The following is a 144,179-nucleotide window of genomic DNA, read 5'->3' as shown; positions in this document are numbered from 1 at the left end:
GCACAAAAAACAGCACTAATGCAGCTTTGCTGACGTCCGTCGACTTGTCTAACTTGTTTTTAAAGGAACGGCCTTTCATCCTATCCAGGACATGGTTCTGTATGTGTGTGCTGGATGTTGCATCTCCAAATGTCGATTTTAAGGTTTGAGCGCCTCATTAGACAGCGTTAAAACACACTAGACACACTGCGCCCTGGGCTCAAAGTGGTAACCTCCATTTCGCAAAACCAAATCTAAAATAATCAGGGTTGTATTTACGCTGTATTTTAGTAGTTTTTGGTAGTATGACATAACCAGTGCTGTCTTTCTTTCGCTTAAGAAACGTTTTCGCTAATATCGCCACAGACTAAACCTTAACTGAGTGCCTTAACTTGATGACACTGTAAAGTTTGAACAAGATAGGATATGACAAATGTCTGTTATGCCTATTTATATATTTTATATTGTGTTTAAAAACATCCAACTTCAATCATAAATTGTATTAATATTGTTCTCAACTAAAAATCTGTTCTTCGTGGAAAATTCTTGAAAAAATAAAAACCTGAAGCATTTTTATGGTGTATTACCCACTGTATGGTGCTCCGCGGCCCATGGAGAAGTAGGGGGGGGGGGGGGTGACTCTGGACTATAACATGAGTAGTGTTTCTCATGACAGCATCTCCATATGTTCTTACAAATATTAGGCAGTGAAAATGTTCTGACCCTGTAACCCAATACCCTCTTGTGTTTATTACTTGTGTGGAGGAGGTCATGTAGATATAGATCAGGGGTCGGGAACCTTTTTGCCTGGAGAGCCACTTTTATCTTTTTTTTTTTTTTATCTCAGAAGAGCCACAAAAAGACAGCTACAAGAAAATGTTTGGATATTTAACAAACAGTTTCTTTTATTCAACAGAGTTTTTTTAAATACAGTTTCTGCATAGACTTGCTAATGGCCTTGTAGTCTGGCTCATATTCAGTGAGGTGAAGCTTCATGCAAGCATTGAGGCTTTCGTCGTTTAAACGCGAGCGCAGGTTCGTCTTTATATTTTTCATATGTGAGAAAGATTTCTCCCATGAATAAGTGGAACCGAACATGGGTAACACAGCAATACTAACATATTGCAATGGGCGATATGTAATGGGCAGTTCATTCCAAGTTTTTAGAAGCAGTTCGTCTTGAGATGGAAGCTTTCCCATGTCAGTCCACTTGTGTTTGCTCGCAAGCTGTGCTCGCTGACCTGCGATTCCACAGCTGATCGTTCAGTGATTTGAGCTTGCCCACCCAGATGCCAGATGAGGTCAGGTCGGCAACCTCTATTTCGAAATCGCCGATAGAAACACCAGGGATGCACAATATGTTTTTTTTCCTTTTCGATATTTTTCTCTATCCTATCAACTTTAACAATGGAAGTTTTCTCGTTGACGGAAATGTAGGAAAATCTGTGATTTTGTTAGATATTGGCATGGCAACCAGCCGCGAATGTAACAAAATTTTGCAGGCTATGGTTGCGGAGTCAAGTGAGGTGGAAAGTTCAATTAAATAACTCAGATAGACCTACGTATTTGCCACGTAGCCTTGTCATTTTAATATAACTAGTATTGCCTGTTATTTAAGCCTTCTACTAGGCCTAGGTTGATCCCTTGATTACACGTTTTTTTTCTCCGTATTTTTCTCCAACCCATTTCGTCCGAGAGCCCCGGCCATCAGCAAAAGTGCCAGTGGTGGCTCGCGAGCCATAGGTTCCCGACCCATGATATAGATCCTAGCTTTTTCTACAATTCCTGCTCATTTCACACCATTCAACTGTTTCCTCCACAGTGTCTCCACTAAGGGTCGTGCTGCTGGGGAAAACGGGTTCTGGAAAGAGTGCCTCAGGAAACACCATCCTGGGGAGGGAAGCTTTTAAAGAGGAGTTATCATCTGAATCTGTGACTGAAACCTGCAGTAATCAACAAACTTTAGTGTCTGGTACACAAATTACAGTGATTGATACACCAGGATTTAATTTTGGTACAGATGTGTTGAACGGTGAGATGGACGGGTGTGTTGAGATATGTCTCCCTGGGCCTCATGCCTTCCTGCTGGTGATCAGATTAGATGTGAGGTTCACAGAGGAGGAGAAGAATGCAGTGAAGTTGATCCAGGAGAACTTTGGTGAGGGGGCGCTGAAGTACACTATAGTGCTGCTCACTCATGGGGATGTGTTGAAGGGGAAACCAGTGGAAGCTTTTCTGTGCAAAAATCCTGAACTCTCATCTGTTATTGAAGATTGTGGGGGTAGATATCACATCTTCAACAATAAGAGTAAAAACAGCCCTCAGGTCAGAGCTAAAGGAGAAAATTGAGGCCATGGTGGAGAAGAATGGGGGAGCAAACTACACTAGTGAGATGTACAAGGAGGCACAGAGAAAATTAGAAATGAAGAAGAGAGAGACTGAGAAAAAGACGGTGGGGGCCTTTGCCGGGTTAGTAGCAGTAGCAGCAGGAGCAGCAGGAGCCACACTAGCAGTACTAGTAGCAAGAGTAGCAGCACCATTAGCAGCGGAAATAGCACCAACAGCAATAACAGCATTAACAGCAGGTGCAGCAGGAGCAAGAGCAGTAGCAGAAGCAGGAGCAGGAGCAGTAGTAAGAGCAGTACAAGGAGCAGGAGCAGCACAAATGTTTGGAGGACAAGCAATGTTAGGAGCAGCTGGAGTAGGAGGAGTAGGAGCAGCAGCAGGAATGGCAGTGGGAGGAGTAGGAGGAGCAGTAGTAGCAGCAGGAGGAGGAGCAGCAGGAGGAGGAGCAGCAGGAGCAGGAGGAGGAGCTGCAGAAGCAGGAGGAGGAGCAGCAGTAGCAGGAGGAGGAGCTGCAGAAGCAGGAGGAGGAGCAGCAGTAGCAGGAGAAGGAGCAGCAGCAGCAGCAGGAGGATTTCAAGCAATGTTTGGAGCAGCTGGAGGAGGAGGATTAGTAGGTCAAGTAAATATGGCACCTGTAGTAGGAAGAGAAGTAGAAGCATTAGTAGCAGCAGTAGCAGCAGTAGTAGCAGCAGTAACAGCAGCAGTAACAGCAGCATTAGCAGCTATAGGAAGACAAATGTGGGGAGATAACGATGATGCTAATTAGCAAGAGCATGATCCATATGCTGGAGCATCTGAGATAATATTATGTTTCTTATCTTTTAGTTCTCTGTGTCGTTTAATGTAATCTACCTTTTCTTTTAATACACTGAACCTTTTAATATTTTATGTCTTTATGTTCTTTGTATCTGCTGAATGTGCTGTTAAATGTTATAATATACAGTATATGCAGTGTTGGGAAGGATACTTTCAAAACATATTCCGTTACAGAATACAGAATACATGCACAAAAATGTAATCTGTAACGTATTCCGATACATTAACTAATCTGAGTATTGTATTCTGAATACTTGGATTACTTCCACATTGAATTGCTTTCTAAAAGTGTAGGAATGCGGCCATCAAATCCTGCTTACTAAACAGGCCTATTCTGGTGTGTTCTTCTGTTCTAACTGGCTGAATGTTTTAGGCCCAAGTCTCCCTGAAAGTGCAATTTTATTGTACTGTAATTATCATTCGCTGTAGAGGCACAAAGACTATAAGACCATCTTAACGCAAAAGAGGTTTTTCTTCGTTAAAGTAGCCACAATTTTCCCTTTACAGTTTCTTTATTTTCTCAGCTGTGAAAAATGAGACACTAAAAACTGTCCATCAAAACAAAACGTAAGCTCAAACTGAATGAGATGATGGCAAAGAATATCATTTTGTTAAACTATGCAATCAAATATCATTTTACCCACATGAAACAATGTTAAACTCAAAAACCAATATTACTTCTTGGTAATATAACAACAAAGGCTAGCAGCAAAAACCTATCCAAAAGACAAAGTTGTACAGAACATAGGGTGACAAAAGGTGGTGCTTTTATATGAATGTCAAATGAAAAAAGATAACAATTGATTTAACACAGAAAGGAGGCTGTCAATTTACCTAAAGACCAGTATGTTTTGAGCCACCTACCTACATATTTGACCCACCTACTCTACATGTCAACACACCCCAGTAAAGTGCGGTTGTTTCGCAGCAGGAGAGCCTGCTCACAGTGCTTATCTGTCATTTTGTTGCGATGTGGAGTGCAAATAAGATGTTGAAAGACTGTGATTAGCCCTGTTGACATGCTAGCTAACGTTAGCTAAAATTAGCCTTAGTTCGCTTAAACTGAGGTTAGATTTTTGAAGAAGCATCTTAAAGTAAGTTTATTTTGAATTAGCCAAGGGAAGCTGTAGTTTTACTGGTCACCGGGGCTAGTAAATCAGCACATAGGAGAATGTTAAGGGGCACATCTGGCTGATACAACTATGTAATAGCTAAATGACCAGTTAAACTAGCAGATGACTACCCTTGGCGAATTAAAAAAATAAACTTCCTTTTAGATGCTTTTCAAGTTGGAGGTGGAGTCTTTCGAAGCCAAAAGGAGGTTGGTTACAGGCAAGCAGAGGTTGCACTGCACAGTTATATTCCGTCCTCCCTTCTCTTGCTTTAACATGAAATGCTTATTAAATTTCTAGGATAGAAACACATTCGTGACCTGACTCTCTTGTGCCGGTTCTGGCACCTGCTCCTTTTCAGACTCCATTAGCAGACTGATCACGCAAATAAAATGTCATGTTGGGGCATCAAGGTGCCTTATTTTATTTAGAGACTGAATAAACTTATGAAACAGAGAAGTACCGTCATGTAATCCATTGATTTCAACGATGTAACTGTATTCTGAATACCATCAATTTAAATTGTAACTGTATGGGAATAGGCCTACAGTTACTCGTAATTTGTATTCTAAATATGAATCGCAGGTACATGTATTCCGTTACTCCCCAACACTGTATATATGAGTGCATTAATATATATATATATATTTTTTTTTATCTTCTGTACATATTCAGTGAGTAATGTAAAGGTTATGCACATTCCAAATCAGGAATGTTGAGATATTTTTACATTTCATAAAAAAAAACATGTTTTCCTCTACATTTCATAAATCCCAATATATTTTAAAAGGATGATTATGATTCAACTTTATTGTCATTGCACAGAGTAATATAACAACAAAATGCAGTTTTGCATCTTACCAGAAATGCAATATAGCAGTCAAAGTGCAGAGTATGTGCATATGTAAGGTGGAATATGTAAGATATTTACAGTAAGAAATAAATATGGAATATGAACAGAATGGAAACGTGCCAGTGTAGATATGATAAGTACAGGTGTTAGTATAAGTGGTGGTAGGAAGTATATATAAAGTGCAGGTGGTGATGGTGAGTGAAGTGAAAAAGAGAACAATTAAGTGAATGAGGTAGTAGTAAGGGGGGGGGGGGGGGGTGGTCGTTGTTGTCGCTGATGAGGCCAATCACTGCTGTGTTATCAGCAAACTTGACATTGATATTAGAGCCATGTACAGGTGTGCAGTCGTAGGTGAAGAGGGAGAAGAGGAGAGGACACAGCACACAGCCCTGTGACACGCCGGTGTTCAGGATGAGGGTTGAGAAGGACTGGGGTCTGTTGGATAAGTCCAGTATCCAATTGCAGAGGGAAGTGTTGATACCCTGTTCACTGAGTTTTGTGATCAGGTTGATGGGGATGATGGTGTTGAAATCTGAACTGAAGTCTATAAAAAGCATCCCCACATAGGTGTTGTTATTGTCCAGGTGAGAAAGGGCGGAGTGTAGTGTCATGGAGATGGCATCCTCTGTACTCCTATTCTGCGGAAGCAAATTGGAAGGGGTCCAGTGTTGCTAGTAAACAGGTTTTGATGTGAGCCAGAACCATCCTCTCAAAGCACCTCATGATGAAGGGGGTGAGTGCAACATGGCAGAAGTCATTATGGGTCGCTGCAGTGGAGGGTTTTGGTACCGGCAAGATCGGCAAGATGGAGGTAGTTTTAAAGCAGGTGGGGACAGCTGCTTGTGCCATTGACAGGTTGAATATGTCAGTCAAGACCTCATCTAGCAGCCCAGCACAGGCCCTGAGCACGCGTCCGGGGATGCCATCAGGGCCAGCAGCCTTGCGTGCATTGATCCTGCTCAGTAAAGCACACTTCGGTGAAGGAGAGTGTGAGAGGCTGGTGGTCAAGCCTTGATAGCCGCCTCCTGGTTGTCCCTGTCAAAGTGAGCATAAAAGCTGTTCAGTTCATCAGGGAAGGAGGCATCACTGTTTTGGGAGCTGGTGTTGGTGGGTTTGTAGTCCTTCATGGCCTGGATGCCTTGCCTCATGCGCCTGGGGTCGGAGTTGTTCTTGAAGTGCTTCTCAATCCTTAGCTTGTGGCAGTGCTTGGGATTGGATGGGGAAAAAACGCCCCTTGTCTGCTCATGAACCATGTTTTTTAAACTCACATAAAGGCTGGCTGCCCCCAGCTTCCCTTAGGAGTCTGTTCATGATATTTGGTTGTGACACACTTCATAGTTTTGCAAAAGATAAAGCGCTGAAATTCTGATTGATGGTCTCTGTCTCATTATTATCAAGGTATTCATTTATCTAAATAATTTATTTATTATGAAAAATGATCTTACATTAAATGTTGTTTATAAGGCTACTATTTTCATTATACTCCTTTAAAATAACAGTGAAATAATGAACAATTCACGTCAATCGTGGTATTGCTTCAGGCAGCCACAAGATAGCCCACAAGATTAAAAGAGGTAATGCAACACAAGCCAAACTAGTTTTTTTAAGTCTTGATCTGACTTTTTTTGTCTGTTCTTCAATGCCAACACGTGTCTCCACCTTCCCTTTTTATGATGAGGTGCTGATTACAGGAAATAAACAGACATTTGGAACATCAGTTCATTTGGAATTTCGACAGAGAATATTCCATTGGAATTTTCAGAGAATCATCATATATTTATCCAGACGTGACCATGGAAGCACTTCATTTATTTCTGTTAATGGAATGATCATTTGCTTTATCATTGATTCAGTATATAGTTTACAGGTGTGTCTGTGTGCCTGTCTGCATGCTCACAACAACATCAGTAGCCATTAAATAAAAAACGGCGGCTGCTGCTGGTGAGATAGAAACAGGTGGAGCAATTGGAGGGAAGTTTAATTTCTGAGGAAGTCACATGACTACGGTTGAAATACACCCAAGAGACAAATGTATTCCTGCAGGTGCACTCAGAGACACACAGAAGATTGTCAAGCGCACAGGTACATGAGGAACTGCCATTTATAAAGACCTTATCTGACACTGTAAAGAAGGGAGTAACTGTAATTTTTAAAGTCCATATCTGACACTGTTGAGAAGGGAATAGCTGTCATTTTTGAAAGTCCTTATCTGACACTATTAAGAAAGGGAGATGCCTTAAGATAATGAAATAAAAGGCTGTCAAGACCGTTGTATAGAAAGCTGTTTTGTCACATTTGGTGCGGTGGTCCGACTGCTAAGGCAGTTTTTTGAAAAGGCAGGTGTGCTTATGTGTCACATGATCATAAAGATTCATTTGAAAATTGCAATTCCTCTAGCTGCCTATAAAGTGGCAAACTCTTACATACTTTTTATGAATATGAGTGAAAATGAAAGGCATTTATCACAGGATGATAACACCCAAGGCACAGCTGTAGGGTTTAAATAGCCTCTCAATAATAATAATCACTAAACACACTAATCACTAAACACAGAAACATGGAACTTGCCAGCAAAACACCAATCATTGAAAGGCTGTGTGTCATTGATTGGCAGACTGCACTAAGATTGACGGGAGATGAATAAACCAGCCAGTACATGGTTAACAGAGGGAAACACAGACAAAAACACAATGGCAGCTCATGATTCAAAAGCACAGTAGACATGTCCAAATGGGAACGCAGAAGACTGGGGTTCAGCAGAGTTGAGAAGGTGATGACTTTATGACAAAGAACAGGTTTAGTATGAATGTGAAAATGAGAGGCATCGGATGACAGGATGGTCACACCCACCCTGCTTCTGTAGGGTTTTAATAGTGTCACAGTAATATTAATCACCAAACACAGAAAGGAACCCTTGCCAGCAAGAAGACTCACCATTGAAAGGCTGTGGGACAATATATTTGGAAGGTTCCGTCTTGTCGACAACTACATTCTTGTAAGTAAGGTCAATTATCCAAATGATATGATCGATAAAAACACAAGGCTGCTGTATTAGTTCAGGAGGATGAAACATCTGGAAACATTTTTACCTGGTATATTTTTAGCAGAGAGGTGCAGTAGTGGGGTCCTTCATAGCTCCTTTAACACAAAAAAGTTGTTTTTTTATAATGTATTCATTGAGTAAAATTATATAACTGGAAATGCTTTATTGTTAATTAGGCTACTCTCCTTATAATACTCATTTAAAGTAACACTGAAATAATGGGCAATTCACTTCATACCAAGTTTGTGTTGGTCAATCTTGGAATTGCTGCCTCAAAAAAGCAATGCACCAACGTGCCTGAGGTCATTTTAAAACCAACAAGGCAGTGGAAGCTCATATGGGCACACGTGTATTTACCATTCAAACAATGTACAAAAGACACTCAAGTCGCTCTGCCTCTTTGCAAGGTGCAAGATAGGGTCCAAAAGATTAAAAGAGCCAATGCAACACAAGCCATTTCAGCCAAGTATTTCAACTGTTTTGATCTGGCATTTGCTGTCATGTTCTTCAATGCCAACACTCGTCTCCATTTTTTCTTTCTATGACGAGGAACTGTTTGCAGGAAATAAACCGACAGTTTAATTGGAATGTTGACAAAGAACATTCCATTCTACTTTCCATGGAATCATCTCAGGTGTGTACTAACCTGTAGACTACCTGCCCACCTACCTATCAAAGCTGATATAATTGTGACTAGACGAGTGTTCTGGATGAGAGACAAATCACCTAATGTATTTATCCAGACGTGACCATGGAAACACTTTATGTATTTCCGTTAAAGAAATGATGATTTGCTTTATTATTGTTACATTGAGTGTAGAGTGTGCAGTGTACAGGTTAAATGGGTTTAGTATGAATGTGAGTGAAAATAAGAGGCTTATAATATAATAATAGTTGAAGTTATGTGAACCTAACAGACTACTGCAAAAAGAATGTCCATTAAATATTGCACTAAACCAAATTGAGCTGTGTCAAAATGTTTTCATAATGACCGGTGAGGCTCTGCCTCCCCTGCCTCCTCTGACCGCACGCCCCTGTCTCAGGGAGTGGAGGAGGCATACAGAACCAGGCAACATTCAACCAATGATATTCAGAATGTACTGCACTAGGTGCATGCAAGTTTAGAAAAAAATGATTAATTACTGATCCTCCCTCCCTGATGTTCTGCCAATGAAAGCGCTGCCGGATCTTGGCCTCCATGTGCTCTTGCCAAAAGTGGCCTGTGTGTGCCTCTTCGAGGGCGGGAGTCTTAAAAAAATCAAGGCAGATTTGTTTTGTCACATACCCAGTCTAGAATTCCTCAAGTAGCCCTCCCATCAAATTAACTAGTACACTGTGGCCTGTGTCATTGGAGGAAAACTGCATACATTATTGACAGGCTTTAGAACACTTAAACCGCCAGGGTCGGAATACATCCTCTAATTATGTATACGCTATACGTGTGGCTTCTGGTCTAACATCTCTCCTGCTTCTCACACTAAATTGCTCCATGTTTACCAGATGAAAAAGACTACACTATTTAGATTTTAAAAACGTTGAAAGTAACAAAAAAGTATGACGAACTCATTTATCTGAGAGAGCTTTGGTTCATGTTGACACCGAAAATGCATATATAGAAGAACTTACAGCAGAAAATGCGGCATGCAAAGAACGTTTGCCATCTATAAGGTGGGAGATACGTAGCCTACACAGGACAACAGGAATCAGATTTTTAGATGAAACTAGTGTAGCTTGCTGTCATTTCTTTTAAGTAATGCGATATGCTAGTACCGTCCCTCGTCAATTGAGAATCCTTTAACTTTAACTCACGTTGACAGCATTCATACTTATATGTCTTGACTCCAGAAAAAGTGTGGATAGTGCAATGGTAATGTAGTCAGTTGCTTGTTAATAAGAAAACTTTATTCCATATAGGTGTGCATTAGGTCACTACACTGCAAGGAGATTTTGTAAAAGTCTACATGCACAATAAAGGTATACAGCCACATATCTGACAGCACATTATTGATCAGTGCAGTGGTGTGATGAGTGCATGTAATATTGCAAAATGTGAACTTTTACTTCTGTTGTGAAGGCACCTAAACTAACTGGAAGACTTTATTAAAGACTGTTTATTTATAATTGATTTTCTATTGCAACTGATGCTTCTGGCATACTATGCTTTGATCTTAGCAATATTATCTCACTAAAACAGCTCACACTGTTTGGTTTGTTTGCTTACATCTAATGAGTGAATGCTGAACCAACATCCAATGAGCCTAATCTCATATGTGTTTATTTATAATCAATTTTCTATTGCAACTGATGCATGCAAAACACAAATGCTGATAACATTTTGTCTTACCGATACAGACTTACTATTTTACTCTGTGTTTGTTTGCTTCCATCCAGTCAGGCTGGTGAACGAACCTCCAACATGGATCTCACAATCTCAGATGTCTTGATGAAGACACTGGATAATCTGGATAGCAGCGACTTCAAAAGGTTCAAGAACCACTTTCAACGCCAGGGCAAAATCCCACGGCAGAAGCTGGAGAACGCTAACGTAGACGACACAGTGGACATGATTGTGCAGACCTACTGTGAGGAGAAGTGTGGCAGTGTTGTGTCGGACATCTTGAAGAAGATGAACTTGAACCAGTTCGCCTTGAACCTGGAGAAGGGCCTGCAATCAGGCAAGATACTCTTACACAGCAGCATGCTTTCATGGCTGGAGTTGATGGAGTTTATATTACTGTAAGATTACATTGCCAAAGACCTCAAATTGATGTGGTTCACTACTTCGACCATCAGGATGCTTGATTTAGTGCGCAGATAATGAGCATGTTTGGCATGTAGCTGGTCGTGGTCCTGGGATGCCTATAGTGGAGATTGTGTGAGAAATCACTTCTCTTTTTCTTTTTAAGTATTTATTTTCACACTGGTTCAGGGTTACAGCAACATCACTTTATCTACATCTCATTCATCTTTATACATCCAATCACTGTTCTCTCACTCGCTCCCTTTCTCTATCGCTGTAACACACCCACCCTGTACATGCTCCTCTCAAAGGAGCCACACCATTATACGACAATATCCCTTTAGTAAAATGCATGTGTGGTCAGGGACTGTGTACAACTCAGTTTGACATGAGGATTATCTTAAATCCATTGGATTGTTGTTATATCAATATGGCTTCTTTCTGTAATGGTATCTCTCCCTGTATTTTCACTTTCTTTCTTACCTCTTCTTTCTCTCTCTGCCTTTCAGGAGGAGCCGGTATCAGCCCAGACAATCCAGACCGGCCGACCCAATTCCACTTCCCAAGACCACTTCACATCCCAAAACCAGATGCTGTTGATCACTCTCTTCTCACAAAACCTATAGACAGTCCTGCAGTACAAAATGGTGCACATTTGTATAATGCCATTTTATTCTAGATTGTATAATCTTAGACCAAGAAATACTCATCGCTATATATACAAGCTCATCATGTTTCATTTGGTTTTTAAATGAATATCCACAGAACTAACCCTTGTTTCCAAACCTGCCTCTGACTTCCACTTTACCCATTTTTCTGAGCTTCAACAGCATCACAATCTATTACAGCCTGCTACATTAAATTTGACAACGACAATATTTTACAGCCTGATAGATTAACTTAACATAACGACAATCTATGACAGCCATGACCCTCTTTTATGTAAATTCAAAGATAACACTATTTCTTGCAGTATTTGTCAGGATTTAAACGAGGACCCAAGCGCAGATCGATTGAAACAGGATTTATTCCACAAAAAACACAGAGGATCAAAAAGGCAAACACAAAATCAGGGCACAGGACCACTGTAGGCTTCCACGCCGAAAAACACAAAAAGCTACTCAAAGCTAACAGTTCAAAAAGTATTCTTACAAGAAATCTATAAGCAGGCACGTTATACATCAGAACACAGACAACTCACGGAACAGGGTAGCACAACAGAAGCGACAATCCGACAGGGAACATGAGGAAAGCTTAAATAGGCAGGGTAATCATTGGGCACAGGTGAGGAGCAGGACAGGAGGGAAACAGAACAAAGACAGAACAAGGGGCGGAGCACATGGTAGCACATGGCTACCACAACACAGGCACATGGCTACCACAACAAAAACACAGGACATGTCAAAAGAGAAACAGATGAGACAGAGTCCAAATACTGACAGTACCCCAGGGAATACAGGCAGACTTAACAACTGTAAAGCTTAAATGATCTTGTTCTCTTAATAGTATTTTATTTTATACCATACATTGGAGATCCAGTCTTAGATTTGTCAGTCATGAATCAGATTTTAATCTTGAACAAATGACAGAGACTTGAAGATCCACACTCCCTCACAGCACTTCACCTCAGCAAATCTGATTATCCCTTGAGGGACAGTCTGTTACATACACTGATTTTAAGGTGTGTTACCATCTAGTCAAATAGGTCCTGGAGACAAGGGGCCTCATTCTCGATAATTTTCTGAAATTCTTCTGAAATGTTTCTTACGGACTTCGTAAAAACAACGTAAGGGAAACAACTCCGCCGCATTCCTGCACGCTTGAAAATGCGTTTATAAGCAGCCGAAGTCTTCTCAGCTGTGCTCCCTGGAAAAGTTTCTTAAATCGATGCGCGTTCTCGTGAAAGTGGATTTGCATACATACACGCCCCGCCAGCTCCTTATTAGGGCACGCAGCCGTAGAGACGTGTGCTGTCTGATACCCCGTTTACACAGTGGGAAAACGCATATATTTTCATCCGGTTTGGCCTTTCATTTACACGAAAACGGAGGTTTTATCAGATTTTACCAGGGAAAACGATCATTTTTAAAAACTCCGGCCAAAGTGGAGATTTCTGAAAACTCTGTTTTTGTGTTTGCGTGTGCACTGGGTCAAACGGAGTTTTAGGTTCTCAAAACGTCACAGTATATGACTAAAAATGCATCACGCATGTGAGCGTCCTATGTTTACAGTTAGTTTGCTTACTGATCATGGATGCTGTTATGGTAGTGCTCACTTATACGTTAATATAAACGCAGGACAGTCAAGCTACGAGGAATAGAGACCTAGTGTAACAATAGATACTACTTTACATAATAAATAGAAAACGAAGTAGAAAAGAAAAAAGAAGTGCAGGAATGCAACTGCTGTAAGTCCAAGTTTAGCACTAGTCGAAGTGTCAGTTAGGAAGGTGCTCTCTGAAGAGTTGGGTCTTCAAAAGCTTCTTAAAGTAGAGAGGGACGCGCCTGCTCTGGTGGTGCTAGCTAGGCAGTTTATTCCACCAAAGTGGATCTACAAATGAGAATTGTCTGGATTAGCATCCTGGTGAAGTCCTTTTATTTATTTTATGACATCACAATGCCTTGTAGAATCATGACTATAAATGTGAAACGTAATTGTTATGATACCTTTGTTATGATGATGATGATGATGATGATGATGTTATGATGCCTTTGTGTGGTTATATATAGAGAGCTGGACACTAAAAGTGCTGGACAGGATGAAGTCTATGATGGAGAACAGTACACCTCAGCCAGATAAGAACCGTAAGTAAAATGACCTTCACCTTCAGCGGCGAAACAAATGGCACTAAAACAATAGACAGGATCTGGATGAGTTTACCTTCACTATTAACAGATGAAGAGCTAACGTTAGTCACGCTGCTGTTGCTTGATTGAGATTCATAAACGTAATTGTCACTCCATAGCGCATCAAAAACGTGACATTCCAACAAAGTTATTGCATGCTATATGGATAAATGTTTCTGTATAGTATTGCATGTGGCACAGTGGTCATCTTTTCGCATGAAATACAGCAGCACTTTTGAATGCTTCTGCCTCTACGCCATATTGGCTGCTATCTTACAAAATAAGACTTTGTGCGTGTGATGTAATTTGCATGCGCAAACGGCACTGTAATGGATAGTGTAATCGTAAAAGACTTAGGCTAAAATTACAAGGAATCGATCCACTGGGAACCAGTTCTCATCGATCCACTGGGAACCAGTTCTCAACCAGAATCAGTTCTCGATTCCCATCCCTACACCAGAGTTAGACTCTGAGGGCCGGATTTACTATCTTCAGGCGCAATTTCTTCTAAATATGTAGGTAGAGACATGGAACCGTACAAAAGCGGAGCACTTGACTTTGATAAAATCGCTGATTCCCCGCTGCTAAAGCGGATAGAGGCAGGTTGCACTTCTGATCCTATACATACGCATAAATGGGAGGGTATAAGGGAAAGTGGGGGTTTGCCACAAAATGATGGGAGGAGATGTGTAAAGTGCACCAAATTATGTATTCCGTGGTACTTACAAAAGCTGCCTGATGAGAGCGCATCTCTAATTTGCGTGAGAATTCTCTGCCTTATTAAAGCAGGTCTAAACCAGGTCTGTTCCATTTGTATCGATACAACAGGCGTTGCAGGTGGGGGTGCAGGTAAAAATATAACAGAAATGTTGTTTGTTAAAATGTTTATGTTTGATATATAATTTATCATAGGCATATGATAATGCTGTAATTTGTAAATTTAAGGTCACAACGGGGTACCAGACCATACATACCTTGAACCGAGGGTTCTGCAGTGTTTATACCTCCCTCTAGACCCTCCACCTGTTCAGAAACCAGTGTTTGTTGGATGACATCTTTTAAGATGGTTAATTGTTAAGATTGCCTGAGCCGGTCATCCGGGTCTGAGCTCGGTTGACTGTCACTTCTTCTTTTGGATGAAAACATTTGAAAACTCTAGGTTCGCGTGGTAGTGCGGACAGGAGAATCGGAGGGTATCAGATATGCTGACGTTAAGTTGCCATGGCACTGGGGGTAGCGGGGCAGGAGTGGCGTAACCATGACAACAATTTTCATTTCAACGTGTTCGTGTGGACACTAAACAATCAAAAATTGATTTGAAAACGGTTGTGTGGATGGAGAGTGGATGGAGTGTGTACACAGGGCTTAAATTTGCTGTAAACTCGTGAACCAAAAGCTCTTATTCTAATTCTAATTCTTACTCATCATCCATGGTGGCAGGAACATGTCCATTCTCCCTTCTTTTAGCAGCGCACTTACACACTGATTACCCTACGAAGTTGTTGTTTGATAAATACTATGTAGAATGCGGAAACACAGCGTGCACTAGCCTTTTGGCTACAATTGGGTACATTTACATTTGAATGTTTATTAATGTACACTGTCCCTCTTCAACAAATAAACAAACTGAAACTGAAACTGAATGCGGTTAGGCAAAGGCGCTGATTATGCTGCACTCGCAAATGTATGGAAATTAGATCCTTGTGTGTTCGTTTCATCCCCGGTATCAATAGTTTATACAGTTTGTGTTTTTGGGTGTTAGACACCCTGTATCTTGGCCTAGTTTTATATTGCCTTTTGAGTGAATACGTTATTCTGGTTATACTCCTGAGTGGCAAAATCAAAACATATGCTAATTATTAACACATGATTTGAAGTATTTTTTTTACATCAGTATATAAGCGTTTCTAAGAACCATTCATTGTTGTGTGCTCTCTTAGGAACAGGAAGCAGAAGCGGTTCTCCTAACAGTGAGTACAATTATTTTTCTTTTTGACATTCATGATGACTCATTAAGGTCAGGTATCGGACCAACAACCTTTTATGCACATCAAACTGTATGGCAAACCCATATTACCATAGACAACATGAATATTCATTGGCACGGAATGATCATAGTATAGCACATTCTACTTTTCATGCCATAAAAGTAAATATGTTGTCCTCTATTAAATTGTCTGACTTACTTTTGTCTGTGAAATTAGTTCATTTTTTTCAACAAAGTGAGAATTGCCTTCAGCTTATCAAACACAAAATGAAAAGTACATTTTAGTGCATGACATGAATCTATGGAGTGATTTTAGTGCTAAAAACTCATACACGCATGCAAGCATGAATTTCTTCTGTGCACTCAATTTGAGCAGCCGGAAGTGGAAATGCAACTCTCCTGCCTCTCTATCCCGAGACTGTCCTGCTGTCAAATCAGGACCAATCAGAAAAGAGCCTGTCCTTCAGAGCCTGTCCTGCTTTTGTTCCCGCCCACACAGTGCCAAAAGTGAATTCGAGCGAGCAGATGAAGAATGTTAAGATCGATGTGTCTCTGCGCTCCCAGTATTGTGGCTGCGAATATTGAGTGCGCAGACGAAATTTACGCTTGTGTAAACCTGAAAGCTGCTCAAATAGTAATATAATAAAAACGCCATATGAATAATTCATTCATTTTAGTTCCTGTGCATGAAAAAATGTACTCTTGCCTCCATAATTTTGTGACGGAATGCTGACGCATTTGTGTTTCTTGTGGAGAAAAGGCATTGCAGTGTTACATGGTTTTATGATATATTAATGCCTGCCATGCTTTCCCATATCAAAATACAGTGTTATATTCTATCATTCCCAGGCTTAGACACTTGGGATCAAGCATCATTTCTAAAACTGATTTTTCCAATCCTTGATTGTGATTGGCTAAAAGCCATTGTAAAATCCAGCATAACCTTACAAGTTGTCCTCATAACATTCTATGATAACATTCCATATTACTGCGCAGCGAATGGCAAGGCAAGGCAATTTTATTAATATAATGCATTTCATACACATGTGGAGCAACATCATCTGGGTTACTGAAGCGTCAAAGTCAGGATACCCCTGTCGCTGCACCAGTAAAGAGGAGCCCGTTTGAAGACTATTTCAACAATTGCACTATTAATGGCGATATACAAATCAATGTGAATATATCAGCACCCCTTTTTCGTCGGTAGCGCAAGTGTTCCATCTGGCTGTTGCGTTGCTTCAAGGGTTGCGTGGCAACGATTTATGTAGGAACTATATGTTGTAGTGGCGAAAGAATGACGTTTTTTTATTAAACTAGTCTGTTTCTTAAATGTGCTCCACTTCGCGTTGTGCCTAACAACTCCCCTTACTGGTTCTAAAATCAGTGTAAACCACAGCCTCTTGGGGCTTATTGCTTAAGTAGACATTAAGTAGATGACAATACAATACAGACTTTGATCTGCAAGATCCTAACTCATTCTAGAACCAAACATGTTCCATTGCCTTTATCCCACTCCAAATGATATAAGACTATACCATGAATAGCGTTTCTCATGACAGCATCTCCATGTGATTTTAAGAACATTGAGCAGAGTAGATGTTTTTAGATGTTGTGGAGGATTTATGTAGATAAAGATCCTGTCTTTTACTACAATTAGTGATCATTTCACACCATTCAAGAGTTTTGACTGTGTCCTCCACAGTGTCTCCACTAAGGATCGTGCTGCTGGGGAAAACTGGTTCTGGAAAGAGTGCCTCAGGAAACACCATCCTGGGAAGGGAAGCTTTTAAAGAGGATGTCTCATATGAAACTGTGACTGAAACCTGCAGTAATCAAAATACTGTAGTGAACGGTAGACACATTACAGTGATTGATACACCAGGATTTATTTTTGGTACAGAAAGTCCTACAGAAGAATTGAACGGTGAGATGGAAAAGTGTGTTGAGTTGTCCCTCCCTGGGCCTCATGCCTTCCTGCTGGTGATCAGATTAGATGTGAGGTTCACAGAGGAGGAGAGGAATGCTGTGAAGTGGATCCAGGAGAACTTTGGTGAGGGGGCGCTGAAGTACACTATAGTGCTCCTCACTCATGGGGATGTGCTGATGGGGAAACCAGTGGAAGCTTTTCTCTGCAAAAATCCTGTCCTTTTATCTCTTACTGAACATTTTGGGGGTAGATATCACGTCTTCAACAATAAGAGCCAACCAGTGGGGGATGTTCCGTGCACAAGTCCTGCTCTCTCTCTGTCATTAAATGACAATAAGAGTAAAAACCGCACTCAGGTTAGAGAGCTAAAGGAGAAAATTGAGGCCATGGTGGAGAAGAATGGGGGAGCAAACTACACCAGTGAGATGTACAAGGAGGCACAGAGAAAATTAGAAAGGAAGAGGACAAAGACTGTGGTGGCCTTTGCTGGGTTAGTAGCAGTAGCATCAGGAGCAGCACTAGCAGTGGTAGTAGGAGGAGGAGGAGCAGCAGTAGGAACAGCAGTAGGAGGAGCCGCAGCAGCAGTAGGAGCAGCAGTAGGAGGAGCAGCAGCAGCAGTAGCAGCAGCAGTAGGAGCAGCAGGAGGAGGAGCAGCAGTAGGAACAGCAGAAGCAGTATCTGGAGGAGGAGCAACAGAAGTAGTAGCAGCAGTAACAGCAGCATTAGCAGCTATAGGGAGACACCTTTGGGGAGATAACAATGATGCTAATTAACAAGATCATGATACAGATGAGAGAGCATCTGAGTTTATTTCATGTTTCTTTTCTTTTAATGCACTGAACCTTTTTATCTGCGTATCTGCTAAATGTACTGTTGAATGTTATAATAGATATGGGTGCATTAATAGATGTGTTTGTAAATATGTTTGTTCTTACTGTACAATGTAAAGGTTATGCACATTCCAAATCATGAATGTTGAAATGTACAGATTTCATCAAAATAAAGAAAAATGTTTCCTCTACATTGCATATATCCCAATATAACTCTATAGCTGTGGTTATAGTCTACAGTTAGTAGAATGAAAACCGCCCCCTCAAGCTTTTCTCTTTTAACAATAAGACCAGTAACAATAAGAGTGGTCTTATTGTTAAAAGAGAAAAGCTTGAGAGTGCGGTTATCTGACCTAAAGGCAGGAATGTTAAAGGCACCCAGTGCAACTTTATGTAAACATTCAATGAAAAATAAACATTCAATTTCTAGTCTTTTTTACACGTAGTAAGTTTCAATAACTCCATACCATTACATATCGACATTCAAGGAGCAAAGATGAGACGTCGTTGTGTGGTGCGAACTGATAGAAAATCGTAAACAACAACAATCGCCGGTGGGGAGAGGCCATTTTTCCATTGACTGGAACCTGCTTTATTTATTGTGGGCGCCAATAAATAAAGAAAATGGCAGCGATTGTTGTTGTTATCGATTTTCTATCAGTTCTCACCACACAACGACGTCTCATCTTTGCTCCTTGAATGTCAATATGTAATGGTATGGAGTTATTGAAACTTACTACGTGTAAAAAAGACTAGAAATTGAATGTTTATTTTGAAGCCTCGAAAGTTGCACTGGGTGCCTTTAATAGGTGTTGAAAACATTCAGAACTGGTCTGTAGGGAGGTCAGGGGTCATTCTCCCACCGGAAAATGTTTTAATTTCTAGTCATAGTCAAGGAGCTATCGTCAACTCTTGTTAGGTGCCTCTGCCATCATGCCTTTGCCTTGACCAGCTGGCCGTGGGCTGGAGGCAAATTGGCTGATGTATTTATTTAGACGTGACCATGGAAACACTATTTATTTTCATTAAAGAAATGATGATTTATTTATTATTGTTGCATTGAGTATACAGTTGACTGGTTAAACAGGTTTAGTAGAAGGAAGAACATGGCCAAAAAGCAGGAGCATTGTCCAACAAAAATGGAGCTGTGAACTTGTGGGAGCAAAAGGATATTTTATATTGTTTCTTTTTTTTTTAAAGAAGTAAAGGCTATGAAAAATAACTACAGCAATACTGTGAGAGTAGTTTGGGAATCATTTTGCAGTGATGATTCCCCTTTGACAGAAGAAAGCTCTGGTAAAATACTGTAGTTTGATTCATCATACTCTAATAGACATAATATTTCTCTGGGAAAAGCCAATATAACAGTTGTAGCAGCAATTCCTATTTAACTACTACTGGTGGCTGAGTTGGATTTAGTTCTGGCGCGTATGCGTGCGTGCGTGCGTGCGTGCGTGCGTGCTTGGGTGCGTGCGTGCGTGTGTGTGTGTGCAATTGCGGGGAACAATAGGCGACGCATGCTTGACGACAAACATTACCATTTTGATGATGTGTGTGTGTGTGTGTGTGTGTGTGTGCGTGTGTGTGTGTGCATGGACCAAGGAATCCATTTCAAATTGGTCGGGTTCATCAGCACACCAACACAATCTCCAGCCCAGAGTTAGATCCCAAAAGTTTGCCTCTGTGTGTATGTGTCTAAAGGTATGTTTGTGTATGTGGGTGTGTGTGTGCAGGGGCGGCCTTTCCTACAGGCGGTAAAGGCGGTCGCCTAGGGTGCCACTCAGAGGGGGCGAAAAAACTGCGCCTTTGCTGGGCAGAGTTGTTTGCGCCCCCTTCTATATCTCCAACCAATATTTTGACATAAAAAAAATAAAATCTGACATAAGGTTAAAATGAGCCAAAAAGGAATGAAGCTGGCCTAGAGCCAAATGTGCTAGGGCCACCCCTGTGTGTGTGTGTGTGTGTGTGTGTGTGTGCGTAAGAGAGAAACAAAGAGAGGCTGAGTGGGAGGTGCAGGTGACGTGTATGGAACTGAATGGGATGATATGATCAGTTAGGAAGTCTCAGTCTCTCACTGACTAGCAGTTTGTTTGTTTCAACAGTGAGTCTGTCTGAACTTTCTGAACAGTCTGGTCTCGTTTCACAAGAGCTGAACAGCCTTAATAAGATGATCTGTTTGATCCTGTTGTGGACAATGCCTCTGTTATCTGCAGGCGTTCCATCATCACGTGAGACAGAATTATTTTATGTTTTATTCTTACATTTGTATTGTTTCCTCTCTTTCCCTCTCTCCTTTCCTCTCTCTCCTTTTCTCTGTTCCTTTCTCTCTCCCTCTCTCTCTATTGCTCTCTCCCTCTCTCTCTGTTTCTCTCTCCCTTGTTATTTTCCATTTTCTTTTCTCTTCAGTCTCTTAGACGGTTGCGGATTATTCAGATCCCGAAAAAGTGCAATATCTGCGTCACATGACGTCATACAGGAAGTGTAGCGTACTTTCAGGGATTGGTAGGGGTACTGAGACCTAGTTTTCTAGCCTTATACTTAAACCCTAACCCTAACCCTTAAAAAATCCTAAGAAAAAGTTGATTCTGACACTTAGATCCGCAACCCTCTTAGACTGTGTCACTATTATTATAACATATTTTATCATGATACATTTGTCTGACTATATGCATTGAATGAGAAATATGTTGAGGATCAAATACTTTTTGTGCTAATGTATCATGAGCCTTCTTGATAAACCAGTTGAGCCACTGAATGGATGTTTTGAGCATTAGTCACCTACCTTCCTCAGAAATAAAAGGGGTAGAATGTGTCATATATTATTTATTTAGCTATACGGATGTAATTTACACAGACAATTGAAATTCCTGGGATTAGTTTCCTACACATTTGATATTTCTATAATTACATAAAAATGTGTGGGAAACACCCCATGGAGGGTTTTTGACGTGCTAACAACATAAACAGGATTAAAATTGAAAGCAAAACATTTAGCTCATTTTGGATTTGGCCTTACTGATATGTAGTCAGTAGAAACAGTTTGTATACAAACAAGCTATTACCTGTACGGACCTTACTTAGTTATCACACTCCTAGTGTCCTAGTCTACACACACACACACAGACACACACACACACACACACACACACACACACACACACACACACACACACACACACACACACACACACACACACACACACACACGCACACAAAAAAACACACACACACACACACACACACACACACACACACACACACGTACACGTACACACACAGACACACATACAAACTGTTTCTGTATGTCTCCCCCCAGGGTTGAGGATTGTTCTGCTGGGTAAGAGTGGAGCTGGAAAGAGTGCAACAGGCAACACCATCCTGGGGGAAGAGGTTTTTAAAGAAGATTCAACTTTTGTGACTTCAGTTTCTCTTAAGGAGAGTGGATGGGTGTTTGGGAGGCATATCACAGTGGTCGACACCCCAGAACTGTTTGATACATCTAAGACACCAGATGAGCTGAGAAGCGAGATAGAGAAGTGTGTCACCATGTCTGTTCCTGGGCCTCACGTCTTCCTGCTGGTGATCAGATTAGGGGTGAGATTCACAGAGGAGGAGAAAAATGCAGTGAAGTGGATCCAGGAGAACTTTGGCAAGAGAGCGGACCAGTTCACTATGGTACTGTTCACTCATGCTGATCAGCTGAAGGGGAAATCAGTGGAAAAATATTTTAATAAAGACCTTTGGAACCTGATAGACAGCTGTGGAGGAGGATATCACTCCTTTAATAATTTAGAGCAGGATGACAAGACTCAAGTGGAAGAGCTGCTGGAGAAGATTGAAGCCCTGGTGGAGAGGAATGGTGGAGAACACTACACAAACAAGAGGTACCAGGAGGCTCAGAGCAAGATGAGAAAAGAGGAGAAGAAACAAAAGGAGAATGAGAGGAAGATCAGAGAAGACGAGCGGAAGCAAGCAGAGGAAGATTTTAGAAAGGCTGAAGAGGAGAGTAAAAAACAACAGCATCATCATTTCTTTCCAAAAGAAGTAGGAACAGATGTTGGAGCAGTTGTGGGGGTTGTTGAAGCAATAGCAACTACTTTAGTTGTTGCAGCAGTTGAAGGTGTGACTGGAACAGTTATGGGAAGATTGATGAATGTAGCAGTTTCGGAAATATTGATGAAAGTAGCAGTTCCGGAATTATCGAAGAAGGAAGAAATTGACTGCAGATGGCATGCAGGGGTTGCAGATGACATGGACAGATACAGCTCCTGCTGTAGGTGCAACATATACATGTTATGTTGTGGTCAGGGTTGAAAGGATTACTTTAAATACATATGTTCAGTTACATGTTCTAATTACCTGTTAAAAATGTTATTCAGTAACCTAATCCAAGTTTCACAATATTAAAGTATGGTAACTTGATTACTTTTCCGTTACTTTTGGATGACCCCAATGCCAAATGTACAAATGAAGACAACAGAAAGGAGATATCAATACAATGGCTTTTACTTAAGCATATTCTGTAAGTCAACAGCACAATGTAACCTGATCAGTAAATTGATCTGATTTTATTCTTAATGGGAGTCCATCGTAAGTTTGTTGTTTGTAGTGTTCGCGTTTTCGCAAAATCTGCGAAGATAAGGTAAGAGTACAAAGTAGAAAATGGTGGAGTGAGTTAAACTGTAGTTATCAGTCTGTCTTTTGTAACAAACTGTAGTCTTGTCTTATGAAAATAAAGATGTTGCTACCAATATGCTAAATAAGAAAAGGAATGGAATACATCTTGTTGCTTGCCTCAGGCAACATGAGGGATTGTAGAGTAGTATCCATGGTTACATAAAGTGGTGTAGTCCAGGGTACGCAGTATACTCACTTATTTTTCAGTCAGCATTGCGTATCCCCACTTCTCAAAACAGGTTGTTTATCCTGTGCTATATGGAGTGCTTATATATATATATTTTTTAATTAAGACTATACCCAGTTCTCCAGGAACCACTGCACCACTGGTTACATATAACTCTTAACTCAATCTTTTTGAAGGGTTCAAAATGAATCCAAAGTTCAAGACCGATTTTCGCCAGAGCCTGTGCTTTAGTCACAACAGCTTAACATGGACGCCAAATGTCTGAGGCAAAAACATAATGAGCAAATTCACAAATGAATAGTCATATTTCTTTCGAGAAACAAATCACTGACCCACTGACCTCACTAAGCAGGAAAACTATTAAAATTTGGCAAAATGACAATCTGTTGGACTCTATTACTGTAATATTGTAGGTTTATCGCTGTGTTGCCTTGGGCCCATTATGACGTTAACAGAAAAGGAGCAGATTCATTTATTTGTAGTCCCTTATCTGACCACAGATTTACATGGAGTTGTGGGGGGGCTCTGTGGAGCTCCTGTGTGCAGAGGCGTCTTCTGCCTCACATGAAACCTACTATCCTAATTGTAGCAGAAAAGGCCAGCTATGAGCAGGGTGAACTATACCCATTTGTAGTATACTGATAGAAGACACTAAAGAGAACAATGCTTCACTACTTTGAAGGGTGTAAATGAAGAAACCACAATTGATAAAATGTTTATTTAAAGAATGTTTTTAAGTGGATTAAATATTGGTGGGGCACTGCACCTGCCCATACCGACAAGCCCCGGCTGACTATTACAGTCTTGGACATTACTTTAAAGGCCTGCTTATTCTGGAGACACACCAAATGTTACAGTGTCAAAGATATTATGAATCTTACTATCATTTATTTTATCCATTCAAGTGGGTAGGGTGAATGATGTCATGAATCCTCATGAGTTTGAGATGCAAGACAATATTTTCATTACAGCTGAAGTTTCAAAAACGGTCACTTTTGACTGAGACACAGCATGAAGGTGAATGGAAAGGAAGCAGTGTGCACTGAAGCAGGGTAGGGACAGTTTGACTCATGGGTGTAGTGGTGTAGTTCACCACTAGGTGGCGCCTGCACATCACTAGAGAGAGGGATTCCCTGTCAACAGGAGGATCTGATAAGGAGGTCATGGACTTCACTTTGAGGTTATTCACAGAACAAACCAACAAATAGCATGTATTGTTCAGATGAATACAAATTAAAACACGTCAAACTGACACTAGTGGTGCAGCTCATTTACCCTCTTTTCTTTTATTCATTACAGCATGACATATCAAGGCACTATTGACATTTCGAATAATCTGTGACACTAATTTATTACAGCAACAAACCAAGGAGCAGTAGGTTACATATCATGAATATTTGTTGGTATAATTGTTTAATCATTGTCAACAGAAGCAATCCCAAATGGGGACAAATACAACTAATAAAGAATTGTGTACAATCCATGAATGCATTTGACAAATGCACAGCTGTGCTGTTTGAAACCAAGGAATCTACATTCAGATGAAAATCTCAGATTTGAATTCATTAGAGGGATTCTGTTATAGCTTGCTATACTTTAACAAATGAGGTCAAGACAGACACATATCAAATATATCTAATGGATTATGAGCTACAAGTGAATACATTCCAGAGCCCAATGAAGACTGCATACAAATGACAACATTGCTGCCTGTTCATCTAGGCTGCCTCTTTCTCTGGTGGATTCCTGTTGTGATGCAGGCACACACGCACAGACACACACATACACATACACACACGCGCACGCGCACGCGCACGCACACGCACACGCAGACGCAGACGCACATACACACACACACACACACACACACACACACACACACACACACACACACACATGCACAAATACTTATACACACACATAATTATACACACACACATACTAATGCACAGACACACAAACACACACACACACACACACACACACACACAACCACACACACAAATACAAATACACTCACACAAACTAATAAACTCACACACACACATGCAAATACACCCATACATGCTAATACACACATGCTAATGAACAGACACACACATATAAATACACGCCTACACTAAATGCAAACCGATTTAGCACATGTATGTGCACATGCGTGCACACACACACACACACACACATACACACACACACACAGACACACTAATACACAGTCACAAATACAAATACACACACATACAGTACTTATACACACACACACACACACACATACTTATGCACATGCACATGCACACACACATACTTATGTACATGCAGACTACACACATTTACAAATACACACAAAAATGCACACACACACAAACCAATGCACAGACACACACACATACAAATACACACACACATACTAATAAAGACACATACACTAATGCACAGTCACACACACACACACACACACACACACACACACACACACACACACACACACATACACACACACACACACACACACAAACACACACACACACACACACACACACACGTCCAAATACCCACACACATACTAATACACACACACATACACAGACATACTAATGCACACACGGACACACACACACACACACACACATACAAATACACACACACACACAAACACACACACACAAATACACACACACACACACATACTAATGCAAACACACATATTACAGTTTTTTACAATCGGATACACACTAAAATCAAAAGTGTAACACAATTATCAAAACCTTCACTCAAGGAGCAAAACAACGGCTCAGATCTGCACAACTATAAGCACATTTAAACATCACACTTTTTGCGAAACCATACACACAAGTGATTTGCAAAGCACTAAACACACTTTTATGCTTTAGACACAGACGTATGTCAAGAGGTCACTTCCTTGCAATTCTAAAACACTCTGTCAAGTTACCACACCTATGAGCAGGTCAAATAAGCACAGCCATCAAATGCCCAAACACATGATTGCTGAATTGTAGACACAACAAACAGGTTTAAGCACTATAGAAGTGCAGCAGATGAGTAACTGTAATCTGTCTTCAACCTAAATGGAAGGAGTCAAAAGAAGAAGAGTGAGGGTGAGAGGGGGAATCCACAGAGGAGGAGAAGGAGGAAGAGGCCGAGGCCATGCCATGAGGCTGAGGTCAAGGTGGAAGTAGAGGAAGAGGAAGACCTGTAGCAGGAGGAAAATGTGCTCAAAGAAGAAGAAGACCAAATGTATCAAATACAGTAAACTTGAAAGGAGGACAGGCCCATATTCACGCAAGAACAAGATATAGAGATCATAAACATGCTTTTGGCAAATACGTAATGCTATCAGGCTCAGAGAAATTCAAGCAAACATTATCGGTGACCATGCCATTTTCAAAACAGTACTGTAATATCCATCAGGTCTCTCAGTCAATACTGGCACACTGACAAATCTGTACATTTTACTGTAAATGGAATTGTAACCTGTATTGGAAACATCTTTTCACCTTTGTCTGATATTTGCTGAGCTTACAGTGTTATGCACACTACTGAAGTAGCATGAAAACTGGGACATGTTTTGTTGTGATTCTCCATGTTGACATGTTGACTGATTTGGTAAAAAGAGAGAATTACGTAAATAATATTTTCATCAGCATTGGTCTTGGGTAGTGTTTTTACTGTATTGTGTATTTTCACTTTCTCTGTGTACTTCACTTACACTACTCTAATCACTGAGAAGTAGTATTGCTAAAAGTGTTTTAGGTTTATAACAGAAGTGTGTAAGTGGTACAAACAGAATTCAGTACATGCAATGTGTGTGTTTCATATGGTAACAAAATATGGTTTTGTTAAATGTGTGTATAGATTTTACAAGAGTGTTTCATTTTGCAATGGATCTGATGTTTTTGCTCATTGGGTGTGTGGTTGTGCTTATTGTGTGAGGCGATTGAAAAGCAAAACAAAGCAGTCAAAATTGTGTGTATCCGATTGTAAAAAATTGTAATGCACAGACACACACACACACATACTAATACATACATTTGAATACACACACACCCAAACACAAACACTAATACACACACACATACTTACACACACACACACACACACACAACTATGACCTCTAGCAGGACTTCTAAAGTACCATAATTAAGCAATATAGTACGAGTGCGAGTGGGGTAGGTAAGGGATATTCCCACGGGTGGTGTTTGCCCGAACAGAACAACACAACAAAGGCACTGCAGTAGTGGGGTCCTTCATATATTTTCCTTTAGTTATACACAGAAACATCTCTAAATCATTGTGCTATTGGTTGGGAACATCCCACAGTGGACCTCCTCTCACTGTCACATGTCTTAGGCAACAGCACCCGTGGGAATATCCCTTACCTACCCCACTCGCACTTGTACTATCTTGCCTTTATTAAAAAAATAAAAATAAAAAATAGTTACCCGATTAACATTTAACACAAAGTTATTGATTCATTTTAATTAGATTTTGCCATGATAATGCCAACAAAAAAATAGTTTGATTGTCAACGTCTTTTGGAATTATAAGAGCTTAATTGTATCAATGCGCAGTAGAATGGTTCATTGCTGAGTGATTTATTTCTAGCTGTGAAAAGTCCGAGTTGGGATGTCCTGGGATATTCCAACTCATGGAACGTCTCTTGTCCAATCAGAAACAGCTAAATAATTCGATAGAATCCAATTGTTTTATAACAGTGAAAGTAGTAAGAAAGAACATATACGCCAACGGCAGGATTCCAGCAAACCTCCCTGAAAATATATTGATGCACTGTAATACTCTTTCATAATGTTGTAATTGTATTCTTAATCTTTTGCATAATTTTGCACTGTTAAGCCTCTCTGTATGTGTAACTGAGTGGCATATTATCTTTATGATACTATGATGCTGCCTCAAGATGGCAATGTGCCAACGTGTCTGAACAAACCTGATTTTATAAACCACCAAGCCCCAGGCTGCTCAGATGGGCACACCTGTATTTGCTATTCAAAACAATGTGGGCGCTGGGCGGTCTGAAACTAGCAGAGACATTGGCGTCACGCTTGCGCCACTTCATAAAGAGGAGTTGAAGTATTTCTATTTTAGGAAAGGAATAAGTGCACAAGAAATACTTTGCATGTCTATGGTAATGCCAATGGAATATTATCATAACATCACAATTACTTCCTGTAAATCGCTCCTCTTTACAGAAAGACAGGGTGGACACACGTGCTAGCATTGAAGAACATAACATTGAAGCATTGAAGAAAATGACAGCAAACCTAGGTGGCATTGCCTGTGACCAAAGGTGGCCTGACATTGGAAGGCTGTGGGTGAATTTATTTAGAAGGTGTCATCTTGTCAGCACAACAATATTATTTTAAGTAAGGCTAATTATCCAAATGATAATATGGATAAAAAGCAAGTAATAGTCTGCACAGTAATACAGAACAACACAACACAAGGCTGCTGAATTGGTTCAAGAGGAAGAAAAATATGCTATCATTCTTACTTAGTATATTTTTAGCAGAGAGGTGCCCTGCAGAAGTAGAGTCCTTCATATTTTTTACTTTACTTTACAGGAAAATATGTTTAAATCCTTGTGCTATTGGTCCGGGACTTCCCACACTGGCCAATCCTCTCACTGTCACAGTCAAGTACTCATAGCCAACAACCTAACCAAACCAATATAACACCTGCCCAACCACAGATGATGAGCTCTGTTTTGATTGGCTGATATGCAGCGAGGCACAATAACCTGTCTTAATAAATCGACCAAAACTGTGAGAGTTGAACCATGGAGTGTTGTAGTGGCATCTAACCGTTTATGTTTGAGCTTTCATTGAGAGATGAAACAGAAGTTAAGGAACAGCCAGTTGCTCAGAGATCGAACATTTAAGCTTCTAAGTGGTAAGTTTTGTCATTTAGCGTTTCCAGTAACAATTTGCTTCAAGTAAATTAGCAGTAAGACCCTTACTTCAGCCTAGCCACAACAAAGACTATTAGGATAGTCATAACTTGGTTTTGTAGCATCGTAACAAGAACAGTGTAATTATTTTGCAGTTCTGTCAACAATGATTTGACGAAGCTAGATTGGATGGGCAGTTTTCATTAGGAACTCTGGACAGCAAGGACAGCTTGTGTTGTTTGTTATGAATTCAGAGTGCTGCTTTCAAATATTGTGACCTAAGTAGGTTTAAGTATCTTGATGTACAGTAATACTCTTCCATATTGTAATATATACAGTAAATATATATATATATATTTGAATCTTGTGCATATTTGTACGCCGTTCCCTATATGTGAAGCAGTTTCCACACGTTGTGTAACTGCATATGTAGACGCATATAAGGCTACAATCTTTATAATGCGCCTTCAAAATGCAGTGACATAATGCACTTCCGAAGTTTTTGCTCGTCAATCGCACAATTGCTTCCCGCTGTCTCAAGATGACAATGCACCAACGTGCCTGAACAAACCCCATTTTAAGACAAAAAAGCTCCCGGGCACTCAGATGGGCGCAACTGCATTTGGTACAATGCGGCCCTGGCACTGAAGGGGAGAATGAAAACTCTGTTGGACTGAAACTAGCAAAGACACTTGACATTTGACACTTGACATAAAGTCACCCTTAACTGTCAAGTTGTTCTGAATGTGTGTGTGCACAGTTTGTGGCCAGTGATTTGAAGCACCTTACCATACAGTTTGGACCCAGCCCATGGTTCTGTATGTACGTGTGTGTGTATGTGTGTGTGTGTGTGTGTGTGTGTGTGTGTGTGTGTGTGTGTGTGTGTGTAGTCAGTGATTTGAAGAACCTTACAGAACAGGCTGGACCCAGCCCATGGTTCTCTGTGTGTGTGTGTGTGTGTGTGTGTGTGTGTGTGTGCCTGTGTGTGTGTGTTTGTGTGTGTGCCTGTGTGTGTGTGCCTGTGTGTGTGTGTGTGTGTCTGTGTATAGTCAGTGATTTCAAGCAGAACAGGTTGGACCCAGCCCATGGTTCTGTATGTAAGTGTGTGTGTATGTGTGTGTGTGTGTAGTCAGTGATTTGAAGAACCTTACAGAACAGGTTGGACCCAGCCCATGGTTCTGTGTGTGTGTGTGTGTGTGTGTGTGTGTGTGTGTGTGTGTGTGTGTGTGTGTGTGTGTGTGTGTGTGTGTGTGTGTGTGTGTGCCTGTGTGTGTGTGCCTGTGTGTGTGTGTGTGTGTCTGTGTATAGTCAGTGATTTCAAGCAGAACAGGTTGGACCTAGCCCGTGGTGCCCTCTGGTTATTGGGGCTGTCATGCTTATAAGGCACCGGGTGCCTAAAAGAGCCCGGGTGATGTAATGTTGACTTTCGAACGACTCTTGAGTGACAGTTGTTATGCCAACGAAAGCATTACGTAACCCGGACACCAAGTAGCCCTTCCACTTTTTAGCTATCAGTCAGAGAGTCTCAAGAGTCGTTCGAAAGCCATCAGCTACTTTTTAGTCGCGTGTCTCCCCCTTGACCCTAACCCGTCACCAGTAGGACACCCACGATACGTCACTATCGCGGACACACCTCCACTATGCCACATTTATTATAAAGATGTCATTAGGATGTATATGTTGGTAGATGGAGGAATGGACCTAGACAAACTGAGAGGTTAGTCAGGGTAGAAAAAGTATTTATTTAATAATCAATTAAAAAGGGCACAAACAGTCAGCACAAGTGCTGGCAAACACGCTAGGGAAGGGAATTAAATGGAAATAAACTATAGCAGGCAGAGACTTCCCTTAGAGGGGCGGCAGGCTAACTGGAAAGTGTGCTCAGGACTCACACCACCCTTGTGAAGGCAAACACGGCACAGCACAGCACAGCACACGGAAAGTGACCAAAGTGACACACCAACAACACAGCAACCAATGATCACACGTGAGCAGTGTTGTATAAAGTACTCAAAAGCCATACTTGAGTAAAAGTACAGATACGTTACTGGAAAATTACTCAAGTAAAAGTAAAAGTCACCTTTTAGAATATTACTTAAGTAAAAGTATTAAAGTATCTGATCTTTACTGTACTTAAGTATCAAAAGTAATTTTCTGATATTAAATGTACTTAAGTATTGAAAGTAAAAGTAAAAAGTAAAAAAAAAAAAGTAAATGCTGTTAATAAAAAAGCAAAGGGTCAGAATTCTGAGAAGAATGAAGTTTATTCAGACTAAAATGAGCAAACTTATAAACATGGGCTTATTTGAACCCCACTCCCTACTCAATACATCGACAAAGACCAACACATAGGCTACTGTATGTCTGCAAATTAAGCTGCTTAGATATATCTAGACAGCGATCTACACTTTTGCTAGGTGGTAACTAACTATCTAGTTAAGATAAAATCCACAAACAGTTATGGTTAATGTCAACTGGTATTATTACCACTTCTAGTATATAACTAGTCTCTTCAACAAATGTGTTAATGTTACAATCACAATGTTGACGTCAAAATGTTAATGTTACCGTCTGGAATTGCTCCCTGATTGACACCTGTATGCCATTGCTTTGATTATTGTTGTAACCCCTTCGTTGTTGATCTTAATGTTTTTGATATGTTCTTCCACTGCATATTGCAGTCCATTTTGCCTTGATCTGGAGGATATCGCAGATATATTACTCCAAAAAGAAATCACTGACACTGACAGATATAGCGCGGCTTGTCCTCGTCGTAGCCATGCTTTTGGGTACAGACCTCAGAGTTTTGTCTGACGTAGCAACGGTAACTAAGGGGGCTTTTGCAAACGGTAAAAATCGCATTAACGTTCGCTAGGACAGCTGATTCGCCAAACCTGCTTGGAGTCTGTTCTACCAAAGTCCCCGACTTTGGTCTCATCACTCTCATGATTATTATTATTTTTTCTAAAGATGATTCGATTTTGTAACGAGTAACGAAGGTTTCAGGGGAAATGTATCGGAGTAAAAGTATCAGTTTTCTTTGCAAAATGTAGCGAAGTAAAAGTAAAAGTCATCAGAAATGTAAGTAGTAAAGTAAAGTACAGATATCCAAAAAAACTACTTAAGTACAGTAACGAAGTATTTCTACTTCGTTACTATACAACACTGCACGTGAGCATGCACTGACGGTACTCCACCACCAGGTGACTAGCCCCCCCTCCAGGATAGCACAATGCCTGCTCATACACACAAAAGGGGATAAAGAAACTTAACACCAGTCGATCTCAGCTGTAGGACAAAACACAGAAACTAAAGGGCAAGATAGTTTCCCCTCTCACAGGATACCTGAACTACCCATAAACAATACACATGCAGACAATACAAAACAGATCACAGGAACAGAAGTGTGCTTTACACAACTATGTCCATGCACTGAAATAAACACGGACCAAAATAACGAAACAAAAGCAACAGAACAACAAGTTAAGCACGCCGAACCAAAGCAATTAAACTAGGTGAGACGACAGACAAAAGCAAGCACGTGAACAAATGACAAGGACACACCGTTTAGGCTACACGGCAAAGTAGGGAAAGTACTGACGCCAAATCAAACACAAACTACTGAAAACCAAATCAAAAGACGACAAGACACAGCAGCTCGTGGCTCCAGCCCTCCACCAGGCCGGGTTGCGTCTGCAGAACACAAATCGTAATTAAAAACCAACGGAGGTAAAATTAAGCCAATAGGGAGATTTAAATATATACCCACGGTACTCGGAGACACTGGCTGCCGCGGGAACGTGCATCCTCACTAAACAAACATGACACTGAATATAAATATAATCATAAAAATTCAACGAATAATAATATAAATTCTATCCCATTGAAGAACAGAGCATACCTGGAACTAGTGAACAACAGTTCTCGAGGTCAGCGAAGGAGGAGAGGATCACAACACCAGGCTACAATAAAGGACGAAGTTAGTCCACAGTGTGATTAAAATTCAATGCAACTGGCTTAGTGGCGAAGAAAACCTACCGCGGGAGAAACAGGACACCACTCTGCACAGGAGGTAGTGATTCACCATCTAAGAATATTGCAAACTTTTAGGCTTTTATAGGCATACCTACGGTGGCCGAGAAGGGCAAAACACAAAAACAAACTCGGGAACATTTTTACATTTTGTAAAACACTTTAACAAGTTTTCGAAACACTTTTACAAGTTTTTTACGAAAATTACATTTTAGAAAAAACGTTTGCAAGTTCCGGAACAAAATAACATCTTAGAAAACATTTTTGCAAGTTCAAAAAAACATTTATACAAGTTCAAAAAAACATTTTTGCAAGTTAATTTTTCTTACGGAAGTGGAATGCCCAAGCTCAGAGGTTGAGCCGGAAATGACAAGGAAAGCGCTCAAATTCAAGTTCATACTTCATAGCGATTCAAGATGGACAGTGGTAGAGCAGCGTTTTGTCCGTTCTGTGGCCAACACATGAGACTATTAACACGGTTTTGTTTTTCGTGTGGCAGGTCTTTAGAATGTTTAATCGCGCAGACCAGACGGAAGGACTAGATGTGCTGCAGCAGTGCAAACTCTATTTTCATGAGGGACACTCGTACGCTGTGATCGTGGACATGATGTCGTGTTTACATGATGTACAAATCAGTTTGAGGTCTCTGAAAGGCAAACTTAATGACGCCGGGTTATACCGCAGAAGGAATTTCTCCTCTTAGGCCGTAAGGTGACCCTCGAAAAGTGCTTTAGAAACCTAAGTTCGCTCCTCAGGCTCCGAACTAAGCGAACTTCAGTTCATAAAAAAGAATGAGTTATGTTAAGGATTTAAACCAAAGTTCGCCGTTTTTCGCAATGCAAGGCTATTAAAATTCACAACGTTTAATGAAGAACTAGTGTCTCCGAGGCGTACATCATGTAAACACGACATCATGTCCACGATCACAGCGTACGAGTGTCCCTCATGAAAATAGAGTTTGCACTGCTGCAGCACATCTAGTCCTTCCGTTTGGTCGGTGCGATTTAAACATTCTAAAGACCTGCCACACGAAAAACAAAACCGTGTTAATAGTCTCATGTGTTGGCCACAGAACGGATAAAACGCTGCTCTACCGCTGTCCATCTTGAATCGCTGTGAACTTGAATTTGAGCGCTTTCCTTGTCATTTCCGGCTCAACCTCTGAGCTTGGGCATTCCCCTTCCGTAAGAAAAATGAACTTGCAAAAATGTTTTTTTTAACTTGTATAAATGTTTTTTTGAACTTGCAAAAATGTTTTCTAAGATGTTATTTTGTTCCGGAACTTGCAAACGTTTTTTCTAAAATGTAATTTTCGTAAAAAACTTGTAAAAGTGTTTCGAAAACTTGTTAACTTGTTACTGCTTTAACGCCCCCTAATGGACCCGGGGGCGGGCCCGTACTGGATAAATCGCCAAAACAAATCCTGAAAATTCTATTTCTGAAAATATGATTCAAACTCCCATTTAATATTTTTTTGTGGTAATCCAACTATGTGTAAACCGATTTTCAGTTGTCTACATGCATCCATTACAAATAAATACGATTTTAAACACACCATGACACATCCTCATTTTTTACATATGGAGCAGCCTCCTCCCATAACTAAGCCATTTAAATGTGTTTCTGCATTAACGTAACCTTAAATAACGTTATAGAACATTCATTTACCTTCAAAACATCTAAAAAACAGACTTGAACTGCATGGTTATGTCCATAAAGTTGTTTATTCACTTGCTCACGACATTGAGAAAAAACGTTCACTTTTGTGTATGTTTCTGATTACGATCTTCTCGCTCTCTTCCTGGCAACACTACACGACGTTATCACGTGATGTTACATATGGTTACAAAGGTTAAGACCCCCTCTTTCAGAATCTTTGGATTTTATTGGCTGTTAAACACATGTTTGTCATGAGTGACAGGCATTACCACCAATGGCATCAGCTCTCAATCATGAGGCTGCTTAGGCATGTCCTATCATATCACTTTACACTTCTTGTAAGACTTCTCAGTAGTGATTGACACCTGTTTTACCGAATAATAGAGATTCTAACAAAAAAGTAGGTAGGTCATTTGCCCTGATTGCTCAGTCCTGGGCCCGTATCTCTAAATAATTTTTGTGCAAAAAGTGGCTCCTAGCGGCCAAATTCTAAGAAAATTCTCAGAGGCATGACGTTTTCTTAGAATTTCCCCTAAAAGTGACACGAAAATCCCAGTTAATATAAAAGCTATTCCTCAAGAGTCCTAGCGCTTAAAAGGGCTCCTAAGGCGAGATCTGCTAAGAGCAGGGAAGAGGACTTTTAGTGGCTTAGGAGTTACCCTAAGCAGCTGCACAAAATGGCCAACAGAGGAGGCAGGAGAGATGTCCTGCAAACACTGGATGACAGGGAATTATTGAGACGCTACAGATTGGATCGTGCAGGAATCATGTTTGTGGTGGATCTCCTTAGAGATGCAATTACTTCACCAACTCGACGCCACAACGCTATTACACCGGAGAAGAAAGTAATCACAACCCTGAGGTATTTGGCAACAGGGAAAATGCAACAATGCAGCAGTGATGACTTGGGTCTGTCCCAATCCTCCGTCAGCAGAGTCATCACCCAAACACTGACAGCTTTGTCACAACCTAATATTGTGACACAATTTGTTTCATTCCCGCTGGATGCCCGCACTTTACACACACATAAAAGGGCATTTAGGGACATTGCAGGATTCCCTGGCGTTGTGGGTGTAATTGATGGAACACATGTGAGAATAATCGCGCCATCAGAGGACGAGGCTGTCTTTGTTAACAGGAAGAATTTCCACAGCATCAATTTGCAAATAGTGTTCAATGCGGCCTGTAAGATTTTGGACATTGTGGCTAAATGGCCAGGCTCCACACATGATGCGAGAATGCTCTCCGAGAGTGGCATCAGACAGCTTTTTGAGAGACGCTATGTGCCAGCTAATTGCCACTTGTTAGGGGACAGTGGCTACCCATGCAAACCATGGCTCCTTACACCTTACCTCCAGCCACGCCAAGGGCCCCAACTAAGCCAAACAATACAAAAATCATGGAAATGAAATGCAAGCAATTTGTTAGAGCATCCAAGTAGTGCAATATTTCCATCAAATAATTAAAGGTCTGTATTCTATTGTAGGGCCCACAAGACAACAAGAGTGGTGGTGGAGCGTGGCATAGGCCAGCTTAAGAGGCGCTTTCATGTTCTCCACGGAGAGGTGCGGCTGAGGCCTGAAAAAGTCAGCAAAGTCATCATAGCCTGTGCAATATTACACAATATTTGCAAGGTTAGACAGATTGTAGAACCTCTGGAGGATGGCGATGAGGATGAGGATGGAGACAACGATGAGGATGGTGGTGAAGAAGATATTCACATTCCACAGGGGAACCTAGCCCAGAGTGGACTGCTTTACAGGGTAAACTTCACAAATTTACATTTCAGGCAAGCTGTAGCCCCATGTCATTTGAGAACTTGTGATGGTATTAAGAACTACCACAGTTTTACTGCACATCACCTGCAATTGTTAAATGCAAGACACAGAACACAATCTCTAAATGGTTTATTTTTTAGGTGTTCAATTTTAAGGCGGAAGTACTCCTCCTGAAGGGAAAGGACTTTTTTTTGTTGTTCAAACACATCAATTGTGAGTTGCAATCTTCTCTCCTGCAGGGATGCTGACGGAGCAGGTGCTGCGGATGGGAGTGGTGTTTGATCCGCCGGGCTATCCTGAATAGCAGCTTCAGATGGTTCAGGCGGCAAACTTGATGGGCCCGGTTCTTGTGATGGCTCCATGCTACAGAAATACATAGGCCTAGTTTAATTATTGTTTTGATTAAATTAATTTAATACAATGAGCATAGATAACACATGAAATGGCTTCTGCAATGAATAAACACTGTTGATATGAATAACCCTGTGTCCTACCTTTACTGCATTTCAAGGGCCTGCATCATTGACGTGTCAATGCCTGTTGGCAGCACGGTGACACTGACCTCAGAGTGTCCCAGGACTTGAAAGACAGTGTCGGCCACCTGGGACAGCCGCTTTGCAGGTGGTCCACCCCCTAGAAAGAAACAGTCAATGAACACAGTACTTAGGCATGTAAATTAACTTTGCCAGCAGGAGCAAGTTGCCAGATTATGTGGTAGGCCATAGTATTTTGCTCACCTGTGAGTGAGGATTCCCGCTTGTGTGCTGCAATCTCATCTTTTGCCTTGGACTGCAGCACATACCACCTTTTCTCACAATCGTCGCCTGTCCGCACCACCAGTGGAAAAGAGGCATTGATTGTTTGGAATATTGTGTCCCAGGCGCGCCTCTTGCCTTGGCTAGTGACAGTTTGGCCAAATTTTCCTCGTAACATACCTTTATGTTCGTTCACCAACTGGGCCAGCAACAAACCTTGCTCCTCAGTCCAGTTCGGCTTGCGATTCCTTGTTTTCTCCATTTTCTGTGTTTGTAGGATATTTGTTAACAAGCCTTCATAAATAGACCAGCCAGCAATCACAGACATTGTTAAAAGCTGAGCTGTGTTACCCTCGTTAAGTTCACACTGAGTTGTAACGTTGCAATTTCTACTTCATTAAGGACAGCCCCTTGAGATAGGCCATCTTGTTTTCAATGGGGTCCATATGGAAGTGAAAGTACAAAATATGCCAGCTAGGATATTAATATGAGCAAATGAGACACAAATCATTATTTGAACAGGGTGTAATGAGCTTAAGTTTTCACATATTTTAGATTCTAATGTTAGGCTATAACCCCTACAGCTTACTATTCATTTTCCAGATATTTTCTTGAATGTGAAATATTATTTACAATTATAGTCTGCATAAGATTAGAGTGTATAATTATGTTTATTGATTTGAGGGTACATCCTTTGCTCATTATCACCAAAAGTTCATTTTCATCAAACTTGTAGGATCAACCAATCACGGCTTTTGAAATGATGACTCATACCTAGCAACGGGGTCAACCACACCTCCTCACTAAGATAGGATTTTTCATCCATTCCTGGCTCAGAGTTCACTGAAAATGTTCTGGAATCACTTCTAAGCTAAAACTCCTGGCAAGGAATTTTTAGGTTAAGTTAGGAGCTCTCTGAGAGTATTCTCAGAATCTTTAAGGATACGGGCCCTGGAGTTTAGATTTTTGAAAGCGCAACTCAAGAGTCTCAGCTGCGCTCCCGGTGCGTAAATGGGCCATTTTGTTTACCTACAAATGCGCACAGCAAGTGGTTTGGTCCACACGATCCTGAGGGCTTGTTTGTGCATATTTTTGGCTGCAATTTGTCTCCCTTGTACTCATCCATCATGGCAAGACGAGGATTGCAGATGAGTGAAATACATGGGATGCTTTTTGATGAAGACGTCGACGGAAGCCAGTGGACTCAGCATGGACTAGCATGCTAGCATGGACTCCGCATGGACTCAGCATGGACTAGCATGGACTCGGAAGAGTGAATGGAATCGATGCCATCCTCGATGCGTAAGTAATTTAAATCAACTACTTTTTAGTGCATACCAGTAAGCTATGCATATGCCTTATTCTCTTTAGTGCTTTTTTTTTTTTTTTATCATTGTGGGATGTAGTTTGTTAGTAATGGATATTGGTTAGCATGCTGCTGCTGCTGTATTTACGTAGCTGCAATGTAGGCTACAACATACTAACATAGCACAACCTGCTTCTTGCCTCAAATCGCATAGAAATGTTTTATTTACATCTGCTAAATGCATGCTGAATGCATAATGCCTATGTTATTATCACACTTCAACTTGACTATGGTGTTTTTTACATATGTTTACATTTTACATATTTGTGCATTAGCTTAGTAAATAACATGAAGCAACATTCAATTGTAAGGCATGACCCAGTCAAAATATTGATATTGTCCAACGTTTTTATCTTGCAGTGACCCAGCCCCAGCTTCAGTATCACCCTCACCCCCACCACCACCATCCCTGTCGCCACCACCACCACCATCCCTGTCGCCACCACCACCACCACCCCTGTCGCCACCACTACTACCAGCTGCACAGTCTCCAACAGTGACACAATCCAATCTCAAAAGAAATTATAATATTAGTCTAAAATGGAGTTATATATGTCTGTACAACGAAAAAAAACAATGATATACAATGAGAAAATTTTTTATGCATTTGGAGAGCTTGGAGAGGTTTTGGACACTTGGAGACGCCTGAATGCACCATTTAGATATTACTGTGCAACACCTGGACATTTTTAGATATCTGCTCCAAACTTTGTACTTTGTTTCTCAGGAACATGGTGAATCAGGAAATATAGGACATGACAGTTTTTTTTTTCCTTGAAACCATCCACACACTGTCAAACATAAAAATGAAAGGCGTTTTTTACATTTTTTACATTTTGTTCTGTATATGATGCTTTGAAATTGATACTTAATGATGAAAATAAAAGTCAGGAGGTGAATGCATGTCTTGGCCCATTTGTCTTCTTCAATTTAAGATATGAATGATCTTTGTATCTTGTGTACAACTTCAGATATTGAGTGTTATTATGTGTAAGTACAAATCGTTCCAAATTAAGGCGAAATATCCCACTGCAGTAACAGGTTAAAGTGTTTTAAAAAATGTAAAAATGTTCCCGAGTTTGTTTTTGTGTTTTGCCCTTCTCGGCCACCGTACATACCCAAGCAGCGTCTACTAATTAAACAGGTGGGCTAAATGAGTGCAGTGACGTGAGAACGTAGGTGAATTCATCCCACAAAATATCTCTATACAATAATATTATTTGTGTAAATACACAATATATTTGATATATATATCACATCCCCTGGGCCGACCCAACACAAACCCCTTTCGATTTGGACCTGCCTACATAATGCATTAGGACGGTAAAAAAAACTCAGCGTGGCCCATGGCCTTGACATGCTTGACACGCGCACGCTAGTCTGCGGCCCATTGGCTGTCTTCTTGAGTGACTAGGGGCTCGTCCAATCATATCAGCAAACACCTTTTACTTTTAGCTTAATGTTTGCCACGGCAGGGCCATCATCACTCCAATGGATGACAGTGCTGGTGGCTACAGCCAGGGAGATACGATACAACGACCTACGGTAAGCTTACTGATCATGAATTAAAACGTCTCTGAAATATGTTTGACTTAGGACCTATGTTCTATGGCCAAGTTCGTTTGCATTGTAAATACAAGACAAGTCTGTAGCTGTTGCTAGCCCTCAGCCTACTGTACTCTGAAACAGCCAGCCGTTAGCCTACACTCTATGTTGTGTGTTTGAGTGGTGCGCGGTGCCATGCCAATTGTTCCGAAAGCCCACTATCCGCAAACCCTGGTATTCCGAAAATATGCCAATTTGTCCGAATTATGATAGCCCGTTATACGCTCCAGTTTCCCCCCCCCCCCCCCCCGAAGTTCAGGGGCGTAGTTCAAACGTTAATGCCACCTCATCAAGCGCGTTTCCTACAGGAGGAAATAGACTCCCTTCTAGAAAAGGGAGCAATACAGCCTGTCCTCTCGGAGACAAGAACAGGGGGTTCTTCAGTCGCTATTTTCATGGAAAATATCGACCGATCTTATACCTCCGTATTCTTCAAAGCTTTAAAGTGTATGATGTATATTGTATTGCATTTAGATTAATTAAGACCACCACCTTAACACACAAACTCTTGTTGAACTCATAAAGTAGTAGGTTCAGTGACGTGCGGTGAGACAGCTGTCTTCTGGAGCTTCTGCGAGCCCGTGAATCAATGTTTCATTGGAATCATGATGTAACGTTGTTGTAGCGGGAATACAGCAACGCTATTTTCTAATTGGCAGGTTATATGTATGATTCTAGACTTCGCTAAGCACTGAAGCGACTGAAACGGTGAATTTTGATCACATTCAGCGAAGTTAACAGGTAAAACGGGAGAAAAATAGGGCGTCTTTAGGCCGTCCTGCTTAAAAGTAGGGCGTCCCGTTTCTTCTTATTTTTTAGTAGACTATAGGGCAGACGCCCTGCTAGCTATAAGCCTGGTTGGTGTACACATTCGAGAGACCAAAAAGACTGAAAAGGTGTGTTATCGAATTTAGTGGGCCTTTTGGGGCATGTGTTTGGGGCAATAAGTCTACTTGAGGGGAGTTTGATAGGTGCACAGCATAGGGAAAGGGGGTATGTGTGGGGGTCTTAGATCAAGGTGTGAAGTGGGGACGCGTAAGAAAAGGGGTATGGGAGATATGGATGCAAGTGAGGGTCTAGCTGACCATGGCCATCTAAACGCTAATATGCCTGACTGCAACCATCGTGTCGTGGCTGTAGACATCAATCAAGTCTAATAGGCTCGGCTCCAGACACATGGTGGGTCTGAGACTAAGGGTTGTGATCAGTTGATATGGCCTAGTATGTGAAACGTGAGAATTGATAAATGAAATTGTGATACGTTTTAATATCACAGGTAAAAAAAACAATTTAGAATTGAATTTGCTAGTCAAGAATTGCTTGTGTTTCGACAGGCCAAAACTTAATTATAAATATTTTAGTTTTTGCCAAATCAAACCGTATTCTATTTATCAAAAAGTATTTTTTTTTACATCAGTATGCATGTGTTTTCTAAGTAACAATCATTGTTGTGTGCTGATCTCTTAGGAACACGGAGCGATTGCATTACTCCACCTCCAAAAAGTGAGTACACCTTTATGCATAAATTATGTTAATTTTGACATTTATAATATAACCTGCAGACCGCAAGACATTCTGTGCATCAAACTTTTAGTAATATGGCAAAACCTTTTGACAAAATTAATATTCAATGGCACGGGATGATCATAGTATAGCACATGCTATCTCAGGCCTAGACATTTGGGATCGAGCATCATTTACATGTAACCCTCCCAGTTAGTCAACGGCCCGCTGAAACTCTGCGTTGTGTTTTGGTGATCTATGTTGGCGGGTGGTCGGGCGTCCAAACTATTTGACACGGGAGACGAGGAGGAGGTCTCGTAATGGTGGCGAAATTTATTGTATTCCACACAGCAGCTATCTCCTTCATCTAGCACACACACTCACCATCTCATTCAACGCATCTCTCACATCAAAACTCGTGAAAACTTACGGGTCACCCCGAGGTACAAAACACATCAGAGCAAACAAATTAACATTTACAAAACACGGTTGCAGCGCTGCCTAGCGCCATGGCACATACACTACCTTACATACACATGAAGAAGATTACAATACAGTTTGGGATCTGTAAAATCCTATCTCATTTTAGAACCAAAACATCTGCACCCCTGCCCTTGCCTTTATCCCATTTCAAATGGAATGAGACTGTGGGAGCCATTGGGGTTCATGTTTTAATTTAGTTTGGGACATTAAATGTTGCTACCTCAATTGGGCTCACACGATGTAGGTGTGATTGTTTAGGTGTCATGTGTTGCTTGATGGACAGGGAGCACACATAGCTTTTTGACAGCTTCATTGTGTCAACAAAGTTCCGTTACATTGTGTAAATTAAGATGCTTGTTAGGATGTATGGACATCTCTATGGATATGATATTATGGTGAGAAATAAAGTATAATAACCGTGAACTTGAACTCAAAGATGGGACGTTATTGTACATGTAACAAGTAAGCGTGTCAATCAATTGCTCAGTCAGCAATCCCTTCTAAGTTCAGACTTAGCCCATACAGAGACTTTCCCATGAATAATGTCTCTCATAATAATATCTTCATGTGGTTCTTTAGAAGAACATCAAGCACAGTAAATGTTGTTACCCTGTAACCCAACACCCTCTTGTGTTGATTACTTATGTGAAGGAGGATATAGTCTTTTTCTACAATAATTGCTCATTTCACACCATTAAAGAGTTTTGACTGTTTCCTCCACAGTGTCTCCTCTAAGGGTCGTGCTGCTGGGGAAAACTGGTTCTGGAAAGAGTGCCTCAGGAAACACCATCCTGGGGAGGGAGGGTTTTAAAGAGGCTGTCTCATTTCATTCTGTGACTGAAAAATGCAGTTATCAACAAACTGAAGTGGATGGTAGAGAAATTACAGTGATTGATACACCAGGATTATTTGGTACAGAACAGCCTACAGAAGAGCTGAAGGGTGAGCTGGAGAAGTGTGTTGAGATGTCTTTCCCTGGGCCTCATGCCTTCCTGCTGGTGATCAAATTAGATGTGAGGTTCACAGAGGAGGAGAAGAATGCTGTGAAGTGGATCCAGGAGAACTTAGGTGAGGGGGCGCTGAAGTACACTATAGTGCTCCTCACTCATGGGGATGTGCTGGAGGGGAAACCAGTGTCAGACTTTCTGCTCAAAAATCATGATCTCTCATCTCTTACTGGACAGGTTCGGAATAGATATCACGTCTTCAACAATAAGAGTGAAGACAGAACTCAGGTCAGAGAGCTAAAGGAGAAAATTGAGGCCATGGTGCAGGAGAATGGGGGAACAAACTACACCAGAGAGATGTACAAGGAGGCACAGAGAGAAATAAAAGAAAAGGTGAGGGAAAGAGAAGAGGATGAGAGAAATACAAAACAAGAAGCCGAGAGAGAGTTAGAAGAGGAAAGGAGAAAGAGGGAAGAGGCAGAGATGATGGTGGAGGAAGAAAGGAGGAAGAGAGTGGAAGCAGTGGATGTTGCATTAGTAATTGCTGCATCAGGTTTTTTAGCTTTAGGAGCTGCGATTATAGTAGGGCTTCATCGATGACACTAATAAGCAAAATCATGATCCAGATGAGGGAGCACTTGAGTTTATTTCATGTTTTTATCTTTTAATTATATGTGTCTTTTAATGAACTCTAGATTTTCTCTTAATGCACTGTACCCTTTTTAATCTATTTTGTCTCTATAGTCTTTGTATCTGCATAATGTACTGTTTAATGTTATATTAGATTGAAGTGCATTTAAAGATATCTGTATAAATATATGTTTGTACTGTACATATTTATTGTGTTTATAAACTAATAATGTTAATGTAAGGTAAAGAAGAGGCCTTGCACATTCCAAATTAGGAATGTTTAAATATTTACACATCTTATCAAAGATAAGATCCCTCTTCATTTCATATTTCCCAATATAACTCTCTATGTTTATAGTCTACAGCCAAAATAATTATTTTAGGTTTTGTTCACGAGTAGTGGTTGTGTAAATGGTGTGTTTGCAGTGTAAACATATAACATAACACAAAAAGTTGCCAAACACTAATTTATTGGTGATGACCGTGGCGGACTCAGGCTGTTTAAAGGGCAGGGGAAAGGGGCCCACCTGGGCTTAGAAAGATATGATGCATCGTGTCCGACCAAATAGCCTTCAACCTTGATTAAGATAAGCATTACATTATTAGGTGATCCAGATAAAAAGTATAACCACAGCTCCATGATAAAAATACAAGCTAAAAAATATATTTCCCAAACGAATACAGTAAAGTTCACCTAAAATAATATAACCTGAACTAAAGGCATTACTGGGTGATGAAAACATTCAGGGCAGAGCATCAGTGTGATTGACACGGCTGTGAGGCGCATGGTGGTGAAGTACAGGGGCGGAGCATCGGTATGATTGACAGGCCTTTGAAGTGCTGGGGCGGAGCATCTGTGTGTTTGACACACCTGAGGCCCAGAGTGGTGAAGTGCAGGGGCGGAGCATCTGTGTGTTTGACACACCTGAGGCCCAGAGTGGTGAAGTGCAGGGGCGGAGCATCTGTGTGATTGAAAAATCTGTGAGGCCCAGACTTTATGCACTTGCTGCTTTGTTTGTATTCACACAGATGCCCTTCTTTACCTCTCCCCAGGTGTTGATTCTCACTCAGGTGCCCTTCTTTACCTCTCCCCAGGTGTGGTATCTCATGCAGGTGCCCTTCTTTACCTCTCCCCAGGTGTGGTTTCTCATGCGGGTTCCCATCTTTTCTCATGCGTAGCTTCATATTCTGTTCTCAGTTGTTGAATTTTTGTGCCGTAATATCTCAAGACTTGTAATAATATGATTTCCCCATAAGCATGTTTTGCCATATGATGTAAAGCTCATGCCGTATGACAACTAAAGTAAGCATGTGTGTGTGTGTGTGCTTCTAGTTCCTATTAACGGGCACACGCAAACCTCCTATAGCCCAGAACGCTGCCTTGTGTCACACTGCAAATTTACCAACCTTTGGAAACAATGAAACTAATGACCAGCAGGGGTAGTCTTTAAATATTAGGTTTTTAACTTAATCTTGAATCTTTGTCACACAACTACAACAGAATGAATAACCCATTTTTGAGCAAGAGAGAGACAGAAAAGAGGGTATGTCCACAACCCAAAGGTGAACAGAGGTTAGTTTTGGCTGTCCTGCTCAATTTTCATTGAGTTTTAATAGGCCTACGTGAATTATTTTTACTTTTTATGTCATAATTATTTTTATTTTATTTTTTATTTTTATTTAAGTTTCTTTGACTGTTTGTTTAACTGTTTGTTTATGTAAAGCACATTGAATTGCATAATGTACGAAATGTGCTATATAAATACATTTGCCTTGCCTTGCCTTGCCTTGCTCTGCAACATTTTCTGTCATGCGCTTCAGTGCCAACATATTGTCTCCACCTTCTCCTTCAATGAAGAGGAGTAGTTGACAGGATAGAGATTAGGTTGTCATGACTCACAGCATTCCATTGGAATTTCCATAGAACCTGCCATCAGTCACTGAGTGTCAAATAGACATATTTGTGTGTGTGTGATCCCAGTGCTTTATTATTGTTACATGCATCAGTAAGGTAAAAGGAGAGGACACAACAAGAGGAGAAGGAAGAATAATGTGCTAGAATAGAGTTTAACGATGTCCACTCTCACCCCACAATAACCTCTGTCAACCACGAGAACTCTGTTCACTGTTTCTCCTCAACTAAGCTATTGAACCTTCTCTCCCTCTACTATAAAGGCCCTGAAAAACAACTGCAGCGTTTGGGAGACATTTGCAGGGATGATTCCCCTTTGACAGAAGAAAGCTCTGGGAAATACTATAGCCGTCTAGCCAGTTTGACTCATCACACTCTAATAGACATGCTCTTTCAGTGTGAATAGCCAATATAACTTGTACACTTTTTGGGAACAAGGATGCCTAGCCTTATGGAGTAGAAATGTGACAAGGAGTCTAATTCACAAGCAATAGAGCACAAATACAAATATTATTTTTTATTATACATCCATCTATTTGTCTTTTACACTTGTCAGGACTGCTGTTCAGGTAGAATCCTTCTCTGTAATGAGATGCAAGGTTCCACCTAGTGGTGTGTTATCTGAACTGCACCACTAGAGGCAATTTGCCATGTCCCTGCTGCCTCCTTTCCAGTAGTGGGGAAACATGTGCACCTTCATACACCAATATTGATATGGCTGCATGGAAGAAATCAGTATCTAGAGGAGATTTTAAAGCTTGGTTAAGACCTCGAGTGGAATCACAACTTATTGGCTTCAGAAGAATATGCTCTTTTAAGGAAGACGTTGAAATAGCTTCAATAACTTTGTTTAAGGTCTTAATATTAAGGGGTAATATCTTACATTTTTTTAGGTCTATAGAAATAGAAGTCAGGCAATCTTTTGCTCACCCTGAATTAACTGTAACAGAAATGGAGCAGATTAAGGCTCACTGTAGTACATTGGGAAATTGTGGGGGGAGCTGTGGAGTTCCTGTGTGCAGATGCGTCTTCTGCCCCACATGAAATCTACCATCCTCAGTGTAGCAGAAGAGGCAGGCTATGTGCAGGGTGAACCATACCCAATCTTTGTTAACTGATAAACATAGCAACAAAGAAAAAAATGCTTCGCTTCTTTTAAAGATGTAATTGAAGAAACAACAATTGCACAATTGTTTATTTTATGGATCTATGTTTTTAAGTGGATGACATCCTGCCCATATGGATGAGCCCCTGCTGACTATTACAGTTTTGGACATTAATTCATTTTAAAGGCCTGTTCATTCTGGAGACACACCAAATGTTACAGTGTCAAAGATATTATGAATCTTACTTTAATGTATTGTATCCTCTCAAGTGGGTAGGGTGAAGGATGTCATGAATCCTCATGAGTTTGAGATGAAAGAAAATATTTTCATTACAGCCGAAGTTTCAAAACGGTGACTTTTGACTGAGACACAGCATGAGGGTGAATGGAAAGGAAGCAGTGTGCACTGAAGCAGGGAAATGACAGTTTGACTCATGGGTGTAGTGGTGCAGTTCACCACTAGGTGGCGCCTGAAGATCACTGGAGAGAGGGATTCCATGTGAACAGGAGGCCCTGACAAGTGGGGTCATGGATTTCACTTTGAGGTTAACTTATATTTACAAAAGAAAAAGTCAAACAAAACGTATTGTTGTATGATGAATACAAATTAAAACACATCAAACTGTCACTAGTGATGCAGTTCAGTTACAGTGAAAACATGCCAGAGAACAATGAAGACTTCGTACAAATGACAACATGGCTGCCTGTTCATCTAGGCTTACCAGATTGCACTATCTGTCTCACCGGGGGATTCCTGTGGTAATGCACGCACACACGCACAGACACACACGCACACGCACACGCACCCGCACACGCATACGCACACGCACTCACACACACACACATGCACAAATACATACTAATACACACACACACACACATACAAATACACTCACACATACAAATAAACTCATACACACACACATGCAAATACACCCACACATACTTATACACTCAGACACACACTAATACACACACACACACACACAAATAAACACACACACACATACTAAAGCTTGGCCACACACACACATACAAATACACACACACACACTAAATGCAAACCGCTGTAACACATGTTTGTGCACATGCGCACAAACAAACACACACACACACACTAATAAACAGTCACACATACAAATACACACACACATACTAATACAAATACAAATACACACACACACACACACACACATACTAATGCACACACAAATGCACACACACAAACTAATGCACAGACACACACACATACAAATACACACACACATACTAATACATACATACACTCACACACACACTCATGCACAGTCACACACATACATCCAAATAACCACACACATACTTATACACACACATACTAATTAATGCACAGACACACTCACACACACATACAAATACGCGCACACACACACATATTAATGCACACACACATATTAATGCACACATATAAATACACACACACACACACACACACACACACACAAATACACACACACAACTATGACCTCTTACAGGACTTCTACTATAACAGTGAATTTGCCAAGTAGTAAGAAAGAACATCTACGCCAACGGCATGATTCCACCAAAGCTCCCTGAAAATATCTTGATGAACGGTTATACTCTTTTCTAATGTTGTATTTGTTTTCTTTTGCATAATTGTGCGCTGTCAAGCCTCCCTGTATTTGTAACAGAGTGTCTATGCGTTGTGCACCCGCCTATTTAGAGGCATATTATCTTCATGATACTATGATGCTGCCTCAAGATGGCAATGTGCCAACGTGTCTGAACAAACCTGATTTTAAAACAAACAAGACCCAGGCTGCTCAGATGGGCACACCTGTTTTTGTTATTCAAAACAATGTGGGCGTCGGGCGAGGAATGACAACTGTGTCTGAAACTAGCAGAGACACTAGCGTCACGCTTTTGCCACTTTATAAAGCGGAGTGGAAGTATTGGATGTCTATGGAAATGCCAATGGAATATTATCATGTCATCACAATTCTTTCCTGTAAACCGCTCCTCTTTATAGAAAGCGAGGGTGGAGACACGTGTTAGCATTGAAGAACATGACATCAATTGTCAGATAATACAGGTGGAAAACCTGGGTGGCATTGCCTGGGTTGCATTTCCTGTGAACAAAGGTGACCTGAATCTCTCTCCCATGTGGAACAAAATGATCTTGATCCACAGCTAATGACAATTATAATAAATATAATCACCAAACAGAAAGGAACCCTTGCCAGCAAGAAATACTCACCATTGGAAGGCTGTGGGAGAATTTATTTAGAAGGTGTCATCTTGTCATCTTGTCTGCACAACTATATTATTTTAAGTTAGACTAATTATCCAAATGATAATATGGATAAAAAGCAAGTAATAGTCTAGACAGGAATACAGAAAAACACAACAAAGGCATTGGTTCAGGAGGATGAAAAATATAGAAGCATTCTTACTTAGTATGTTTTTAGCAGAGGTGCGCTGCAGTAGTGGGGTCCTTCATATTTTTTACTTTAGTTATACGTACACAGGAAAATATGTTTAAATCCTTGTGCTATTTGTTGGGGACTTCCCACAGTGGCCAATCCTCTCATTGTCACATGCAAGTACTCATTCCCAGCAACCTGCCCTAACCAATATAGCAACTGCCCAACCACAGATGATGAGTCCTGTTCTGATTGGCTGATATGCAGCGAGGCACAATAACCTGTCGAAATACATCGACCAAACCTGTGAGAGTTGAACCATGGAGTGTTTGGGTATCTAATCGTTTATGTTTGAGCGGAGAGATTAAGGAACAGCAGAGATTGAATATTTAAGCTTCTAAGTGGTAAGTTTTGTCATTTAGCGTTTCTAGTTACAATATGCCGCAAGTAAATTAGCAGTAGCACACTTACTTCAGCCTAGCCACAACAAAGACTATTAGGATAGTCACATCTTTGTGTTGTACCATTGTAACAAGAACAATGTTATCATTTTGCAGTTCTGTCAACAATGATTTGACGAAGCTAGATTGGATGGTCAGTTTTCATTAGGAACTCTGGACAGCAAGGACATCTCCTAAATGTGTTGTTTGTTATGGATTCAGAGTGCTGCTTTTCTTGATGTACAGTAATACTTTTTCATATTGTTATATATATACAGTATAAATATATTTATTAACCTTGTGCATATCTGTGCGCTTTTAAGCGTACCTGTATGTGAAAAAGTGTCCATGCGTTGTCTAACTGTCTATGTAGACTCATATTAGGCTATCATCTTTATAATGCACCTTCAAAAAGCAGTGAAATAATGCACTTCAGAAGAGTTTGTTCTTCAATCGCAAAATTGCTTCCAGCTGTCTCAAGATGGCATTGCTCCAACATGCCTGAACAAACCCCATTTTAAGACAAACAACCTCCAGGGCACTCAGATGGGCGCAACTGCATTTGGTATTTAAACAATGTGGCCCTGGTGCTGAATGGGGGAACGAAAACTGTGTTGGACTGAAACTAGCAAAGAAACTTGACACTTGACAAAAAGTCACCATTAACTGTCAAGTGGTTCTGAATGTGTGTGTGGATAGTATGTGGCCAGTGATTTGAAGCACCTTACCGAACAGTTTGGACCCAGCCCATGATTTTGTATGTACGTGTGTGTGTGTGTGTGTGTGTGTGTGTGTGTGTGTGTGTGTGTGTGTGTGTGTGTGTGTGTGTGTGTGTGTGTGTTTGTGTAGTCAGTGATTTGAAGAACCTTACAAAACAGGTTGGACCCAGCCCATGTGCGTGTAGGAAAACTACCCACACAGTGCAAACCTTACATCGCCACCCAATCTACAATGGAAACATGTTTTGAAAGTTGTTAGTGTGTAGAGCATGTCACTTTTGCTTGCATTAAATCTATCCCTAGCGTCTGCAATCTTACGACCAGTGTGTTAGCAGCAGCTTGTCTTGTTGAAGCCCGAAGGGTAAAGCTAACCTACCCACATAATGGGACCATGCTAGTTTAGCCTAGTACCAGCAGGCCAGAAGCTCAAAAGTGATATAAACTGGTAATAAGTAGGCCTATATGATCTCTTGGATAGTAATAAGGCTATTTCCGTTCCCTATTATGTCTCGACCAATGTCAGCAGTCAACCAAGCATGGTTAGTGTCTATTGAATTGATGAATGCTGAATGCTGTGCAGGATAAACGGTAGCCTAAAGCTACAGATGTAGAACAGAGTGACAGAGTTTTAAGGGATGTTTAGACGATGTTACCCATGGATGTTCTTATTCACACTGGCTATTTTTGAGAATACACGTGTCCCTACCAATGCTAAATCCAAACCTATGCCCTTGGTTCTTTGTGTGTGTGTGTGTATAGTCAGTGATTTTAAGCACCTTAAAGAACAGGCTGGACCCAGCCTGTGGTTCTCTGGTTAATAGAACCCATGGCGTTGGTGTTGATTGCACTTTTTCTCAACCAGCTGACCACATCTTTCATTGTGTTTACAGTTTGTTTTTATTTGGGTTTCAGATTCCTGGCAGTAATTGTAAACAACACGACCTCACCACATAGCAGAGGCTACTGGGGGAAAATGGCTCTCTCTGATGGTAAGATTCAGCTCATATTTACAGAAAAGGATGAATCACTCCTTCTTAAATTGAAGGTGTTTGTTTGTTACCAATCAAAGTACTACCAATCAAAGTACACCAATCCCTGCTGTGATCCTGAAACAACATGTTATTTTTCTGAAATATTGTTTGTGGCCTACTGGTTAGGGTTTCAGGCCGGAAACTGTAGGGTGGCCGGTTCAATCCCTGACCAGTAGGAAAAATGTGGGCGGGGGAAGTAGTAGACCACTGCTCTCCCATGCCCACATCCACGGCTGAAGTGCCCTTGAGCAAGGCACCTAATCCGGATCACTGCTCCCCGGGCGCCGCCAAAGGCAGCTCACTGCTCTGGGTTAGTGTGTAACTGCACTTCACTGTGTGTGTGTGTCACTTCCCTGGATGGGTTAAATGCAGAGGTGAATTTCACAGTGTGTGTGTCTACACCACCTCTGCCACTTTCACTTTTTTTTATATAAACTCCTCAAAAAAAGTTCGAAAACATTTCTTCAGGCGATTATCCCTCCCCTTTATTAATACCAATTGGTATTGTATTGTATATCGTTGGAAAGCCTGATTAGTCACCTTTACAACGAGGTACAACTTGTAAGGATCGTGCATTCGTGGAATGAGCAACACAGCTAACCGTGTGGGTAGCGGCCCACATTTTTTTGCCATTTTTTTTAGACTTGGAAGATATACAAGATTTGGTCATTTATTTTAACAGATACCAAAAACATTTGCACTGCATTTGGCAAAATGTAAGGCACCATACTCAAAAAAACTTCATCTTGGACTTATTGTGATGTAATCATAAGTAAGAAGATAATACAATATTTGGTCACAATTTGTTTTGATATTTACACTGAAGCCAAGATGTCTTGATTTAATGTGCTGTGATTTACCACCAACATGCCACTTCTTGCCTTGTAGGATCTGGAAGAACGTCAGGTGCACCCGATCTCAGACTGGTACTGCTGGGTCAGCCTGGATCAGGGAAAACAACAACAGCAAACGCCATTCTGGGCAGACACGCTTTTGAAGAGCAGGAGACCACTAGAAGCTCTGTGCAGACTTCATACCTCGGAGAGAGGAGCGTCTCTTTGATTGACACCCCGAGGTGTCTGATGGTTTCCTCTTCAAGTGGAGATGAAGTGGAGAGGTGTCTGAGCATGGCTGCTCCAGGACCTCATGCCTTCCTGCTGGTGGTCCCTTTCGGGAAGCCTCTCTCAGAGGGGAACGTGAGAGCCGTGGAGTGGATCAAACAGAGGCTGGGCCAGGAGGCCCTACGGATAACTGTCATTTTGTTTACTGGGAGAGAGAAGGTCACGAGACGAGGCTGGGACCACTTCCTGTCACAGCATGAAGTACAGGGCCTGATCAGAAGCTGTGGGGGAGGCTACCACACTGTGAAGAGCAAGGTAGAGATGGAGACGTGCAATCTGATGAAGCTGCTGGAGAATATAGACGCTGTGGTGGAGAGGAGTGGAGGGGAACTTTACGCTACGGACAAGTTCCTGGAGACTCAGAGAAAGGTGAAAGTGGAGGAGGAAGAAGTGAGAAGACAGGAGCAGGAGAGGAACCGGCACGAGCAGGGGCGGATCTAGCCATTTTGGGGCCCTAGGCAAAATATAGACATGGGGCCCTCATTTTTGAAACACGTACACAAAACAAATAACCATCCCAATACTCTTAGAATCACAATAAACCCATAGTGTACTGCCACTCAACTCTCCACAGTAAAATCAGTTTCAGATTTCTCCAGCCTTTGCCAAAATTACATGTTTATTACTCAGATCAAACGAGAGAGAGAGAGAGAGAGAAAGTGAGAGAGAGAGAGAGAGAGAGATTAGAATTTCCATTCTCTGCCGTGTTCTTTTAGGAAGGCTGATACAGTTTTCCAGTCGTTCGTGCCGTCAGTGCAGAACCGCTGCTTATTGCAATCGCCAAACAGCCGACAACAGAAACAAACAGCGCGGTCTTTCGTCTTACTGTACACAAGCCAGGACCTCTGGATTTTTTCGCCATTTTTCATGTTCAAATAGTAGTGCGTGCTTGTAAAGCGTCTGCCCTGTTTGTTCTGGGGGAAATCTCCTCGTAATTGCACTGGTCCTTTCTGTACAATTGAACAACACTCGGAGTCTGTAAACTTTTCTGGCCAATGTGCAGGGTCATTTTCACCGAGTCGCATACAGATCCCTCTGCTTTGGTTTGAAGTAACGTTATTTCGCGCTGCGCGCGTTACTACGTCATCATATTCTGGACTAGTCCAATGCACAATGGAGGGGGGCATGTGTGCTGGAAAATTATTATTTAGGCATTAGTTCGGCGTTATGTTGATATTTTTGTTATTTTTTTCTACTAGAAATGTGTGTTTTTTTTTTTACTTTACATAAGTAATGGCTGGGGGGGTCATATTTGGGGGCCTCTAATAAAGACAGATTTGGTTGGGGCCCTAGGCAGTTGCCTAGGTTTGCCTAATGGAAGATCCGCCACTGGGCACGAGAGAGGTGCGGCAGTAGTGGGGTCTTTCACAGCCCCTTTTTTCAGATGCTGAAACTATAGATAGATAGATATAGATAGATAGATAGATAGATAGATAGATAGATAGATAGATAGATAGATAGATAGATAGATAGATAGATAGATAGATAGATAGATAGATAGATAGATAGATAGATAGATAGATATAGATAGATAGATAGATAGATAGATAGATAGATAGATAGATAGATAGTGTGACAAAACGGCCTGAGCCGGCCATCTTACCATGTACGATGTAACCTGGTAGAATGGGGTTGCAGGCACGAATACACGGCGCAGGAGACAGTGGCTTCAATAAAAATAGCTATATTTATTTATTCAAAACATTATCAACACAAACTGAACACACTCAAGCCTAGACTAGAGTGTGCAGGATGGCTGGTGGAGAACATCAGAGATAGGTGAGGTAGGAGACATGTGGGGTGGCCATTTTGGTCCCTCACCTGCTTAGAAATACCTCATTGTTTTTGCAGGTTTGTAATTTTGCTCGTGGAGTGACTGTGGCCTATAAGTATTACAGTGAATTATTATTATCATTTTGTTAATTATTAATTTAAATCTGGAAAAAACATCTGATTGCATGAAAACCTTCATATCCCATTTCCATTGTAATTGTTGAAGGTCGGTTAAATCTGATATCATGATACACATCTGGAGTATGGGTATACATGATGCACATCTGTAGAATAGACACATGATATTAATGTGGAGTATGGGTATACATGATACACATCTGGAGTATGGGTATAGATGACAAATCTGGAGTATGGGTATAAATGATACACATCTGGAGTATGGGTATAGATGACAAATCTGGAGTATGGGTATAAATGATACAAATCTGGATGACAACTGCGGGAGTCATGTGGGGACCTTTAGGCAATTTGACATTTAATGAGCCAAAAATTTGCTATTGATGAAAAACCTAATATTTTTACTCACTCTCTCCAATTGTATTCAATTTAGCATAATTAAAATGAAATTTGTGAACATTGTCATCTAACACTTTCAAGATGTTATTACATTTACTTTGCTATTATTGAACTGCGTTATAAAGGCACTTCATCTGGTAGTCAAGAGGAAAGAATAGCGTTTGTATGGCCAGACCATAGCTTAATTCTATACATTTTTCTTTCTCCAAAATCATCTAATTATTAAATATATTTTAGGTAACATTGTTTTGCTCTGATCTCTTAGGAACATTAAGCAATTATATTACACAACCTCCCACCAGTGAGTGCATTTTTTTTAGAATTCATGTTAATTTTAATATGGATAATATAACCTGCTAACTGACTGTGGGTATCGGACTGGTTAGGAAAAAAGTGGACGGGGGAAGTGGTAGACCACTGCTCTCCCATGTCCACATCCACAGCTGAAGTGCCCTTGAGCAAGGCACCTAACCCGCCAAAGGCAGTCCACTGCTCCGGGTTAGTGTTACTTCACTGTGTGTGTGTCACTTCCCTGGATGGGTCAAATGCAGAGGTAGATTTTAGGGTGTGTGTGTCTACACCACCTCTGCCATACAGAGTCACTTTCACTTTCACTATCATTCCCTGGCTAAGACAATTGGGATTAAGCATCATGTACACATGAAGAAGATGACATTACAATACAATTTGGGATCTGCAAGCTCTTAAGTCATTCTAGAACCCAACCTGTTACTCCTTTAGCCTTTGTCCCATTCCAAATTAAATTCAACTATACCATGACAAGTGTTTCTCATGACAGCACCTCCATAGCTTCTTAAGAACATTAAGCAGAGTAATGTTGTTACCCTTTAACACAATACCCTCTTGTGTTGATTACTTATCTTGTTGAGGTCATGAAGATTTAGATTATGTCTTTCTACAATTACTGCTCATTTCACACCATTCAAGTGTTTTGACTGTTTCCTCCACAGTGTCTCCTCTAAGGATCGTGCTGCTGGGGAAAACTGGTTCTGGAAAGAGTGCCTCAGGAAACACCATGCTGGGGAGGAAAGCTTTTAAAGAGGAGTTATCTCTTGGATCTGTGACTGAAACCTGCAGTAATCAACATATTGAAGTGGATGGTAGACAAATTACAGTGATTGATGCACCAGGATTGTTTGATACAGAAAAGCCAACAGAAGAGCTGAATGTTGAGATGGAGAAGTGTGTTGAGATGTCTCTCCCTGGGCCTCATGCCTTCCTGCTGGTGATCAGATTAGATGTGAGGTTCACAGAGGAGGAGAGGAATGCTGTGAAGTGGATCCAGGAGAACTTTGGTGAGGGGGCGCTGAAGTACACTATAGTGCTCCTCACTCATGGGGATGTGCTGGAGGGGAAACCAGTGGACAATTTTTTGTGCAAAAGTCCTGCTCTTTTATCTGTTATTGAAGATTGTGGGGGAAGATATCATGTCTTCAACAATAAGAGTAAAGACAGAACTCAGGTCAGGGAGCTAAAGGAGAAAATTGAGGCCATGGTGGAGAAGAATGGGGGAGCAAACTACACCATTGGGATGTACAAGGAGGTGCAGAGAAGAATAAGAGAAAAGGAGAGGGAAAGAGAAGAGGAGGAGAGAAAGAAACAACAAGAAGCAGAGAGGGAGTTAAAAGAGGAGAGGAGAAAAAGGCAAGAGTCAGAGATGAAGGCAGAGGAAGAAAGGATGAAGAGAGCGAAAGCAGAGGAGAAGGCAGAGGAGGAGATGAAGAGGGCCCAGGAAGAACAACTAAAAAGAGAGCATGCAGAGAGAGAACAGAAGAAAAAAGAGGAGGAAGTCAGATATATATAAAAAAAAATTGCTGTTGTGTCTGTGGGGGCGGCGATTGCTGGTGTGTCTGCTGTAGCCATTGTTGGAGCAGCAGGAGAAGGAGGAGGAGGAGCAGTAGCAGCAGCAGGAAGAGGAGGAGCAGTAGTGGCAGGAGCAGTAGCAAAAGCAACAGCAGCAGGAGGAGCAGTGGTGGCAGGAGCAGTAGCAAAAGCAACAGCAGCAGGAGGAGCAGTGGTGACAGGAGCAGTAGCAAAAGCAACAGCAGCAGGAGGAGCAGTGGTGACAGGAGCAGTAGCAAAAGCTACAGCAGAAGGAGGAGCAGTGGTGGCAGGAGCAGTAGCAAAAGCTACAGCAGAAGGAGGAGCAGTAGTGGCAGGAGCAGTAGCAAAAGCTACAGCAGAAGGAGGAGCAGTAGTGGCAGGAGCAGTAGCAAAAGCTATAGCAGAAGGAGGAGCAGTAGTGGCAGGAGCAGCAGCAAAAGCTATAGCAGAAGGAGGAGGAGAAGCAGTAGCAGCAGTAGCAGTAGCAGCAGCAATAGTAGCAGGAGGAGGAGCAGTAGCAGCAGCAGCGAGCGATGGAGCAGCAGCAGCATTAGCAGCTATAGGGAATATCTGATGAGAAAGAATCAGAGGATGATGCTTATTAACAAGAGCATGATCCAGATGAGTGAGCATCTCAGGTTATTGGATGTTTATATCTTTTAATTATCTGTCTTTTAATGTACTCCTTTTATTTTAATTAACTTTGCAAATTCAATCTATTACGTCTCTATACTTTTTACTTAATGTGCTGTTAAATGTTAAAGTAGATATGAGTGCATTAATAGATAAGTGTATAAACTTGTAATGTTAAGGAGAGGTTATGCACGTTGAAATCAGGAATGTTGAAAATGTGCACATTTTATCAAAATAAAGAACCTGTTTCCCTCTACATTTCATATATATATCTATATAGCAATGGTTATAGTCAGCAGTAAACATCATTCAACATAGAACAAAACACCCAAGGTTGCCAAACACTAGTGCAAGTAAAAGTGACTCTATGACAGAGGTGGTGTAGACACACAAACTCTGAATTCCACCTCTGCATTTGACCCATCCAGGGAAGTGACACACACAGCACCCAGTGACACACACAGTGAAGTGAAGTTACACTAACCCAGAGCAGTACACTGCACGAAAAGCAAGATTATCGGGCCCGTATACGCTGTGATACAGCCGCAAATGATCACCATTCCTGGCTGATCTGGCTGATCGCGGACATTCCCCCGAAATATCCGTCTGCCGCATACAAACGAAAATTCCCGGGAAGGAACCTGCGAGGGGAGGGGGGCCGATGTGTTTACCATTCTCATCTCCCGCTGACAGAGGTGCGAAATGCTCTTATTGACTGTCAGCAGTCTAGCCACACACACCCTGCTGCAGCCATTGGTTAAAAACGACAAGGAATTGAATTAAATCGTCGTTTTGCAACTTGGGACATGTTTGCCACTCGTAACTATCTAACCTGTGTCTTTTCAGGTAGATTTTACGCGAGCTTCGCGAGATTTGAACCAGCGCTCTTCGGGTTATTGGTACTGTGTACCTATTGGTGCTGTGTCTAACCGCTTAGCCACCTTTGCGGGTAAGGATATAGCTCGTCGGTGCGACCAAGTACCTGCTTCCTCCTCTGGGGTATTTCTCTTCTGTTACTGGAGCGTGCAAATTGGGAATTGTTTAGTGGACTTATGTGACGTTTTAATTATGTTCACGTAAAGGCGCCCGAGGCAACATTAGAAACTTTAGACTTGAATAATAAACGTTCAATTTCTAGTCTTTTTTACACGTAGTAAGTTTCAATAACACCATACCATTACATATCGACATTCACAGTGGTGTAGTGGCCCCTGGAGAAGTGGGTATACTCTTTATTTTTTCATACAGCAGATTTTGCTTAAAACAAGCAAATTTGGCTGCCAGTGCGTTAAGCAAATTTGGCTTGTTAAGATTTCTTAAAATAAGTAATATTTGCTTGAAATAGGCAAAAATAACCTTACCAAAGAGCACTAGGTAAGTTCAATTTAGCTAGAAACAAGACCAACTAGATTTTTTCATCTCAATATAAGAGTAATAACACTAGGTTAGAAAAGCATTTTTGCAGTGTATAGCTGCGTATACACTGGACTACACCACTGGACATTCAAGGAGCAAAGATGAGACGTCATTGTGTGGTGAGAACTGATAAAAAAATCGCCTGCCTTCTGTTTTCCACGGTAGATCGCATGTTATTCTAGAAATGGCTTAGCATGGCTGGGATGGGGAAAGATAACACCTTTCCATCCAGATGCAAATGTAGCTAATCGGAATCTGTAAGTGGTTTCCACACTGCAAAAATGCTTTTCTAACCTAGTGTTATTACTCTTATATTGATATGAAAAAATCTAGTTGGTCTTGTTGAACTTGAGGAGCTTGACGGACTGGTGACTGGAGGTGCAGCTGTTTGTGTACAGGGATAAAAGTAGAGGGGAAAGAACACAGCCTTGAGGGGAACCGGTGCTGATGGTTTGGGGGTCAGAGACATGTTTTCCCAGACACACGTGCTGCCTCCGGTCAGAGAGGAAGTCTGTAATCCACCTGCAGATGGAGTCAGGCACACTCAGCCGGAGAAGCTTGTCCTGTAGCAGAGCCGGGATGATGGTATTAAAGGCAGAGCTAAAGTCCACAAACAGGATCCTGGCATATGTTCCTGAGGTGTCCAGGTGCTGGAGGATGGAGTGAAGGGCCATATTTACTGCATCGTCTACAGCAGTGGTGGTCCGTCAGGGCCTTCAAGGCCTTCTCTGCTGGCCTAAACATCATCAGAAAATAAATTTAATAAATACATTTAATTTTAATATTTTCTTTTCATAAATATTTATTCAATTATTCCCCATAGTCCATTATCTTCATTTCATAGCTTCCAGCGTTGTTAATTTATGTTAGAGCTTTCTTCCAATCATATTTCAGCTATCATGTGTTGCCACGCTCCGAGAAACCTTCCCCGAGAACAGAATTCTTCCCTGAGGCCTTCAGAATTCACATTGAAGGCCCGTGTACATCTGATTGGTTTTCACGACTGGCTGTTTCAGTTCATTTGAGTTGAATGAACTGAAACAGACAGTTGTGACAACCAATCAGATTTCGAGTTGGCGACACTGGGCCTTCTAGAAGGCCCGGAAGATTTCTTTCCTCGCGGTGAACGTGACACGTAAACGTCCTTTGATTGGATACTGAGGCAGACCGGTGCAGTGCTTCAGTGCTCAGTTTAGCTGGCTAATGCGAAAACGACGTACATCAGTTTCAATGCTTATTATGCTAGTTGTTTCAATTGGTAAGACTAAATATAATTACATTAACCAACTCAAATAAACTAGTTTACACCAACTTGATAATTCCAGTTTTTGATACAATTACAACGCCATTTTCAAGACGGAACTTTCAAGAAAAACTGGATATGGTGAGGATGGGAAGTTTAATGAAACTGCTTTGCAGGTGGGACAATGCGATGTTTAGTGGACAAACTTGTTTAAGCTCTCATAGGCTACTTTCGGTGGACTTAATAAAACTTTGTAGACTAATCCCTGAAAATCGCCTTTTATTTTTAAGTTGTGACAGTAATATCCAAGCGATCATATAACTGAGAGTTTACTACTCTTAATGTATTGTTAATACGGGTATATTGATTTTAAATGCTCCGGAAATATTAATAAAGTCTGTTGTACTCGACTATGTTAAGGTGATGCAATGCTCACTTATACTGCCTTTCTGTATAAATATAATGGTTCGAGAGCCATGGCGTCATAATGATAGTATTAGGAGGTGGATTCACTCAGTTTAACATCGTGTAGGACATCGCTGAAGGCCCAGTCGTGAAATGCACGGACCGCCACTGGTCTACAGACCTGTCAGCTCTGTAGGCAAACTGCAGGGGATCCAGTAGAGGGTCAGTGATGGTTTTGAGATGCGGCAACACAAACCGCTCAAATGACTTCATCATAACAGAGGTCAGAGTCATTAAGTCGTGTGACCTTTGTTTTTTTGGGGACAGGGATGATGGTTGAGGTGTTAAAACAGGCTGGTACGTGGCATGACTTGAGTGAGGTGTTAAAAATGTCTGTAAACACAGGTGACAGCTGTTCAGCACAGTGCTTTATGGATGATGATGGAGAGACATAGTATGGCCCGGTTGCTTTGCGGTGGTTCTGTCACCTAAAGATTCTGAAGACGTCCCTCTCCATAATGGATAGAGTCTTCACTGTGGTGGGGGAGAAGGGGGGGTGCTCTGAGGCGGGCAGCTGTGGAGAGGCGCAGGCCTCTGCTGTGGTGGGGAAGGTGACGCTGATGGGCTGGAGCTGGTGGGTGCTGTCACAAGGGATGGTATCAGCACTGTCCCACTGTCTTTCAAAGCGACAGTAAAACTCGTTCAAGTCGTTTGCCAGGCGTGAGTCGTTAGTGGAGTGGGGGGCTCTGGGCTTGAAGTTTATTATCTGCCTAAGCCCTTTCCAGACAGAAGCAGAGTCGTTGGCTGAGAACTGGTGTTGGAGTTTCTCAGAGTAAAGACGTTAAGCATCTCTCACCTCCTTTCTAAACCTGCATTTTGACTCTACATATCTGTCTCTGTCCCCACTCCTGAATGCCTCTTCCTTCTCCAACCTTGACTTTCTGAGTTTAGCTGTGAACCAGGGTTTGTCATTGTTATAACTCACCCTGGTGCGTGATGGTAAACGGCTGTCCTCACAGAAGCTGATGTATGATGTCACAGCTTTTGTGTACTCATCCAGACTGTTTGTAGCGGACCTGAAGACCTCCCAATCAGTACAGTCCAAGCACGCCTGAAGATCCTCCACAGCCTCACTGGTCCACTGCGTAGATGTCCTCACAGCAGGTTTGCAGAGTTTTACACACAGTATCTGATCGGCGAGCAGGCGCTGAGCAACCTGCAAGTTGGCTTGCGGTGGAATGAAAACACCGACCAGAATGAATGAAACAAACTCGAGTAGAGTAGTAGGGTTTACAATTCATAAAAAATGATTCAAGATCAGGTGAACAGAACTCTTGAATCACTGTCACATCCTTGCACCAGCCACTGTTAGTGTAAAGTTCTGTATGGCGGTCCGCTCTGAAGAGTTGGAAGCCTGCCAGCTGCAGCAAGAGTCCGGTATTAATCCACACAGCCACGTCTCCGTGAAGCACAACACGGAAGAAAAATAAAAGTTCCTGCTAGTCCTGATGAGAAGGCACAGGTCATCTATTTTGTATAAGTGAGCAGACGTTAAAGAGGAGTATACTCGGTAGAGGCGACCGAATGCCTCTCCTCCTGAAGCGCACCAGGTCTCCAGCGCGTTTACCTCTCTGTCTCCGTCTCACTGTGTGTCCAAGGCCTTTGATTTGTATGTCTGATAAATCCACGGAGGAGGCCAGAAAGTTGGGACATAAAAAAGATGGTGTTGAGTCCCTGATATTTAGTGGCTCTTCTCTCGTAAAAATAATCTGCGATGTTATTTTCGCCATAGCAACACAATAACAAAATAAGAAAAAAGGAAAAGTTGTGTCGATATATACAGTTATAGACTCAAAACAATACAGTTTGTGATAATACAACAAAGTAATCCGTGTTGATTCGAAATAAAGAATTAAAAATTAATTAGAGACCAAAAAACTATCACAGAAGTGTGCACCACCGAGGCAGCCATACGAGGCGCCATCACCATGACAACAATAATGGTTCTAAACTCAAAGAAAAAGGCTCTTTTTTACTCCGCTGGCGAGCAGGAGATGGACACGAACGCTTATTAAGAATACAAGACCATGATCATGGCAAAGCCCAAACCGCCACCGCTGTGAGAACAAGACAAGAAACAGTGTGTGAGGATGTCTATTGGGTGATATCTATTTATAAATACATGACAGCAAGTGTTATCTGGTACAGAGGATAATGCTGCCGGTTAGTAACTGCAAGATTGCTAGTTTGATTTCCCTCACCTCCTACCTCGGTGTAGTTTTACATTTCCTAATAAGTCGCTTTGAATAAAAGCATCTGTTCTGAAAGAAACAAAGTCACGATTGACCCTGCATGAAGGAAGCCAACAAACAATCCCAAATGCTGCAATCAGAAATTATCTGGGGACACAATTATGAATTTTAGAAAAATAATAAAGACTTACCACACAATCCACAGGGACACTAAGTGCCTGCTGCAAAGTTACAGATTGATATCTAGTGGAGTCCAGCAGGGTATTCCTAATACCAAACTTACCGAGAAAGGCAAAGAGAAAGGGGCGTGTCACCGGACGGGTTCTAGACTGCGGGTCCAGCCCCAGTCACTCACATGACCCTGTTGGCATTATGGTCTCGAGATAGGTAGTAAGGAGAGGCAATATCCAAGGTGTAGACCGTGGTGACGGTCATCGTTCGGTCTCATAGATCCATAGTTATGGACATCACTTACGTTCCAGGCAAGAGAAAGGGGCGTGTCCCCGGATGGGTTTTATACTGCGGTCCAGCCCCAGTCACTCACATGACCCTGTTGGTATTATGGTCTCGAGATAGGTAGTAAGGAGAGGCAATATCAAAGGTGTAGGGGGGTGAGTGAGGTCGAAATAGATTCACATCTTATTTGCTTTAGAAGAATCTGCTCTATTAAGAAAGTCACTGAAATAGTGAAGCATTGATGGAAATTGATATAGTCATATAATTACCATTGCATACATGAATGCTCTTGTGTGTGTGTGTGCGTGCCATGTGTATTCACAGTCTGTCCCTCACCCTCACCCATGTCCTATGCTAAACAGAACCTCTCTAGACATCGCCTCTCTACCCATGGCCTATGTAATACACATACCAGGCCCTTGTGTAAGCATGTTCCGGAACATTCCGTGGGGGTGGTGGTGGTAACCTTACCTACCCTCCCACTCACACCCCCCTTTGTCCACCTTTACCTACCTTAACCTATCACCCAAAGGTATCCTCCCATGATTGACCAGTATTTAACTTGTAACACTGTAATACTCTTCAGTCTTTTCCCTGTCTACCTGATTTGGAATGGACTCCCTGCAGGCGCATGTGAGAAATAAACAGCAAGACATTTGATTCACCTCGTGGTTCCATTGTCTAAAGTTTATTGTTGGATTCAAAGCTATCAGCATGTACCATCATACAATATTGATTTGATAGCATGGAAGGAATCAGCATCAAGAGGAGATTTTAAATCTACTGAATCTAAATCTATGGATGCCCTCTTTGTTTAAGGTCTTGAGATTAAGGGGTTATGTCCGTACATTATTTAGGTCTACAGAAGCAGGAGTAAGGCCATCGGCCTTCGGCCATCTTGTGGTTATTTGAGGAATGACAGTTGAAAAAACTGTCCGTGTTAAAAGGGTTAACGGTTGAATTTGTGAGAACCCGTTGGTGATTGCGTTCACGTAAACTCAACAGACATCCTCGGATTAAAATAATTATAATAATAATAAATACGAGAATATTTGTATCATTAACAATTACGTTTCACATTTATAGTCATGATTCTAAGAGGTAGAAGTTATTGTTACACTAGGTCTCTATTGCTCGTAGCTCGACTGTTCTCTCCCTTGTACGTCACTTTGGACAAAGGCGTCTGCTAAATGACTGAATGTGAATGTAAATGTACACATACACTGCAAATATAAGTGAATAAATAAATAAACACTAAACCCAATCGTGTTAAAATAGCCATAGTGGAATAGAATGGACACATATACATCCTGCAGTAGCCTACTACCTCGTAGTACGTCTGCACTGGTTAAGAAAGATCTGCGTTTTATGAGGTGCTTTCGGGAGATTCCGACAGCACACGTGGCTATGGCTGCGTGCCCTAATAAGGAGCTGGCGGGGCGTGTATGTTTGCAAATCAACTTTCACGAGAACGCACATCAATTTAAGAAACTAATCCGAGGGAACACAGCTGAGAAGACTTTGGCATCTTATGAACACATTTTCAAGCGTGCGGGAATGCAGTGGAAGCGTTTCCCTTACGTTGTTTTTACGAAGTTGTGTAAGAAACATTTCTGAAGAATTACAGAAAATTATCGAGGATGAGGCCCAATGTTTTTAACTTGATAAAATTATGGTGGGGGACCACGAGCCAACACTGGCTGTTACAGTCTTGAACTTGAATTTTAAAGGCCTGGTCAGTCTAGATACACTAATGTTACAGTGTTAACATTTTTTTATTTAGTTATAGCTATATAAATTAAAATTAAAACTATTGTGTTTTATCCCTTCAAGTAAGTAAGGTGAAGGATGCCATGAATCCTTTTGAGTTTAGAATGCAAGAACATATTTTGATTTAAGACATTTCAGTTTTAAAATGGTTATTTTTGACCGAGTCACAGCATGAGGGTGAATGGAAAGAAAGCAGGGTGCACTGAAGCAGGGAAAGGACAGTTTGTCTCATGGGTGAAGTGGTGCAGTTCACCACTAGGTGGCGTCGGTAGCTCACTGGAGAATTGGATTCCATGTGAAGAGGCGGCCCTGACAAGTGGGGTCATGGACTTCACTTTGAGGTTAACGTTTGGCTCATTTGCAAAACAAACAAACAAACAAACAAACAAAACTATGATGAATGCAAATAAAAACAAGTCAAACTGACACTAGTTGTGTAGTTCTTTTCTTTCATTCATATCACCATGAAAACACTAGTCGCTAAGCACTATTGGCATCTTATTTCATATCATTGGTGACACTGATTTACTACTGTAACAAACCAAGGAGCAGTAGGTTACAAATCATGAAAATTTGTAATGTGTAAAATGGCCTTTCAAAAATAAGACGTAAAAGATTAAAACAAGCCCTATTTGCTTGAATCAAGGCAAAAAAATCTGCCAATGGAACAAGGCAAATTTGTCTTGGTAAGAATTCTTAAAATAAGATGAATAATCGAATCTAATTTAATCTTGTTTTTAGATGAAATAATTCCAAAATAAGACTTGGAAACTTATTTTCACAGTTCTTATTGACTCAAAATAGTTCTTAAAACAAGATTATACTTCTTACATTTAGCCTTAAGGCATTGTATTTATCTTATTTTAAGAGTATTGCGCTTAAATTTAGGATGAAGTCTTAGCCGTATAAACTGAATTTGAGATAAATGTACTAATATTAGGATTGCTAAAATTCTAGAATTAAGCATTGCCATCTTAAAATATTCCCCTTTTGTGACCTACAATTAGTTTAATACTCTAGATATAAGACCAGACAAGCTTGTTTTTCCACCATTCATTAAACATCTGCATTTCCTGACCTCACTCTGAAAACTGTTGCAGTAAACTGAAAATTAAGCCAAAAATTGTGGACTGTTGTGCATCACACAACACCCAAGCATTTGGGCAGCACACCAGAGGGAGGGTGAGAGCGAGCGAGAGCAAGAGCCAAGTAAACAACCCATTTCCTGACCTCACTCTGAAAACAAAAGCAGTTAACTTTTGAACTTGATAAAAACTTGACCATCAAAGCATTTTGAACACCAAAGCATTTTTTTTAGGTGGCACAGACAATGTTAACAAGGCAGAGAAAGAGATGTATATCGGGGATCAATCCATTGAACACAGAAAGTTTAATACACATATACACCAATAAATCACAAAAGTCGAGGAGTTACAATTTAACGTTTTTATTGTGGCTACAACACAATTAGGCCTTTTCAGTTCAAATACACTACACAGATAAAGGGACAGTATGCCAGGACTTCGCACTGACCGACAGTACACACTGCCACAGGCAACACTTGCACTGGCAAACGCATACAGTGGCAGGTGACAGCCATGTCTAATCACAAAGCCAACTACAGACCACAGGTTGGTGGGCCACAGAGAGGATGCTGTAGACTATATAATTAATACTAGGTTAAAGTTTTAAGCACCCTGCTAACACTATTACATTTACTACTACTATATTTAGGCACGTTATAACTTCCACTAAATAGACCAATACCAAATATATTTATCTCCATCACTCCCACTTAGGTTAACTTTTGTAAGCACAATACTTTTAAACCTCACCTAGTAAGCTACTACTATTTAGCTATTTAGTTACTGAGATAAACCAAGACCACAATGAAATACATTTAACAATTTACTTTAAATAGGAATTAGAAAAGATTATAACTTTACAAATACAGAGAATATAACACACTTATTTTCGTTTGACTGCGTCCAGTCACTTACCTCAGATGGCATTTAACATTTAGCAACACATTTGCAACGCTTAGCATGCTACTAGCCCACCCACCAGTATGACCTATTATAGCATGCTATTAGCATCTACCCAAACACAGCCTCCGGTTAGCATACACACATTCAATAAAACTGTACAACCTATAATATCTAAGCCGGCAGTTAACGAACTAAAATATACACAGTAATGAGGGGTACCCAACCAACTTTTCGAGGAACGGTGCAGTACTGATTTGAAGCTGGGGAGCGGAGGAGCCTTAAACACAATGGCTACTTCGCCAAAGCGCCAAACAAAATCATCTCTTAACTGTCGTCCTCACTGTGTTGGCGAGGGGGAGTGAAGAAGCCGTTGCGCCAGTCCACAGCCTAGTCGGGCACTGACGATACGGGAACCGTTGTGTGAATGACTGCCCGGGTTGGCCAGTCTCTCCAACAGTCTTCCAAACTTTGTGCTATTCTTTAGCTGCCGTAGCTGTTGCTGTAGCTTCCTTTGCAGCTTTCACAAATCTGTCCGAGTTCCGTCATACAAACGCAGCACAACACTTGGAGATATCTATATATGTATAATAATTAGTAACTAGCCGTTGCTCTATTACTCTATACGATATCCCGTCGGTATGTTAATAATGAGTCACTATTCGTTCCTCTATTAAATTAACTTTATCCCGTCAGTATGGTAATTATCCTCTCAATCTTGAAGCTCCGTTTCCAACTCTCTCGTTCACTCTCCCAACCGTCGTCTTTATCCCCTCGCCCTTGACCTCTCACCCTTGAAGCTCATTGGTTTCTTAAACATTTAAACAAAATACAATTTTAAACATGAACACATTAGATGCACAATTTTAACATTATAATCAACAACAATAAAAATATAATAACTTCAGAATCCAACTTAATTTCCCATAGGGCTACATCCTCCCCTTACTAAATGTCTATATGTCCTCATAGACATAAAACATCCACTTTTTACCTTTTAATTATTATATAAAAGTAACTTTTCATGATCAGAACTGAGTATCTAATTAGGAACTAAAGAGAATCTAGTTTTCACCTAGTTTTATAATGATGCCTCTATGAACTATTGTTAATGATTGCTCACTAGCTTTTCCAAGTTCATCATAGGTAAGCCTCAATACTGGTTTTACTTGTCTTTTTTCCTGTATCCTTGGTCTAAGTACTCTATGTGTTTTTATTTTAGAACTCATTCTTTCTTGGAGTGACACATATTTGAGTTATGAAATAGAAGTTCCCAACCAAGCTCAGGGCAATGTTTTCGTTGATGCTGGTAACCTTCTTGATTATACACTTTATTATTATTTTACATTTAAAACACCCTCAGGGGTGTTGAGAGGGATTCAGTTGATAAGGGGCAGTGCTTGCCATTGGGGGGCATTAGTCTATTTTACTTTTTAAAACTAGGGGGGCATTGGGAGGCTTATGATGAGGTCAAGGGGGCGTTGGAAGGCTTATGATGAGGCCAAGGGGGCATTTATTCAAAAACGTTTGAGAACTGTTGAGCTAACTGTTGAACTGTTGAGCAATGTTGATTCTGAATATCTTATTGATAATGCACATTTTTTTATTTGACTGTGGAAAAAACAAGGCCTAGAGCTAGGATAATGTTGATTCTGAATATTGATAATTCACCTTTTTTTGACTGGTAAAATAACAATGTTAACTGGATGATTAAATACATTAAAAATGGGAAAGAACCTTTGACCTTTGAATGTGTGTTACACTGACTCAGTCATTTTATAATCTTTAGTACATAGTTAGATTTTGGAATCTGCATACAAAATGGATTCTTTGCTTGGAATGTTTTGACCTTTGACCTTTGAATGTGTGTTTACACAGAATCAGTCATTATAATTTTTGGTACATGGTTAGATATTGGAATCTGTATACAGAACACTGGATGAGGAAGAGAACTCGCACACCAAGTTGCCGATGCAGGAAAGGTGTTAAATCCATCAACTTAAACAAAAATAAAGTGCTACCAAGTGGGGTGAATTGCAAACGTTTCGGTCCTCAGACCTTCATCAGTGCAAAAAAAAAAAAATCTATACAAAAATGGCGCATTGCGCAGATGCTGATTACCTTGTAAAGACTGAAAGATTTTAGTAAAGTCAATCTATTCTCAAAACAAGCATATGTTGCTCTTGTTTTTGTTCTTGAAACAAGATGGATCACATTTGACAAATCTTACTTGATTGAAAAAACTTGTTTTATTTTGAAATAAGCTTGAAATAAGACTTTTCCAAGATTTTTTGTCTATACAAGATTTCCAAGATGTGTTGTCTTAAAACAAGCCTTTCTAGCTAAATATAGTTTTGCTTTTTGGGCGATTATGCCTTATAATAAGAGCGGGTAGATTTTTTCACTTGAAAATAGACAAAAAAGCTTACCAAGAATTTTATTTTTTGCAGTGAACAGAGGCATTCCCAAAAAAAAAAAAAAAGAATCATGTACAATTCACGATTGCATTTGGCAAAGGTGTAGTTCACTTAATGTGCAATTGTAAAACAAAGGAATCTACTTTCAGATGAATATCATTAGCGGTATTCTGCCATAACATGCCATACAATAAAAACTGAGGTAAACACAAAATATATCAAATATATCAGATAGATTATGAGCTACAAGTGAATATATGCCAGTCAGTTAGGGAAGAGCCCAATGAGGACTGCATACAAATGACAACATGGCTGCCTGTCAATCTAGGCCTAGCAGGTTTCACAAATCTGTTTCTCTGGTGGATTATTGTGGTTATGCAGGCACAAGCAGACACACACACCACATACAAATATATATACACAAAAAAATACTAATGCACACACCCACATACTAATGCACACACACACACAAGCATACTAAAGCACACACACACACACACACACACACACACACACACACACACTATGAAACAAGCCAGCCCCTCCCGTTGCCCAGCCAACTGTTCCCGCAATGGCTCCTTAAACATTTTTTTTTTGCATATTTGTGCACCGTTAAACGTCCCTGTATGCATAGGCGTCAATTACGGGGGGGACGGGGGGAAACATCCCCACCACTATTCATAAATTGAATTTTGTCCCCACCAAAATGTGCAAACCAATTGCGACCGAAAAAAATCCCCGTCAACCGAAATTGTCGAGTCTAAATCATGCGATAGGCGTGCACGGTGACATCCTCACAGCATGAACACCTGCCTGGCTGCGTGTGGAGCAAAGAAGTTATAAATACAAGGTCCTGTTTGCCGTTGAACACAACGCAGTTGTAGTTTTCCTTAAGAAATATAACAATATGGAAAGCACGGACTGCATTTTATACTCCTACTCGTGATCTGTCTTCACACTAATGGTGACTATTGTTCGATTTTTTTTTTCACTTAAATGTGTTTAACGGACTTCGGAAGTTCAACGTAAGAAAATAGCTCCACCTTATTAATGAACACCTGAAAATTGGTTCTTACACAGCCGAAGTGTTCTCAGCTGTGCCGATAGAGGTAAAGGATTTCATATATTTTGATTTGCATACATACACGCAACACGCCTCGCCAGGGCACACAACCGTAGTGACGTGTGCAGTCAGCCCTAGCCCTAACACAGATGAGGCACAGCTCTTCGCTGCCTCTGTCAATATCTTCGACAGTCTAATTTTGTTTTAGGTGTTATTAAATATCAATTACTCTAGCCTACATTTAATTTGGAAAACCACCAACTGGTGACAGTGATAAGGTAAGATGTGGCGATGACCTTGCCAAATGTTAGCTTGCTATTCACAGATGAGGTAACGTTCCCTACAGCTAGCCTAGCGCACGGTATGTCTTAAATTGAGGCCGTTATGATCTGGTAAAATAAGCAAGCTGGTGCTGTTGTCAACATCTAGATTATCTATTTTTTATTGTTCGAATTGGATTTTCAACACCTGGCAATACACTGTATCATATTGTAATGCAACGTTGAATGGATGAATAGCTTACATAAGGGTACCCATCACTTTTCAAACCACACTCAAGCTTATGGTTATTGTCCCCACCACTTCTAAAAACAAACTGACGCCCTTGCCTGTATGTGAAACATAGTGTCTGTGCATTGTGCACCCACCTATATAGACACATATTACACTAATATCTTTGTAATACTCCTTAAAAATAACAGTGAAATAATGCACAATTAGCGTGTTGGTGAATCGGGCAATTGCTTCCCACTTCCTCAAGATTGCAATGTGCAAACGTGTCTGAACAAACTTAATTTTAAGGCCAACAAGCCTGTGGGCGCTCAGATGGTTGTAACTGCAGAGACTATTTAAACAAAGTGGTCTCTGGATGAGGAAATGACAACCGCGTTGAACTCGAATACACACATTGCGCTTGCGCACCTATGCACCAGGTGCAAGATAGGGACCAAAAGATTAAAAGACAATTACAGGCCAAATACGTTTTTCACCTGTCTTGATCTGACTTTTGCTTGCATGTTCTTCAATGCCAACACGTGTCTCCACCTCTTGCTTATAATAAACCGACAGTGTTTATTTTGGAATTTTGACAGAGAACTTTCCCTTGCAATGTCTAAAGCATAACCCTTAGCTCTGCATTGGACTTGACTTACTCTCTATCCATGTTAGAAGAGCATGCTGGAATACATGCTGTCTTAAACACTGTGAAGCCTAAATTGTCTTGTTCGCTCAACCAGCTCCAAATTGCAATATGTGTAAAGTCTTTTGGCTGATTTTTGTATACTAGTAACACACAGGAAAATATGTTTCAGTCCTTGTGCTATTGGTTGGGGACCAACAGTGGCCAATCCTCTCAATGTCACACGCAAGCACTCATAGCCAACAGCCTGACCTAACCAATATAACAACTGCCCAAACACAGATGATGAGCTATGCTCTGATTGGCTGATTTACAGTGAGGCACAGTGATTGCTCACACAGACAGTAATAAGAAAAAAAAGTGACAGTTGAACCATGAAGGGTTGCATAATCTTACTGTGAATGTTTGAGCTTTCATTGAAGGAGGATCTAGAGGAACAGCCAGTTGCTCTGAGATTGGAAATGTACACTTCTGTGTGGTAAGTTTGGTCTTTTAGGTTTTTCAGTAACAATTAGCTCTAATACCCTCACTTCAGCCTAGATAGCCATAACTTTTGTATTAAACAGCGTGGGTGATGATAGAAGAAAATGACAACTGTGTCGGTCTTAAATAGCAAAGACACTCGCCTCGCCATGTTTATGTGGTGTTAAGTGTCCCGGTATGTGTAACAAACAGAGTGAAAAATCCGTCAACCTGAAATTAGCAAACTAGCAACTCGCTCCATGCTTGGCCTCATTGCACCAGGTGCAAGGCAGGGCTCAAAAGATTAGGCAATGCGACACAGCCCAAACAAGTTTTTTATCTGTTTTTATCTGACATCTGCTGTCATGTTGTTCAATGTTAAAATGTGTCCACCTCTTTCTATGACGAGGACCTGTTTTCAGGAAATAAACCGAGTTCATTTCGGAATGTTATCAGATAACATTCCATTGTCATTTCCATATAATCAACCTTAGCTGTGCACTAACTTGTGGACTACCTGCCATCAAACAATCGACATCAAAACTGATATGGTAGTGATTCTTGTTTGTGTTTGAATCCCGTTTATTTTGTCTTTTATTCAACATTGAAAGCGTTTAATCTGCTTATACAGAATACTGCTGGACAGAATTGGAAGGGGTTTCCTGGCACAAAATGCAACCACGATGTGTTGTTACTGTAACTGTAAGAGTATAGTCCTACATCTTCATCAGAGTGTGTGTGTGTGTGTGTGTGTGTGTGTGTGTGTGTGTGTGTGTTTGTGTGTGTGTGTGTGTGTCTGTCTGTGTGTGTGTGTGTGTGTGTGTGTCTGTGTGTGTGTGTGTGTGTGTGTGTGTGTGTGTATGTGTGTGTGTGTGTGTGTGTGTGTGTGTGTGTGTGTACGTGCGTGCGTGTGTGTGTGTGTGTGTGTGTGTGTGTGTGTGTGTGCTGAATAAATCCGTAATTCTTGTACATTTTGATGCACTCTCCTCCAGCATCCGCTTCTTTTTCAGTCTGGCCTTTTCGGCCCCTCCTTTCTCCTTATGTCCCTCCATCAGGTCCGCTTCACCTGCTCTCTCTCCCTGATAGCCGCTAATTGAACTCCCTATGTTCACTTGATAAAGGCAGAACGATACGCATTTCCCATGAGGCTCTGCTCCGACCATTGTAAATTAATTTATGAACAAAAAAACGATTTAAATCGCTGGCCAATTTATATTTGTGGTCATGAAAGTAATGTAGCGTCCGAATACAAATAATTACATCAATATAGGAGGCCAAACAAAAATCAGTACGCTGGATTAATGATAGTGAGTTTAACACCTACCGTGAGTGAGATGAAGAGAGACAAAAAGTGCAATAAATATTGGTTGGACCATTGTGTCGTGTAACTCTCGGAGATCATGGAGATTTTAACGCTACCAAGATTTGACGGACACGACAACTCAATGGGCTGCTCATACACTGCTGATACACTTGACACACCCATGATTCTGCTGCTGTTAGCCAAAGGAACAAGTGCATTAGTGTGACAGTGACGAATGATCACTCTTCCATATGGAACAAAAGTGCCTGCTGTTTACTTACTTTTAGACGACCTACCATCAATGAACATCAAAACTGATATGATCAAGAAGAGGTACAGACAAATCACCTAATATATTTATCCAGACGTGACTATGGAAACACTTGGCAGCAAGAAAGAAACACCAATCATCAATGAAAGGCTGTGGGAGAATTTATTTTGAAGGTGCCTTCTTGTCAGGATTACTACATTAGGATAGGAGGATAATGACCAAGCAAGTGGAGAGAGGAAGTCTGCAGGATGGCTGGTGGAGAGAGGTGTAACAGGAGTAGCGTCCACCGTAGCCTCTTGTTTTCAGACCCTAAAACACATTGGAGGTCTCAACAATATTGCTTTGCCTATTCTAATTGTTAACCCTTAATGTTCTTCCCTAACAGTTTACTAGATGGATAGACAAATAGACAGATTAATATACTAATTACATGCCAAAAGCATGAGATTGAAGTGACAGGGACCTAAATAAAGTGGATATCCAGGACTGGACTTGACTTACTGTCTATCCATAGTACTGGAATACAGGCACTCTTGACCACTGTGAAGCCTAACTGGTGCTGTTCTCTCAACCATTTCTTCAATCCTTGTGTGGTTATATACAGAGAGAGTTGGAGACTGGAACTGCTGGACAAGATGTCGGCTACGATTAAGAGGGGTAGAGATCAGCCACCCAAGAACCGTAAGAAACATGTCCTTCACCACAGCTCCAAATTGTTATATACTGTATGTGTAGTCTTTTTGTTGAGGATTTTTTAATTACACACAGGAAAATATCTTTACAGTGTTTACGATTGCATAATGTCACAGAACTGAACAAGACCATTGCAGGTTTTCGTGAATGACTGTTTATTTCGCGAATGGGTTAACAGCACAGACAAACAGGGATACCAAACAGCCACACAGGGCGCGTTCGCTCCGTGGGAATAGTACAGCCCAGGAGGGGCGCAGGCTCACTGCACAGCTGAAACTAAGACACAGTTTCACAAGAACACAAACGTAAAACCAAGAGACAATCTCTGAAACTAAAAGGTAAACTTTAACAAACCAGGAGGGTAAACAAAACGCGAGTCTTACTCGGTGGGCGCTAAACGAAACTTACTACACACGAACAAAAATAGAGGGTAGCGCACAAAGGGATTTGGGGCGAGGGTTCAGTTGACTATTGTGCAGGGAGAGCTCCAACGCGTGGTCCACGTGAACGTACTACACCAAACAATAACCGACACCGAGTGTCAAGGGCGTAGGTTTGCATAGGGTTGGTAGGGACTAGTCACGACCAATGTTTGGGAAAGACAAAAAAGTCCCTACCAATATTTTGTTAATTTGAGAAAAATGTGCACAATATATTTGCAAACTCATTCGTATTATTATCAATACAATGTTTGTCACCCAGAAGAGTTATAAATACATTTCTAAGTTTTCCAATGCGCCCTCGAGCCTGTGAGACAAGTGGCTGTCATTTAATTGGCTGAAGTGGCAGAGTCAGAAACACTACGTGAATCCTGAAAGAGTGCTGCTGCTAGTAGTCTGATACGGTAAGCTACTAAATTCGCCAGGAAATAATAAAGACTCATATCAGTATTTCGTTTGGTCTCAGCATTGATATTTTGACCCTTTTGTGCTCTGAAAAGCCACCTAAAAAGAAAAGAGATGGCAGAAGGTTTTTCCACCCATAGAGCTATCAAAAAGCCCAGGTCGCTGTTAGTTAGCTAGTCAGAAAACTACCCACATTGCGAAGTGCTAACCCTAAATCATTACCTCTCATCTTGTTGAAGCCAGAAGGATAAGATACCCTACACTGTTTAGACAATTTTACCCATGAATGTAATCAATCACACTGGCTATTTTGAGAATACATGTTATACTTTAAGGTACTAAAAAGGTGCAATAAATTGGGATGCCCAAATGTATGTAGAATATAATTCATGAATACATTATTTAATTGCACTGCAATCCAGATGATGTAGGCTAAGTACAGCTCCATAAAACCTGAACCATTTACCTACATATTACAAATTAATTTCAGAACAAACAAATGCATTGCATGTACTTCTCATTAGGTAATTTTGTTCATTAAGGCAATATTTTGAAATGCGTTCAGGAAACTAAGAAATCCAGTGCAGATGTAGTGCAGGTTGAGGAAGAAGCAGCTGGACCCTCGGGCTTCAGATAAGGTCTTACTCGTGTTTGGGATATCCAAAAAGGACAACAAAAACATGTGATGTCAAGAAATGTGGAGAACGTTTATTTTTTTATTTAAACTAAGGGTTTATTATTCTTATTATGTTTAAATCAGTTCCAAGTTCCACAAGTTAGTAGTACACAAATGTTAATATATTCTTATAAAGTTTGCCTGTTAAATGTAACATCAACTACATTTTAAAATTTATGGTGGGGGTGGGGGGGTCTGCCGGGCAGTGTCCCTACCAATGCTGAGACCAAACCTACGCCCTTGCCGAGTGTATTGAGAGTGGGGTATAAGAGGGGGCTGTGACAGGTGATGACAATCAAGGCAGGGCAGACAATGAGACACAGGAGGACTAAACGAGGGGAACTAACAGGACACAGGAGAAACCAATAAGACAAACAAACCAGGTGATGATTGGGAACAGGTGAGGGGTGGAAACACAGACAACAACACGAGGGCGCATGTCATACATAAACAAACACAGGAACGCACATGGTGAAAAGCAGGAAGTACAATGACTAGACACAGGAACAGAGATCACATGACACACAAGGGAGGCGAACTAATAAACATAACGACAAGGGGAGGGCGTGAGGAGACAGAAACAAAGGTAAGACAAAGGTAAGCAAACACAAATGAAGAAACCCGTAACACGAGGGATACATACAAGGAAACAAGACAGTGAACGATTAATACAAACGTTACAATGAGAGTGAAGATTGGGAGAGTGGGTGAGCTGCCAAGGGGCGTGGTTGAAGCAGAGCTCCGCGGGGACCTGACACATAAACACTGAAATCAAAGGTTTTACACAATTAGCCAAACCTTACACTAAAGCAATCTAATTTTTTTCTGCACTGAGGAAATATTTTTTATTCTGAGGGTGGCTTTACACGACAACGCTCCCGGGTGAAAACGACAAAATATTTTATCAGATGTGCCTTTCGTTTAGACGGCGACAGCGTTTTTGGGGCTTGAAAACGCAAAGAAATGAACCCACCCTCCAGAGTGGAAATCTTAAAAACGCTCCACCGTTGCGTTCCCGTCTAAAGGGTTGAAAACGCAAAAGTGTGCTCTGAGCTGCTCACGCTGGCTATCCTCGCATACGCGTTGACATCATATCCATGTGCAGTACAGCCAAACAACAACAAACATGTCGGATTATTTCCATTACTCGGAGATTCAAGCTGCCTTGATATCTATCCAGGAGTCATTTCAGCAAATAAGCCGAGTAATCACAGATAAAACAGAACAGAGAAGGCGCATTAATTACACTAGGTCTCGTAGCTAGACTGTTCTATCCCTTGTAGCCTACGTCGCTTTGGCCAAAGGCGTCTGCTAATTTAAATGACTAAATGTAAATGTACACGAACACTGCAAATGTAAGTGAATGAATACATAAATAAGCTCCCAATCGCGTTAAAATAGCCATAGTGGAATAGAATGGACACATATACATCCTGCAGTACCTCCACGTCTACACCGGTTAAGTTCAATTTCACACACTTTTGCGTCACCGTCTGCATGCAGATTTCCACCCAAAGACTCTCGTCTAAACGCGAAATTAAAAGTGGGAACGCAACGCCACTTTTGCGGTTTGTGTTCAGATCGTTGTCGTGTAAAGCTAGCCTGAGTGCACATTTCAGCATTGTGAGCAATTAGTTAACCACGCGACCTGACGAAAATGACCACGAGCCTGTGTTAGCCATAGGTTTCCAAAGAGATGATAGCAAATGTGTCTTCAATATGTCTTCAAGGTTGATATTTATTCAATATCCTTTATAATGGTTGGACTTAATGATGGTGTTTTACCAGTCAGTTTAGTTGAACTTAAAGGTCTTTGGTTGAAAATAAATAAGGTTTAGGGAGGTTATGACTGGTTCACTGGTTATGAATGATAATGATATATGTATTATACGGCTCTTCAGGATGTTCCAAAAAGTACCGTTGTATTGAATGGGCCATCCCTATGTCATCCCTACGTCATACCCATACATTAATTCCTGCTAACAGACCGCTGCGAAAAGATAATGACTGCTGTCATTGGCAACGGGTTTTGTACATCTAATTCACCTCTTTCATATCATTCCGCAAGAATTGCGCGTCGGGGTGTTGTTCGCCCCGTCGGGAATTATTTTTAGATTCTGGATGAAGGTATTTTGGACCATTCTTCCTTACAATACAGCTCCAGCTCCGTAAGGTTTGAAGGGTGCCTAGCGTGGACAGCCCGCTTCAAGTCATCCCGTAGATTTTCAATTATATTCAAGTCTGGGTGGGATGGCCATTCCAGAACAATGAAGTTGGAGAAGACACACTGAACACCCACCACTGACCATTGATGGTGCTGCTGTGGAGCGAGTGAGCAGTACCAAATTCCTGGGGGTGCACATCAGTGAGGACCTCTCCTGGGCCACCAACTATGCATCACTGGCGAAGAAAGCCCAGCGGCGCCTCTTCTTCCTCCGCAAGCTCAAGAAAGCAAAAGCTCCCGCTCCCATCCTGAATACATTCTACAGGGGCACCATTGAAAGCATCCTGTCAAGCTGCATCACTGTGTGGGGCAGTAGCTGCACTGAACACAGCAGAAAAGCACTGCAACGCGTGGTGAACACAGCTGCTAGGATCATTCATGTCATCTGGATAATTCATGTCCACATATTCAGTCAGCCACCCTATCCATAATGAACTGGTAAAGGGGCTTAATCTGCTAGTCAAGAGGAAAGAATAACTTGTGTTTGGCCAGGCCATAACTTCATTCTAGACATTTTTGTTTCTGATAAATCAAAACTAGTTATAATTATCAAAACATTTATTGTTTGCATGCGTTCTCTTAGGAACACGGAACAGAAGCTGTTCTCCACCTCCCAACAGTGAGTAAAATTGTTTTGAATTGATGTTAATTTTGACTTTCATGCTATACTGGACTAGCCTGGCCATTACCAGCCTGTGACTCCATTTCTTTCCGTCAATCAGTCTGGCCTAACCCCATGCATTTTCGTTTCCGAGATGGGCGGGTGCTTAGCTTGAGGTTTAAAATCATTGGAGTTCCCTTAACCAATCAGCAACATTTGGTAAGCATTCGGTAGATTAAACTCTTCCCAAAGCCAGTTGGGAGAAGAGCTACGACGTCCTTTCCAATCATGAAACTTCAAAGACAATACTCTTGTTCGCCTTTTAATTGTCTGATGTTCTCGAGAGTTGAGACATCTTTTCCGATAGCTTTTCGTGTCTCTTCCTCCAAGGCGAGTTTTGCGTCACAGCTCTGAACTGTTCGCTGATTGGTGCGACTGGATTTTGAAGCCTGGAAACGATTGTCAACGGGGCTGGGCCAGACTGAGTATGAGCTTGAAATCAATTCAGGCGGAAATACGCAGGCTGGTGTCACCAGGCTAATACTGGACTGACTCACGGAAAGAATCGAACAAAAGACCTTTTGTGCACGTTACACTTTCAGTAATAAAGTATTTTCATGCCACAAAAGTAAATATGTTGGCCTAAGACAGATTTACTTTTATCTATGAAATAGTTAGAAGTGGATTCACATAATGAAAAGCACAAAAGTAATTTCAGTGCATGATATAAATCATTAATTTTGCTGACACATTTGTGTTTCTTGCAGATAAAAGGCAATGCAGTGTTCCATGTTTTCATGATAAATGAATGCCTGCCATGCTGCCCCATATACAAATTCAGTGTTACATTCTATTATTCTCAGGATTAGACACTTTGGATTAAGCAGCATTTACACATGAAGAAGATGACAATACAATGCACAGTTTGGGATCTGCAAGATCCTAACTAATTCTAGAACCAAACCTGTTCCGTTGCCTTCATCCCATTCCAAATGTTATTAGACTATACTATGAAAAGTGACAGCATCTCCATAAATTCTTAAGAACATTAAGCAGAGTTAATATTGTTACCCTTTAACCCAAAACCCTCTTGTGATGATTACTTATATGGAGGAGGTAATGTAGATATAGATTATATCTTTCTACAATTACTGCTCATTTCACACCGTTCAAGAGTTTTGTCTGTTTCCTCCACAGTGTCTCCTCTAAGGGTTGTGCTGCTGGGGAAAACTGGTTCTGGAAAGAGTGCCTCAGGAAACACCATCCTGGGGAGGAAAGCTTTTAAAGAGGACATCTCATTTCAATCTGTGACTAAAATTTGCAGCGATCAACATACTGAAATGGATGGTAGACAAATGACAGTGATTGATACACCAGGATTGTTTGATACAGAAAAGCCTATGAAAGTGCTGATGGGTGACCTGGAGAAGTGTGTTGAGATGTCTCTCCCTGGGCCTCATGCCTTCCTGCTGGTGATCAGATTAGATGTGAGGTTCACAGAGGAGGAGAGTAATGCTGTGAAATGGATCAAGGAGAACTTTGGTGAGGGGGCTCTGAAGTACACTATAGTGCTCCTCACTCATGGGGATGCGCTGGAGGGGAAATCAGTGAAAGCTTTTTTGAGTGAAAGTGCTGATATCTCATCTCTAACTGAACGTGTTGGGGGTAGATATCACATCTTCAACAATAAGAGTATCGACAGAACTCAGGTCAGAGAGCTAAAGGAGAAAATTGAGGCCATGGTGAAGGAGAATGGGGGAGCAAACTACACCAGTGAGATGTACAAGGAGGCGCAGAGAAGAATAAGAGAAAAAGAGGAGAGGAAAAGAGAAGAGGAAGAGACAAAGACTAAGAGGAGTAAGGAAGAGGAACAGAGAAGAAAGAGTGAGTTAGAAATCATGAAGACAAAACGGAAAGATGCAGAGGACAAGGCTAAAGGGGAGAAGAAAAGAGCAGATGAGGCGGAGAAGAGGGAAGTTAAGAAGGGGAAGAGAGTCTTGGAAGAAACACAAAAAAGAGAGTATGCAGAGAGCGAACAAAAGAAAAAAGACGACAAAGTTCGGTTTATGAAAAAAATAGTTCACATGTCTGTGGTGGCTGCTGCAGGCATTGGCTTATTAGGAGTAGCAGCTGCAACAGCAGGAGGAATATTAGGATCAGGAGGAGGAGGAGGAGGAGGAGGAGGAGGAGGAGGAACAGGAGGAACAGGAGAAGCATCAGGAGCAGCAGCAACCATATTAGCAGGAATAGGAGCAGCAGCAGCAGGAGCAGCAGTAGGAGGAGCAGTAGCAGCAGTAGCAGCAGGAGGAGGAATAGCAGCAGCAGTAGCAGCAGCAGTAGGAGGAGCAGGAGGAGGAGGAGTAGTAGCAGCAGCAGCAGCGTTAGTAGGAATGTCAGTATCAACATCAGGAAGAGCAGCAGTAGAAATACATGCAGTAGTAGCAGGAGGAGGAGCAGTAATAGGAGCAGCAGCAGTAGCTATAGGGATACATATTTGGCTGAGAATCAGAGGATGATACTATTTAACAGACATCCAGTTTTTATGGCGGAGCAGCAGGGAGACAGATTTGATGAAAAAGAGTCAGAGGATTAACAACAGCATGATCCAGATGAGGAAGACTCAGAGTATTTGATCTGTTAATGAACTGTGTCTTTTAATGTACTATTTTACAATGTAAATGTTTCAAAAAAATATTGAACCTAAAATAATCTAACCTCAACTAAAGGCAGGGGTGTTGAAAACATTCATGACTTGGCCCAGGTCTGCAGGGAGCATTTAAAGATATGTGTGTAAATATATGTTTGTACTGTACATATGAATTGTGTTTATGTACTGCTAATATGTATGTAAAGAAGAGGTTATGCAAATTCTAATTAGAAAGGCTTGTAGAACCTGATAATGTAATAATTTCCCGATAATGTAATAACTCCCGATAATGTAATAAAGTGCATTTCCCAATAATTTTGCAGAACCTGATAATGTAATAATTACCTGATATTGTAATACCTTTGGTTGGTGCTGTAGCATCAGGTCTCCAGTTTCAGAGGTCCAAACAGTGAAGCTGTCCAGAGACCTGCTGCTTCACTATTAGCAGATACAGTATATATTTTATATGATTGCGAATGCACAATTTTTACAATGGTGAAAGGGATATTCAGTGGTAATCAACTTAAGAAAAAATAAGAACATTTTGGTATGTTATAGACCGGCAGCTAATGGGCACATAGAACATTGAGTTTCTAAGTCCTCATTGATCATCAATAGCTGACATTTCGCTATTTGATTTATATCAAATTCTCTTTTGACTTTGTGTGGCAATGTCCCTTAAAAATTACACTATATACTGCAAAACATCATGCAACATGCATTTCCTCTACTTTCCCTTGACTTTGCACATGACAAGGCAGTTTGAATGGATCCTCTGTTGGCTTGTCCTTTCAGTGGAAAACACAATGGCTAAAGACATCAAGACTCATCCTTTCCATTTTCCACCTTCCATTACTCATATCCAACAGATCAAGTTATTGCCTCATTTGCACTTATTTTGTGTTTTGAGATGGATGTGTTTGTGACTGACCAAAGTTTTTACAATATCAGGAATTTATTTCATTATCAGGTTTTGCAAAATTGAGGCTAACCTGATAATGTAACAACTTCCAATTAATGTAACATTGTATTACATTATTGGTATGGCGATTGTTACATTTTTGGGAAATGCACTTTATTACATTATTGGGATATTATTACATTATCAGGTTTTATTACATCTTTTAGGGACTTATGAGGGATTTTTTATTACATTATCTGGGTTATTACGTTATCAGGAAATTATTACATTATCAGGTTCTACAAGGCTGAAGAGGAGAGGAAAAAACAACAGCATCATCATTTCTTTCCAAAAGAAGTAGGAGCAGGTGTAGGAGCAGGTGTGGGGGTTGTTGAAGCAATAGCAACTACTTTAGTTGTTGCAGCAGTTGAAGGTGTGTCTGGGGCAGTTTTGGGTAGATTGATGAATGTAGCATTTCCGGGAATATTGATGAATGTAGCATTTCCGGGAATATTGATGAATGTAGCATTTCCTGGAATATTGATGAATGTAGCAGTTTCGGAAATATCGAAGAAGGAAGAAATTGACTGCAGATGGCATGGACAGATGGAAGGAGGATGAACTTGTTCAAGATGACATGGACAGATACAGCTCCTGCTGTAGGTGCAACAGATACATGTTATGTTGTGGTCAGGGTTGAAAGGATTACTTTAAATACATATGTTCAGTTACATTTTCTAATTACCTGTTAAATATGTTATTCAGTAACCTAATCCAAGTTTGACAATATTAAAGTATGGTAACTTGATTAATTTTCCGTTACTTTTGGATGACCTCAATGCCAAATGTGCAAATGAAGACAACAGAAAAGAGATATCAATACAATGGCTTTTACTTAAGCATATTCTGTAAGTCAACGGCACAATGTAACCTGATCAGTAAACTGATCTGATTTTATTCTTAATGGGAGTCAACCGTAAGTTTGTTGTTTGTAGTGTTCGCGTTTTCGCAAAATCTGTGAAGATAAGGTAAGAGCACAAAGTAGAAAATGGTGGAGTGAGTTAAACTGTAGTTATCAGTCTGTCTTTTGTAACAAACTGTTGTCTTGTCTCATGAAAATAAAGATGTTGCTACCAATATGCTAAATAAGAAACCGATATGCTAAATAAGAAAAGGAATGGAATACATCTTGTTGCTTGCCTCAGGGAACATGAGGGGCTGTAGAGTAGTATCCATGGCTACATATAACTCTTAACTCAATCTTTTTGAAGGGTTCAAAATGAATCCAAAGTTCAAGACCGATTTTCGCCAGAGCCTGTGCTTAAGTCACAACAGGTTAACATGGACGCCAAATGTATGAGGCAAAAACATAATGAGCAAATTCACAAATATATATTTCTTTCGAGAAACAAATCACTGACCAACTGACCTCACTAAGCAGGAAAACTATTATAATTTGGCAAAATGACAATCTGTTGGACTCTATTACTGTAATATTGTAGGTTTATCGCTGTGTTGCCTTGGGCCCATTATGACGTTAAAGGGATAGTTCGGGATTTTTGACATGAATCTCTTTGACATCCCCCATCACCAGTGTCATGCAATCACGCTGACTTACTGACCACAGCGTCCTGTGAGCAGAGTTCTCGTCCAGTTTTGGTCAAACCGAAAGTAGTCCAGCAGGTTTGCTAGACCCAGCAAAATAAAAAGTTTCTCTTCCCAAAACATTATGTGTTCAAAAGAGTGATATATTTGCATCCCAAAAACATGGTAGTGGAAAAAGTCACACCTCGTTATCACTTGGACCTATTTTCAGTACGCGATACCGCAAACTCACAGCTAGGGTCTACCTGTTTGATTCTCGAAAGTTGATTCGCGAAAGTTTGATTTGCCAAAGTTGCCTGAGAGAAACGACCGTCACAGGAAAACGATGCTTTATGTCAATTTTATCAAATGTTGTCTCAGTTTTCATTGTTTTCCTGTGACGGACGTTTCTCTCAGGCAACTTTGGCAAATCAAACTTTCGCGAATCAACTTTCGAGAATCAAACAGGTAGACCCTAGCTGTGAGTTTGCGGTATCGCGTGATTGCATGACACTGGTGATGGGGGATGCCATAGAGATTCATGTCAAAAATCCCGAACTATCCCTTTAACAGAAAAGGAGCAGATTAATTTATGCAACACCGCTGTAGTTCCATATCTGACCACAGATTTACATGGGGAAATTGTGGGGACGCTGTGGAGCTCCTGTGTGCAGAAGCTTCTTCTGTCCCACATGAAACCTACTATCCTAATTGTAGCAGAAAAGGCAAGCTATGAGCAGGGTGAACCATACCCAATCATTGAATACTGATAAACATAACACTAAACAATGCTTCACTACTTTGAAGGGTGTAATTGAACAAACAACAATTGATCGAATGTTTATTTTAATAATATTTTTAAGTGGATTAAATATTGGTGGGGCACTGCACCACCTGCCCATAAGGACATGCCCCGGCTGATTATTACAGTCTTGGACATTACCTTTAAGGCCTGGTTATTCTGGAGACACACCACATGTTACAGTGTCAAAGATATTATGAATCTTACTATCATTTATTGTGTCCATTGAAGTGGGTAGGGTGAATGATGTCATGAATCTTCATGAGTTTGAGATGCAAGAAAATATTTTCATTACAGCCGAAGTTTCAAAACGGTCACTTTTGACCGAGAAACAGCATGAGGGTGAATGGAAAGGGAGCAGTGTGCACTGAGGCAGGGTAAGGACAGTTTGACTCATGGATGTAGTGGCATTTCACCACTAGATGGCGCTTGCACATCACTGGAGAGAGGGATTCCCTGTCAACAGGAGGCTCTGATAAGGGGTCATGGATTTCACTTTGAGGTTAACTTCTATTAACAGAACAAACAAACAAACATAATGTATCATTCAGATGAATACAAATTAAAACACGTCAAACTGACACTAGTGGTGCAGTTCAGTTACCCTCTTTTCTTTTATTCATTACAGCATGACATATCACCATGACAACACTAGTCACAAGGCACTACTGAAACTCAAATAATTTGTGACATTAATTTACTACCGTAACAAACCAAGGAGCAGTAGGTTACATATCTTGAATATTTGTAATGTTTACGTAATCAATGTCAACAGAGGCAATACCAAAGGGGGAAACATTTGGCAAATGTGTAGGTCACTCAGTGTGCAACTGTGCTGTTTGAAACTAAGGAATCTACTTTTAGTTGAAAATCTCAGATTTGAACTCATTAGACGTATTCTTCCATATCATGCCATACTATAACAAATGAGGTAAACACAGATACATATCAAATATACAACATGGCTGCCTGTCCATCTAGGCATACCATATTTCACTAATCTGTTTCTCTGGTGGATTCCTGTGGTGATGCAGGCACACACAGACACACAGGCACACACATACACACATACTGATACACACACACACATAACTACACACACACACACACACACACACACACACACACACACACACACACATACTAATGCACAGACCACACACTGACACACATACAAATACACACACACATGCACTCACACACACACATGCAAATACACACACACATACAAATACACACACACATATTAATACACACACACAAACACACTCACACACATACTAAAGCACAGTCACACAGAGACATACACACACTCACACACACACACACAAACTAATACACACACACACACACACACACACACACACACACACACACATACACACATACACACACACACATACTAATGCACAGATACACACATAAATGAATACACACACACACACACAAACACACACACACTATATTGATGTACAGTAATACTCTTTCATAATGTTATATTTGCATTTTTAATCTTTTGCATAATTGTGCGCTGTTAAGCGTCCCTGTATGTGAAACAGAGTGTCTAGTGTCTATGCGTTGTGCACCCGCCAATTTAGACACATATTAGGCTACTATCTTTATGATACTATGACGCTGCCTCAAGATGGCAATGTGCCAACTTGACTAAACAAACTTGATTTTAAGACAGACAAGCCCGTGGGCTCTCAGATGGGCACACCTTTATTTGCTGTTCAAAACAATGTGGGCGCTGGGCGAGGAAAAGACAATTGTGTCGTTCTGAACTAGCAGAGACACTGGTGTCACGCTTGGTCACTTTATAAAGAGGAGTGGAAGTATTATTATTTTAGAAAAGGAATAAGTGCGCAAGAAATACTTTGCATGTCTATGAAAATGCCAATGGAATTTTATCATAACATCACAATTCTTTCCTGTAAACCGCTCCTCTTTATAGAAAGAAAGGGTGGACAAATGTGTTCGCATTGAAGAAAATGACAGCAAATGTTAGATAATATGGGTGAAAAACCTGGATGGCATTGCCTGTGACCAAAGGTGGCCTGACAGGCTCACTCTCCCATTGGAAGGCTGTGGGAGGCTGTGGGAGAATTTATTTAGAAGGTGTCATCTTGTCATCTTGTCTGCACAACTATATTATTTTAAGTTAGCCTAATTATCCAAACAATAATTTGGATGAAATGGTTGGGGACTGCCCACAGTGGCCAATCCTCTCACTGTCACATGCAAGTACTCATAGCCAATAGCCTGACCTAACCAATATAACACCTTCCCAACCACAGATGATGAGCTCTGCTCTGATTGGCTGATTTACAGTGAGGCACGGTGATTGCTCACACAGACAGTAATATGTAAACAATGTGAGAGTTGAACCATGAAGGGTTGGGTAATCTAACTGTGAATGTTTGAGCTTTCTTTGAAGGAGGATCGTGAGGAACAGCCAGTTGCTCCGAGATTGGAAATTAACGCTTCTGTGTGGTCTGGTTTGGTCTTTTAGTGTTTTCAGTAACAATCTGCTCCACGTAAATGACCGTAGCTCTAATACCCTCACTTCAGCCTAGACATTAGGATATTAGGATAGCCATAACTTTGGTATTAAACAGCGTGGGTGATAATAGAAGAAAATGACAACTGTGTCGGTCTAAAATAGCAAAGACACTCGCCTCGCCATGTTTATGTGTTGTTAAGTGTGTGTGTGTGTGTCTGTGTGTGTGTCTGTGTGTGTGTGTGTGTTGATGGTAATTCATTTTATACCATATATTGGAAGACTCAGTCGTGGGTTTGTCAGTAATGATCCAGGTTTAATCTTGAAACAATGGTGGCCACACATTGTTGAGACAGAGGCTGAACAATCCACACTGCTTCTCAGCGTTTCACCTCAGCATAATCTGCCTACTCCTTGTGAGATAGTGAGCTATATACACTAATATTAAGGGGTGTTACCATCTATTCAAATAGGCCATTGAGACAAGGCCCTTTTGTCTCAACCTGGAGGGGGAGGGGGAGAGCAATCTCACACCTTCCCACCATGTCAAACCAGAGAGTCCTCACCCAGGAATGCTTACATGCTAATAAAAGTAACATTTATACTAGGTATAAAAAAGATGGAATTATTGACTATGGCATATCATTATTACGTATGAATATCAAATAACCGGTCCCTTCAGTGTGTGTGTGTGTGTGTGTGTGTGTGTGTGTGTGTGTGTGTGTGTGTGTGTCTGTGTGTGTGTGTGTCTGTGTGTGTGTGTGTGTGTGTGTGTGTGTGTGTGTGTGTGTGTGTGTGTGTGTGTGTGTGTATGTAAGTGCTCCTATGGTGTTTAACCCATTCTGCTGCTGTTAGCAACTCGCTCTACCAGTTTAGCCAAAGGAACATGTGCATTAGTGTGACAGTGACCAAAGGTTAACTGACAGGTTTACTCCATATGGAACAACAGTGCCTTAGCTGTGTAATTACTTGTAGACTACTTACCATCAATAAACATCAAAACTGATATGATAAAAAAGAGGTATAGACAAATCACCTGATATATTTTTCCAGACGTGATAAAGGAAACATTTGGCAGCAAGAAAGAAACATCAATCATCAATGAAAGGCTGTGGGAGAATTTATTTTTAAGGTGCCGTCTTATCAGGATAACTACAATAGGATAGGAGGATGATGACCCAGCAGGTGGAGAGAGGGAGTCTGCAGGATGGCTGGTGGAGAACAGTAGAGAGAGGTGTAACAGGAGCAGGGTCCTCCATAGCCTCTTGTTTTCAGACGCTAAAACACATTGGAGGACTCAACAATATTGCTTTGCTTATTCTAATTGTCAACCCTTAATGTTCTTCCCTAACAGTTTACTAGATGGATAGACAAATAGACAGATTAATATACTAATGTAATGCCAAAAGCATGAGATTGAAGTGACAGGGACCTAAATAAAGTGGATATCCAGGACTTGACTTACTGTCTATCCATGCTACTGGAATACAGGCACTCTTGACCACTGTGAAGCCTAACTGGTGCTGTTCTCTCAACCATTTCTTCAACCCTTGTGTGGTTATATATAGAGAGAGTTGGAGACTGGAACTGCTGGACAAGATGGCGGCTACGATTGAGAAAAGTAGAGCTCAGCCACCGAAGAACCGTAAGAAAAATATCCTTCACCACAGCTCCAAATTGTTATATACTGTATGTGTAGTCTTTTTGTTGAGGATTTGTAATTTTAATTACACAAAGGAAAATATCTTTACAGTTTTTTACGATTGCATAAACACTGAAATCAAATGTTTTACACAATTATCCAAACCTTACACTCAACAAGCAATGTTCCCTCTAATTTGTTTCTGCACTGAGCAAAATATTTTTCATTCTGAGTGAACATTTCAGCACTGTGAGCAATTTGTTAACCACGCACGCGACCTGACGAAAATGACCACGAGCCTGTGTTAGCCATAGGTTTCCAAAGGGATGACAGCAAATGCATCAATATGTCTACAAGGTTGATATTTATTCAATATCCTTTATAATGACTGGACTTAATGATGTTTTTTTACCAGTCAGTTTAGTTGAACTTAACTTAAGGTCTTTGGTTGAAAATAAATAAGATTTAGGGAGGTTATGACTGGTGGAACCAGCCCGGCCCTGGTGGAAACGCAAGAACTGGCGCCAGATTGGGCACCGGCCCGGCCCCAGTGGAAACGAGGTACATGTGTTCTTAAGAACATAACGCAGAAATTTGTTACCCTGTAACCCAATACCCTCTTGTGTTGATTAATGATGTGGTCATGCAGATATGCAGGTCATGCAGATATAGATCCTGTCTTTTTCTACAATTACTGCTCATTTCACACCATTCAAGAGTTTTGACTGTTTTGTCTACAGCTCTTTAGAGAGAACAGAAGAAAACTAGAATGCGTTTCGTGAACGAACTACGAGAGTGTGCTTGCTCTGTTTTTCTCTCATGTTTGCTCGTTTATTGTGAAAGGGTCTAGTGTGTTCGTTGGCATAAAAAGTTAGTCTTCTCTTATAAGCCTAGTTAGTACATCTGATTAGAGCTAGCAACCATGAATTGCAGATTAAGGGGTCCCCTATCAGTGTTCATTTTGGCAGCTATTTTAGATTCAGTCTTAAGACAAAAATGCATATTAGTTTTAGTCACATTTAGTCATAGTTATCCTTCTTAGTTTAAGTCTAGTTTTCGAAAACTGAGCACACTACAATAGCTACGCTGTGTCCAGGTATCCTCAAACGTTTTTCAGGTAACCTAATGGTTCAAGGTCTCTCATGAATCATTACTCCCAGGACACGGGTTAATGTTAACTCACGCTATCGGTCCTCTCCAACCACATTAGCAACAAAATAAACTGGTGAGCTAACAAGTTAACCATTCTTTCAGTATAAGCTTCTTTTGCATATTTACAACGTATAGGTCTAGGTAGCTTACGTTTAGCCCCGTACTCAGATATTACAGCTGCTTAACACAGCTAGGATAGCTAACGTTACCGTAGTAGGAATACAAGCCTTAACCCACTATATCCACACAACTAAATTCATGAATTACTTCAAAGGTTTACTTCACAACTTGAATTAAGGAAAATTATCCCCTGTTACGGCTAGCTGAAACTGCCAGTGGATACTCCCATGGATGGGAGACGTTAGCTGCTACGGCTAACACTATCAGTTTCCATTAAAATTTCAGTCAGTACACTGAAAATGCTGCCATTCAACTCACCTTAACGAAGTGGAAATACGGTAGCTAGGTTAGAAACTGTAGTTACTCTGATTCATTCTCAAAGTTGAATTGAGAGGGACAGAGAAATACGGTTCCTCTTATTCTTTTTCAAAGTTGAATTGAGAGGGACAGAGAAAATGCGGTTCCTTGGATTTGGCGGAGGTGTCAGTGAGAAGCACAGGTGCAAGCCAGTTTAATGAGCCTATTATGATGTCATAATGCACAGAGTTCTGCCATGCAAGTCTATGGAGAAAAAAGGGGATGAAAAAGAGAAATAAAAAAGGAGTGGCAAAGAGTACCGCCACAAAAAGTCATAGCGGCTTGCACCGGATCGAGCCAGACATTTCGGTGTTTGAATGGCGTCTCTATCTTAAACGGGCGAGGAGTAGTTAGCTGCAAAAAAAACGGGGAGAATAAATAAATAAAGAAAACTTGACGATAACAATACTGAACTAGAATGCGTTTCGTGAACGAACTGCGAGAGTGTGCTTGCTCTGTGACAGAGAGAACAAGTGCCTATGAATTAACATGTATTTACATCTACTCAATCAGTGTAGTGGGGCCTTCTTCCAATATATTTTAGCAAGCAACCAAGCTCAACCATTATATTTTGGCTCCACTGACGTTTAGACATATGAGGGTCTCTCAGACTTTCGTTATACTGACTTACTGAGCTAAGTGAATTGTTGAAATTGCTATCTTGGTAAAAGGAAACATCTCTGCAAGAATATTAGAATGAATGCGGTTACATAGCCAGCTTTACTTAAAGTTTATTGTAAGATAGGCCTATATGTTAGACTTAATGCAGTTAGAGTTAGTCTGTAGGTGTAGTATCAAACGTAAGCAACACTTTTACTGTATAGATAGAGAGCACGTGTATCACATTGGTTTATAGTCTGTCAAATTAGTTCTAGTTATTGGTGTTCGTTGCCATACAAAGTTAGTCTTCTCTTATAAGCCTAGGTAGTACATCTGATTAGAGCTAGCAACCATGAATTGCAGATTAAGGGGTCCCCTATCTCAGTGTTCATTTTGGCAGCTATTTTTAGATTCAGTCTTAAGACAAAAATGCATATTAGTTTTAGTCACATTTAGTCATAGTTATCCTTCTTAGTTTCAGTCTAGTTTTCGAAAACTCATTACAATTTAGTCTAGTTTTAGGCACATTTAAAATTCCATATTATAGCCACATTAAACTCATTCCCTTCCCTTCTCAGGCCCAGGGACCTCCTGTGTTGTGTCAACTGCATAGTAGTCTAGCTTGCAGTACTTACATTGTGGATGCAATTAGTCTCCAAGATACAGATCTCATGCCTACAGCTGAATTCGAATTTGTTTGTAATAAATAATCGAATGTGATGATGAAGTACGGTACGCAGCGTCTTAACTGAAGCTCAACTCAACTATTAGCTTGCCGCTAACGCTAACTGAAAACACATCGGAACACAGTGGCTAGCTAGGTAGCTAGCTGCTAATAAGTAACATATATAAGTAACACATCAGCAGTAATGAATCAAGTGTACTGATATTAAATGTACTACTAAATGTACTACTAACATGCCATTCTTAAATTAAAGCCAGTGACATGATGGTTAACGATTAACGAGTTAACGATGGATACCGACAATTAGCATACCTAGCTAGGTAGCATTACCATTGGATTTCAATGGCAGTTATGCTAGCTCTGGCTATCCAGTCAAAGGAGCCTTGTTTCTGGACACGTATCACTTGACGAGCGAGGGCAATACAGTCATCTGGAAAGTTTAAAATGATACTAAACGAAGGGAAATCTACTGTATGGAGAATTTTCTGCTCAGTAGACAATGCAGATTCTAATTAGGCTGGTGGATATGTCCAATGTAAGAAGTGTGAAGTTTTAATGAAATATGATTGATGCAACTGTCGTTCTCCATAACAACTTGGATTAACCTGGATGGCTGGATGAAGTTTCAGACCGAACGTCAAAGATCTTCAATGGTAAGACTTGTCGGTTGTGCCTCTGTTGGTGTCTCGTAAAACGTGAATTTTATTAAAGCATAGCGTGTGTATTGTGTAGCTATTTCATTCCGAGATTGCAGGGGAGTGAAATGCTCCGCTCTGCTGCTGGTATACAGACAGCCGGAAAGGTTAACAAACGGAATGAAATAGCTACACATTACACACGCTATGCCTTAATAAAACCCACGTTACTCACATACTGGTTAACACTGTTAGAGCGGGTGTATAAACTGTACCTGAAACTGTTGCCACTACATTCGTTTTAATATTTTGCACTCTCTATCTAACCACTTCTGCCATTTAAGAGAGCTTCTCCTATGTCAACTGATCTAATGTCAGTTGGCTAGAGTGCGTGACGTCACAATGGCTCAACCTTCCCCATGTTAGTCAATGAGAGAAAAAGGGGATGAAAAAGAGGGATAAAAAAGGAGTGGCATGGGGTACCGCCACGAAAAGTCATAGCAGCTTGCACCGGATCGGGCCGGATGTTTTGGTGTTTGAATGGCGTCTCTAGCTCAATCGGGCGAGGAGTAGTTAGCTGCAAGAAAAACGTACGGAATAAATAAATAAATAAAGAAATAAAGAAAACTTGACGATAACAATACTGTGCTTCCCTTCGGGCAAGCACACTAATTAAAACAATTATTGCTGTGGTGGCCACTATAGTCATTGCTGGAGCGGCAGTAGGAGCAGCAGGAGGAGAACCAGGAGGAGCAGCAGTGGCAGCAGCAGCAGCAGCAGCAGGAGATATAACAAGAACAGCTGGAGGAGCAGCAGCAGCAGCAGCCGAAGTAACAAGAGCAGCAGGAGGAGAAGGACAAGGAGCATTAGCAGCAGTAGCAGCAGTAGCAGCAGTAGCAGTAACAGCAGCAGCAGTAGGAGCAGCAGGAGGAGGAGGAGCAGCAGTAGGAGCAGCAACAGTAGGAGCAGCAGCAGCAGCTTTAACATCAGAAGTAGCAGTAGTAGTAGTAGCAGCAGCAGCAATAGCAACAGCAGGTGTAGGATCAGTAAGAGGAGCAGCAGTAGTAGCAGTAGTAGCAGTAGCAGCAGCAGCAGCATCAGTAGCAGTAGTAGCAGTAGCAGCAGTAGCAGCATCAGCAGCAGCAGCAGCAGCAGGAGGAGGAGCAGTAGCAGCAGTAGCAGAAGCAACAGAAGGAGGAGGATCAGTAAGAGGAGCAGTAGTAGCAGCAGTAGGAGCAGGAGCAGCAGCAGCAGCAGCAGTAGCAGCAGCAGGAGGAGGAATAGCAGCAGTAGGAACATTAGTAGCAGTAGCAGAAATATTTGTAGTTATATGGAAACATATGTGATGAGAAAGAATCAGAGGATGATGCTAATTAACAAGAGCATGATCCAGATGAGTTTTTATCTTAATTTCTCTGTCTTGTTATACACTCTACCTTTGCTTTTAATACACTGTACCTTCTTAATCTGTTATGTCTATACTCTTTGCATCTGCTTAATGTGCTGTTGACTATTAAAATATAAATGAGTGTATTAATAAACATGTGTATAAATGTTTGTACTGTACATATTTATTGTGTTTATGGATCAAATTAATGAACATGTATCCCAATATAACTCTATAGTGATAGACTACAGCCAAGATAATTATTTCAATATTTGAGTTGTATAAATCATGTTTCTGAATGCACTTTGAGTACAAACAAAGAACATAACACCAAAGGTTGCCAAAACACTAAGTCATTTGTTATGACCGTTGCAGACTCAGGCTGTTTGAAGGGCAGGAGAGAACAAATAAAAAGGGCTCCTACTGCACAACAGGGGCCCCACCTGGGCTCAAAAAGATATGATGCATCATGGATGAGCAAATAGCCTTCATCCTTGATGAAGATTAGCATTACGTTATTACTGTCTCTCTGGTGCAAAATGCCTGAGTACTATGAAGTAGATCTGCTGCATAGCTCGCCTGCGTATATGAGCAACGATATCATATCATTTTCGAGAGTGTTACTGTAATACAGTGTTACTCTAATACATGATCAGAATGTCAGATGAATAGATCCGGGGGTATTTTTTTTATCATTATTATTTTTGTAAAAAAAGAACGGCTGTTCATAAAACATTTGGGGCTCTAGATCAGGCCTAATGGTGCCCATGTCTAAAGGGCTGTAGCTGTATGGCTGGCCATATGAAGGAGGATTGTGTCCCTGAGTCTATTCACAAGCAGTATAAATATTATTCATTTAGTTTTTCTATTATTCCAACAACTATCTATTTTCTTTATACACTTGTCAGGATTGCTGTTCATGTAGAATTCTTCTCTGTAATGACATACAAGCTCCAGCTAGTGGTCTTTTACCTGAACTGCACCACTAGAGGCAATTTTCACTGTCCCTGCTGCCTCCTTTCCTGTAATGGTGGAAACATGTGCACCGTCATACACCAATATTGATATGGCACCATGGAAGAAATCAGCTTCTGGAGGAGATTTTAAATCTGACATGCAGACATGCATGCCCTCTTGCAATAACCTTGCACCACTCAAAACATACTCATAAGGGAAGAGTGGAATCACAACTTATTGGCTTCAGAAGAATCTGCTCTTTTAAGGAAGTCGTTGAAATAGCTTCAATAACTTTGTTTAAGGTCTTGATATTAAGGGGTTATTTTTTAGGTCTATAGAAGCAGAAGTCAGGTAAACTTTTGTTTGAAATGAGGGCAAACAACTTAATCTTCAATACAAAATAATTGTACATACATATTATACATCTAATAAAGATGTTGCTACCTATATGCTAAATAAAGAAAAAAATTGACTGCATCATGTTGCTTGCCTCAGGCAACATGAGGGACTCTAGAGTGATGTCCATGGTTACAGACAACTCACTCACACTTCATGGTTATTCAGGGATGTTTCACAATTTGTTATGGATGTGAAAACCATATTTATAGTTAAAATATTAAAATGTCACTTTTCTGCCATCAAGTCACCAACTGACCACAGGCAGCAGAAAAACTATTATAATCTGTCAAAATGACAATCTGTTGGACAATGTTAATATTCTGTTGTGTTGCCTTGGGCCAAGCATGACGTTACGTAACATAAATGTAGCAGATAAGGGCTCACTGTAGTACCATATCTGACCACAGATTTATATGAGAACATTTTGGGGGGCACTGTGGAGTTCATGTGTGCAGAGGGGTCTTCTGCCCCACATGAAACATACTATCCTCAGTGAAGCAGAAAAGGCAAACTATGAGCAGGGTGAACCATACCCAATCATTGTACTGTATACTGATAAACATAACACTAAAGAGAATAATACTTCACTACTTTTAAAGGCACCCAGTGTAACTTTCGAGGCTTAAAAATAAACATTCAATTTTCTAGTCTTTTTTACACGTAGTAAGTTTCAATAACTCCATACCATTACATACCGACATTCAAGCAGCAAAGATGAGACGTCGTTGTGTGGTGAGAACTGATAGAAAATCGAAAACAACAACAATCGCAGCCATTTTCTTTATTTTTTGTAACCTACAATAAATAAAGCAGGCTTCCAGTCAATGGAAAAATGGCTTCTCCCCACCGGCGATTGTTGTTGTTTACGATTTTCGTTCAGTTCTCACCACACAACAACGTCTCATCTTTGCTCCTTGAATGTCGATATGTAATGGTATGGAGTTAATGAAACTTACTACGTGTAAAAAAGACTAGAAATTGAATGTTTATTTTTCATTGAATGTTTACATAAAGTTGCACTGGGTGCCCTTAAGAATGTAATTGAATACAATTGATCAAATGTTTATTTTAAGGATAGATGTTTTTAACTGAATGAAATTTTGGTTTGGCACTGCACCACCTGCCAATACAGACAAGCCACGGCTTACTTTTACAGTCTTGGACATTCATTTTAAAGGCCTGGTCATTTTGACTGGAGACACAACAAATGTAACTTTGTTAAAAAACGTTATGAATCTAACAATATATATTTTTTTTAAGTCAGATGATGTTGTAAGAGTCTTCTGATGCAAACAATTAAGGAATCATTTTAAAAATATGTTTCTGTAAGATTTTAGGGAAACGTTGTAATATTGCAACGCTGGGCCTAGTTGGTAGCAAAATTTCAGCATTTGCTCTCAAACTGTCAGAACAAATACAATACCAATACCAATAATAATGGTTCTTTTGCTGTTTGCATTGATTACATAGCACTATAACAGTACATTGCATTGATAATAATCACACAAGTGAAACACAAGTGAATCACACAAGTGAAACAAAATGTATTTAAAAAATATGAAAACTGGATAAAATGTTATACAAAACAGAATACAAATTTCAAAGAACCAGTGTCCATTGTTTACTTGCAATGGTAGTCCCAAAAGCAGTTCCTTTCCTCTGAAATATTGCACTTCTGCAGAGCGTATTATAATATCCTTTCACGCAGTGTCTACAGCGTCCCCTTGCTGTCTTCACCGGGAAATGTGCAACCATGTCCCTGCGCACATCGGTTGGTGTGTGTGTGTGTGTGTGTGCGTGTATGGATGAGACCTACGTCTGCAGAACAGGAGTGTGTGTGTGTATATATTATACAGACACAGGTGTCGTTATACTACAATCACTTGAGACACATTCACTGCACACTGATCCCCATTTCACTAATTGTGAGACTACTAGCACCAATTGGCTGGACCTCTGTTGAATTAGGTCAGTCACTTTAAAGGGGGTCCATACTTATGTAATCACTTATTTTACATACATATTTTTATTTAATTAACATTACTGTGTAGACATCTGTTTTCACATTGACATTAAAAAGGGCTTTTTTGTGTTTTTTGTCTAAAAAGCCAACTTAAATTGACCATAATTGATTTGTAAAAGCAATAAAAGGGTTAAACATCCAAGGGGGTGAATACTTATGCAAGGCACTGTAGGTAAATTGCACTATTGCTTTCCGCTTCCTGATGGTATTTTGCCAACGTGTCTGAACAAACCTGATTTCAGGACCAACAAGCCCGCGGGCACTCAGATGGGCACACCTGTATTTGGTATTCAAAACAATGTGGGCGCTGGGCGAGGAAATTACAATCGTGTCAGTCTGAATCTAGCAGAGACACTGGTGTCACGCTTGGCCTTTTTGCACCAGGAGCACGATGAAAAGAAGTAATGCAACCCAGGCATAATTATCTTACATTTGCCCTCATGTCATGTAGAGCTCAAAAGATGAAAATATGCAATGCAGGCCAAACATGTTTTTCAATTATCTTGATCTGACATATTATTCAATGCTCACACACACATGTGTCCATGAAGAGAAACGGTTTACAGGAAAGAATTGTGATGTTATGATCAAATCATCAAATCAAACTTTATGTGTATGGCGCATTTCATACCAGGAGATAACACAATGTGGCTCACATAAGGCAATTACAAAGAGGTAGTGGACTTGATTTACTCTCTATCCAAGCTACTGGAATACAGGCACTCTTAACCACTGTGAAGCCTTAATGGTTTTGTTCTCTCAACCATTGTGTCAACCCTTGTGTGGTTATATACAGTATAGAAAGCTGGAGACTAGAACTATTGGAGAAAATATAGGCTACGATGGAGCTACGAAGGAGAAGAATAGAGCTCAGCCACCCAATAACCGTACGAAAAATGCTCCAAATTGCAGTATATGTGTAAAGTCTTTTTGCTGATTTAAGTTATACACAGAAAATGTTTCAGTCCTTGTGCAATTGGTTGGGGACTTCCCACAGTGGCCAATCCTCTCACTGTCACATGCAAGTACTCATAGCCAACAGCCTGACCTAACCAATATAACACCTTCCCAACCATAGATGATGAGCTATGCTCTGATTGGCTGATTTACAGGGAGGCACGGTGATTGCTCACACAGACAGTAATATGAAAAAAACTTGACAGTTGAACCATGAAGGGTTGGGTAATCTTACCGTGAATGTTTGAGCTTTCATTGAAGGAGGATCTTAAGGAACAGCCAGTTGCTCCGAGATTGGAAATGAACGCTTCTGTGTGGTAAGTTTGGTCTTTTAGTGTTTTCAGTAACAATCTGCTCCACGTAAATAAGCTCTAATACCCTCACTTCAGCCTAGACATTAGGATATTAAGATAGCTATAACTTTGGTATTAAACAGCGTGGGTGATGATAGAAGAAAATGACAACTGTGTCGGTCTAAAATAGCAAAGACACTCGCCTCGCCATGTTTATGTGTTGTTAAGTGTCCCTGTGTTGTACCCGATTCAGCACCCTCCGCGTCAGATGCACCCCCTCGTTCTAAAGAGTACAAACAACCGATGTTTTTCTTGCAAAAAAACTCGGATAATAGCCTGTCGTGATATATATTTCCACAGAACAACAAGGTGTTATTTTGCGTTCGCTATTATCCGAGTTTTTTGGAAGAAAAACATCGGTTGTTTGTACTCTTTAGCACAGTTTGAAAGACTGCAATAACTTGTGTTCTTCTCTTCCATCTCTTTCACAAATGAAATCGTTGTATAGTATTTGGAAGAAAAACATCGGGTGTTTGTACTCTTTAGAACCAGGGGGTGCATCTGACGCGGAGGGTGCTGAATCGGGTACAACAACTGTTGACAAACAGAGTGCCTACGCGTTGTGCACCCACCCATTTAAACGCATAGCCTATTAGTGTACTATTTTTATAATGCACATAATAACAGTAAAATAACGCCCAATTAACTTCAGACCAAGTTTTTGTTGTTCAATCGTGTAATTGCTGTCTGCTGCCTCAAGATAGCAATACGCCAATGTGCCTGAATAAACCTAAAATGTCGGCGCTGAAGGAGGAAATTAAAAATCCGTCAACCTGAAACTAGCAAACTAGCAACTCGCTCCATGCTTGGCCTCTTTGCACCAGGTGCAAGGTATGGCTCAAAAGATTAGGCAATGCGACACAGGCCAAACAAGTTTTTCACCTGTCTTGATCTGACATCTGTGTCATGTTGTTCAATGTTAAATTGTGTGTCCACCTCTTTCTATGACGAGGACCTGTTTTCAGAAAATAAACTGAGTTTAGTCGGAATGTTATCAGATAACATTCCATTGTCATTTCCATATAACCACCCTTAGCTGTGAACTAACTTGTAGACTACCTGCCATCAAACAATGGACATCAAAACTGATATGATAGTGATTCTTGTTTGTGTTTGCATCCCGTGTATTTAGTCTTTTATTCAACATTGAAAGTGTTTAATCTGCTTATACAGAATACTGCTGGACAGAATTGGAAGGGGTTTACTGGCACAAAATGCAACCACGATGTGTTGTTAACTGTAAGTATAGTCCTACATCTTCATCAGAGTGTGTGTGTATGAGTGTGTGTGTGTGTGTGTGTGTGTGTGTGTGTGTGTGTCTGTGTGTGTGTGTGTGTGTGTGTGTGTGTGTGTTCGGTGTGTGTGTGTGTGTGTGTGTGTGTTTGTGTGTGTGTATGTGTGTGTGTGTGTGTGTGTGCGTGTGTGTGTGTGTGCTCCTATTGTGTTAAACCCATGCCACTCGCTCTACCAGTTTAGCCAAAGTAACAAGTGCATTAGTGTGACAGTGACCAAAGGTTAACTGACAGGCTCACTCTTCCATATGGAACAACAGTGCCTTAGCTGTTTACTTACTTGTAGACTACCTACCATCTTATACATCAAAACTGATACGACCAAGAGGAGGTACAGACAAATCACCTAATATATTTATCCAGACGTGACAATGGAAACACTTGGCAGCAAGAAAGAGACACCAATCATCAATGAAAGGCTGTGGGAGAATTTATTTTGAAGATGCCGTCTTGTCAGGATTACTACAGTAGGATAGGAGGATAATGACCAAGCAGGTGGAGAGAGGAAGTCTGCAGGATGGCTGGTGGAGAGAGGTGTAACAGGAGTAGCGTCCTCCATAGCCTCTTGTTTTCAGACCCTAAAACACATTGGAGGTCTCAACAATATTGCTTTGCCTATTCTAATTGTCAACCCTTAATGTTCTTCCCTAACAGTTAACTAGATGGATAGACAAATAGACAGATTAATAGACTAATGTCATGCCAAAAGCATGAGATTGAAGTGACAGGGACCTAAATAAAGTGGATATCCAGGACTGGACTTGACTTATTGTCTATCCATGCTACTGGAATACAGGCACTCTTGACCACTGTGAAGCCTAACTGGTGCTGTTCTCTCAACCATTTCTTCAACCCTTGTGTGGTTATATATAGAGAGAGTTGGAGACTGGAACTGCTGGACAAGATGGCGGCTACGATTAAGAGGGGTAGAGATCAGCCACCCAATAACCGTAAGAAAAATGTCCTTCACCACAGCTCCAAATTGCTATATACTGTATGTGTAGTCTTTTTGTTGAGGACTTTCAAAGGTTTTACACAATTATCCAAACCTTACACTCAAGTAATGTTCCCTCTAATTTTTTTCTGCACTGAGCAAAAATGACCACGAGCCTGTGTTAGCCATTTCCAAAGAGATGACAGCAAATGCATCAATATGTCTACAAGGTTGATATTTATTCAATATCCTTTATAATGGCTGGACTTAATGATGGTGTTTTACCAGTCAGTTTAGTTGAACTTAAAGGTCTTTGGTTGAAAATAAATAAGGTTTAGGGAGGTTATGACTGGTTCACTAGTTATGAATGATAATGATATGTTTAAATATAAATATGTGTGTATATACAAAATAAAAGTATCCAAGGTGTTTAGTCATTTCTCAGCAGGTACAACATTTAAGTGGAACTTCATTGAAAGAAAAATGCTTATGCAGTGCTTTACAATAAATATAGTAATTATGGTGTAATTTTTTCCTAAAGGTAGCCTTTATAAATAATGTAATAACTGAGTGGTTTGCAACAAACTAAGCTACAAAACATATCATTTGAATTACATTGAGGGAGAAAGGCCTATCTGGCTGTGTGGCTCATCTTGTCTGCAGGCCTATGGAAGACCCATCTTTCTGACTAAACATATGTTAAAATGTTGTTGCAGTTATCAAGATCACTTTGAATAAGCCTAATAGGTCTATTTGAAAATATTGGAAATTTCTTCCTCAAGATTTTGTCTTATTGGCATCCATTAGACTGAAACCGCGTTCACAGTCGGCGCTAGATGCTTGGAATGTGCCACAAATGTCAAGAAGCTGTACCAGATCTGGAATATGCTCACTTTTCAGCGACCACCTTTTTTCATTAACCATGAACTTGAATTTGTTGTATTGTCGACAAATGCGTCCCGTGACCGCATAATATGCTTCCTCCAGAAGCGCTTTGAATGTTTTCGCCAGATTAGTCATGTCATTCAGCGCATGATCAAATTCAGTAACTGCACGATCCAACGTGTCCGGCTCAAAGGCAGCCCACTCAGCTCATTTTCAGGGAAGCGGGCATCCAAGTGCTCACAAACTTTAAGGACAAACAGAATAATGTCACTTTTGTTCACTGCATGTTTTCCCACGAGCGAACTCTTTTCGCCTTTGCCTCCGAGCATATCTAAATATGTCTGAAAGTTGTATCCTACCGTGTCAGTTTGGATTATTTCATCTAGCCGCTCATGTTTAAACGTTAGGCAGACCTTTTTCTGGGGCACCTGCTCTGCCTTTTTTTTTCGCCATGGTAGCTTATAACTGCCGGAGCAGAGCCCGGCAAGAGAGTTAAAGGATACTTTGTATGTAAACATTCTATCGTACATCAGGCTTGGTTGTCAGACATGTCAGTATTTTAAATGTTTATTACCTAGCCTACATTCCCTTTGATGCTCAGATTTTTAAACCCTAAAAAAAAAATTGTTTGTGTGGTCATAAAAATCTATTGTGCTGCAACTTCGACTGGCCTGCGTGGCCGCGCGCGCAGCTTAGAGGGAACATTGCACTCAAGGAGCAAAACATCGGCCCAGATTTGCACCACTGTAAGCACATGTCAACCTCACACTTTTTGCAGAACAATAAACACAGTGATTTGCAAAACACTAAACACACTTGTATACATTGACACAGAAGTATATCAGGATGTCAATTCCTTGCAGTTCCACAGCACTGGCAGCAAATTACCGCACCTATGAGCCAATTGGTTAAACACAACCATGAAGTGTGCAAACACATGAGTGCTTAAATGAAGACAGACCAAACTGGTTTACAGTTTTTCCCAATCAAGTTTTTTCACACATTTTTCGAAAGCATACCTATTTTTTCTCAAATAAACCACACACACACACAATGCAAAACCCTACATATGTACATGTAGCGCCCCTCATGCCCTTGACTATGGCATGACCTTGTAATTAAACTAACCTTTTACAGTAGGCGCTCCCCAAGTTCTCTAAAACAATTACGTACACTATATGAGTGATAAACCCTTACAGTGTTTGTTTTTATCTTATAATGTTCCTTGCATAAACTCTTTTCACCACCATTAAGCAATCGTAATTTCCCTATTAATATACATATTATTTCCAAATCCTAAATACACTAATCCTTCGGTATAGCAATCAATGATGAAACACACAATATCCTCTTTGTAAGTAAAATCAGAAATGTTTACTTATTTAACGTACTCCGCTTAACCGTAGGTCACGCTATTCCAAAGCTAGGTAGCTTTGAACTATAAAAGCTAAGGTTACAATGCGGCTACCGTTAGCCCAACGTGGTATACACAACTATATACACTAGTACCAATGGCACGATAAAATATTGTAAACGCACGTCACACATATATACTTTAGTAGCAACAGTCACTTCTAATCACATCAAACAAAAACAGCACACAATCCTATACATACAGTCCTATGCTATGCCGGCATAACCTTTTCATTACCCCCCAAACGTTGCAGATCTGACTGTAGCTTGTGAGCGGTGGGACCACAAACGAACGGCCGCTTCGCTTAGGAGCAAACAAAAAGGTGCTAGCAGATGATTTAACCTTTCCCTCAAGGCGTTGGGAAAACGTGGTTAAAGGACGATGGAAAGTCCGGTGTGGAACGTCCGGTGTGGAAACTCAGTGTGGAAAACCGGTGTGTCGTCTGGCCGAGGAACTTATTCACCATGCGTCTCACCCTATAGCCTAGGTGTAGACGTTACCAGTGTGTAAAGTGTACGTTATTGTACAGTGTCACTCTCCAAAATCCAGAGCTCAAAAACTAGCTGGCTGCTATCTTTGCTGTTCTCTCTCCTTCTTCTCGTGTTTCCCTCCAGCTTCCGTTACCACAGCCTCAGTTCAAGGGTCAACTTCTCACACAACCAATTACATTACAAGAATGAAATATTCAAATGAAAATAAAATACAGGCTTTCCAAAAACCGAAAAACATTAAAGCATACAAATTGAAAACATTTTTGAAACATTTGAAAATACTTTAACATTTAAGAAAAACAAAGAAAATATAGCTCAGGGCTACATTCTCCCCCCCTTAAACGGTCCTCATGACCTCATGAGACCTAACTCAGATATGAATAATAAGCTTAACATATTTTTATGATGACACCCCTATGAATTATAGTCAAAGGTTGATCTTTAGGTCTTCCTACCCTATCATACGTTAATCTTATAACAGGCTTAATTGACCTCTTCTCTCGTTGAGGTGAATTACTATGAGGTGCAACTTCCTCATCAACTGATACTTGTGAATCTCTAGCAGACTCTGCACCTCTTTGTCCAACAGGTGTTTCTGCATCATCAACAGTATTCTCCACACAATCACTCTCATCATTGACATTTTCAGTCTCTGATGTACCACCAGGTTCACCATCACTCTCAACTGGATCAAAAACAACCTCAAGCTCATCAGCAGTGTCCACTACTGGCAAAACATTGTCACGGTTTCTCTGAGCAACATGAGCTCCCGAATCGTCATGCTCAGGCTCCCACCTGAACACTGGTCTTGTCTCACATTCAGATTCACTGGTCTCTTCATCAAGTAAGTGACTGTCAGTGTGTCTTAAGCTACATCTCTTATGTGGCACAGGGTCTCTTAGAGATCGTGTCACAGGTCTGTGTACAGGCAATGGAGCATCTTGCTCATCATCAGCTATCCTGACCAGGCTACCAATAGGCAAGATGTTGTCTCTGTGTATCGTTCTGAGCTTCCCCATCCCACTTTCAGGCTTAACCTTGTACACCGGCAAGTCAGGGAGCTTTTCTTCCACCACATAAGGTAGGGAGTTCCAGCGACTCTGTAACTTATGCTTTCCTTTCAAACCCAAATTCTTCAAAAGTACCCGATCACCCTTTGCTAAAACTTGGTTTCGCAACACTTTCTCATAGTTTCTTTTGTTTCTCAGATGAACTTGAGTGGCTGACTTAGTAGCAAGTTCATAAGCACTCTGTAGGTCCTTTTTCAGTTCTTCCACATAGCGTGAATGACTGACTGCTTCATGTTCATCAGTTCCGAAACACACATCAATAGGCAATCTAGCCTCTCTGCCAAACATAATTAAATAGGGTGAAAACCCTGTGGCATCGCTCTTAGTGCTATTGTATGCGTGCACCAGTTGACTGACATGACGGCTCCACTGTCTCTTATTAGTGTCCCTCAAAGTCCCCAGCATTGAGAGCAACGTTCTGTTAAAACGCTCAGGCTGTGGGTCCCCTTGGGGATGGTAGGGAGTCGTCCTGGACTTACGGATCCCCAAAGTCCTCAAAAGTTCCTTAATCAATCTGCTTTCAAAATCACGGCCCTGATCCGAGTGTATTCGGGCCGGAAGACCATAATGCACGAAAAATCGCTCAACCAAGACCTTGGCCACGGTTACAGCCCTTTGATCTTTCGTTGGATATGCTTGTGCATAGCGACTAAAATGATCTGTGACCACCAGTATGTTTGCATATCCACTGGAGTCTGGTTCCAAAGACAAAAAATCAATACAAACCAGCTCCATAGGACCACTAGACGTAATTTGATGTAACGGCGCCGCACGGGGACATGGGCTTTTCCAGGTTACACACTTCCCACAATTACCTATGTATCTTTCCACAGTCTGTGCCATTTTAGGCCAGTAAAACCTGTCCCTCACCAGGTCTATCGTCCTCTCTACCCCCAAATGTCCCATATCATCATGCAAAGCACGAACCACAGGCAATCTGAACTTCTTGGGAAGTAACAACTGACATACCTCTCTTCCAGATGCTTTGTGTGTGATTCGGTACAACAGTCTGTCTTCAATTTTCAGTTTCTGACTCTCACGTTTCAGCAAACCTACATCAGGATCAGACTGGCTCAAGTTAGATGGCCACCGGCCAGTGTTTAGGGCGTCTCTTACTGTGTTGAGTACACTGTCCTCCATCTGTGCTTTTTGCAAGTCCTCACGGGTAAACTGTTCTAGCTGGCCTAAAGTGAGGCGAGTTGCACAAGCATACAGCTCAGGAACACCTTCTGCAGGGACTCCTAGAATGTCTGCCACACGCACATCATTGTCATGAGACTCAAGCACGCGTGCATGACCACAAATTGCCCTCACATCACCCTGTGACAACTTTTTCCAGGGCTCAGTGTCTTCATCAATCCAGTTCCTGGAAAGCAGATCAGCATCAACATTGACCTTACCAGGGCGGTATTTAATCTCAAAATCATACGTGGCGAGACCTGCCAGCCATCTATGCCCTGTAGCATTGAGTTTCCCAGTTGTCAATACATAGGTGAGGGGATTGTTGTCTGTCATCACAGTGAATCTTACCCCATATAAGTAATCATGGAACTTATCCACTACGGCCCACTTAAGTGCTAAGAACTCAAGCTGATGGATGTGATAGCGCTGTTCTGGAGCACTTAAGCCTCTGCTGGCAAACGCTACAGGCCTAAGACCTTCGGGATGCACCTGATTCAAAACAGCCCCTAACCCTTTAAGGCTAGCATCAATGTGCAACACATAGGGCTTGTTCGGGTCTGCAAAGGCTAACACAGGCGCATTAGTGAGACACCCAATGATCTCACGGAAAGCCTTGGAACACGAATCAGTCCATCGCGAGCCAAACGGTTCGGACTCTTTGTAGTACTGCTGTTGGTCTGTCACACTTATTTTCATTCCCTTCCTCACTGGAGGATAACCTTTTGTGAGTTCTGTCAACGGCTTCACAATGGAGGAGTAGTTGGCTACAAATCTGCGATAATAACCGCAGAAACCAAGAAAGGATCTCAATGTCTTCAATCCAGTAGGCTGTGGCCATTTAGTCACTGCCTCCACCTTAGCGGGGTCTGTGGCAATCCCATCAGCTGACACAATATGTCCCACATATTTTACTCTAGGCTGGCAGAACTGGCATTTGTCCACAGAAACTTTAAGACCCACCTCCTCGAGACGGTCTAACACTTTCATCAATCTCTCCTCATGCTCCTCCAGAGTTGCCCCAAACACAATTAAATCATCAAGGTAAACAAGAACTTGTAGTAAATGCATGTCCCCTACGGCCTTCTCCATTAAACGTTGAAATGTCGCAGGGGCTCCCATTATACCCTGCGGCATTCTCTCAAACTGGTAGAACCCTAGAGGACATATAAACGCTGTTTTCTCCTTATCTTCCTCAGCCATGGCTATTTGATAGTAGCCGCTACGAAGATCTAAAACTGAGAACCAACGGCTCCCAGCTAGGCAGTCTAATGCATCATCGATGCGTGGTGTGGTGTATTGATCAGGAATGGTCTTAGTATTCAGAGTCCGGTAGTCAATGCACATACGTACGCTACCATTTTTCTTTCTCGCAATCACTATAGGTGATGCGTATGGACTCCGCGACTCTTTAATCACTCCTGCAGCTAGCAGGTCCTGAAGGTGCTTACGTACATCCTCTATGTCAGCAGGCGTCAAACGTCTGGACCTCTCTCGAAACGGTCGGGGGTCAGACAGACGAATGCGGTGCTCCACCTCTTTGGCTAGGCCAACTTCCCATTCATGGAGTGAAAACACATTGCGCCTGCGGCAGAGCTTCCTAGTAAGTCTCTCTTTCCATTCCATAGGAATAGGGGAATCACCAAAATCAATCAAACTCGGGTCCATCTCCCCTGACATCTCACCAGTCACTCGCGGACTCGCCAAGTCAGCTGTCTGCACTTTACCTAGCGTTGTACCGTGAGGTATCTTAACCTCTTTCTTTGTCTCATTCTGCAGTAGCAGAGAGAAACACTTTGTATCAAGAGCCTTGACAGGGGCTACCACAGGCTGAAACATCACACCTTGAGGCAATGGCATGGCATCACTCGGTTCCACAACAACCATGCCCTTAAGCTGTGGCTGGTAAAAATCCAAATGACAAGGCACACACCGGCTTTCCTGTGGCAGGATGGTCAACTGTCCAGGGCCCATCCATTTCACAAAACCCACTGTCTCATCCAAATCCACTTCACTGATGCTATGTGGAACAGTCTCTTTTTTCAACTCAAAACTGTTGACATTTAAGGCACGGGCCAGAGTTTCACTCTTTGGATGGCCACACAGAGCAGCAAGCCTATGGAACAAACTTGCGTTGGTGCCTAAAATCACTGGGACCTGATCTGGCGTGTTAGGCCCAGGACAAATCAAAGCCAACACTGACAACGTCTCTGGTTTACCAACAAGCTCTTTAGGGAACTGCATGTCAACAACAACATATCCTAAGTATGGGTAGCTTGTATCACTAAGACCCCAAATGGCCAAGCCAGACACAGGTTGGATGTCTACATCCGACAAGTGTTTCTTGTACCATTTCTCAAAGATTATGGTCACTTGTGACCCACTATCCAAAATCGCAGTACAGGGCTGACCATTTACTTTCACATGCACAGTAGACGGTGGACCAATCAGACCCTCAGGAAACGAGGTAGTCGTCTTGACATGCACAGCTTGTTTTTTGGTTGAGCAGTGAGTGGTTTCACCTTTTGAGTCACTGTCAGGATCACGTCTGTCTTTAGCTTTGTTAAGTGAAGCTATCAGTTTCCTAATCACTTTTTTCTCATTCTCGGGAGACGAGCACTTAGAAGCAATATGGCCGTCTTCTCCACACCTGTAGCAGAAGCAGTCACTATCACCTCTAAAACTCTGCTTGTGTGCAGAAGAGCCACGATCAGTGGTCTTCATCGCAACAGCAGCAGCTGCAACCTGATGTTCAGCTACATTGTCCTTAGCCTTTAATTTATTCTCTAATCTGTTGATTTCCTTGCGTAAAGCAACCGCTTCAGAATGGTCATTGCCTGACTGGAATGACCGGGATGCTGACGTGTTAACTTCAGCTTCCTCTCTGGCCCAAGACGGCCTCCTATTCATCTCAGACACGTGAGCTTTAAGAGCTTTGAAGTCAGCCTTCAGCCCCTCCACAATGTCAGTCTCTCCTGACTCATCTCGCGCAGCAACACTCCGAACACGAGTAGTTACCCTTTGCCGTGTCCGCTCCTGCTCTTCTTCCGCTCTGATCTCAGTAAGTAAATTAAGAAAGTTAGGAGGAAACATCTTTCGCTCCTTCAACCGCAGTTGCAACAGCATCCAATCAGAGCCAATTGCTCCACGAAGTAACTGTTCAATTCTCACTCTATTTGTGTCTCGTGCTAAAATCCCACCTTTCTTAACCACTTTAGCCAGAAAAGGTTCAAGCCTCCGGACATAGTCAGACAACTTCTCACCAGCCTTCTGCTGTATGAGGCGGAAAGAGAAATAGAGGTCCTCGCCAGACTCTGCAGAACCAAACACATTATCCAGTGCATTCAAATACTCCTCAGATCTGGCATTAGGCTCACTAATACGCAATGACTTCACAACCTGTAAAGCAGGTCCTCTCAAACACTCAAGAATTCTGCGTCTCTTTTCTTGCTCAGTCAATTCACTCTCTTGGACCATTATTGTTGCCTGCTCTAACCAATAGTCCATAGACTCTTCCCCAGCCGGGGTTGGAATGATACCGGAGAAAATTCTGAGACGGCGATAACTATGATTTTCAGTCTGGCCTCGGTTTGCTCTGCTAATAGCATCAGCTAAAGACTGCATAACTGAATCATTCCCTCCAGAGGAAACTGGAGTGCAAAAACCCTTTAAATCAGCTACTGTTTTGCCTTCAGTTGCTAAAAAGATTTTCAACTTTTCTGAAAAATCATCCGAAATGGGAATTTCAAGAATGGGAGTTTCATTAGCAATCACTATATCCCACACGGCTTCCTCATGCCTCACTTCAGGGGGAACCATCTGTGGGTCAAGCTCTTCCTTGCATTCACAAAGAACCCACAAGCCATCAGTAGAACTGCTAAATCTCCTACCCCTTACTCTCACACGTCCCCAACATCGCACAGTATGTAGAGCCTCTTCAATTTGGCCAACTGCAAGCTCTTCACTCACACCAACGACTAGTATGGCATGCTTAGGCTGAATGCCCTCTCCTCTGCACCATTGCAGCAGCTCTAATTGCAGCCTAACTTTAAAATCAGACTGACTCTGCATGATAAAAGTACAACTCCTCAAATTATTTAAAGTTAAACTACTAAAGACTATTTTCACAAGACAACGTCGACAAAAAGAGCTCTAAACACTATAAAAAAATCCCAGCGATGCCTCCATTTTATGTAGCGCCCCTCATGCCCTTGACTATGGCATGACCTTGTAATTAAACTAACCTTTTACAGTAGGCGCTCCCCAAGTTCTCTAAAACAATTACGTACACTATATGAGTGATAAACCCTTACAGTGTTTGTTTTTATCTTATAATGTTCCTTGCATAAACTCTTTTCACCACCATTAAGCAATCGTAATTTCCCTATTAATATACATATTATTTCCAAATCCTAAATACACTAATCCTTCGGTATAGCAATCAATGATGAAACACACAATATCCTCTTTGTAAGTAAAATCAGAAATGTTTACTTATTTAACGTACTCCGCTTAACCGTAGGTCACGCTATTCCAAAGCTAGGTAGCTTTGAACTATAAAAGCTAAGGTTACAATGCGGCTACCGTTAGCCCAACGTGGTATACACAACTATATACACTAGTACCAATGGCACGATAAAATATTGTAAACGCACGTCACACATATATACTTTAGTAGCAACAGTCACTTCTAATCACATCAAACAAAAACAGCACACAATCCTATACATACAGTCCTATGCTATGCCGGCATAACCTTTTCATTACCCCCCAAACGTTGCAGATCTGACTGTAGCTTGTGAGCGGTGGGACCACAAACGAACGGCCGCTTCGCTTAGGAGCAAACAAAAAGGTGCTAGCAGATGATTTAACCTTTCCCTCAAGGCGTTGGGAAAACGTGGTTAAAGGACGATGGAAAGTCCGGTGTGGAACGTCCGGTGTGGAAACTCAGTGTGGAAAACCGGTGTGTCGTCTGGCCGAGGAACTTATTCACCATGCGTCTCACCCTATAGCCTAGGTGTAGACGTTACCAGTGTGTAAAGTGTACGTTATTGTACAGTGTCACTCTCCAAAATCCAGAGCTCAAAAACTAGCTGGCTGCTATCTTTGCTGTTCTCTCTCCTTCTTCTCGTGTTTCCCTCCAGCTTCCGTTACCACAGCCTCAGTTCAAGGGTCAACTTCTCACACAACCAATTACATTACAAGAATGAAATATTCAAATGAAAATAAAATACAGGCTTTCCAAAAACCGAAAAACATTAAAGCATACAAATTGAAAACATTTTTGAAACATTTGAAAATACTTTAACATTTAAGAAAAACAAAGAAAATATAGCTCAGGGCTACATACACCCTACATATTTTTTTCTTCAAAACAATGTTATGTCTTCTCAAAATGGTATTTTCATCATATGAGTAGACATTTCTAAGAACCAATTGAACACTGATTTGCTGAATGAAAACACCTCCTTGAATGGAAAAACACCAGTATGAAGGCTTTATCAGGAGCATTATGTCTTTACATGTTACATGTTACTGTTTGCTTACTCCTGTTGTAAAATATAACTGCATAATGTTTTTACTCAAATATAAAACAACACACAAATATACAGTTGAAACTAAAATATTTCTTTATTTTTTCCAAAAGTGCTCAAGCCTTTACATCAAAGCAAACACAACTGAATGTGTAAATGATTTGCACAGTATACTGTAAACAAAATAAAATAGGTCAGTACAGTCAACAAAAAAAGAAAGAAATATAAATTAAAAAGGAAAAGTTTTGCCATTTGAATGGCAAGAGATTTGGTCTGATATAGAGGATTGTGTGTAGTAAGGTCTGGGTCTAAAGCAGATAATTGTGTGTGCTGAGCTGAAGAAAGTGTGGTTTAGAATTGGAATCTGGGTGTAAAGCAGGACATTTTTTCATAGTTAGGGAGTTGGCACATGAGTAACAGGTTGTGGTCATTGTGTCATTAGTAAACAATTTAGAAAAACTGTAAGCACTAGAATTTGTAGTCCCACCATAGACTACATTACCCACAGTTCTCTTATCACCTTTATTAGTGTGCTTGCCCGAAGGGAGGCACACTATTGTTCTTCATACATTTTCTTTATTCCGCCCATTTTTCTTGCATCGAATCAGGCCTCGCTCGTTCGAGGTACAGACGCCGTTCAAACACCGAAACGTCCAGCCTGATCCGGTGCAACCTGCTATATCTTTTTGTGGCGGTTCTCCTTGCCACTCCTTTTTTATTCCTCTTTTTCATCACCTTTTTCTCTCATAGACTAACATGGGGGAATCTTGAGCCATTGTGACGTCACCCACTCTAGGACAAGAGACTTTATTTCTGTAACACGGCGGTGGCATCAAAATAAATAAATGACTAGCTGGGCCAACCTCCTCTTACACAGACAGTAAGAGACAGGGTTAACACAACACACACAGCCATGGAAGTGTAAAAAGCAAGTGGAAGTATACAAGACAGCTTGATCAACAACCCATTCGCGAACACCATTGCTACAATATGCGAAGCAACTAGCCTAGCCCCATAGTAAAACAATATAAGCAGCTAGCTAGCCTAAGCTAAGCTATTAGCATACATGCTAGCGGGAGCTAACATGCAACTGGCACACAGATTAAATGTCTGTGCGATTATTTCAACTGCCATACCGGAGATTTCGGTTCACTACCCCAAGTTTTCGCAAGGTACATTCCAGTACGTTTCAGACAATAAAACCAACTGACACCAACATTTTTTTTATTTTGTACACATTCTGTTCCAAAGACAACCATACTCATGAGCTGCCTGTATTCCAGACAAAGGTTTGCCTTTGCAAGAAGTAGGCAATCTATCTGGCCAAAAATCGACAATTTTAACAATACCAACCATCATTGAGCCAAATACACCTCTAGGCTACATCAATTAAAAACAGCTGTGTAGACCACAGCGATTTTTCAATGTAATTCACGTCTGTCTGTAGCTAGATTTAGAACAGTGCATCGCACTAAATTCTACTTCGGTGTGCGTCGTCCTACAAATTATCCCTATGATCGCGTTTACATACCTGTTTTCCGTATGAACAAGCCACCGCATTAATTCCCACATTGTTGCAGAGATGTTTCCTTTTACCTAGATCATCATTTCTTACGAAGTGTATCAGCGATAACACGACCTTTGGAGGTAAATTACACATACACAATAAGACAAATGTCACTTGGAGCCTATTTTAAGACTTCTCCAAGCTAAATTTAACACACTAGACCCTTTCACAATAAACAAGCAAACAAAAACAGAACAACAAAGACACCGTCATATGTCTAGACGTCAGTGGAGCCAAAATATAATGGTTGAGCTTGGTTGCCATGTCTGATCTTTTGGGTGATGTTATGGCTGCAACGTCAAAGGTCATGGCCGCAACAGAGCAAGCACACTCTCGCATTTCGTTCACGAAACGCATTCTAGTTTCTTATCTACATTTCACTGAGACAGTATTGGTTACAGCAAGGTTGTAAATGTGTTGATATTTCCCTTTAAAGCAGCAGCGGGAATGAATTTAGTTCTCTTTTGCCGTGGTTTTACAAGAGTGAATACCATTCATTTAAGAGATACCATCAAAAGTATTGTTGTTTTATTTCATTTATGATTTAAATCCGCAATCTGTAATTCACAGTCTTCACGGTTGTTTACTGTTGATTTATCTGGCTTTGTTTTATTTTGCTACTCTGTTAGATAGGTAATTTTTGCACAAGTTCTCCCTTTCTCTCTAGCTCCCTTTCCATCACCATCTGAACATATACACATCCACATCACAATTTCAGTGCTGTTTGAATAGATTGTATTGAGTTAAAAGCGTCAGAAACCCTCTGTCTTGTAACACACACTCCTACAGCCTGTGCCCAGCCCCCAACTTAAATTGGCACCTTAAACGGGCAAATCTGGCCTTGGACCCAAACTCACATACATTGACCATCCTCAATCGAGTTGGCTTCTAACCCAGACATGTGCGCACTATTTATCAGGCACATATCTTGTCTTGATCGTGCGCTACAGCATGGATCGGGCAGTATTTTTCTGTCCGTGCCTGGCCTGCATCCGACAGAGTAGCAACCAAGGCCGGACCGAGTCCGACACCCAATCAAATATTTTTTTCCGAAGCCCAACAGAATCAATTTCTCAACTGTTCATATAATGCCACATTTGTTTTTTTAAGAATAGCCTGGCTTTATTAAACTCGGGCATCAACAGATAAATGCTCTCTCACACAAACAAGCGCTGTTAAACGCACAAGCGTCCACAAGAAGGCCCATAAGCATATTTAATTATATGATTCACATTGCAAGAACGTGTTGTAAAATGGTGCGGCTCCTTTAAGAGCAGCACGTCATACAGGGTGGGTGTGGTAGAGAGGGAGAGAGAACGGCGAATAGTTTGGATGTGGCGACAAAAACGTATGTGCTGTAACAGTGTTAACCAGTGTGTGAATAATTAATCCTCAGAAAGGATACAGTGGGCATTTATTTACTAACCAGCAGCAGACGGAAAAGAAAGGGAATTAACTCTGAAGTTAAAAACATGTAATACTTCGGCCCTGGAGCATTTTACTAAGTCTCCCCTGCAATCTCCAACTATGGTCAACTATGGTCAGAGACAGACAGCAGGAAAGGTGAACAAACGGAATGAAATAGCCTACACATTACACATGCTATGCCTTAATATAACTCATGTTATATGCTACACCAAAGCAGGCACAACAGACAAGTTTTACATTCAAGATATTTTTTTCCTGAAAGTGCACTCCAATGTTCATTAAAAAACTGTAGTCCAACCATCGAGGTTTAATCTATGTCGTTGCGGAGAATGAGGATTGCATCAATCATATTTAATTAAAACTTCATATTTCATACATTGGACACATCTAACAACCTAATAAGAATCTGCATCCACTACTAAGCAGAAATACCTCCATACAGTAGATTTTCCTTTTTTTTAAACTCTCCAGATGACAGTTTCTCTTTAACTTCCTCCGTGATGTCATTTTGCCACCTGTAATCGCCTTGTCACAGACATAAACAAATTCCTGCCACGGGGAGATGGCTGTTATCCTAAATGTGATTTATTTTATTCTCCAAACGAACTTCTGCATCATATGAAAGCAGACATTTGACTTAACTATTTATTAAGATATTTTAAATAGGGAATGTTCAATGCATTATCACGCTGATGTGTCCTAGCCTGACCAGAGCCCGATTATAAATTCTAAATATTTGTCCGAACCCGGCCCGACGCGTATGCGTCTGTGTACCGCCTCCCTGTGTACCGTCTGAACAAAACACTTTATTCTGAAATAATGCACATATTGATGTACAGTACTTCACCTTATTCTTCAACCGTTCTATTTCCCATAATTCATAGCGGGTTCAACTGACTAAACGGTTTTCTATTTCCGGTTAAGTGTTTGTTTACATTGCATGATCCTATAAGCGTCGCTTAAAGATAGTTATTTTAAGGCTTAAGGAAGTTATTTTAAGGTGGTACATAACTGATCATTCAAGATGGGAAGTAGTCGGTGGCTACACACTGCCGATGAAATCTTACAGTATTTCTCTGCTCCTAAAACACATTTTTTCAAAGCATGCCTCGGTTTCTCTGACCACTAAACCCAAGTGCCAACTCCCTAAACCAATTCTGCTAAACTTTAAGCACAATTCTCTGCTTTAAACACAGATTTCAATTGTTAACCGCACTTTCTTCAAAACACAACACACAATTCTCTGCTTTAGACACAGTTTTCAATTGTTAACCACATTTTCTTCAAAACACTAAACACCATCCTCTCTACTTTGCATACTTCATCAATGCCAAAACCTCCTTGTGTTCAAACAGAAAACACTGCTAATCAATTGGCAAAACTTCCATTTCCAAGGCTGTTGTGCAATTTGAAATCAAAACTTTAGCTCCTAGTTTGGAGAACAATTTATGGCAACATTGAAGTGAGTGGTGATCAGAGAGGCAGAGGAGTGAGAGTAAGAGGAGGAGGAGGAGGAAAATGATGAAGAGGAAGAGCAAGACGGAGAGCCATTACTGTATCTCTGATGAGATTCAGGCCAATGTGTTCAAACATGTGGTCAACATGGGTTTGACCATGCAGGAGGCTGGTAAGGCTGGCCAGAGGGTTCAACCAAACATAAGCCGCTTCTCAGTTGCACCGATTCTCCTGACATTCAGAAGAGAGAATGGGTAAGAAACACTACTATGACAGTTCGTAAAACACTAGTTTGAATGCCTTATCAGGAGCAGAGTATTCTTGTATTTAGAATATTTTACATTGTACTGTATTTGTAAAATTATAAACAAATACAAAGTGCAACCATTGATGACCAAGACATATTCCTAAACATCAATACAGTGAGCCTAGCCACATAGGACCATGTTCTTAGGCAGAACACCTCGAGAATGAAGCAGGTGTACAGGGTGCCTTTTGACAGAAACTCTGATAGAGTCAAACAATTACAGTATGATACGACTATGTGCAAGTAAGTCATATACGTTTCCACAACTGATTACGTCCTATCAGCACTGAAACATTACTGTACTGTAATCCAATCAAATGTTACTGTATTTTCAGATGTTTCACAACACAACAATTGTCGATATTGTTCTTGAGCAAGAACAGGATGCGGTCTAGTTTTTTTGTCCTTTTTTATTTTACATTTTTCTTTCTTTTTTTGTTGACTGTATCAATATCCTATTGTTTGTTCTGTGTAAATCATCTACACATTTGGTTGTGTTTGCTCTGATGTAAAGGCTACAGCACTTTAAAAAAAAAAAAAGAAATCTTTACTGTAAGTCGTAACTGTTTGTGAGTTGTTTTATATTTGAAACATTATACAGTTACAATATTTTACAACAGGAGAAAGCGTACAGTAACACTGGAGATGAAAAGGCATAATACTCCTGATAAGGCCTTCATACTAGTGTTTTCCCATTTCATAGTAGTGTTTTCCATTGAGCACATCAGTGTTCAATCAATGCTTAGAATGTCTACTCAAATAATGGTCTGTGTTTGTTGTTTGAAAACAAAATGCCCTTTTGAGGTGACATAAGTGTTTTGAAACCAAAGTGGCCTTTTGCAGGAGATATAAAGGGTTTTGCATTTTGTGTGAGTGGTTTTGGGATTTGTGTTTAGAGCTAAGAGAAACCGAGGCATGCTTTGAAAAAATGTGTTTTAGGAACAGAGAAATACTGTAAAAGAGCATATCAGAGTCCCAAATCCGTCAAAACTGACAGGTTGGGTGGATGAGATGAAATTATGGCCAGGAGTTAGCCATATTGATATAATCAATTATTTTGTCTTCTCTGAGGGTGGAGATCGTGAGGAGATGCGTTATTATAAAAGTACTGAGGCCTTCATCTACTTCCATAGCAATAAAGTCGGGCGCATTTTTTTATGTAAGCACGAAGAATATGTATTTTTGAAGGCAGAGGTCGACAGGAGCCAAAGTGCTAACCATAAGGTTATAGCTTGGGTTATGCTGCATCCGTCGGGGTTGATAGAGACTGTCGGATGCTCATGTATGGCTGGATTAGGGAGATCGTGTAGTCATGCCGCAGCAATCCTTTGGAAGGTATGAAGAAGAAAAAAATTCCTTTGTTTATCTGTGAATTAATAAAAGTAACGTGATCATATCACTTTTTATGAGTGTTTTTTCGATTCAGTTTAGCTAGGTGAGGATGACAACATTTGAAACAAATGGCAAATGGGTATAGGCTCTGTTAATGTGCTCATTACAGGTTATTATTCATAAAAATGTAGGTTAGACTGCCCAAATATTTTTGTAGCACTGGCTGGTGGAGCTCGTAAAAATGTAAACAACTGGAGTTTACCTGTAAAGCGATGCGATCGCTTACATAATTCAACATTGAAAGTGGCTTACCTGACGCTTCGACAGGAACAATTGTTCGTCTCTTCTTCACGACTGGTCTGTCGTATCCAAGGAATAATTCCGGGTTGGGATGGTCTTCGGTGGGTCGTTTATGAACGAAATGGTGCGAACAGACGTGAACTTTTTTTCGGCAGATGTTTCAGTTCAAGCACAGCTAGCCAGTCTAAACGTCTGCTCTGTGGCATTGAATGTAGCCGATAAGGAACCGGACAAGGACATTCTCTCCTTCTGATTTTGTGATCAAAGCACTCAGGGCCTGATTTACTAATATGCGAGCGCTTCTTAATCTGCGTTCGCAAATTAACGCACGGTGTTTTTGCGCATTTTACTTGGTATTTATCAAGCCAGATCTGCGCTGGGCAAACTGTGCTTACTCCGCCCTTTAAAGAGCCTGATTTACTAAGATTGATTTGCGAACGCATCTTTGCCAGGCGCACATTAACGCACGGTGATTCCCCGCATTTTCCGTGATATTTATCAAGCCAGATACGCGCTGGGCAATCATTATTTAGCGCGCCGTTAAAAGACTGGAGAACTTGCCAGCAAGTTACTGCCACCATGGAGATTCGAGGAAGAAAAAACTAAGGTTCAGCGAATAGATAGCGAATAGATAGCGAGATAGATGTATTGGTTCACGTTCGCTCAATCACTGAACCTGATTCAATGGGTTATATTGTTGTTTTGCCCGCCATCATCTACAGCGAGATGTTTAAAAGAACACGATTATAAATAATATGCTATTGGTGGCATTAATGCATACACTGTCTATTATAACAATATATATGTGTACATGGCGAGATTAATACGTTCTACAAGGGACATGGGTTCACTACAATATATCCCCACTGAAACAAATACATTTACCAAGTAGACAGGCCTCTCCAAAATCACCGTTGCTCAATCATGGATAAATGACACTATTCCGAAAGATAAAACTGTCATGGACAGACCACTACCACGTAAGTAATGGTCATGTTGGCATCACATATGACCTGGACATTCATTGAATATGTGTGCTTTCTGTTTCGGTAAACGTGTTCGCGGATTGAAGGTGGGACTGTTTGCATGTGGGTGCGATCAATTTCTCCAATTACGTTCGGAAAGTTTAATTTCATATATATGAATATATGAATTATACGAGTTGAAACAAATATTTCTGTTCGCTGTCTCTGTCTATGTCTTTGCCTTGCTGCTGCCATATCAACGTTTTCAGACTCAGTGGAAATGCGCATGGTTAAGACGTGCTTTTATGAGGCGGAGAATTAGCGTGCAAATCAGAGATGTGCGCTCGCCGGGCAGTTTAGTAAATACCACGCAGTTCATCATTAGGCGCACTCCTCCCATTAAATAGCGCTACACGCCTACGTTACCACCCACGTTTCCGAACCATCCCACCTGTTTGCAGGTACACACCCTCAAAGCGTTAATATGCGCTGCGCCAGCTTAGTAAATACCGTTTTTCGTTACGACCGCTATTTTACGCCAGAAAATGGGCGCAATCCTGTTAGTAAATCAGGCCCTCAGTTTCTAAAAGGTTTTTAATTTTCTTAGAATTATTAAAGCAACCAACAACCGCACAAGTGGTGCCTGAACTCATATCTAATCACGGACAATCACCTCAAACCGGAAGTAAGAAACCGGAGTCGGTATCATGGCCGCGCCCATTGTCTAGAGCGGAATAAAGTGAATATTCTTTCATATTGTAATATTTGGATTTTTAATCTTTTGCATATTTGTTCACTTTTAAGCATGCCCCTTGTGCACCCTCCTATGTTTACATTATTAGGCTACTTTCTTATTAATGCCCCTTTATGTGCAATTAACGTTAGACCAAGTTTGTGTTGGTCAATTGCTTTCTGCTGCCTCAAGATTGCAATCCCTCAACGTGACTAAACAAACTGAAGGGCGCTCATGCGTGCATTTGCTATTTAAACAATGAGGGTGCTGAATGAGGAAATGAGAACTGCGTCGGACTGACTAGCAAAAGACACACTTGCCTTGAGCTTGGCCTCTTTGAACCATTTAATGCTAAAAGCATGAGAGTGAAGTGACAGGGAACCCAGGCTTTGGCAGACGACTAGACTGGACTTACTCTCTATCCATGCTACTGGAATAATGGCAGTCTTAACCACTGTGAAGCCTTAATGGTTTTGTTCCCTCAACCATTTCTTCAACAATTGTGTGGTTTTATATAGAGAGCTGAACACTGGAACTGCTGGGCAAGATAGAGCTACGATGGAAAAGAGTAGTGTCAGGATCTTGTTCTGTCTGTTTTGTGTTTGCCCCTTTTTGTCACGTGTTTCTTGTATGTGTTTTTTGCCATGTGTTTCCCTGAGTTTGTTCAACAATCAATGCCATGTGCTTCTTTGTGTCGTTGTGAACTCCGCCTCCACCTGCCTTCCACCATGTCCTGGTTTTTTCCATCCCCTACCAAACCTGCCTTGTTAATCACCTGGTTTGTTTCCCTAATTGGTTCCTGCTGTGTCTTGTTAATCAACCTTGTTTTAGTTCACCTGTGTCTTGTTAATTAACCTTGTTTTCAGTTCACCTGTGTCTTGTTAATTAACCTTGTTTGAGTTCACCTGTGTCTTCATGTCTAGTTCCCCCTCTGTTATTTAAGTTCAGTATGTCCTGTGTTCCCTGTCAATTTGTAACTAAATGTTAGTCTTCAGTCCAGTTGGAATGGTGAGCAACCTTTGTGGTGTTTTTGGAATACTTTTGGAGTTTTTGCCTGGATCTTCTGTGTTTTTGTGAATAAATCCAAAGTGTGTATTCATGAGGTCTGCTATTGGGTCCTTTCCCTGCTGAATCCTAACAAGTAGAAATCAGCCACCCAAGATCCGTAAGAAAATTACCTTCAACACAGCTCCAAATTGCAATATGTGTAAGGTCTTTAGGTTTTAGTTATACACAGAAAATATGTTTTAAGTCCGTGTTCTATTGTCGGGGACTTTCCACAGTTGCCAATCTGAACCTGTATTACAGGTTTTTTTTTTTTTTTTTTGTTTTTAGCAGTACTGCAGCACATGTGTTTCACTCTGAAATGCTGTATTGGTAATACACTCTGCTCTAAACCATATCATACACACTATTTTAAAGTAGGCTATGTCACAAACTTGACTCTTTTCACCTGATTATATTAAATGAGACTGTGTGATCATACGCAGCATTGTAAGGTCTAAAAACTGTATCTTAGAAAGTGAACCGAAAACATATCGAAAACGGAGTCAAAGGTGAAATCCCCCCTTCTCTTCACACTCCTGCCAGAATGGAGTCTGAATCGGTGACGGGGGAGAGAGACTTTGATCACACACGCACACACACACACATGCTCATATGTCCGTCCATAGAATTCGGATAAACAATGTCCACATATTCAGTTAACCACCCTTTCCATACTGCTATGGACATTTTAACGAAGTGACAGTTGCCGTGAGGTGCTCAGTCCATCATATGGTTGTTACACGGTTTTCATAGAAAACACTTAACACGCACACAATTGTCACTCTTCACCTCGTTTATTCAGTTCAATTCAATTCAATTTTATTTGTATAGCGCCATAACAATACAATTGCCTCTCGGCGCTTAACAGAGCCCAGAGCCTGAACCCCCTTAGTGCATGCACAATGGCAACAGGGGCAAGGAAAAACTCCCTGTTAGGCAGGAAGAAACCTTAAGCAGAACCACGGCACATAAGGGGGGACCCATCTGCTTGAGGTCGGCCGGGTGGAGACAGGAAGGTGGGACGGGGGGAAGGGGGGAAGGGGAAGGGTTGTGTGGCAGAAGGGGAAAGGAAGCAACAGGGGCAATACACAGCCAGCATTTGGTCACTGGACATATGTATACATACATCTGGTGGTAAATACATGATACAGACAAGACCAGATTACTGTGCAAATAGGGTTACTGTTACAGGGGTAAGGGATGTAGGGACAGAGAAACATTTCGGTGGAGGCAATAATGTATATTGTATATAAAGGCTAGCATAGGGTATTGGGTAGAGAAGGTGTACGGCAAAGCAGTGGCGGTGGGTGCGGTTGGCCGAGGGTTTCTCTAGGTAGACCAGGTAGAGAGACTACGTGCAGAGTGGTGGGGGTGGGGAGGGATAGTTCCACTTCCATCAGCGATTGGAACACGCCTGGCTCCGGGGAGGCAGTGGACCTTGCAGGGGCCGCTTGTTGAAGGGGGGGTGTGGACATCTCGGACCATGGAGCTGCCGATGACCAGAGTGGTGGTCGTCACATCCAGCGGGAGAAGTCGTCGAGGGGATGATGACTGTGTTGAGGGCCCAGGATGGGGAGCAGGGCGGCGTGGGCGATGCTGGTGTTGCTCTGGAGCCGGTCTGCAGGGGCGTTTCGGGGCGGGCTGAGGAGGAGAGTGATCAGGCCCAGGAGGCTCCTCCTGATCCATCTAACAAACAGGAAATGACGAATCAGTCTGCAGGTCTGTCAGTCGGGAATCAGCACAAACAAACACACAGATGAATCATTTCACCAACCAGGGACATGTCACCTGTGTGTAGGTTTGCCTGTTGCATATTGCGGTACTTAGATATGTTTAGTTTTTCTGGCATTGAGCATTTTGTTTTTTGTTGTGATCTGTTTGCCGGGGCCGTACATGCATCCACTCGGCAAACAGGAAACACATTTGATGTTGCGGTACTAAATTACAAGTAGTAATTTAATTTGTTTTTTGTTGTGATCTGTTTGCCGGGGCCGTACATGCATCCACTCAGCAAACAGGAAACACAATTGATGTTGCGGTACTAAATTACAAGTAGTAATTTAATTTGTTTTTTGTTGTGATCTGTTTGCCGGGCCCGTACATGCATCCACTCGGCAAACAGGAAACACATTTGATGTTTCGGTACTAAATTACAAGTAGTAATTTAATTTGTTTTTTGTTGTGATCTGTTTGCCAGGGCCGTACATGCATCCACTCGGCAAACAGGAAACACATTTGATGTTGCGGTACTAAATGCAAGTAATATTTTAATTTGTGTTCGGATATGTCTGGGTGGCTGGTACAGCAGGTGATTGGTTTGGTGTCGCGGTTACTTTTGGCTATAGGATGCACTAAAGAGGAATGTCTTAAGTCTTGATTTGAATATAGGCACGGTGTCTGCAGCTCTGATGGAGGCAGGGAGATTTTTCCAGAGGAGAGGGGCTTGGTAGCTAAAGGCTCTCCCTCCTATTGTGGTCTTTGATATTCTTGGAATTACCAGGAGGCCTGCACTCTGGGAACGGAGCAGCCTTGGAGGGCAATAGGGGACGACTAATTCCTTGAGGTAGTTTGGAGCCAGATCGTTTAGGGCTTTATATGTTAGCAGGAGTACTTTGAAGTCGACTTCTACTTTTGTCGATTCTCGTTTATGATGATAACCGTCCATGGCATGTAGTGTGGTCCCCACTATGTCATGACCCATCTACTCTCTGTTCCAAAATAAAACCCTGGTTATTTCACACATACTGCTACTCCCACTTTCTCACTCATCACTCCTGTCCTGCTGCTAGTATGCAGAAGTGTGTGCCGCTGAGGAGCAGTATCTATCCAGGGAGAAGGGATTTTTTTGTTGGATGTTAATATGTTTTGTGTGTGTAAATGTGTTATTATATATTATTTTTTTGGAATATGTAGCTCTCATGAAATCCCAAATTAGCCAATAATTGGCATGACATTTCAAAATGTCTCACTTTCAACAATTGATATGTTATCTATATTCTATTGTGAATACAATATAAGTTTATGAGATTTGTAAATGATTGCATTCCTTTTTTACTCACAATCTGTACAGTGTCCCAACTTTTTTGGAATCGGGTTTGTACATCAAATTGGTCGACTTCGTAATTCAGATTTCCACAAGTCATGAACACTGTCATCCTTTTCAATATTATGTATAATGTATATTATAATAACATTTACTTTACTAATATTAAACCATGTTACAGCTGTTTGCATTTAGTGCATTCCTTGACAATCCAGTGACCTGGTAAAGGCACTTCATCTGCTAATCAAGAGGAGAGAATAACTTGTGTTTGGCCTGGCCATAACTCAATTATATACATTTCAGTTTCTGCAAAATCAACTTATTATAATTATCAAAAAATGTTTGAAGTATTTTTTACATCAGTCTGCGCGCATTTCCAAGTAACATTAATTGTTGTGTATTGATCTCTTAGGAACACGACGCAGAAGCCTTACTCCACCTCCCAACAGTGAGTACATTTTATTTCAAATTCATGTTCATTTTGGCATAAATGATAAAACCTGCTGATTCATATTAGGTGTCAGACCAAAGACATTTTGTGCACATCATACTAATATAGCACATTCTACTTTTAAAGCCACAAAAGTTATATTGACCTAAGACATTTAACAGAATTGCTCTTGTCTATAAAATTAGTTTATTTTGTCCACAAAGTGAGAAATGACACAAAATGAAACGCACATCAGTCATTTTAGTGCATGACATGAATCATTATGTTTTTTTTTTCTGTGCATGAAAGAATGTACTATCTTCATAATGTTGTGGATGGTGACATGTTTGCGTTTCTTGGTTTGGTTAAAAAATAATGAATGCCTGCTATGCTGCCCCATATCAAAATGCAGTGTTATATTTTGTCATTCCCAGGCTCAAGCATCATGTACACACAAAGAAAATGACAATACAATACAGTTTTGAATCTACAAGATTCTAACTAATTCTATAACCAAACATGTTCAAAATTGAATGAGACTATACCATGAATAGTTTCTCTCATGACAGCATCTCCATATGTTCTTAAGAACATTAAGCAGAGTAAATGTTGTTACCCTGTAACCCAATACTAATCTGTATTGCTTATTTGGAGGAGGTCAAGTAAATATAAGTTCTGTCTTTTTCTACAATAACTGCTCATTTCACACCATTCAAGAGTTTTGACTGTTTCCTCCACAGTGTCTCCTCTAAGGGTCATGCTGCTGGGGAAAACTGGTTCTGGAAAGAGTGCCTCAGGAAACACCATCCTGGGGAGGGAAGATTTTAAAGAGGATGTCTCATTTCATTCTGTGACTGAAAAATGCAGTTATCAACAAACTGAAGTGGATGGTAAAGAAATTACAGTGATTGATACACCCTGTAACCCAATACTAATCTGTATTGCTTATTTGGAGGAGGTCAAGTAAATATAAGTTCTGTCTTTTTCTACAATAACTGCTCATTTCACACCATTCAAGAGTTTTGACTGTTTCCTCCACAGTGTCTCCTCTAAGGGTCGTGCTGCTGGGGAAAACTGGTTCTGGAAAGAGTGCCTCAGGAAACACCATCCTGGGGAGGGAAGATTTTAAAGAGGATATCTCATTTCATTCTGTGACTGAAAAATGCAGTTATCAACAAACTGAAGTGGATGGTAAAGAAATTACAGTGATTGATACACCAGGAATATTTGGTACAGAAAAGCCTACAGAAGAGCTGAAGGTTGAGCTGGAGAAGTGTGTTGAGATGTCTGTCCCTGGGCCTCATGCCTTCCTGCTGGTGATCAGATTAGGTGTGAGGTTCACAAAGGAGGAGAAGAATGCTGTGAAGTGGATCCAGGAGAACCTTGGTGAGGGGGCGCTGAAGTACACTATATTGCTCCTCACTCATGGGGATGTGCTGGAGGGGAAACCAGTGTCAGACTTTCTGCTCAAATGTCCTGATCTCTCACCTCTTACTGGACATGTTCGGAATAGATATCACGTCTTCAACAATAAGAGTGAAGACAGGACTCAGGTCAGAGAGCTAAAGGAGAAAATTGAGGCCATGGTGGAGGAGAATGGGGGAGCAAACTACACCAGAGAGATGTACAAGGAGGCACAGAGAAAAATAAGAGAAAAGGAGAAGAGGGAAAGAAAAGAGGAAGTGAAAGGAGGAGCATTCACAGCCACAGCAGCAGTAGCAGCACTAGCAATAGGTGCAGTAGGAGGAGCTGTGTTGATGAGATTTTTTCGATAAATAAAAGAGTTAGAGGATGACACTCATTAACAACAGCATGATCCAGATGTGGGAGCATCTGAGTTTATTTTATGTTTTTATCTTTTAATTCTCAGTGTCTTTTAATGAACTCTAGATTTTCTTTTAATGCACTGTGCCTTTTAATCTGTCTCTATTTTCTTTGTATCTGCATAATGTGCTGTTTAATGTCATTATAGATATGAGTGCATTCATAGATATGCGTATAAATATATCTTTGTACTGTACATTTTTATTGTGTTTATGTTCATATAATGTAAAGAAGAGGCCTTGCACATACCAAATCAGGAATGTTTAAATATTTACACATCTTATCAAAGAATAAAATCTTAAATCATAAAATATATCTACATTTCATCTATCCCAACATAACTCTATACCTATGTTTCTTGTCTACAACCAAGATAATTATGTCAAGAATCTCTCATGTGTAGTGGTTGTGAAAATGGTGTTTTTGCATGCTCTTTGAGTGTAAACATCAGTGGTGGACGAAGTACACTAACTATGAACTTAAGTGAAAGTATACATACCTGGTGTAAAATATTACTCCAGTAAAAGTATGCACTTTGAATTTCCACTTAAGAAGAAGTATAAAAGTATTTGCCTTCAAATATACTTAAGTATTAAAAGTAAAAGTACCTTAATGAATTATGGATCTAATGGCATTTTATCATTTTCACATCAAAGCTCGGGCTCAATCAACTGATATAAGATGAAAATACTAATGCCAATCTTTAAATACTGTCTTACATTTGTCTATTTAAAAGTGTACAAGCACAGAACATTGAAAGCTATCTATTGCCATTAGGTAAGACAAAGTGGTTATGAAATACAAGAGAACAATTATTTAATTTTACATTTAATTATACAAAAATGATAAGTTAAACATAAGCTCCTTTACTATATCACATCTGTCGGTCTGTGTTACCCTTAAACTCATAATTCCTGATTTATGTTTCAAAGTATGATAAATACCATTACAGGAACTAGTTCCACAAAATCAGAGAATGTGGTGTTGTAATAGTTTGTGCTGGAGACTAGTGTTAGCAGTGATATTCCCTACACAACCCTAGGTACAAGGAACTCGTTTTTGCATAAGTTTCACAAAATTACAGAGCATACCAGTCTGCACCGAAGACTGTAAAGAAGTATGTAGTGATACCTTTACCGAGGGAGTTTGTCAAGAACTGCATGATAAAAGTTTGCGACATCTTGTGCCCTTATAAAAGGCAAGCATTTTTAAATGTGAGCCTGAGCAGAAACTCCGTTGATTGTGGATGTTTCTTCCATCATTAGGGTTACGTAGGCTAAGCTTGAGCATAAAACAGCCTCAAAATGCAGCAGAATTTAACATAGCTCACGCTCAACGAACGAACCAAACTGACAAAACCGAAAGGACTTCAGAACAAATAGCGCTAATCCCTGATTGGTGTGATTGTGAACTCACTCTGACCTTTCATTATTTGATTCGCTTTGGAAAAAGGAACGAGAGGCTTTACTAAATGTAATGGAGTAAAAAGTATGAATTTTCACTTTGAAATGTAGTGGAGTGAAAGTATAAAGCCTCACCAAATAGAAATACTTGAGTAAAGTACAGATACATAGATATGTTACTTAAGTACAGGAAAGAATTACATTTACTTCGTTACTGTCCACCACTGGTAAACATAGACCGTTACACCAAAGGTTGTTAAACACTAAGGCCGAATCTCGATTCTTCTCCTTGCCCCTTTTGCTTAATCTTGTCTTAGTCTTAACCCTAGCACTTGCAAGTGTAAGGGCCAAGGGCTGAGATCTTTCCCCTATGAAATGAAACGCCACTAGGTTGCGGGTACGTCATGCGTGACTGTGAGCTATGAAACTAGCGATTTAAAAAAAAAAGTCTAATGAAGAACATGGTTGCAAATATATATGTATACAACTGCGTAGAGCACGAAACAAGACTGTCGTCATTTTTAAATTAATTATAAGCCAAAAATACTTACATGTAGTGTATGTAGCATGATAGCTGGCAAGCTACCATATAAGCCAATGGAGTGGTGGTATACGCGCTAATTGTATCGGCAAAACTACCGTTTGAAAGTTTCAGTTACAGTTTTTCACTATTGTTAAAAAGTATAAAGCGAAAATTCGGCACAATCTGCACAACCTTCACGTCATGTATCAATCGCTCGCCCCAAGTGGGAAATACTTAAGATTCCCTTATCTACATTAGAGTCCGATTTTCCTTGTGAACACACTGATGTCAATTACACATCACGTTGTTGTCAAAACAGTGTACACAAAGTTCTGTTGTTGCACACAATTTTCAAGTAAAATCTCAAAGCATCAACCTGCAAACCACAAATAGTCAAATCTCTAAACTTTCAGGTCTTTTGACCAATTTGCAGTGAGGACTGCACCATTAAAGTGTCTTGAGCCTCTGTTTTGTTGGATAAACTATTGAAAACTTTGAAAAGATCCACAACCAGAGAAGGAGAGGGGTAAGAGTGAGAGGAGGAAGAAGAGGAGGACAAGAAAGAGGAGGAGTAGGAGGTTGAAGAGTAGGAGGACAGAGAGAAGGAAGAGGAGGACAAGGAGGAGGAACAGAATGAGGACAAGGTGAAGAAGGAGGAGGATCAGGAGAAATAAGAAGGAGAATGGTCATCTCTAATGAGATTTGGGCTGCTGTGGTAGACCATGTTTTCATGGTTTTTCATTAGAACCTTCAGGATGGAGAACAAGTACGAAATCTGTTTGCCTTGTGTACTGTAATACTGCATATCAATATAATATACGTAGTGTGTTTACAGTATTTGTATTTTGCAGGACTGAAAGAGAACCACACTGTGGAGGAAGAAAACACACTTTTAATATTTTTTGAAAGCAAAGTAGCATTTTCCAGGAGATATAAAGGGTTTTGCATTTTCAGTTAGTTGCTTTGGAATTTGTGTTTAGAGTTTTGAGAACGAGGCATGCTTTCAAAAAATGTGTGTAAGCAATTGAGAAAAACTATAAGCATTTTGTATACAATTTTATGTCAATACAATATGGTGGAACAGGAGACTAAAATTGTAAATATGGTTTGTGAGAACAATGGTATTGCTGTTTTATGTTTGACTATGAAAAATGTAGGCCTACACTGATACATTTTACAAAAGGAGAAAGGGCTCAATGAGTCATTGTCATTCATATGGTGTGTTTCGATGATTGTGTTTTCAATTTTGCACTTCTGTGTGCTGTAAATGCTTGGTAGTGTGCAGCTAATGCTTAGTTGTGTGTACTAAATGAATGTATGTGTGTGTGTTTTGAAAATATGGCTGTGTGTACCAAATGAAAACACGAGTTTCATTTTGTGAACAGTTAAGAGATTTGATAGCAAAGAGTCATCTTGCAAAGGGAGTGTCAGGTTTAGCATTTTGTGTGTGAGGTTTTCAATTTTCTGTGTGCAGTTTTGAGAAAGACGTTACTGTTTTGAAAAACGGGTTTTAGCAACAGTGAAAAACTGTAAGACCGACAATTCTATGCATCGCTCGTGTAGTACATTTCAGATCAAACCGAGTCATTATAAACATATAAAAAGTTGTGTAGATAGCTTTATTCATGTAAAATATTCCTCGCTTCAAGCAGCCATGTTTTTTTGAAAATTCCCGAGCTGGTTTCGCGGTGTGCTCTGGGATAGCCCTTGGAGGAGCAAGGTAGGTCTCCGATCATCTCAAAAACGAGGGCCATACAGCCCTTAACCTTACTCCTTAATCTTGATCAAGTTGGGTATTGAGACACCACTAGCTCTCACATGAACGCGCAATTTCAAGGGTAAGGGGTAAGATAAGGGGTAAGGGGAAGTATTGAGATTGGGCCTAAGTTATTGGTTATTACCGTGGTGGACTGAGGGGCGGAGTAGAACAAATAAAAAGGGCTCCTGGGCTCAGACAGATATGTATGAGCAAATAGCCTTCACACTTGATTAAGATTAGCATTACTTTATAAGGTGATCAAGATTAAAAGTATAACCACAGCTCCATGATACAAATGCAAACAGGGAACTACAAATATATTTCACAAACAAATAACATTCAGGGCTTAGCATCTGTGTGATTACTGTAACAGGCCTGTGAGGCAGAGTGGTGAAGTGCAGGGGCGGAGCATCTGTGTGATTGCAACACCCAGAGAGCACTTTTGCACTTGCTGCTTCGTTTATATTCACACAGGTGCCCTTATTTAACTTCTCCCCAGGTGTTGTTTCTCATGCGTAGTTGCCTATACTGTTCTTAGGTCTTGAATGTATGTGCCAGGACACATATTGCAGCAGGGGTGGCTTTTAAATAATAGTTTTTAACTAAAAAATCTTTAATCTTTGTCACACTCCAACAAAATTGATAACCCATTTTTGAGCAAGAGACACAACAGAGTAAAAAGAGGGTGTGTCCACAACCCAAAAGTGAACAGAGGTTAGTTTTTGTCTGTCCTGCTCTGCAACATTTTCTGTCATGCGCTTCAGTGCCAACAATCGTCTCCACCTCTCCTTCAGTGAAGAGGAGCAGTTACCAGGAAAGAGATTAGGTTGTCATGACTCACAACATTCCATTGGAATTTCCATAGATGCACACTTAGCGATGTATTACCTGTTATCTGTCACTGAGTGTCAAAACCAATATATTTGAGTGTGTGATCTAAGTGCTTTTTTATTACTACAGATATCAGTAATGCAAAAAAGAGAGGGCCAGAAAAGATACAAATAATAATAATTTTGCAGGGTTGATTCCCCTTTGACAGAAGAAAGCTCTGAGAAATATCATAACCACCTAGACAGATTGATTCATCACACTCTAATAGACATGCTCTTTCTGTGGGAAAAGCCAATATAACTGTAACACTTCTTGGGGAAAAGGTACCTAGCCTTATAGAGGAGAATTGTGTCTTTAAGTCTATTCACAAGCAATAGAACACAAATATTATTCATTTAACTTTCCTATTATTCCAACATCTATCTATTTGTCTTTTTTTACACTTTTTTTTCACTTTCATTTATCTATTCGTCTTTTTTTGTCTTTTATTTACAGGACTGGTGCTCAGGTAGAATCCTTCTCTGTAATGAGATGCAAGATTCCACTTAGTGGTGTGTTACCTGAACTGCTGTTCATGTAGAATCCCTCTCTTTATTCAAGGTTCCATCTAGTGGTGTTTTATCTGAACTCCACCACTAGAGGCAATTTTCCCTGTCCCTGCTGCCTCCTTTCCAGTAGTGGGAAACACGTGGACTGTCATACGTCAATATTCATATGGCAGCATGGGGGGGAAAAAATCATCATCTAGAGGGGCTTTAAATCTAAAGACATGCATGCTCTCTTGCATAGGATCCCGCTCCAAACCACTCAAAACATGATTACAAGGGAAGAGTAAAATCACAACTTGTTGGCTTCAGAAGAATCTGCTCTTTGTTTAAGGTCTTGAGATTAAGGGGTTGTGTCCGTGCATTTTAAAGTCTATAGAAGCAGAAGTCAGGCAATCTTTTGGTAACCCTGAAATAAAAATTACACGACATGAGGGCAAACAATGTAATCGTAATCACAAAATCACTGTAAATACACTTTAGGCATCTAATAAAGATGTTGCTACCGATATGCTGTATAAGAAAATAAATGGACTGCATCGTGTTACTTGCCACAGGCGACATAAGGGACTCTAGAGTGGTATCCATGGCTACAGATATCTCTTAACTCACACTTCCAGGTTAATCAGGGATGTACTGACACAGCAGGCCAACATAGACGCCAAATGTGTGAGGCAAATTCACAAATTGATATGGATGTGAAACAATGTTGACTTGAGGGCAAAAAAGTGACCTTTTAAGATTTGTTTCTCTAAAGAACTATATGGGCCATTCTACCGAATTTGTGTAATATGCAGTCCCTCAACAATAAAAACTATTTACAAAACAATTAGGTATTTAGGCATAGATATTTACTAAGAAAATGTTATGGTCTATATAAACCCAATGCATTTAATGAGATAGTGATAAGCTAATTATATACAAAATCATCATTTATAGGGTACTTTCTATTGGGAAGTAGCTGTCCCCAACCCTGACATCTAAATTTCAATGCCTGTAAATAACACTTTTCAATTTTTTTAGATTTTTTTCAATGATTTAATTTCAAAGATCTTTATGATTGGGTTGAAACAGAACTTGGAATATTTAGATTAATTGTGGGTTTAATTTTTAAATCAATTAACTATACTCAAAAAATCATGTCCCTAGTTTTCATGTCACTACCGAAACACAAGAGTTTTAGTCCATTGGCTGAGCCTGTGTTTTAGCCACGACCCTGCATTTTTGACCATGCAGTGACACTGCATCCCTGTCCCTCATGGTTGAATGGTAAGTAGCTAAATCCCATAGTTTTTATATAAATGTGTTCCAAAGTCTGAAAATCGACGTGTAACCTTAAGAATTGTCACTACCGAAACGCATGTTTTCTTCAATTAAGTAAACCTTTTAGAGTTTTATGCAAAATCTTATGTTTGTATGTGTGTACAGCTCTTCAAAGGTTTGTTTACAAGCCGTGTTCTTGCTAGAATTATTTATTTATGCTTAAAGTTAGCTGGAATTGTCACTACCGAAACAGTCACTACCGAAACATATGGTAGTGACCTGATGATTTCGGTAGTTACAAAATGAAATGGTAAGTAGTTCAATACCATAATTTTTAAATAAATGTGTTGGGTGGACTAAAGGGCGGCCCAGAGCACCTTTTGGAAGATTTTGGGAGAGAAATGAATATCCATCAAACAGTGCGGTCACTACCGAAACACTGGATGTCACTACCGAAACAGTGCAGCACTACCGAAACACAGGATGTTTTGTAAAAAATTAAGTATATTGAGTAATCAACTAAAATGTTATGTTACTGATTGGATTAATGTATGTTCAATTTCATCAATCAACAACTCTGGAATCAATATGATCAGTATTTAGCATTTTACAAAGAAATATTGCACTTAGATTTTGATGAATTGTATAAATTGAACTTGAAAATGTGGTAAAAATTTCCTTTTTATGGATTTCATTGTGAAAACCTTCAAGAAATATTTGTAAAAATACTCTTCAGAGAAGGGAAGGAAACACAATCTGAACAGGTCAATAATAATACTTTTTTACTATAGTAAATGTGATGTTTCGGTAGTGACAATTTTTGGAAGAGGAAAAACATTCCAACACATTCTGAAAATACAATATACAAATTGACTGTTCTTTTACTAGATATGTGTACTTTAGATATGGTACAATATACATACGGACAAAGTTTTGTGAATAAAACATACAAAAATTCAAAATATTTCCGACCTGACTTTGCACCAATTCGGTAGAATGGCCCATATATATGGACCACACCAGGCAGGAAAACCCTTATAATTTGGCAAAATGACTATCTGTCGGACTATTTTAATATTGTAGGTCTATCGTTGTGTTTCTTTGGTCCCAGCATGGCGCTAACAGCAATGGAGCAGATTTACTTCTGCAACACTGGCTGTCTATCATGGTTCGCTGTAGTTCCTTATCTGACCACAGATTTACATGGGACAATTGTAGGGAGCACTGTGGAGTTCCTGTGTGCAGAGGCGTCTTCTGCCTCACATGAAACCTACTTTCCCAAGTGTAGCAGAAGAGGCAAGCTGTGAGCAGGGTGAACCATACCCAATCGTAGTATATTGATAAACATAACACTAAAGAGAAAAATGCTTCACTACTTTTGAGGATGTAATCGAAAAATGTATAAAAAATATGTATTTTAAGGATCTATGTTTTTTTAGTGGATGAAATTTAGGTGGATCACTGCAGCACCTGCCCATACGGACTAGCCTCGGCTGACTATTAGAGTCTTGGACATTCATTTATTTGAAAAGCCTGGTCCTTCTGGGGACGCAACAAATTAAACTGTGTTAAAAAAAAATATGAATCTTATTATAATTTATTTTGTCCATTCAAGTAAGTAGGGTGAAGACTTCTCATGAAATTTCATTACATTTAAAGACTGAAGTTTAAAAACTGTCATGTTTGACTGAGACACAGCATGAGGGTGAATGGAGAGGAAGCAGTGTGCACTGAAGCAGGGAAAGGACAGTTTGACTCATGGGTGAAGTTGTGAAGTTCACCACTAAGTGGCGTGTGTAGATCACTGGAGAGAGGGATTCCAAGTTATAAGGAGGCCCTGTGAAGTGGGATCATGGACTCCACTTTGAGGTTAACTTCTGGCTATTTTACAAAACAAACAAAACTTGCATGATGAATACAAATAAAAACACGTTAAACTTAGAATAGTTGCACAGTTCAGTTACCCTCTTTTATTTTATTCAATACAACATGACATATCACCATGACAATACTAGTCACAAGGCACTATTGCCATCTTATTTCATATTTTCAGGAAAAAATCCTAAACTTACTAAGTTTTGTTAGAATTACTTAGAATAAAATGACACCACAAACCAGGGCAAAGTTATAACAGAACTATTACGCTCAGGCCTTAGAGCGGAGAGGAATCTGACGCCACTCGCATCACCTCTGAGCTCATCCTGGCTTCATAGCTCATTTATTACAGAAATCAGTGGTTACAAAATACATTGACCACTCCCTGGTCTCTGTGGCCATCTGGTCTCTGTTCTCCAAAGATACGAAAACCCCCCTCACTCAACCTCTGAGTAGCTTGCTTAATCAATAACCAACAACCAGGAAGAGTTCACGGAACACATGGCATCATCAATCACTATCTCAGTATCAACGTAAACATTCATGACATCAGTTTCAGTTTCACAACAGTGCTTTCTCAGCCTAGGAGTCGCAGCTGCAAATATCTAATTAGACAGTGCTAGTCTCAGGTGACATCAAGCAACCCCCTTTCTTATCAGGTCGTGAGCTTTCTGTTGAAGTAATTAGGTTTCACAATCTTTGCTGAGTTTCTGTCCCTGGAAAAATACTGCTCCAAACCAAATCAGAACACAGAAACAGAACACAGAACACAATAGAAAATAGCAGTTCAAAGAATTCCCTTTTAGTCTAAACTTCATGATAATATTTAATAATTTCTTTCACACATATCTTTTGCCACACTGATTTAATACTGCAACAAACCAGGGAGGTTACATATTGTGAATGTTGTTAATGTTTAATCAATGTCAACAGAGGCATTCCCTTAGAAAAACTCAAAAAAAGAAACAATCATGTACAATTCACAAATGCATTTATCAAATGTTTAGGTCACTAAATGTGCAACTGTGCTGTTTCAAACTAAGGAATCTACGTACATTCAAATGAAAATCATTAGTGGTATTTCACCATAACATGAGGTAAACGCAGATGCATATCAAATATATCAAATTAATTATGAGCTACAAATGAATACATGTCAGTCAGTAAGGGAAGAGCCCGATGAAGACTGCATACAAATGATAGTATGGCTGCCTGTCCATCTAGGCCTGGCAGGTTTTACTAATCTGTTTCTCTGGAGGATTCTTGTGGTAATGCAGGCACGCACGGCACACCCACATAAAAATATACACACACAAACACACACACATACATACATACTAATGCACACAGCTGTGGATTCTTCTTCCTCTTGTTTTACAGACTCTGCTGCAGAGGTTGGCTGTTTGCCAACAAACTTGTCCTTGGCGATGGCCCAGTCTACAGCCACTTGCCTCCCTTTGATCTCCTTCAGGTTGGTGCCACTCAGGGCCTTGTTGGCTTCCACTATGTTCTTGAACTGGACAAAGGCAAACCCACGCATCTTCCCATCTGGTTTAAGAGGGATGCTGGCCTCAAGAACCGTTCCATACTTTGCAAAACACTGCCTCAGATCATCTTCAGAACACTTGAAACTGAGATTTCTGACAATAAGTCTAGCCTTCTTCTTGCTATTTTTGAAAGGTTTTTTGTCAGCTTTGGCTGGCTTCTTAGGGGCTGCTGCTTCTTCTTCTTCTTTTGAAGCTGCTTTTTTCTTGACAATTATCTTTTTCTTCGCGACTAAAACGCGAATCTTCTTTCCATCGTAATCTTGGATTTCGCTCAGTGCTCGTTGGGCATCCTCTGCCATAGGGAAGGTGACATACCCAATCCCTCGACATTTTCCAGATGCTTTATCATTAACGACAAAACAGTGCTTTACGGGTCCTATCTCAGAGAATATCTCTTCCAAACGGTCGTTGGTAGCAGTGGCAGGCAAATTCTGCACAAATAAAGTCTGGCTGGACGACATGGTGAGCAAATGTTCTACAGGCATGCGCCTGTGACAAAATAACAAGGCTTCTTAGATAGACACACGATTTCGACTAACTATACGACACGTTCTGGAGACTCGCCTTGGTTGCCAGCGAGCTACCAAGTACCTAACTAGCTACTCAAAATTGTAGCAAGGTTGCGTCTTGGTTAAAATATTATACACTTGAGAAGCTCAGCACTTGTAGACGTAGCCTAAAAATCCCACATGTTCTTACATGTTAAATTCATCGTAACTTAGATACTGGTTGCATACATACAATTGACTTGTTATTGAACTGGGCAATTGCTTCCCCCTGCCTGAAGATTGCAATGCGACAACGTGCCTGAACAAGCCCTATTTTAATGCCAACAAGCCTGTGGGCGCTCAAATGGGCGCAACTGCATAGGCTATTTAAAAAACGTGGGCACTGGACCAGGAAATGACAACCACGACGGACTGAAACTAGCAAAAACACTAGCGTTGCACTTGCACACCTTTGCACCATGTGCAAAATAGGGACCAAAAGATTTAAAGACGATGCAATACAGGCCAAACAAGTTTTTCACCTGTCTTGATCTGACATTTGCTCTCATGTTCTTTAATGCTAAAATGTGTCTCTGCTTCTTTCTATGACGAGGAGCTGTTTACAGGAAATAGACCGACAGAGTTTATTTGGAATGTAGCCAGAGAATATTCCACTGGAATTGCCATAGTACCATTGGAATTGCCATTGTGCACTTACTAAAACTTGACTTACTATGTATACATGCTAATGGAATACAGGCTGTCTTTAACACTGTGGTCTTGTTCTCTCAACCAGCTCCAAAATGCAACATGTGTCTTTTTGCTGATTTTTGTATACTAGTAACACACAGGAAAACATGTGTCAGTCCTTGTGCGATTGGTTTGGGACTTCCCACAGTGGCCAATCCTCTCACCGTCACATGCAAGTACTCATAGCCAACAGCCTACCCAATAAAACAACTTCCCAACCACCGATGATGAGCTCTGCTCTGATTGGCTGATTTACAGTGAGGCACTGTGATTGCTCACACAGACAGTAATATGCAAAAGATGTGACAGTTGAACCATGAAGGGTTTGGTGATCTAACCGTGAATGTTTGAGCTTTCATTGGAGGAGGATCTCGAGGGAACAGCCAGTTGCTCCGAGATTGGAAATGAACGCTTCTGAGTGGTAAGTTTTGTCATTTATTGTTTTCAGTAACATTCTGCTCCACGTAAATTAGCTCAAATACCCTGACTACAGCCTAGACACAACAACAACTATGAGGATAGCCTTAACTTTGGTATTAAATAGCGTGGGTGATGAAGAAAATGACAACTGCGTCGTCTGATATTAGCAAAGACACTCGCCTCACCTTATTTGTGCATCCCTGTATGTGTATGCGATGTGCACCCACCTATTTATACGCATATTAGACTACTATCTTTATAATGGACATATTAACAGTAAAATAACACCCAATTAACTTCAGACCAAGTTTGTGTTGGTCAATCGTGTAATTGCTTTCTGCTGCCTCAAGATAGCAATGTGCCAATGTGCCTGAATAAACCTCATTTAAAGACCATCCAGCCCCGGGGCGCTCAGACGGGCATAACATGTTTAACAACGTTGGCGCTGAAGGAGGAAATGAAAATTGCGACGGACTGAAACTAGCAAAGCCACTCGTCTCCCACTTGGCCTCTTTGCAGGTGCAAGGTAGGGCTCAAACGATTAGGCAATGCAACACAGGCCAAACACGTTTTTCACCTGTCTTGATCTGACTTTTGCTCTCATGTTGTTCAATGTTAAAATGTGTCTCCACCTTTTTCTATGACGAGGACCAGTTTGCAGGAAATAAACCCCCAGAGTTTATTTGGATTGTTGACAGATAACATTCCATTGTCACTTCCATAGAATCACCCTTAGCTGGGTAGTACTAACATGTAGACTACCTGCCATCAAACAATGGGCATTAAAACTGCTATGATTGTGATTCACAATGAAAGCATATTATCTGCTAATACAGAATACTGATGGACAGAATTGGAAGGGGTTTAATGGCCCATAGAATAACCCATCAATTTAGTTAATTCGCCTCTTAATACATAGAGAATTATAAACACACATATATTAACACACATTTGCAGGTTCAGGGAAATCACAGATCGCCTCCCTGCAGAACGCCCTGTAGGAAACTAGGCTCTGCCACATCTAACATATAAAACTTAATGAAAGTGTGGCGAGAGCTCCAGCTCGCAGCTTTACAAATGTCTTCAACTAAGACTCCTTCAATAGAGCCCAGGAAGAATAGACCCCCTGAGTAGTGTGCGCATGCAGCTTCTTTGGGGGGATATAGGGACAAACTTGTATACGACAAAATGATAGCCTCCACTATCCAATGGGAGAGGCTTGATTTTAGCAGAGTTCTGCCCTTTGCTTGTGCGCCAAAGCACACAAACAGCTGATCAGATTGTCTGAATCCCCCAGTACGTAGCAACAGAGAGCGTGGACTGGGCACAATTTGTGTAAGCGCTCCTCCTCCACTGACGCGAATGGAGGAGGCGAGAACACTGCCAACTCAATGACCTGATTGCGGAATGGAGTTGTCACCACTTTAGGTGTGTAGGCAGCATCAGGTCGCATAATCACCTTGTCACCAGAGATGGGCAGTATTTCAATTACTTGTATTTGAAATACAAGTTAATTTGCTTTTGAGTATTTTGTAATTTGTATTTGATAGGGCCGATAAAATTTTTTATGTAATTTGTAACAAAATACTTTAGAGTGGAGTAATTTTGTATTTAAAATACTCAAATTACTTTCTCCAGTGTTTAGGCAGAAGGAGATTTGTTTTCTGTCGGATTCTACCACGAGAACATCTGATCTGCCTCTGAATGTCATTGTCGAATCAGTCAATTTGCCAAAGGTGTTGCTTCTTATGGCCCGCCCCTTTTTGGGGCGAAAAGGAAATCACCCCAGACCTCTCTCATTGACTCTCATGTTAAATCAATTTTTTTCACAAAACAGGGTTGTGGTCGAAAACTTAGAAAGCTGTCTTGATCCTTGTCAATTTATCTTCATTAGTACACCGACTTAAAGGAGGTTCTTTCAAAGAGCGAATCGAGTTGTTGCCCTGAACATTAGCCATCTTGACAAAATGTGACTTGATGAAAACCGTGTGATGTCCTTATATGCAATTAGAGCTAAGGTCCGGGACGCAATCTGGCACTCTGCGCCTGGGCGAGACTCTCCACTTTGTGAATGAGGCGCACCTCACCTAGGACGCGATCTGGCACTCTGCGCCTGGGCGAGACTCTCCACTTTGTGAATGAGGCGCGCCTCACCTAGGACGCGATCTGGCACTCCACGCCTGGGCGAGACGCTCCACATGTGTGCGCCAGTGTTGTCAATCACATGTGGGCGCCAATGTTGTCAAAGATAATCTGTAACTTGTGGAAGTTGTATTGTTAAACGGTGAGTACTTTGGTAGATTAAAGTATAAACTTTGAATACAAATGCTAGTACAACTTCTATACGTTATCTGTAAGGTTGTGAGTGTGCAGTGGTAATGTAAGTTGGATTCGTAAAACGTATTTTAGGAAATAAATTACATTGCTTGACGTGTAGCTATTTGTCTCTGTTTTGTTACCGACTTTCAACTTAATAAAAATCTCAACAACGTTTATAGTAGGCTACGTGTATTGTTTTGTCTCTGTGAGAATGAGTAAGATCTTTAGTAAGAGTCTCAACAACGTTTTTAGTAGGCTAAGATCTTTAAAAAGAGTATCATCGGTGCCAGATCGCATCCTAGGTGAGGCACGCCTAATTCACAAAGTGGAGAGTCTCGCCCAGGCGTGGAGTGCCAGATCGCCTCCTAGTCCTTACCTGCCAATTACATATGACGAAAGCACGGTGGGGATAGCCCTCCCGGAAGCCATAGAGATTGCTATGAGAGCCCTGTGGCGGCGGTTACAAACATGAAAAAAAGGATAGGGAACCACTGACATGGGCCCGTCATAATAGCCTGCACCTGGCCCCGTGGTTACTACGTTACGCCACTGAATAGCCCAAACCTGAATGTTCTGCTATACCAAATTGTGAGAAAACTGAAAATTCAGAAAAAGTATTTCCTGTATTTTAAAAATACAAAATACATGTACTGTATTTTGTTACATTTTCTGGCAACAGTATTTTGTATTTTATTTTGATACATTTATTTGAGGGGTATTTTGTATTTTGTATCAAAATACATTTTGATGTATTTTTGCCCATCTCTGCTTGTCACCAGCAATCGAGAACTGAAGGCACGATGGGCTGACAGACAGGGCTTGCATGTCAACGACCCGCTTTGCTGACACCATTTCCAGGAGCAACGCGGCCTTTAATGATACGAACTTTATGTCCACTGTCTACAGGGGCTCGAATGGAGGTCCAGTGAGAGCACGTAACACAGTAAGCAGATCCCATGAGGGCACAAGGTCAAGCACCCTGAGACGCCTCATCCCAACCATAAAGCGTGACGCTAAAGGATGGCTGCCTGAGGATTTTCCATTGATGCCTGCATGACAGGCAGAGATGGGCGCCAGGTATACCTTGATAGTGTAAGCTGCCTTCCCCTCATCAAATAAATGCTGTAAGAAGAAGACGCCCAGTGCGCTGTTGAAGGGGTCGCACTGATGCACGACGCACCAACGCTCGAACATGGCCACTTGAGCGTCTACAGAGACTGCGTCGACGTCGCCCGAGCACTCTGTTTCGTAGCCACTACTATGTCTGACAGACCTGACGCTAGGAGCCTGCTCCTTCCAGGTGCCAGGCTTTGAGCTGCCACAGCTCTGGTCCGGGAGCGATCAGGGGAAAAGCGTACAGACGCAGGTCAGCCACTGATGGCTCAGTGCGTCTACGCCCAATGGGGGTCATCGCCCCCTAGCGATAACCACAGAGGGCAGCAGGAGTTCTGTCTGTTGGCAAACAAATCGACCTGCGCTCTGTAAAACCGCAGCCATATCTGGTCGACCACTTGATGGTGGAGGCACCAGTCCGCTGCCTGATGGTTGCCCCTCAATAACAGGTCCGCCAAACAGGAGCAGGCGATTTGCCCATCGATACAGCGCTGGGGAGAGTGTTTCCCCTGGCGGTTTATGTACGTCATGGCAGAAGTGTTGTCTGTCCTCACCAGCACATGCTGCCAACTTAACATGTAAGTGCTGCAGCGCTAGGAAGACTGTTCGCAGTTCTCCCCATGCAGACCGCGCCCCACACCTTTGTGGAGACGTCTGTGGTCACCACTATGCGACGCGTCACTATGCCCATGGGGGCCGCAGCTGAAAGGAACTCAGGTGTTTTCCAGATTTCCAGGGCTTTCCTGCCTCTGTCGTTTACCGATATCATGCGGAATTTGTCCTTGGTGGAACTGACTCTCAAGGAGCGATACCACATTTGAAATGGCCGAGCATGTAACATCCCTAGAGGGAGAACGATCGTGGCAGCTGCCATCATGCCCAATAGCTTCTGGCAGCAGAGAGGTGACTGTGCCCCAGCTTGAACTGTTGCACAGATGCTCTGATGGCACTTATTCGGGCCTGAGACAGACTGACCTTCATTGAGGTAGAGTCTAGTGTCATGCCTAGGAAGTTTGTTGTCGGCACAAAACGCTTTTTTCTTTGTTCACCACAAATCCGAGGCGATGCAAGTGTGTCACCACCAGATGACACTCTCGTATCTCCTCTGCCTTTGAGCGAGAGCAAACAAGCCAGTCATCTCAATACTTGAAAAGGTGTTGCTTGCTTTCATAAAGGGGCGATGGCTGCTTCCTCGCACTTTGTAAAAACCCTCAGAGACGTGGGTGAAACTGGTATGCTATTCCCTGGTACACAAACTGCATACATCTTTGATGTCTGGGATGATCAGGACGTGGAAATAAGCATCTTTTGCTTGAGCCCAGGCCTGGGGCCAGAGGGGAGCGCTGCACGACGGGGGGAATCTCCCCGGTCGGCATCGGCGTCACCCTCCTTGGTCTGCTTGTTCCCAATAAGCAAGGCGCTTTGTGGCCCATGCTAGCGTCATGCTAGCACACAAGATGCAGGCAGGGTCCTTGCCACTGAGAGCCTCTTCAGCGTGGGGTCTGCCGAGGCAAACCACGCAGCGGCCTTGGCGGTCGCCTTTGTCCCTAGCATGTCCACAGTCGGGATAGGCTTGCCTGGACATATCTGTAAGAAAAAATAGTTAGTAAGATAATACTTCCACAATGTAGAGCGTTGAATAGCAAGAAGCTTTAAGGGCTCCTGAGATCTGGTTAAACAAGTTTAATATGACTGTGTGAAAATGAGAGTTGTATAATATCATCAGATCACAGGATGGTCACACACATGTCACAGCTGTAAGGGTTACAAATAGCCTCTCAATAATAAGAATCACCAAACACAGAAAGGAACACTTGCCAGCAAGAAAATAACACCAATCATCATTGAAGGGCTGTTGGAGAATTTATTTAGAAGGTGCTGTCTTGTCAGGACATCTACAATAGGAGAGGAGAATGACGGCAGGTGGAGAGAGGGAGTCTGCAGGATGGCTGGAGGAGAACAGTAGAGAAAGGTGCGGCAGGATCAGGGTCCTCCATAGCCCCTTGTTTTCAGACGCTAAAACAGGTTTTCCCTAACAGGTTACTAGATGGATAGACACGTAGACAGATTAAAAAAACTAATTTAATGCAGAAAGCATGAGAGTAAAGGGACAGAGACAGAAATGAAGTGGATATCCAGGGAACCCAGGCTCTGGCAGAGGACTGGACTTGACTTACTCGCTATCCATGCTACTGGAACACAGGCACTCTTCTCCACTGTGAAGCCTAAAGGGTCTTGTTTTCAACACTTGTGTGGTTATATATAGAGAGCTGGAGACTTGAACTGCTGGACAAGATGGCAGCTACAATGGAGAAGAGTGGAGCTCAGCCACCCGAGAAGGGTAAGAAAAACTTCCTTCAGCACAGAACAAAATTGCAATGTATGTGTAGTCTTTTTGATGGTGATTTTTTTTTCATTTTGGTTAAACAGATCACAGTTACAAGATCTTAACAGTTTTGCATAAACACTCAAATCAAAAGTTTTACCCAATTCCAGTGGTGGTCCGTCAGGGCCTTCAAGGCCTTCTCTGCTGGCCTAAACATCATCAGAAAATAAATGTAATAAAATAAATGTAATTTTTATATTTTCTTTTCATAAATATGTATTAAATTATTCCCCATAGTCCATTATCTTCATCTTATAGCTTCCAGCATTGTTAATTTATGTTAGAGCTTTCATCCAATCATATTTCAGCTATCATGTGTTGCCACGCTCCGGGAAATCTTCCCCGAGAACAGAAATCTTCCCTGAGGCCTTCAGAATTCACATTGAAGGCCCGTGTACATCTGATTGGTTATCACAACTGGCTGTTTCAGTTCATTTAAGTTGAATGAACTGAAACAGACAGTTGTGACAACCAATCAGATTTCGAGTTGGCGACACTGGGCCTTCTAGAAGGCCCGGAAGATTTATTTCCTCGCGTTGAACGTGACACGTAAACGTCCTTTGATTGGATACTGAGGCAGACCGGTGCATTGCTTCAGTGCTCAGTTTAGCTGGCTAATGCGAAAACGACGTACATCGGTTTCAATGCTTATTATGCTAGTTGTTTCAATTGGTAAGACTAAATATAATTACATTAACCAACTCAAATAAACTAGTTCACACCAACTTGATAATTCCAGTTTTTGATACAATTACAACGCCATTTTCAAGACGGAACTTTCAAGAAAAACTGGATATCGTGAGGATGGGAAGTTTAATGAAACTGCTTTGCAGGTGGGACAATGCGATGTTTAGTGGACAAACATGTTAAAGTTCACATAGGCTACTTTCGGTGGACTTAATAAAACTTTGTAGACTAATCCCTGAAAATCGCCTTTTATTTTTAAGTTGTGACAGTAATATCCAAGCGATCATATAACTGAGAGTTTACTACTCTTAATGTATTGTTAATACGGGTGTATTGACTTTTAAATATTAATAAAGTCTGTTGTACTCGACTATAAGGTGATGCAATGCTCACTTATACTGCCTTTCTGTATAAATATAATGGTTCGAGAGCCATGGCGTCATAATGATGGTATTAGGAGTTGGATTCGCTCAGTTTAACATCGTGTAGGACATCGCTGAAGGCCTAGTCGTAAAATGCACGGACCGCCACTGCCCAATTCTCAAAACCTTACACT

The 144,179-nt window shown here is 41.0% G+C and overlaps 5 protein-coding genes and 1 pseudogene across 6 annotated transcripts; all 6 read left to right on the top strand.

The window, feature by feature from the left end:
- Positions 1-1,075: 1,075 nt before the first annotated feature.
- LOC308368020 (GTPase IMAP family member 9-like) lies at positions 1,076-3,530 on the top strand (annotated as a pseudogene). Its single transcript has 3 exons — positions 1,076-1,079; positions 1,802-2,448; positions 3,515-3,530. The product of its transcript is annotated as a GTPase IMAP family member 9-like (transcript).
- A 7,035-nt stretch (positions 3,531-10,565) lies between these two features.
- LOC308368014 (GTPase IMAP family member 9-like) lies at positions 10,566-20,711 on the top strand (the record flags this gene model as incomplete). The annotated part of the gene is made up of 3 exons (XM_080842049.1): positions 10,566-10,824; positions 17,425-18,139; positions 20,693-20,711. The coding sequence occupies 3 exons, from the start codon at positions 10,566-10,568 to the stop codon at positions 20,709-20,711; spliced, it is 993 nt and encodes a 330-aa protein (XP_080698175.1).
- A 682-nt stretch (positions 20,712-21,393) lies between these two features.
- On the top strand, positions 21,394-34,001 carry LOC308368005 (GTPase IMAP family member 9-like; the record flags this gene model as incomplete). The annotated part of the gene is made up of 3 exons (XM_080842038.1): positions 21,394-21,418; positions 21,796-22,523; positions 33,798-34,001. 3 exons carry the CDS (start codon positions 21,394-21,396, stop codon positions 33,999-34,001), a joined length of 957 nt encoding a protein of 318 aa, XP_080698164.1.
- A 20,946-nt stretch (positions 34,002-54,947) lies between these two features.
- LOC308367994 (GTPase IMAP family member 9-like) lies at positions 54,948-60,960 on the top strand (the record flags this gene model as incomplete). The annotated part of the gene is made up of 4 exons (XM_080842027.1): positions 54,948-54,951; positions 56,057-56,649; positions 58,410-58,541; positions 60,955-60,960. The coding sequence occupies 4 exons, from the start codon at positions 54,948-54,950 to the stop codon at positions 60,958-60,960; spliced, it is 735 nt and encodes a 244-aa protein (XP_080698153.1).
- A 13,419-nt stretch (positions 60,961-74,379) lies between these two features.
- On the top strand, positions 74,380-97,579 carry LOC308367983 (GTPase IMAP family member 9-like; the record flags this gene model as incomplete). Its single annotated transcript, XM_080842016.1, has 3 exons — positions 74,380-74,425; positions 79,981-80,803; positions 97,417-97,579. 3 exons carry the CDS (start codon positions 74,380-74,382, stop codon positions 97,577-97,579), a joined length of 1,032 nt encoding a protein of 343 aa, XP_080698142.1.
- Positions 97,580-110,660: 13,081 nt separating this feature from the next.
- Positions 110,661-125,665, top strand: LOC308367973 (GTPase IMAP family member 9-like; the record flags this gene model as incomplete). Its single annotated transcript, XM_080842006.1, has 3 exons — positions 110,661-110,712; positions 124,631-124,780; positions 124,932-125,665. 3 exons carry the CDS (start codon positions 110,661-110,663, stop codon positions 125,663-125,665), a joined length of 936 nt encoding a protein of 311 aa, XP_080698132.1.
- Positions 125,666-144,179: the final 18,514 nt, after the last annotated feature.

Source organism: Sprattus sprattus (assembly GCF_963457725.1).
Source record: "Sprattus sprattus genome assembly, chromosome: 1".
Lineage (NCBI taxonomy): Eukaryota > Metazoa > Chordata > Actinopteri > Clupeiformes > Clupeidae > Sprattus > Sprattus sprattus.
The sequence above is the reverse complement of the archived record's forward strand: the minus strand, read 5'-3'. Positions and strand labels throughout refer to the sequence as shown.